General features: G+C 43.1%; 5 protein-coding genes across 10 annotated transcripts in view; 2 read left to right on the top strand and 3 right to left on the bottom strand.

The window, feature by feature from the left end:
- Positions 1 to 16,415: 16,415 nt before the first annotated feature.
- txnrd3 (thioredoxin reductase 3) lies at positions 16,416 to 36,378 on the top strand. The gene is made up of 16 exons (XM_042089307.1): positions 16,416 to 16,787; positions 18,565 to 18,625; positions 20,142 to 20,251; positions 20,918 to 21,025; positions 21,153 to 21,225; positions 21,345 to 21,464; positions 21,904 to 22,046; positions 24,986 to 25,101; positions 27,288 to 27,513; positions 28,057 to 28,149; positions 28,481 to 28,557; positions 32,166 to 32,322; positions 33,217 to 33,324; positions 33,552 to 33,647; positions 33,948 to 34,082; positions 34,730 to 36,378. The coding sequence occupies exons 1-16, from the start codon at positions 16,671 to 16,673 to the stop codon at positions 34,790 to 34,792; spliced, it is 1,803 nt and encodes a 600-aa protein (XP_041945241.1). The 5' UTR covers positions 16,416 to 16,670; the 3' UTR covers positions 34,793 to 36,378.
- Positions 36,379 to 58,921: 22,543 nt separating this feature from the next.
- Positions 58,922 to 82,848, top strand: LOC121707537 (carbohydrate sulfotransferase 11-like). 3 transcript variants are annotated; one of them, XM_042090190.1, is made up of 4 exons: positions 58,922 to 59,354; positions 60,007 to 61,766; positions 76,210 to 76,289; positions 80,830 to 82,848. In XM_042090190.1, the coding sequence occupies exons 2-4, from the start codon at positions 61,604 to 61,606 to the stop codon at positions 81,685 to 81,687; spliced, it is 1,101 nt and encodes a 366-aa protein (XP_041946124.1). In that variant the 5' UTR covers positions 58,922 to 59,354; positions 60,007 to 61,603; the 3' UTR covers positions 81,688 to 82,848. The 3 variants fall into 3 exon arrangements, with proteins under 3 accessions (XP_041946124.1, XP_041946123.1, XP_041946122.1); XM_042090189.1 differs by having other exon boundaries at positions 58,923 to 59,176; positions 76,207 to 76,289; XM_042090188.1 differs by having other exon boundaries at positions 58,923 to 59,354; positions 76,207 to 76,289.
- A 1,325-nt stretch (positions 82,849 to 84,173) lies between these two features.
- On the bottom strand, positions 84,174 to 113,404 carry LOC121706878 (solute carrier family 41 member 1-like). 2 transcript variants are annotated; one of them, XM_042088975.1, is made up of 10 exons: positions 113,059 to 113,404; positions 101,509 to 101,616; positions 100,702 to 100,773; positions 100,044 to 100,188; positions 99,329 to 99,475; positions 98,623 to 98,767; positions 97,551 to 97,630; positions 88,963 to 89,097; positions 86,515 to 86,663; positions 84,174 to 85,620 (listed from the first exon to the last, which is right to left on the bottom strand). In XM_042088975.1, the coding sequence occupies exons 1-10, from the start codon at positions 113,164 to 113,166 to the stop codon at positions 85,447 to 85,449; spliced, it is 1,263 nt and encodes a 420-aa protein (XP_041944909.1). In that variant the 5' UTR covers positions 113,167 to 113,404; the 3' UTR covers positions 84,174 to 85,446. The 2 variants fall into 2 exon arrangements, with proteins under 2 accessions (XP_041944909.1, XP_041944908.1); XM_042088974.1 differs by lacking the exon at positions 113,059 to 113,404 and adding an exon at positions 102,101 to 102,323.
- Positions 113,405 to 114,484: 1,080 nt separating this feature from the next.
- Positions 114,485 to 129,481, bottom strand: LOC121706876 (cytosolic 10-formyltetrahydrofolate dehydrogenase-like). Of its 3 annotated transcripts, XM_042088971.1 has the most exons (24): positions 129,338 to 129,481; positions 127,898 to 128,032; positions 126,476 to 126,480; positions 125,799 to 126,028; positions 125,016 to 125,181; positions 124,552 to 124,653; positions 124,224 to 124,313; positions 123,831 to 123,968; positions 122,748 to 122,873; positions 122,217 to 122,308; positions 121,342 to 121,489; positions 120,985 to 121,104; positions 120,646 to 120,773; positions 120,283 to 120,433; positions 119,643 to 119,713; positions 119,453 to 119,558; positions 118,962 to 119,049; positions 118,779 to 118,872; positions 118,226 to 118,325; positions 117,633 to 117,731; positions 117,036 to 117,201; positions 116,605 to 116,710; positions 115,700 to 115,899; positions 114,485 to 115,133 (listed from the first exon to the last, which is right to left on the bottom strand). In XM_042088971.1, exons 2-24 carry the CDS (start codon positions 128,022 to 128,024, stop codon positions 115,078 to 115,080), a joined length of 2,709 nt encoding a protein of 902 aa, XP_041944905.1. In that variant the 5' UTR covers positions 128,025 to 128,032; positions 129,338 to 129,481; the 3' UTR covers positions 114,485 to 115,077. The 3 variants fall into 3 exon arrangements, with proteins under 3 accessions (XP_041944905.1, XP_041944903.1, XP_041944904.1); XM_042088969.1 differs by lacking the exon at positions 126,476 to 126,480 and having other exon boundaries at positions 125,799 to 126,033; XM_042088970.1 differs by lacking the exon at positions 126,476 to 126,480 and having other exon boundaries at positions 125,799 to 126,033; positions 127,898 to 128,044; positions 129,338 to 129,450.
- Positions 129,482 to 133,473: 3,992 nt separating this feature from the next.
- The window catches only part of LOC121706877, a 10,752-nt gene continuing 46 nt past the window's right edge, over positions 133,474 to 144,179 (bottom strand). Inside the window, exons 1-10 of the mRNA XM_042088972.1 lie at positions 144,018 to 144,179; positions 143,650 to 143,781; positions 142,459 to 142,983; positions 141,519 to 141,573; positions 141,031 to 141,170; positions 140,143 to 140,224; positions 139,309 to 139,370; positions 138,762 to 138,855; positions 136,548 to 136,603; positions 133,474 to 134,210 (exon numbers count right to left, since the gene is read on the bottom strand). The exon at positions 144,018 to 144,179 is cut by the window's right edge and continues 46 nt beyond it. Of these exons, the coding sequence (XP_041944906.1) occupies positions 133,594 to 134,210; positions 136,548 to 136,603; positions 138,762 to 138,855; positions 139,309 to 139,370; positions 140,143 to 140,224; positions 141,031 to 141,170; positions 141,519 to 141,573; positions 142,459 to 142,966 (1,614 nt within the window). The 5' untranslated portion in view covers positions 142,967 to 142,983; positions 143,650 to 143,781; positions 144,018 to 144,179 and the 3' untranslated portion in view covers positions 133,474 to 133,593. The remainder of the gene's footprint in view (positions 134,211 to 136,547; positions 136,604 to 138,761; positions 138,856 to 139,308; positions 139,371 to 140,142; positions 140,225 to 141,030; positions 141,171 to 141,518; positions 141,574 to 142,458; positions 142,984 to 143,649; positions 143,782 to 144,017) is intronic.

The following is a 144,179-nucleotide window of genomic DNA, read 5'->3' as shown; positions in this document are numbered from 1 at the left end:
AACTTTGGAGATCATTTCCCCTCCCTTCTGGAATTACTTTTAGGGTGTGTGTGTGGAAGTGTGTGGATGCGTGCGGGCGGGTAGATTGAGTTTGAAACAACTAAGTGTCATCAATCTTACCATGACCATGAAACAGACTAATCATCTTCAATTAGTTACTACTTTTCATTGGGATTGGGGGAAAGCAGTGTTAAATGCAAATGTGTGTATTGCTGTTATTACATGTGAAACAGGCTGGACATTTAGAAAAGACACAAGACACTGAAACCACCACCACCAATAGGTTCTTCTTTTTCTAACCCTCCCTATGGATTCTCTATGCCAAACTCGTTTTGCCAGGCAGTGTAAATGTTTATTTGTAATCATTAAGTATGCAAAATGTTTATGACTGTAAACTAATGGGCTGAGCTCTCCACAGGTTGGGAGAAGCTGCTCAACTTCACAACTTACTCAAGAATAGGCAAGGTGATGTGTCCCAAAATGTCAGGCCTGCCCCCTGAACATTCCCTGGAAGCATCATTAGGACAGTCTGCTACGCGCTGTCTTTTCTTACAAAAAGGCATAATGATGTTCTGCTCGGGAGACAATTAGATGATTTAAAGCATCTAAAACTACCTCAAAGGTATGCAAATACCTTGCAAACACATTCAACAGCCGGACTGACACTGATAAAAGCCTGCTAACATGCTTAATGGTGCCTTTTGGAAATATTGTTGCCAAATGTCGCAATGTCGTGCTGAGAATTATTTTCTTGCATATTTGCTAGGTGTTCCATCACTAAACAACAGTGAGGGTCCAGTGGAATTTACCATTTACTAACCAAGGTGATTTGGAAAATGATATCAAAAGTAGTTGCTATTGTGAGTATTGTCAGACCTATCTTAATTAATGGTGGATTCCAAGAATATTGCATTAAGTATAAGTATATATACTCTTTTGATCCCGTGAGGGAAATTTGGTCTCTGCATTTATCCCAATCCGTGAAATAGTGAAACACACTCAGCACACAGTGAACAGTGAACAGAAGCATACACTAATCCCAGCGCAGTGAGCTGCCTGCTTCAACAGTGGCGCTCGGGGAGCAGTGAAGGGTTAGGTGCCTTGCTCAAGGGCACTTCAGCCGAAGCCCACTGGTCGGGGGCTCGAACCAGCAACCCTCCGGTTACTAGTCCAGAGTGCTAACCAGTGGGCCACGGCTGCCCCCAAATTAAATGAACTCTTGGTAGTTAAGTGTCCTACTTGTTAACCACCTATTTAGTTGTAATACAAACAGATATACAACATAATATGTTATTGAGAAGGAGTGGCTCGCCGCTGTGTAGGCATGCGAGAAATTCTCAAGATTTCTATATGGCCTAGAGAGCTTTACTCTTCAAGCCAACGACAAACCACGGGCTCTACTGATCAATGCCAAAAGCCTTGACTCAGTCCCACTTGGGTGCCAAAGACTGCTCATGCAAATGATGTACTGCAACCCCATAGCCAGGTAAAGACCCAGTTGTAGCTGACACACTCTCGAGACACCCCCAGCCAGTCATCACCACAGAGGTCATCGCTGTGAGCTGATTCAGGAGGCAGAGGCCTATGAAGTGGGCAGCGCATGGCCCATCTCACAAACCAAACTGGACAGGGTGAAAGCAGAGACTGAGAGGGACAAAGACCTGGAAAAGGTGGAACACTATGTAAGCACTGGTTGGCCACATGCTGTAAAACCATATCACAATGCTAGACATCCATCTCCCAGGGGTTAGTCTTATATGGCGATCATAATCCTTAACAGTATGCATGCTGACATACTGCAAAGGATTCACAGTGATCATTAGGGCATTGTGAAATGCAGAGAGAGGGCTCAAATGAGCATTTGGTGGCCTGCCATTCAACAGTTAGTCAGTAGCGGCAAAGACTGTCAACAATCAAGACCAACCCAGAGAAGAGAACTCCTGGTTTACAACCCCGCTACCTAGCCACCCATGGGAAAGGCTGATATATGCAACACGCTTCAGACTGAAGAACATGTTTGCGAGATGTCCTAATATTGTCATTACTGATAATGGTCCACAGTTTTCTGGCAGAGCCTTCCAGCAGTTTGCAAAAGACTATGACTTTCAACATGTTACAACCAGTCCCCACTCTCCTCAATTTAATGGCGAAGCAGAAAAGTCTGTGCAGACAGCGATGACGCTGTTGAAACAGTCTGACCGTTTGCTGCCCTGATGAGCAACCATGCCACCCCTCTTCAGGCCACTAAGGTGAGTCCAGCTCAACTGATGATGGGTCGGCAGATAAGAACAACAATTAAATCATATCTACAAGAAAGGAGTTGCTTTGTTGCTGTACCTCAACACCAACGTCCTTGACCTGCGGTGTTCCCCAGGGGTCGATCTTGGGACCACTATTATTCAACATCTATATGCTCCCACTTGGAAAAATCATCCAAAATAATTTGATTTCATCACAAATGTACTTAGCTCTGTCACCAAACGACTATGGTCCCCTTGAATCTCTGTGTCAGTGTATTGAACAAATCAACACCTGGATGTCTCAACATTTTCTTCAGCTGAACAAAGAAAAAACTGTTAGTAATTATATTTGGTAAAAAGGAGGAAAGATTTAGGGTTGCCACTCTTCTTGAGACAAAAGGGTTGAAAGCAAAGGATACTGTGAGAAATATTGGTGTATTAATTGACAATTTTCTAAATTTCAACAGCCACATGAAAGTGATAACTAAATCAGCATTTTACCACCTCAAAAATATTGCCAAACTTAGAGGGCTGACGTCAAAAGATGATTTAGAAAAACTCATTCATGCATTTATCTCCCGCAGGGTTGATTACTGCAATGGACTTTTCACAGGCCTTCTTAAAAAGACTATCAAACAGCTTCACGTGATACAAAATGCAGCAGCTAGGGTTCTCACAAAAACTAAAAGAACTGACCTCATTACTCCAATTCTTAGGTCCCTGCACTGGCTTCCAGTAAGTTACAGAATTGACTTTAAAGCACTACTGCTTGTTTATAAATCAGTAAATGGAGCAGGACCTAATTACCTTTCAGGCATGCTTCAGCAGTACACACCCTCCAAATCTCTCAGGTCTCAGGAGAAAAACCGGTTAGTAAAACCTGCTGTTAGAACTAAACATGGTGAAGCAGCTTTTAGGTGCTATGCGGCTCAGCTCTGGAACCAACTTTCAGATGATATTAAAAGGCCCCAACTGTAGCCAGTTTTAAATCTAGACTTAAGATCAAACTGTTCACAGATGCTTTCTGCTAACTGCACTGAGTTACAAATTCTGAATCTGCCTTGAAAATTATTCTACCTTGTATCTTTTACTTTGTCTTTTTAATTATTCTTTATTTTTTTTTAATGATTTTACCTTGTGCGTTTTATGTTTTTGTTTATGTGTTTTTTTTAATTATTATTATGACCTTTACCTTTTAAACTATTCTTTCACTATTGCCCTTTTATGCTTTTATTTGTTATTACTGTTTGCTTTTGTTTATGTAAAGCACATTGAATGACCTCTGTGTATGAAATGCGCTATATAAATAAACTTGACCTGACTAATCCAGGAGCCTCAGCAACCAACACCTGTGCAGGATGTGCAGCCTGACAGAGACATTCCACCCGACCTGAGTTCCAGTGACCAGCCGCTTTCAGTTGAGGCTTCACCGACACCAGTTAAAACACATAACGGCTGAGTAGCCAAGCTTCCTGAGAGATTGAAAAGGCTTTGTGTAAAACTTGAAAACATTTCTTTGACAAGCTTAAAGTAGCCCTTATTCTGAAGGAGAACGTCTTTAAAGAAACACCATGGCATTCAATGCCATTTTAGCGCTAAGATGGAACCCTGACTAAAGGGGTCATGATCCTACCAGATCAACAATGTTACGTAAGACCACACATTCCAGTCCCGCATGGGCAATGTCAGAGACTTAATTCTCCATATTCTAAATCTGTGTAGCATCAGAATGATTTTGAAGCCGTTCTTTTCAGGTAAAAGAACAGAATTGAGTTGCTTTAAACGGTTTTCCTGATGATGAGGTGGAGATAGTAACTGGGAAATATAGAGACAAAGTCAGTGCAGCAGCTGCACTGCAAATCTATTTATTCTGCACAATTTGGCATAGAACACAACAGGCTGCTGCTAAGTGTCTTGGTGCTTGTAGGAGCTCCAAGAGAATACAGTATGTGTGTCTGAAGAGCTTCCTGCCTCAGTTATGATTTTCTCTGTCTTTCTCTCCCTCATTTGCAGTTGTCATGTTGTCTCTCTGTATCTGTATTACTGTCTATCAAGCATTCATCAGTCAAGTCTTCAAAACAGCTCTTTGCAGATAATAAAGGAAGTCAGTAATAGAAAAAAGCCATGAAAGTTAGTAGAGTTTTATAGTGACTTCAGTGAGTTCTGGATTTCCTCCTGTCACAAAGTTAGAAGAAATAGTGTGGGGATTTAGAACAAAGATGACAACAAATGTCTGTTCTCCTGCTTCTAATTAGATCCCTCCCATTTATGTCCATTACCTTTGGACCATTTGATTACTATGGTTACTATAGACCAGAGCAGACATACTGCTCTGGTCCATAGTAATCATAAAGTTCATCATTGTTTCATCACTCTCAGCAGGTACCATCACACCAATGTTTTAGAATGAACGATTAGATAGATAGATCCTGACGGTCGGCCATTTTTGTTGGTATTTGAAAAATACAGGCTACCACCCAGCTTATGTTGTTATCTCATCTGCTGTTATCTCACATCTGTCCTATCTGGTGTAGTGTTCAGGAGTAGCACTTTGTGTCTGTGTCGGCCTAATTAAGACAGTGGCTCATTTGCTAGAGTGCTAGAGGCAGAGAGGTGTCTGAAGCCAGTTTCCAGGCTATTGATGTTTGTGTGTGAAAAGATTTGATGTTTGTATGTGTGTGTGTGTGTGTGTGTGTGTGTGTGTGTGTGTCTGCCTTTCTTGAGCGCCGATGAGCACTACAGGACACTACATGCAGACCCTCATCAAAGTTTCACTAGTTGTCGCCATGATTTTCCCATCCTAATTGACTTCTCCCCAGGAGCAGTCCAATCGTGGCTTTTCACCCATGCCTTCACCCTGGCCAGCTCCCTGGAGCTATACTGGACACTGTATTGACAAGTCCCCTACCACATGCAGGGCCAGAGGCAATTCATGAGCTCCTTCTTTCTTACCCAGCTGCCCCCCCCCCCCACACACACACACACCCCATCACAGCAGTTTTCTAGCCAGAATCGCAATCTTGCATGTACACGCTGCTGCCCTGAAAGAGGCCAGAGCATCAACGATTTACAGCCCGCAATTAACAGCAGATAGGGCGGTAAAATAGAGGTTGGAAGCCCGCTTTTGAGCCAAAAGAGAACATTTGGAGAGTCTCTAGAGGCAGTGGCGCCGGCACAACAGAGGCCTGATAGATTCATATTTAATGGCGGAGGCTATCATCGAGGGGAGGAGGAACCCTCCTTCATTATCACTGCTCCCCCCCCCCCCCCCCCTCCCGCTTTATCGAGATAATTGATTTTTTCCGTGGTAACAAGGTATCGACCACGCAAGGAGTGCCTGCATAGACGACAGCTTCGATTCCGAGGGAGAGGCAGAGCACAGGAGGGCAGCAGAGAGAAGTCGATGGTTAACCAACAGCCCAGGCATTCCTCCTGCTGCCATGGATGTCATTATCTGTGCAGCTCCCCATACAACACATTTAGACGGTGTGAAATCAGAGCAGGTGGAGACGAGGCCAAGACAAGCATTTTTAATATTGCTTTACTGGTAGTGTATTGTCAAAAGGAAACCTTACAGTATTTTGCTTATGAGCAGGGAACTTTACACACACACACACACACACACACACACACACACACACACACACACACACGCACACAGGGAAACAAGGAGCCACAAGTCGAGTGAAAGGGAACACTCATATTTGGTCACTTTTGAGTTCATTATACATTATACAGCATTATACGTTTGTGCAACATTCATTCAAACAATATATGACCCATCAAGGAACTCTACAGGAATCTGAGATCGGTTTTGTATTTTAGCTTCTCCTGCAAACTTTGGATCAATCTTTGGCTCTTAAGGCCAGAATAGGAAAGACTGCATCTACCTGCAGCTACCCAGCCTCTATATGTTGCAGGGGGGGGGGGGCATCATACACAGACTAGCATGACATATTTTACTCCATCAGTGGCACAGACAGCTGTGTTGTTGGATGAAAAACCTGAAGCTGCACATCAGCTGAAACGAAATATGGCTTGACACGTCACTTTCTTCTGGGACATTGATACACTGCCTGGTCTGGATGAGCCAGACAACAGGAAAGTGCTCATGAAGAAACAGATAATTTTTCTTTGACTTCTCTGCAATGACACGTTGTATTTACTCTTACTCTTGCACTGTTGGACTAATGTTGGACTACTTTTTGCACCTTCACCATGACACTCACTCTCTTGAGCACCTTGCCATGCACACATAACTAAGGACTGTTGGACTACTGTTTGCACCCTTACCATGACACTCACTCCCTTTAGCACCTTACCAGTCCCGGCCCTGTCACTACAAGCGTCTTATGCTTGATCACCTTCAAGCACATTGGACTTTCTTAATTTAACTTATATAGTGTATTTAGTATTTAGTTTTGTTAGTTTTCTTATCTTTCTTATCTTCTACTGTATTTATTGTACAGTGGAGTTTAGTTATATGGTTATACTTATACTTATACTTATGTTTACCATTTCTGCTGTAAGTGCATGTTGTGTGTGATGTCTGTATGCTACTGAGGCCCTTGAATTTCCCCTTGGGGATCAATAAAGTATCTATCTATCTATCGATCTATCTATCTATCTATATATCTATCTATCTATCTATCTATCTATTTCACTTCTTCATTCTTTTACTTTATCCTCTGTGCATCAAATGGCAGAGAAAGGAGAACTTAGTGCATGCCTCAGAATGTGTGCTTTTTTAAAAAATAAACATGTTCACCTTTTGGGGATTGCAATTAACATAGCTTTGCTCTGTCTTCTGGAAACCACCCGCTGAGCCGTGTGGTTTTGTAAACAGAAGCTCCATCTTAGCACTCCTCAGTTAGTGAGACTTTCCGTCGTAATTTATTAAATAGCTCCTAATTGGGCCGTAGCTCATTTGGCCTCGGAAAAAAAAATCCCCCTGGCGAAAGCACTGTTCCACTGCAGCAATGTGAGACTTTTGGGAAATAACACAGGCTTAAGAAGCAAACGCATGCATTTTTTCCACCAGATATATTGATGACAAAAAATAATGAACATATTCAATTTTTCAGGAGTAGCTTGATGCTTTCATTCCTACCAAACGGTTGGTTTCGTTGTTGGTTGGTTTCATTTTCACCAAACTGTTTTTGAACAGTTTGGGATATTACTATACAGAAGCACATAAGGTGTGTTGTCATATTTTTGTGAGAAAGCCAAGACATCCCAGCAATGTTTAATTGTCTCAGATGACTTCTGCTGGGATGTTGCTTTATCACTTGTCACACGGCTTTCCACTGACATACTCTCTAATTAAGAATCCACCACTGAAGGGATAAAAGCTAAATTAATTTGCAAACACACAAATCACTGTGGATGTAGATCTCATGAGGTAGAGTTAAAACAAATGTACTCTAAATTAAATTCAGTTTGATTGTCATTTGTGTCTTGTTTCGTTTTGAACTGATTATGTTTTTTATTTCATTATGTAGTCTTGATTTTACACTTTGATCAACTGCTGTTGTTTTCCAATGTGCTATTGATAAATTGACATTGACAATATTGTCAAGTAATGCTCATCGTTGTTCAACCTATGTCATACTGTGCTAGTAGTTGTCTGTTGATTGTGACAACTTGGCACCTAAGTAGACTCATACTTCTGTGTACTTCTGTTTTATTTAGTCTCTCTTATACTTGGTTGAATTTTGATGTATTCAAGTAAGTATAAGTATACTCTTTTGAGTCCCGTGAGGGAAATTTGGTCTCTGCATTTATCCCAATCCGTGAATTAGTGAAACACACTCAGCACACACACACACAATGAGGTGAAGAAAGCTCAGCGCCGCCTCTACTAAGAAAGCTGGCGAAGAAAGCTCAGCGCCGCCTCTATTTCCTGCGGAAACTCAGGCGAGCAAGTGCTCCACCAGCCATCATGACCACATTCTACCGAGGCACCATTGAGAGCATCCTCTCCAGCTGTATCGCTGTGTGGGGCGGAAGCTGCACTGAATACAACAGGAAAGCCCTGCAGCGCATAGTGAACACAGCTGGAAGGATTATTGGTTCTTCACTCCCCTCCCTGAAGGACATTTACACCACCCACCTCAACCGCAAGGCGACCACAATTGTGAGTGATGCAAGTCACCCCGCTCACAATTTGTTTGATCTACTGCCCTCTGGGAAGAGGTACAGAAGCCTGCGCTCCCGCACCACCAGACTCACCAACAGCTTCATACACCTGTTAGGATGCTGAACTCTCTCCCCCCTCCACCCTCAGCTAACATCCTGGACTTTGGACCCACAATGGCTGCCTTGCACTACTCCACTTGCACTACTCCACTTGTACACTTGCACACTTGTTGTCCTGTTGTCCTGAAAACACTTCTGAACACACTTCTGCTGCTCTTACATAACTTGTACCACTATGGCACTTGCATACTTAGGTCAAACAGAATTATCTCAGCCATTTATTGGCCTGACTTTTGCACTATTATATTGACTGTCTACTGTATGCACAATTGCACAATTTCAACCCAAATTTTGCTGCTCTTATTTCTTCATTGTATGTGCCTTCTTATTTACTTTTTATATTGTTTACTTGAATGTTATGTTTGTTTGTGGACTTAATTGGTAAAATATGTCTTGTCTCCACCGTGGGATAGTGGGAAACGTAATTTCGATCTCTTTGTATGTCTTGACATGTGAAGAAATTGACGATAAAGCAGACTTTGACTGTGAAGAACACACTAATCCCGGCGCAGCCTGCAACAATCAATCTTTACATGGGAATGCATATAGACCCTTTCAAGAGAGTTCCATTATCAGCATCATAGTTGGCCCCACAAGGCTTCCGTTTTAACATTCCATAGTTATCTTAATGCAGAAGAAGTAGATTGGGAACCAAATAGAATGTTCAAGCATTGTTTTTGTTTTTATTGTTGAAAGGGTCTATAGAGTCCCGAAGTGTGACGTAGCGTTTCCATGACGGTAGAATCACTGGATCTAAACAAACTTTCGAAGTGGCATAAATAGCATTGAATGTAGACATGTGGCATAATTTCTAGCTAATAAAAATAAATATATCCATTTAAAGTGTTTTACCTGCTAGGCAGCAGCTTAGCCACATAACTCGGATTCCATGGCAGGTGTAATAGAAAGAAAGAAAATTCCAGTGGATATTTCACGTCTTCTCTGTGAAGTTACATGCAGATCTCTTTTACGGAGGAAACCCATGCTAAAATAAAACTCTGTAGTCACGAATTTGATCGTGTTGGTATGAATATATGTTGTAGTATGTGATTCCTACACCAGGGCTGCCAACTTTTCAAGAAACCTTGGAGTGAGATTTGGTGGGGCCAACCAAAATTTTGCTGCGGAAATTTTTGTTTGGCTCATTCAGCATTATACCGTACAGTAAACAAAACGTACATCAGTGGTTCTCAGGTGTAGGGACCAGGCATGGACGGATTATGAACTTTGCATGTGGAAGGAATTAAATATCAAACTAAACCGAAAATGTCATGCTTTTGAAGGCCTACCAGTATGCCGCTCCAAGAAATGTCTCGAAATAAAACTTGCATAAGAAATACAGGGCTGTCTCGAATACAATCCTGCCCCTAAAGGCCTGTACTTTGTCTTAAGACCCCGGCCATAATTTGAGGATTTACAGTATCTAAGTAGACAAACTGGCTTCAGTTATCCAACAGAGTGAATAGAGATTGTGCAGTCTTAGCTGTGGTTAGTGACGTGATGCTGTTAATGGGGAGTTTTACATAGCGTAAACCTATAGGTTATTATTTATTTGGCGTACCTATAAGGCTTTTTACCTTATCAAAAGTGAGGGGGATGACTGATCTCTTCAACACTGCGGGGGATTTGGCGCTTGTCACTGTGTGTGTGACAGAAGAGGAATGGTTTATGAGCGATTTACGCGTAAATGGGAGAATCCAATAAAAATGACAATGAAGCACTAAACAGATGCTGAAAACAGCACTGGTATTTCGCAAGGCGAAAGTGGGGGGGTCCAAACTAACAATTTTAAAAAGTGGGTGGGTGTTTTGTAAGAATTTAAGAAATGTTTGTATATTTTAACTTTTAAATGCATCAATCAGGTGCACTTTCAAAATAAATTCAGAGGTCAGGCTTATTTTTATGGAAATATTTGTGCTATAGCCTAAGCTATTTTGCACTTCAGAATTATAACCATGCACACACAGGTGGAATAGTTATGGTGATATTGCAATAAGTTCACAACCACAAAAACATATGCTACATTTCACAGTTCAGAAATGTTCAAAAATGTGTGTATAAAGTAAATGTTCCAATCAATGATCTAGGCAGCACATTTTCTTCTCTCTCCTTCATTTTACAGTCTAATGGTTACTGACTACAACGGCTCGGGGTCAAAGGTCATACAGAATCGATTAATCTGCCCTAATTCAATTATCTGTAATGAGATTGGCTGGAACCTGACAATATAATAACCATGATAGTGGGATAATCTATGGCTGAGCAATTTACAAAAATGTATGTAGGCCTACTGACAAATAGTTTACATTAGAATACATTATAATTTCGCCCCAATGAGGCTATGTAGAAATGTGTTGCAATTTCAAAACCGGATTACTCAGGAACCACTTATTGCACAGAGGCATGCTATCTTTGTATTCGGTACGGTTTGCTGTTTATTGTGATATTGGGTTTGCCACGTGTTGTGTGAAGGGTTAGTGAAATATTAAACCGAGAGTAATGGGTGTGCACTGTGTGCAAAATGCAAATATGATTAGCCTAAATTGCACGTCGGTTCAATTTTAATTTTCTCGCAAACCATTTATAACAACTTGGCGCTAATATCATTGGAAAGCTTAGATTCCGCACGTTCACCTGATGTGTGATATCATATGTTATATCATATGTCATCCCCCCAACACACACACCAAGACCCCTGGCAGTTGGGTTAGCCCCTTGAGCCGTGGATCTGCCCAAGGTTTCTTCCTTGGTAAGGGAGTTTTTCCTTGCCCCTGTTGCTCTTGGGTGCTCCTTGTTGGTGCCCCCCCCCCCAATTCCAATCCTCCCCCACCTTTCTTATGCAGCCCTTGCACTTTTTACCCCCCCCCCCCCCACACTTTGCACAAATAGGCTGACACCAGACATAATTTCACTGCATTTCTTACTTCCAGTAACTATATGCATGTGACAATAAACTTCCTTGTATCCTTGTATCCTTGTAGAATCTTTGATTTCTAATGGCAGATTGATTTGTTTAGATCCAGTGAAATTGCTGCCTTGGCAACGCTACGTCATGGCTTCGGGACTCTATCGGGGAGCAGTGAGGGGTCAAGGGCACTTCAGCCGTGCCTACTGGTTGGGATTCGAACCGCTAACCAGTAGGCCATGGCTGCCCCTAATTTGATTTATGCATTCAGTTACTTTGCCAATGAGTACTGGGTTTCAGGAGCCACAGTCGAAACCCCTTAAGAGTAGCTGTAGGCAAACGTGACAAAACTGTTCATAAGAATTTTTTATTTGAACCATTACTTTCCCAGTGTTTCCACACTGTAGCATCTGCAGAGGGAACTTCACAAATTCCAATACAGTTTCATTTTTCATGGCAATTGCTTCATTCAGAAGCTATTCTTCATGCACGCCTCACCTCAAAATCATAACAGCAGAAAGAAATAAAAGGCAAAGTGTGTTGTACCATTATTACACACTTTTCTATGAAAGTCAAAGCAAATAATTGAATGAATAAGTGATCCTAAAGTCACTTCCCACAGTAATGTGATCTCTAATCCTCTTCATTAAGGTATGGTGCAATCAGAAGAACCATTCATTTGAGAATTAGTTAATAATACTTTTGTACAGTTGGTTCGCAATTCATTTCTGACTGTTGTGTATAACACAAAAGGTAAATGTTTTGGAATGAACAAGTGCACATTGTGTAGCCAACTTTTCCTCTGGATACTTCTTTTCCTTTTCTCTCAGAACTCCTGTAAGTCAAGTGTATTTTAATGTCCTTTATTTGATATCTGATGATGATGATGATACAGCCCATTGGTTTAAATTGCCCTGAATGCAATTCCACCTTGTGTTGTGCAAGTGCATTTCTTCTACTTCTCCAAATCCTTTTCTCCATTCTTAATTATAAGCTCCACTGAGTGGCCATTCAACCCATCAGAGGATCAGTTCTATGAACAGAACAATGGGCCAAATTGCATTATTATTCTCTATACTGTTGAGCGAAATCGATATGATTGTCTTAACTGTCTGTCGCACAGAATGCGGACGCCAAACTCAGACAATGTTTCAGTTGCTATTTACCAGACTGAGAGAAACCTGGAGCTGTGATGGCTGATGTGGAATATAAATATCACTTAGGGCTTGTGAACATACTGAGAGAGAGAGAGAGAGAGAGAGAGAGAGAGGGAGAGAGAGAGAGAGAGAGAAAGAGAGAGAGGGGGCGGGGAGTCACTCAAAGGCATCACAATACTATCATTTGACTTGAGACTAAGGTTCCCTAGAGAGAGAAAAAAACAATGAGTCACAATTGCTGCAACCTCGACAAGTGGAACCGCACAACAATATTAATTATACTTACAGTAGACATAATGGTGCCAGTAAAAGTCTGGCAACTTTTTTCTACTCAAGTGGATTTATACTATACTATTTAAGTACAAGTGGCCCTTGAAATGATGAAGAGGAAGAATATCGCTGATTCCTCATCATTACCATGCATAACCATGCTCCATATCCAGGCATACACAACTCAGTGGGGATAGTGAAATATGATGAAAATATCAAGTGGTGTCTGAACACAATGCAGTGCTATCTGCATGCCACAGCATTCATCATTACCAATCACGAAATTACACTTGCTGCAGCACTAAGTCAGAATTTGAATGAGACAGAAAGACAACAAGCCTGGATAAGACTCACTGCTTATGATAACGACCCGCAATGGATTGGAGTTGAGTGAATTTATATATTCTTTAAAAAAAGTATATAGGCCAATCATTTATTTGATTATTCTTTCAGCATTTCACTTGCATAATCATATATTTTTAACAGGGTTGAATGAATGTGGCAATCATAAAGTGAAAAGCTTTGAATACAGTTGCTTATAAACACACTGTTTACATTTACATCCAACAAAACCTTTTTTGCAATCATTGAAACCCCTGAAAAGGTACCAGCCAGTGCCTTGGAATGCACTGTACTTAAACTATGTTTGTGTGAGCAGCTTGTATAGTCACTCTCTGTATATAGGAAAACATGTGGTTTCTGCAGAAAAGTTTCCACCAGATCATTCCAAACATGTGCCTGCATCTAAAATCTACACAGATGAACCAGTACATCTGGAGGTAGGCATTCCATGTGATAAAGCCACAAGACTATAAGACATTCTTCAAAAAAAACACTGATTTCTGTTTTTAATTGATGAAATTGAACCTTTAGTAACACCAATCAAATGTTTGAAACAAATCAAAACTAAGTTCTTTGTAAGTGAAACAGAATTCTATGTCTCAACACTGTTATTTACACATATCCATGGCACACTTGCATCCCCTTGTGGATAAAAAAAGATGGGCCCAAAAACAAATTATTTGGTACATGATTTGATTGACTTGATTAAATCTATTCAAGTTCACATCGGAAACTTTGGATGTTGCTATGAAGAGTAATATGTATAATTCATACTGCTGGAAACCTTCAAATCAAATTGGCATGTTGTTATTGTTGTTGGTGGTGGTGTTTCCCCTAAGGACATTTTGCTTGCTTGCATTTCTTGGTGCTGGACATTTTGGTGAGAGAAGCGAGCTGTTTTGTTTGAGCGTCAACAAAAGTCAGGGGTGTAGCACAAGATCCTGGGCCCTGGCAGTCCTGATGGGCCCTCATGTCCCCCCTCATGCATATATTCCAGACTTTTAAAGGCCACTCTCCCCCCTTGGGACCCTGGTAATCAGTCCCACTTGTAATACCAGTTCGACGCCCCTGACAGAAGTGACGTTACCCAAAATCGCTTAGAGCGCCTTGAACTTCATTTGGAATGGGACATTTTTAGGCTTTTCCCTCTGACATTACACTGTGCCTCCTTCAGAGGGCACTATTCCCACCTATTTTGGCCTACCATCAAATACAGTACTTGACCTCTTTAGAAAGCTTAGACCCAGTAGTTTCTTAGCAAATAATATTAATTAATGTAACCGCATTTCAGCTCTCTAAGTACTTGAGTCACTTGAGAGACACAACTGAGCCCTAGCACCAGGTTTTGTATGTAAAAGTAGATCAATATAAAAGAAAAAATGAGTAGTTTACACAGTTATTTGTAAAGGTATGTCCATGTTTGGCAAAACGCCCTATGGAGACTCCCATAGGACTTTTGATTACCCACAATGCATACTGACAATAAAAGGCTTAGCCTACTGTATTTTAACCCCTTAGTGTAGAAGCATAATCATGGTCTCAAATGAAAGGTGACACTCTGAAGTTTTATTATTATGACCGCCGCGAAGCGAAGGGGCGGTCATATAGGTTTAGTCCAAATGGTCAAATTTCCGTCAAGGATTCCCGGGACACTGAAAGACCGGGGTACACAAAACTTGGTGGGCATGTACTTGGTGGGCGCACACACACACACACACACACACATAAACATGTACACGCACACATGCACACAATTCAAGAATTTCTCAGAATTATGAACAGGCAAGATGGGGGTGGGGTTGTATAAAATTAATTTTACATGTATAATCTATGAACTAATCATGTTTTGGTACTTGTTGTCTAGCAGCAATTTAGTGAGACAGTTAGAATCATATATGCCTTTCAGCGTGATTTATTTTTGTGGAAAAAATGTGCTGGACTGGGTGGCGGTCGTATTTTGTACCGCTCTGTGGTACATCTAGTTGTTATTTTGATTGTATGTCAGGGGTTCTGATATAGAATGACTACACACAATATGGAATAATTACACAAAAGTTTCTATTTTTGCATTTTTTTTGTTGGTTCAATGGGTGTGTATAAGATGGACTATTCATCTGCACAACTTATATCGGATAAAACAACATGAATATTCCAGAATATATACTATGGATTCTAAGTTGTGGACATTTCAAGACCCAATATGTTGCATCTACTCATTGCTAAGGATACACTGCAGCTAGAAGGTATGGAAGCACCAAAGGCAGAGGAGGGGGAGGAGGGCATGTTTGATAAAATTTAATTGAGACATAGTAAGATTAATTTGACAATGTAAAGCACTATACAGATTATACATGAAAAAGATTATCAATTGTCATGTATAGGTTCTCAAAAGTCCAAGCTTCCAAATGGTGAATAATAATGCTTCTGTCTGTTAATTTGCGGTACAATTGAATGGTCTTATGGAACCACAGAGAAAAATAAACGAAAAATAAACTAATGTTTCCCCGATCAAAAAATACTAAGTTTGGTGTCATCAGATATAGAGGCATACAAATAGGGGTAGGCCTAGTAGTCCGCACCCCCTCTTACAAAATACTGATACCGGTCAGTCAGAAATATGACAACTGTTGTCTGGTCCGTGGAATGAAAAAGGTTGGGAACCCCTGGGTTAGGTAGTCAAGGGGCAGCCGTGGCCCATTGGTTAGCACTCTGGACTTGTAACCGGAGGGTTACCGGTTCCAGACCCGACCAGTGGGCCGCGGCTGAAGAGCCCTTGAGCAAGGCACCTAACCCCTCCCCGAGCGCCGCTATTGTAGCAGGCCGGGATTAGTGTGTGCTTCACCTCACTGTGTGCTGTTTGTGTTTCACTAATTCACCGATTGGGTTAAATGCAGAGACCAAATTTCCCTCACGGGATCAAAAAAGTATATATACTTATACTTATACATTGGTCTAAGGTTGGCATACAATATTGTATTTTCTGTTTTTACCACAAGATGTCACCAAATATACGGGAATCGAATTATGTTGGTATCTGCAGATTTTGCCGGCTGGTCTTCCGTAGAATAGTGTGATTACGAAAGATTAACAAATAGACAAACGATTTGAAACACCTAGTGTATGTCCATTATTTTTTACTTATTGCAATAATATATTTTCAATTGAACAAATTTGAACTAACTTTACTTGTGATGATCAGGCACTCAGATGGACAATCCCAGGATTTTATATGGCCCTTCTGCCTTTACGCACGGTATTTCGCGGGGCAGGCAGACACCGGCTGGAGTAGAGGCAAGATGAAGACACTCGGGATACCGCTGTCATCTTGTTTACAATAATTTGCATTCTTAAACTTTTTGAGTCCAGTGTTGGCTGTGTGTTGTATTTAAAGTGTCTTTTTGACCCTTTATCCAGTAAGATTGCGAACTATACGATTTGCTAGCAAGCTAACAAGAAGAGTTGGAAGGCAACCAAACCAGTTAGCAGCTCTGCTAAATCATGCCTCCCATCGAGAATGACTCCGGACGGGCAGAACTTAAATCCCGAATACAGCAGCTGATTGATTCTAACCCGGTGTTGGTTTTCAGCAAAAGTTATTGCCCTTTTTGTGTCAAGGTAAGTCAAGGCATTCGTTGCGTAATTGTACATCTGGTTTAGTGATGTTTCTGAAGTTCTAAACCCAAACCATTGCATTCCATTTCGACAGCAGCTAACATTACGGTGCTCTGGCATGCCCCGTGTTCTCGTGCCTGTTTTCCCGCGACGTCGGACAGTAACTGTATAAACGGGCTCTGACTGTATTAAGGGTTGAAGACGTGAAGGTTACGAATCAACCCTACTTGTGATATTTTATTAACTTTGCTTGTTGACTGAAAATAAAATCTGATTACTCTGTTATTAGTTTCCCTCATTTGACGTGTGAAACAACGGTGCATTATGTTTTAGCTGCTGTTGTGTCGAACGGTGTACCGTTACGTTGATTTTTTTTTTCTTTGTCACAAATCCCCAATGTAGATAGATGGTGTCAGTAAATGTGGCATTAATAAGGTTTACCTACTCTTGCTGAGCTAACAACTTTCCTTTCCTTAGTGTAATAGTTACGCTGAATGACGTCAATGTGAATGGTGAGTTGACAGCAGGAAGGAGGAAGCATATTAGATTTTTCGTCTTTACTCGTATCCCTGCGAGTTGTAATTGATAAGTTGCTTTGCGTTAATACGTAGAATTTGTAAAACATGGTGGCATATCGGTACCGATCTAGTTGGTTGAACTCTGGCTAGTGGCCAGTGTTGTTTTCTAGGTAATGTTAGATGTTTCTTAATTGTCAACTTCAATTTTGCATGTACTATTCAATAGTAATTCTACTAGATGACGAAAACGTCGTCGAGCAAGCCATTTCGGAGTTAATTCTGACTTACTGTACTTTTTTGTGCAGACATTTTACTTTCCAGGGTAGTATCTGTTTAATTTAATGTTGCCATCACCAATTTTAAACATCAAATGACCAATTGACTGTAATCGACTCACTAAAGAGAGTGCCTTGATTACACACTTCCTAAGTAAAAAGAAAGCGTTGAGATTCAAAGTATGGCCATATTTCTGACTTTCACAATGATGTTTTTGCTTTACTAAAATCAGCAGATAGGCAATGAGTCACTTTGTATACTTTTTAATATGTTTAAACAGATAAGATTAAACAGATAAGATTAATGTCGGCACTCATGCGATTGGTATACCTAGAGGGAGGTAAAGTATCCATCTTTGGTCCAGACCTGTTCTCATGATGTTGATGTTAAATGTCTGGCACCCTTCTATAAATTTCGAACTTGCAAGCCTGAATGTTTGAAGAAGCCACAACACCTTGTAAGCATGCGTCAGCATATTTCAACTTACAACCTGTTGTTGGAAGGGTTCAGTACTGCACTTGGCTGCTTCAGCTGTGTGTCACCATGGTTCACTGGAGCAATGAGAGGGTGAGGCTGGGGGGGGGGGGGGGGGGGTCATGGATGGGTTGAAGCAGGCCTAATTGGGAACAGTGGCAAGATAAAAGGCAGAGATCCAGATACATGGAAGAACGGAACAGTCCTCATCAGTTGTGTGTGTGTGTGATATTTTAGCACAAATCAAGTGAATACACATGAGAATGTGCATGGCATGGGTTTGGGGCGACAGAAACGGTGTCTGTATTAAATACAAAGCCCGGGCCTATTGTTTCTCAGATACTGACACTACCATTGCTTCACCACACCCTTAATGGTACATGGTTGACCTTCACCTGTTGAAAATGGAGATTATCAGGTCTTTAATGTTAGCTAAGTGCTGCAATGTCAGTTGTTCAGTCATCATTGTCACTTAACTTAACAAGGTTTTGTTATGTTGTTGCTTTTGGCAGGTGAAGGATCTCTTTAAGGAGCTAAATGTGAAATGCAATGCCGTAGAGCTGGACTTAATGGGTGAGTGATGGATATCTTCTATGCACACACATGACATTGCACTCAATAGGGTTGTGGTCAACTGTCCCGTCTTTTGATATATCTACAGTTGTTGGGAACATAAATGTAGATCATTTAACTTTGGGGACATGCTAGTGCTTTTCTGTTACTGCCAATAAATGTTCAAACCGGTAATTGTCTTAACAAGTGGATGTGCTGAGTTGTCCTCAATGTACTCAGTGCTGACCATTGATCACATTGTGTCTGTGTTAATGTTTTACACACCAAGAGTGCTCAATCATACCTGCCCGTATATCTCCCTGGGACGTTATGGAAGTTGCTGAGTCACTCCCACAATTCAACTTGGCAGCATTCCACCTCTGACGATCCCCCAGCCCCAGTCCTACACGCCCCCTTATCTGCCAGCTTATATCTCCCATCGGCCTCGCACTGGGGCTCTTGCACTCTCTCAACAGCTTCACTAGCTTTCCCCTCCTCGCTTTGTATTACACAATTACTTCTTGCTTGTCTGTTTCTCTTTACTTCCACTTGAGCATTTGGTTGATTAGGTAAATGGTTTCAATAAGTTGCATGTCAGGACGGACGAGCAGTAACGGCAACAACAATAGTTGGATCTGTCCTTGTTCTGTCACTCTTGCCGTCTATGTTTTTTTTTCCAAGAACAGCTTGTCATTAGTTGACTTCCTGTTTGATCTGTTGTATGGTCTCTAGCTCTGGCTTCCTGAGCGCACACACGTGCACACACACAGAGACAGCTGGGCTCGGGTCAGTTTACATGCCCCCTACTCGAGTGCCAGCCCAGCCAGCCAGGTTCAGCATGATGACCTCACCCTTCCTGTCTGTGCATTTGCTTAGAAGCTACTAATCTGTGGAGATGTTGAGAGATGCTGGTTTTTAAAGATGATTTTTAAAGAAAGATTGTGCCGTTTTGGTCTACAGTTACGGCTTCTACACACAGTTGTGTTCCGTCAACGCATGCCAGTGGGTGTTCCCGACGGTAGCTATGCAAATGACTTGAAGTATAACCGTAATTTGATTGGTTGGTGTCGTCCGTTGATTGGCTTGATTGGCCGGTGCCGTCTGTCGGTGCAGCAACAGCTGAACTTCTCAACGCGAGCGACGGGAGAAACGCGACGCAATGGACCCACAATTCAGTTGGGCAACGGATGACGTGAGCCCATGTAAAGTGAATGGGATGCGTCTCCAGCACACGCACACAACTGTGTGTAGGAGCCGTTAGTAAGCAAACTACCTCAAAATGTAAACACATTGCACATGCCACTAACAGCATGTTGCACATGCAAAATGAAGTCTGTTATGAGTTCTTCACATACTAATGTGTATCTGTCCTCCTTCACATGACGTAGATCATGTGAAGGACATACATATACAAGAAATACAAGATGATGCATAGTTTATTTATTTATTTTTTTATTGCAATTTGCTTGGCTAATTGCTGCATAATTTTGCTGTAAACTGCCATGTCAACTGACAATGGTTTTCTTGCTCTCTCCAGAGGATGGCTCCAACTACCAGGATGTGCTGTCGGAGATGACTGGTCAGAAAACGGTCCCCAATGTCTTCATCAACAAGACTCACGTCGGCGGCTGTGACAAAACCTTGCAGGTAATTTATCTCTTGTGCACGTAGTGCAATGCAATATTTGTTGTTTTTTTGTTTTCGAACTTCAGAATGGAAGGAAAAAGCAGCCCATGTTGACTAGTTACTTGTTACGCGTTGCGTTGTCACCTACGATTAAACTGTATCATACAGCTATAAAAAGGTCCTATTCAGCTTGTTTGAGTGGTAGGTGCACTTCAAAGTGAAATGCAGAAGGAGCACAAGGTTGAGTGGCTTCTTTCAGGGATCAGACATCATGAAGAAGAATAGAGCTCTTATTTTTTTGAATCTTTAATGGTTTCTTTTGACATGCCAGGAAAGGTATTTTCCTCTCTCTATCTGTCCGTCTTTAAATGCATTTGTCCACCAAACTTCAGATGAAACAAAAACAGGATTAGTCGCTTGAAATCAGGTGGTCATGCCAAGTTTAATCATGCAACATCAGTATGATAAAAACAGTTGCTGTATCTGATGTATTACACATAAAAAACACTCATTGTTTTACTAAACTCGCTCTTTGAAGTTTGAGATGTTTTTGGTGCAATGGCCATTAATAATTTATGAGAGCCTTGATGGCTCAGACCCTTAATGGCTCCAGCTATTTATTGCTTCTTGATTACAATGGGAATGGAGTTTGCGGCGATCGCCATGGTAACCCCACTTGTGTCGCAGGCCCACCGAGACGGCCTTCTGCAGCAGCTGCTGTGTGGCGAGAACGAGACCTACGACTATGACCTCATCGTCATCGGTGGCGGCTCGGGTGGCCTGGCCTGCTCAAAGGTAAAGGAGCTTAACCCCACCAATCCCACAACAATGAAAAGAAATAAATCTTTTCATGGCAAACATCAATTAATGTATCGCGGGTTTGATAAATATGAACTTTTTCAACTTTGTTAACCAAAATCAGGAGGCGGCTATGATGGGCAAGAAGGTGATGGTGCTTGACTACGTTGTTCCCACGCCACTGGGCACCACCTGGGGTGAGTGGTGTGACGGTGGCTACGTTAAATACAGCTTTCGGACCTGGTAAGACCAGGTAAAGGTCCCTTGGCAGACGGCTCTTGAACTTTCCCCTTTCTTTTCTGTCTTCCTCTACCAGGCTTGGGGGGCACCTGCGTCAACGTGGGCTGCATCCCCAAAAAGTTGATGCACCAGACGGCTCTGCTGGGCACCGCCATACAGGACGCCCGCAAATTCGGATGGGAGATTGACGAAACGGGTACGTTTTCACACAGAAAACCCACTAACACCACCACCCCCGAGTGAGGTGGCAGTTTTCATTTGTGACATCGCTGAACTTCTCCATTTCAAATAGATCTGTGGGAGATGGTGTTCTTTTTCCTTTGAAGAGATTGTGTGACTTCTTTTTTTTTTTTTTTCTTAAATGGAGTAAAGTTCGTTCCTCAAGTTTTGGTCAGTCTCTCTGGGGGAAGTGTAGGACGGGCTCGTAGGTGTCTGCTCACTGGGGTGTAAAAGGAGAAGAGAGAACGTCATAATTACTTGAAGCCAGACAGTCCGCAGTCTCCAGTGAAGCACGCACGTACACAAACAGAGCAATAAGCACTTTCTTAACGCAGCAAAAACGTCTGCATTATCTTCTCTTCATTGGAGTTTGTTTGGTAATCATTTGAAAACATTTCCCTTTCCTCCTCTCACAGTGAAGCATAACTGGGAGACCATGAAGACAGCGGTGAACAACTACATCGGCTCGCTGAACTGGGGTTACAGAGTGGCCCTGCGGGATAAGAACGTCAATTACGTCAATTCCTACGCAGAGTTCATCGAACCCCACAAAATCAAGGTCAATCTCCACTTACCTGCTCTCATCTATAGTCGAATGTTTAGGGTGAAATGAAAGTTCGCCATACTGGCTATGGCTACCAAACCAAGTTGGCAAACAATTGCCGATTCCATTTATTTTCTGTCCTCTTCACTGTCCTATGTAAGAGAAGCTACAAAACCCAAATACATAACTGCAGGGGACACTAGGGTGGCTGAGTCATCCAGGACTTACCTCAGTGTTTGGCATGTGGGCAGTGGTTTGTTCCTAGCTGGCATGGTATGGAGGCCGACTGCCGTTTCTCAATAAGCGAGTCCTAGACCTTTCAGGGGTGGGGTAATGCCGTAAGCCCTCGGCTTTGGCCCGTTTGGGAGGGGAGGCTTTTAAGGTTATTTTTTTCAGGCATTGGGAAGCAGAACTGTGTGTGTGTAGGTTGTGGGGGGGGGCTTACATATGCAGCAAAGGGCTTATCTCTCGCAGGAATTTGACCCATGTGCTGGCCAACCCTAGCCTGATGTTTCTATTCAGAGTCTGGTATCAGACCATTTGGATTTGGTTATGGGGTGTGTTTTAACTAGCCTGAAAATATCCAGACTCTCTCACAAAGTGAATAGAGTCTGACAGCTCTCCATTGGGAAACGATTGCAACACTTGCGACAAGCACTAACTTTGAAATCGTTGGTCCAGCCTTACCAATCACATAGAGATTCCTAACGTTACTTCCTACTTCGCCTAAACTTTACAAACTACAATAAACAGCATCAACAGTCAGGAAACAATGTATGTTAGTCTATCTTTGCTGTAAATACATTTCTGCATTTTTCCAAATGCGTTTTTGACGTTTGCAGATGTTGCTACTTCTCTTTAGCACAGTAACTTTCGGTTTCGTCTTTGAACGACCTCAACGCCATCGTTCACCGTGAATGTCGCAAACCCAGACAACGTACTGAAGGAAAATGAAAATTGAGCGGAAGTACGTACATGTAGAAGGTCGGAGTCAGGCTATGTTTTAACCGGTACAGGGGGGAAGTCCTCTGCACACAATTAGATAGACCTAACTAATCGGAGCAATCAAATGTTTCCTTAATTGCTGTTTTCTGTTATTTTTTTTAAACGTTTTTACGCTGTCAATATTTTGTACAACAGACATGATGGTGAAATCTAAACATCTGACTTCTCTAGCGGTAGCCTTTTCATTGTACACAACTCTAGTGTGCTCAGGTGATGTGAATGACCTGGTATGGTTGCTTATCTCTCCACTCTCGTATAAAGCTTCCAGGATGGGCCAACCCATTCCTTACTGTAGTGTCTAACAACTTCCCTCTTACCAGAAAGCAATCTCCTTATGATGTAGCTGATACACTTTTTTTTAGTGCAGGTCCAGTCCCACCACCCGAATACCATTCACGTGATTATACTGCTCGCCAGGCTTGGAATTTCACCATTCTGGGGGCAAGGCCACTTGGCCTTCAGTTGGGCATATTTGGTGGGGGGCACAAAGGCCACATGTCAGGGCACCAAGGCCAAAGTTAACTATACAGTAGTAGGCTATAAAAATGATCAAAGTTGTATTTAGCCTATTCACTGCAGTAGACCTGCATCACTGTATGAAACATTACAAAAACATGAAACATGACATATTACATAGAACTGTAAATCATCTGATCATCTAATATTTACAGATATCTAGGCTAGAACATTTATTTTATATTTGGCCTGTTATGAAATCATGTATTGAACAATTTAAGCACAGCTCAGCTTTAAGAAACTCAAATAGCCTAGATGCATGCTTAGCATGTTGTGATCATTAAGGCTACTTTCACAAACTCTTAGTCAGCTGTCCTCTGATTTTACCAATAGCTAATTGGTAATATGGCGATATTTGTAACATTTATTTTGTATTTGGCCCGTTATGAAATCATGTGGAACAATTTAAACACATTGTAAAACTTAAAGCCCAAATTTGGAGACACCCATGCATGTCGAAATTTACTGCAAATTCAAAACTGGATTACTCTGGAACGGCTAACTGTACATGGGACTGCTTTACAGCTTTGTGTTCGGTCAGGTCTGCTGTTTATTCTGATATATGGTTTGTCACGTGTTAAAAGAAGGGTTCGTGAAGTATTCCACCGAGATGAATGGGTAGGGAGATCATGGGACTTAAAACCTTCAGTAGAATGATTAAATTGAATTATATTATTTACTTTTCTCGCGAACCATTCAACACAGCAATTATCGGCTAACATCGTTTAAAAGCTGAGAAAAAGCTTGTTCATGTGATACTTGTGATGTCTGTGTGATGAATAGGCTACTTCGCAAGTAGTTCAACTGAGAAGAGTGAATGGTGAATTTGGACGTCACTTTTCTCCACTGCGTAAAAAGACTAAATTAATTTGCGCTGTGAATGCTAAGATTATTTTGACAGGCCACAGGCTAAATAAAAATCGCTATTAGTAGGTCGCAAAGCAGAATATTGAAAGAAGGGGGCACCAATGCCACAATAGACATCCTCTTGTGCCAGTGTTTCATATGTTGGCTCTTATGTCAGCTTAGTGCGCTGTACAATACCAGTATGAGTATTTACATTTGTGTACAATACCAAGTACCACTAACAATATTTCTACCACAAAAATAACAATTATGCTAGCATAAAAATGCAAATGAAAGGTTTCTTTTACTCCTCTGGTTGTTACAATAAGCCTAAAAATAAATAATACTAAGTGTCATAAAATATACATGTTGGCAAGCTGTTAAACAAAGAAAACCCTGTATGATGATAAATCTGTATGATGCTTCCACTGAAACCCTGATGGTTTGCCAATCTATCTGCCAGGAATATCTGCAGATTCTGATATTACAATGTTTAAGCTGTTCCCCTTGTGGGTGGTTGGTTGTTCTCTTGTTATCCCTTGTTTGCATTTCCATGTCGTTAACTCCACTGTGCTGGTCTCCCGCAGGCCACTAACAAGCGGGGCAAAGAGGCGTTCCACACGGCGGCCAAGTTTGTTCTGGCCACAGGGGAGAGGCCTCGTTACCTGGGCATCCCCGGGGACAAGGAGTACTGCATCACCAGGTGAGTTGCGGGAAGCTCCTACTTATCTGTGGCTCTGCAGCTATGGGCACTATGGCCCTAGACTGAAGCCTGCTTTGTACTTTTAGCCTCTCTGCAGAGGTGTAATGGGCAACCATGGGAAATGCTCAATATTTTTCATCTGTGGGGGGGGGGGGGGGGGGGGTGCGTTACCCGTGGGTGCATGCATAAATTTGTGGATTGGTCGGTCGTTCATTGTAGCAAATGGGAGAGAGCTCTTGAGCATTATTACACTTAAAAAGAGAATTTGAGTCATGTGGCTGAAGTATAATCATGAGCTCTTACCTGGTTTCATAAGGGGACTTAATGGCAAAGTAATGTTTGTGAAGGCTGGAGACTGATTGCCCTTGAATTAGCCCTAGTTATTAAGGACGGACCATATTTTAGACTGATGTCGTGTGTATGCTCCCTCCCCTGTAGGTTAGATTGTGACTGTTGAAGGGAGCTGAACTGGAGTATGTTTTGGTATCCCTGCTTACGGAGTGGGCTTGCCATACTTCTCTTCATTGGATTGGATAGTTACGTGGTTGCTTTTTGTGTGCAGTGTTGTTGACTTTTTTACTTGCCCCAACTCTTTATCAAGCAGTGTGCTTGCAAATCCACTTGACCCTAAAGTTTGATTAGAGAAGTTATGTATGGAATTTAATCCACTTCAATTTGTGTAGCGAAGCAGATGGGCATGCACACACTTCCTGAGTCCCTTTCTCAAGATTGTGCTAAACAACAGGGCTTAAATTTCACTGCGGGATTGCGGGTATTGCGCATAATTTGTTCAAGTCCCGCAACTCTAGCCATCATAATGCGAGAAATTCCCGCATACACTTTTACAGCCTGCTGATGACGTTAATATAGCCTAATCATTAAGTGGCGTGAATGCGGTGCTATTGACCGGACTGATCAACTACCGAGTTGAATTGAACATAGCCTCATGCAGACGCACACACACACGGAGAGAGAGAGAGAGAGAGAACCACTTTGCGCTTACGCAAATAGGCTACGCTACCATGGCAAACTTTTACATCTGGAAAGAGCTCCTTGGTAACTATCCTGCTAGCTCAGGTCACGTCAACACTTGATCCCAGAAGGATTGTCTTCGACTTGTTAGTTTTTTGAACATTTATTGTATCTAATGACATAGAAAACATAATGATTTGCATACACATACCGCACTATGCACAACTTTTATTCACTAGCGACTATAGCCTAAAACCGTCAGGTTGAAGGGGGGCTAATTACTCCATAGAATTACTCTCACGTATTTTCTTAAAGTGACAGGCACTCAATTACACCTACTCATCAGCAATGTGCACTCAATTAGACCTACACACCACATTAAAGATATGCCTAAGTGTTATAGGTTAAACGTCAATATGAGGCATTCAAATTACTAAATATGTTTAGCTACTAGTAATTACTAGTAAAATGCTATACTTTAAAAAAATGCATTATTAAATAAATACACTCTATATGAATTCAAAAATATATGATAGAAACATATCACATAAGCTATCATTTTCAGTGTGTGTTTGTGTGTGTGGAGAGAGTCAAGCAGAATCTAGGATGTCCACTGTTGTGAATGATCCCACTACAGTATATATTACTGATGACGTCAGGGTGGTGGGGGCCCCAAAATCAAACACTTTTTAAAAAAAAAGTATTTTCTTGACTTGGTATCAGAATCGACCCCCCCTCCCCCCCAAATTGTGTAAATCCCCCCTACATGAATAACCTAAGGGGGGAATTCCCCCCCATTTTGAAAAATGAATTTTAAGCCCTGAACAAGCACAAAGAGTTGGGAAGCCGAATGAGAAAGGAGGGGAGTGAGCGAGGATGTATGGTGCAACATCTCAGTAACTATTCTTATTGATATCTACAGTATGTGCTATTCAGGTTTTGTTAGCAGGCTATTGGTATCAGGCTAGTTAAACACAGCTGTGTGTCGCTCTTATCAAGACACACATGTGTGGTCTGCACTCTGCAACTCTGGACTTCCGATCCGTAAGTTTGTCCAGGGTTGGTTAATGGTGGAGAAACCAGGAAATTTGGCAACATTTTATTTTCTGCTGTTCTCGTAATGAAGTGTAGCAATCGGGAGCAGTTGTGCTTTTTTTTAGTGTAACAGAAGAGGTTGAAGTCTGACACTTCTCTTCTCTTCTCTTCCTCTCTAGTGATGACCTGTTCTCGCTGCCCCACTGTCCTGGGAAGACTCTGGTGATTGGAGCGTCCTATGTGGCCCTGGAGTGTGGGGGGTTCCTGGCTGGCCTGGGGTTGGATGTGACTGTAATGGTACGGTCCATCCTGCTCCGCGGGTTCGATCAGGACATGGCCAACCGGGCCGGAGAGCACATGGAGGAACACGGGGTCAAATTCCTGCGGAAATTTGTTCCTGTTAAGGTGTGTGTGTGTGTGAGTGTGCGCTTGGCTGAACAGACAGTTCTGAAGAGTGCAGATGACATCTTTACTACCAATTTATTACTGTGCACTGATTTGCTGAGTAACCTTGAGAGGTTTTTGCAATGGCTTGTCTGATAAGGCCAAGATTATAATTGACTAGCCTGGCTAGCGCCACCACTTCTCAATGAGACGTGGTCTGGGAACCAAACGTTCATTTTCTCGTATTTGAAAAAAATGCCCAGATCCGTTTATTGGGTGCCACGGATGTCTATCAAATGCGTCTGTGCATAGCTCATCATCGTCTTGCTTTCCCCCCTGTTCTGTGATTGGTTCCCTATCTCAGGCGAAAATTTGCTCCATGGTCTCCAGGCTGCCTTAGCAGCGTGAATCAAATCGCGCGCAAGGCAGCATGGGAACACCCAGGCTAGTAATTGACAGCTTCCCCAGAAGCAGGAAAATGCCAACACTAACAGTTTCTCAATGGTGTACTGTGCCCTATAATTTCAGTTCTAATATCCTTCTGTGCGTGTGTGTGTGTTCCAGGTGGAGGAGCTTGAGAAGGGCACCCCTGGCCGTCTGAAAGTCACGGCCAAGTCCACTGAGGGCGATGACATGTTTGAGGGAGAGTTCAACACTGTAAGTGGCGTTATTGCCCCACTCTATTGCCCTAGTCAGCACCTGCCCTTAGCTTCCACTCAGGCCAAGGCAGCACTCTGCTGCATGATTGACCTGTCCGAGCCCTCGTCTCTGGCTCTCCATGTCTTTAGGCTTAAACAAATGCGCATGACATTTTTGTAAGCCTTTTTATTCTGTATCCCCAGCTTGATCATTCACATCTTATGGGGCTTGGTGATGAATTCATTTTTTTGTGCTGTCTAGTGCTCTCAACTTGAACCAGGTCTACAGGGAAGTAGTTTTATATTTGTGTTTGTGTGTGTGTGTGTGTGTGTGTGTGTGTGTGTCTCAGGTGCTGATTGCAGTGGGCCGTGACGCCTGCACAGGGAACATTGGCCTGGACAAGGCTGGCGTCAAAGTAAACCCAAAGTGAGTGTCCTTCCCCCACCGTCGGCTGCCCTCCTCTGCTTCCCCCACCCACTGGGTCCCTGACTCTCTGCCACCAGCTCTGCTCATTCAGTCTCTGTGCGTGCGCCGCTCTGCTCTGCTCTGGGTGGAGCTGTGCCTTTAACCACAGCCAGGCTTGGGCTGGAGTCAGTCATGGTGATTCAGCAGTATTGCCACCCGTGTGTGTGTGTGTGTGTCCATTTTAATCAGGGAAGTTGAAAGCGATTGAATCAGAATCTGGCAACAACGGTGTATACAAATAGTATTGTATTAGAAGAAGAGTTCTTTCGTTTGCAGATGTGTGTGAGGGTGTACGTGTGCCAACAGGTCTGTGTGTGTGTGTGTGCGCGCTGTGTACACACACACACACACACACACACACCAAGTATTCAAGTACATTCCAATGAAGTCCATGACTCATTGCAGAGAACAATAGTAGGGAAAGGCTGTGTATGAATGACCAGAGGCTGTTAGTCATGCTGTGCTTAAGGATCACACCTGCGGGAGGTCACCCTGCAGAATGTTGTAAATATGCATATAAATTAGACCTTTTATGGAAACCGAGGGCTTGCCTTGACCGCAAATGATACGTGTGTGTGTGTGTGTGTGACAAAAGGGTCCAGTTAGCTTTGTAGTGGAGTGATTAGTGTAGCACATGAGCCTAGAGTCACTGGAGCCATCCAACATGACTCTGCCTGACCAGTTACCTTCCTTTCCTTGTCAAACCAATGTTTCTGCTTTAAACTCGCCTCTCTCTCTCTCTCCTCTCTCTCTCTCTCTCTCTCTCTCTCTCTCTCTCTCTCTCTCTCTCTCTCTCTCTCTCTCTCTCGTCTCTCTCTCTCTCTCTCTCTCTCTCTCTCTCTCTCTCTCTCTCTCTCTATTCGCTAAGTGTACAGTGGTTTTTGAGCTGCTTTCTGCATGTTCCACTGTATTGTGCTCTGCAGTTGTTTGTTGTTGCCATAGATTAATGTGATCTGTGCTTGAGGCTGCAGCGCATGGGTCTTGTGATCAGTGAGGAATTAGCACTTGAGCCCCGATATATGTCTCTCTCTGTTTTTTACACACACACCACACCACTACACCACTACACACACCTTGCTTGATCTGATCTATACCTGGTACGTTCGTAAGTGTAAACCAGAGACTTTCTAATGAGGAGACACGGCACTCAAAAAATCCTTCATAGAAATGCATGGGGCTAGTTTTGTAACGGCAATATGGCCGTTGTCTACACATATCCCACCTCTTTCCTCGGCAAAACATCGACATGTGAATTACATTGAGCCAATCATATGGTGTGTTGTGAAGACATCTTCCCAATCATGTGTTGTGAACCTGCTGTTGGAGCAAGATTGGTGTGAAGACTTGCGCACGCACATTTCTGCTGAATAGGATGCCCGATGAGTGCCCAAAAAGCGTTGCTATATGGCTGCCGAGTGGAGGGACTTGCCTGAAAGGACTTTGTGTAAACTCCTGTAGGTCAGAGATTGAAGATTTTATAAAAGTTGCACTGTCATGCCCTTATCAACATGGAAATCAGCAGAGCAGCTGACTTATGTAAGAGAAAGCGCTTGCAAAGAAATGGCAGCCAATCCTACTGTATATTGGGTAAAAGCGACAATGTTTGCATGGATTTCTCTCACCTCAACAGGGGTGTATTTTGGTCTAGCATTACACCTACAGGGCTTAAAGTATTCCGGCACCATGCCGGATCTCCGGCGTGTGGCGGCTGTAAGGAACATTTCCTCAGGAGAAAATTTCAGGAAATCATTATAGACGAGTCATCATTTTCGTTGTCCGTGATACCACTCCGAGTTCACCTACCAATGGCAGCCCTCGCTTTCAACCTAACAAATGTGTTTAGACAGTCAAAAGTAGAGCAGGGTGAGACATCCAGCAGACAGCTGAAAGTGTTGCGGGGAGTGTGAGGATACTGGAGGGCAGGGCAGTATACAGTGCTTCGGTCACTTGCCTGATCATTGATGGTGTCGAGAAATTACGGAGCGTTAGAAAATGAAATGAAAATGCCAGAAGTTGGTTGACTGATGGGTTGATGGCCTAAACTCCCATCTCAGCCTGCTGTTTGTGTTAATCCAATTTGACCACAGTTTCATGTTTGCCATGTTGCCCACCCAATATTTCTATCAGCCCACATTAATATAGGCCAGAACCGGCACTGCTTCAATTTGTTTGATTTTTCAACATTTATTTCAACTAATGAAATAGAAAACATAATGAATTGCATCCACATGTCCATATGCAAGTAATTTCCACTGGTGGCCTAAATAAAAGAGAAGATAAGATTCCTTCCAATCCACTTCGTCTCCATCAGGACCTGTAGCTTTGGATTGGAGTGGTAAACATTCTAATAGAAGAGCCCCTTGGCTTCATTCACTCTGCAGTGCAAAAGACTCCTCTTTTAGCTAGCTAACTTAGTGAGGTAACTTACCCTGCTTTGTCACTAAAACCATGTCACATAAAATACTACCCAGTTATATATAGCACCACATGCAAAGCATCTCAGTGAGGAGGAAAAGCTTATTCCCTGATCCCTACATGCCTTGCAGGGTTTCCGTTGTCCGGTAATTGCCGGACATTGGCTGGAAAATGTAGGCCTATACTAAAGCAAGAATATGTCCTTTGGCTATGTTTTAAAGGAACAGGCTCTACCGTTTGAAAGTTGTTAAACCACACGCATATGCTGCATTTCCAAATAGGAGGCGCGCACTTAAAACAACAGCAAACGAATGAGTTAGACGGTTCAAACATGGCCAAGCCCAGGCAGACTAGCCTTAAAAGTTTTTTCAGAGGCCAGACGTGATGGATGATGATAAATTGGTAATGCCTGAAGCCTCAGATGTCTGGTCAGCTCCACTACCACCAGAGGAAAAAGTAGAAGTGTTGGGCATATCTGTCGGAATCCGTGAAAGTGGAGTTGCGGGGGTGCAGCTGCACCAAGACACATGTCATTCTCCGTGTAGACAGACCCATGGGTACACTGGACAAGCATGCTTTCTCTGTCTATGATCTGAAGAGTTAGGGCCTCCTCGACGAGGACATTGCTGGTCCGCGGATAATTTGCGGCACAATCAAATGGTAGGCCTATCATTGAACCGCGGACCGAAAGAAAAAGAAACTAAATATTTTCCCGAATAGAAAATATTTCGTAATTCTTAATATCAAATAGAGGCATAGCATTAGGGGGTAGTGGTGTGAGTGCTCATTCAATGTGAGTGCGCAGTGGCACAAGTGAAACTGTTGAACCACTGGAGATGACGTGGGTAGCAGCAACAAACAACGTACATGTAGCCTATTTAAAACAACGAAGCAAATTCTTGCTGTCCACGAAAACAGCAGAGACTGGCTAGATCTTATAAAGCATGTTTAGGCCATAAAGTAAGTTAGGCTAATGAACATGTTGCATTCTATTCGGCCTGATTATGTCATTCTTTAAGCTACATAGCCTGTCTCCAGTTTTCCTCAACTTGACTAATTAAGAAGCGATAATACGATATTTGACCGGCATATCATCAAAATGTTCGAAAAACGAAAGTCTGATGCCTTGTCTAAATTCTGTCTTGTCTTTCCAGGAATGGAAAGGTCCCGGTGAGCGACGAGGAGCAGACCAACGTGCCGCACATCTACGCCATCGGCGACATCCTCGAGGGCAAGTGGGAGCTGACGCCGGTGGCCATCCAGGCCGGCAAGCTGCTGGCACGCAGGCTGTTTGCCGGTGGCACGCTGAAGGTCAGATACACACATCATTTGTTGCCCAAGTAGTTTAGTACTTAGGAGTCTAGTGAGTCAAGATTGCAGTGTTTACCGCTAGGGTCCAACCTCCCTTATATGGATTAAGCGTAGTGCTGGACTAAAAACTCTTTGGGGCAGCCGTGGCCTACTGGTTAGCGCTTCGGACTTGTAATCGGAGGGTTGCTGGTTCGAACCCCGACCAGTAGGCACGGCTGAAGTGCCCTTGAGCAAGGCACCTAACCCCTCACTGCTCCCCGAGCACTGCTGTTGTTGCAGGCAGCTCACTGCGCCGGGATTAGTGTGTGCTTCACCTCACTGTGTGTTGAGTGTGTTTCACTAATTCACCGATTGGGATAAATGCAGAGAAATCGGGATCAAAAGAGTATATATACTTATACTTAGTCTGGGACTAGGACTTAAAGGGGAACTTGGCAAATATTTCAACGTAATAACCCGTTTACAAATCATTTTGATGGTTAAATGACCTGTTCCGGTGAAAATGGTGACTTTTCCCGCTGCCCCTAGCGAAAACCAACCTTGCAACATTGAGACTACCGTCCCGGAAAGAGAAGTGAGAAACAAGAAACTCGTTTTAAATCGTGTTTCTTACTTTGTAACATCCACATTGTCTGCCGAACTTATGTTAACCGTTTTGCTAGCTTGTAAACAAATCCATGTGCTTTATCGTTACCTTTTTCCACAGTTTGAAATGGCATAATGCACAATTTCTCCAGCAGAGGGGGGAAATATAGCTAATCCTGCCAAGTTTCCCTTTAATTCCTGTACTTATTGTACAGGAAACTGCCCAATAGTGTTTGTTTGTTTTGACCGCTTGTTTATCTTTGAATTTATTGTCTTGAATGGCTTGTGTTGATGACTGTGTGTGTGCAGTGTGACTACGTGAACGTCCCTACCACGGTGTTCACCCCACTGGAGTACGGCTGCTGTGGCCTGTCCGAGGAGAAAGCCCTGGAGCTGTATGGGCAGGACAACATTGAGGTGGGCACCAGAAACGGTTGTGTGTGCGTGTGTGAGGGCAGTGGGCACATGCCACACTGACATATGAAGGACTAAATGATTAGGACTCTTGCCCTCTGTGGGTTCAGTCATTTTGGATTGAGGCTACAATCTTGTGCACAGCTGCAGTCTTGTGAACAGTCGTGTTCATGTTGAAAGGTGTGAAGCCACTCGCAGGTGTAAAAATGACACTGAATGTTTCTGTGCAGGTCTACCACAGTTTGTTCTGGCCTCTGGAGTTCACAATACCCAACAGGGACAACAACAAGTGCTACTCCAAGATCATCTGCAATAAACTGGACAATGTGAGTATCACTCAGGGACTGTTCCTGCTGATCTGTAGGATTGCCATGCATCTCTCCAGCATGCCTCTTTTCTAAGCCTTAATATCTCATACAATTCACCTGTTCATTCCCATTTGGAATGGAGCAAATTCTGTAAATACTAAGCAGCAAACTGTTTTTAAAGTAAACTTCGGTCATGGTCCTCTAAATGTTAAGGCATTCTACTAATCACTTTTGTGAGTGATGCTTGATTGTGTAGAAGTCTGTAAAATGCTAAGCTTTCATGAGTGCGGTTCAATGAATGCGATCTCTTGGTTTCAGGAACGTGTGGTGGGCTTTCATTACCTGGGTCCGAACGCCGGTGAGGTGACTCAAGGCTTTGGCGCTGCCATGAAGTGTGGCATCACCAAGGACCAGCTGGACAACACGATCGGCATCCACCCCACCTGTGCAGAGGTGAGGCTGCATTCTCATCCACAGGGGGTTACTCGGAGTACGTGGTTTTATGAGGAGCCTGGGTTGGTTTGACTCTGACCTAGTGGTCAGCTTCTAAAAAGAAGCGCCCCATGGCTTTATTTCTTTAGGTGAAGGAAGCCATGGTGCTCTTCTATTATGAGTTCCACCACTTAAAACTTATTTGGGTTACAGCGAAGCTACACCAGGCGCGTAACTGAAGTGTTCCGTTCGCGACGTGTAAAGTCCATTTTAGATGAATGGTCTATTTTTTTCGAACATACACGCCGCCATCACGGCTGGTGTAGCTGCTTCCATTGATTATAGTGGCAGCTAATTGTTGCAGCAGACGCAACGCGAATGAAACGCTTCAGTTACGTGCCTGGTGTAGCTCAACCCTCAGTCACAATACCACATACTTGGATTACAAACCCAGGTGTCATCTGTGAGCCAGAAAGCATACCGTTTGTCATAGATGAAGTTCTGGATATACAGTACATTGGCATCTAGTTGACTAGCTCTGCTCTTAACATAAAGGCTATTTTGTTTGTCCATTTGTTTATGGAAATGTTGTTTGGATATGTTCAGTGCCATACCGGTCCTACCTGTTGACCCTTTTGCTGTTTGTCTGGCCTCTGTTTTGTTTGCAGACCTTCACCACACTGGATGTGAGTAAGAGCTCAGGTGGAGACATCACACAAGCCGGCTGCTGAGGTTAAACCCTGCTAGTTTAATGAGCTGCTCCTTCTGCTCTTAGATCAGCCTTTGCTCTCACACACACACATTCTCTCACACATGCACACCTCTGCTGGGCCCTCCTCACCCATAACTGCCCCCAGGTCAGTGCAGTCTCAGGTTATCCATCCCCGATCCGACACCCTGACTATAACCACTCAAATCAGACCAAGCTAGCAATTCTAGCAAGACACGGGTGACGTTTATTAAAAACAAATGCACTCTGTGGGGGCCAGTGCTTCAGAACTTGAGTCGGATCAGGTCCACGTGGACGTCTGTGTTTCGGCTCCTCCTGCAAGCCAGACCGTCCATCCATCCACCATTTGGCTGGAGCTGAATTGGGTGGCTCTGATTGGTCAGGGCCGCAGGAGTCCGAACAGCGCAGCGGCCCGGCGGCACCTGGTGCAGAGGAGGGCCTGGTGAGGAGGTGTGAGGGGTGAGTTGAAAGTGTGGCGATGTGTCGAGGGGCAGCTCGTTAAACAGCGGGGTTACTCTGCTGCTGGCCAAATCCTCGGACTCGTTCTCAGACGCGTGCCGACGCTCAGTGCTCTCTCACTCTGAGACCGGTGCTTTATGATGTCTTAGCCCTTAACCCAGCCACTGTGGTGGGCTAGGACTGATGTTCTTCTGGGACGAGTTTATAGAGGTCGAATTACGTCCAATTCTCAAACACACACACACACACACACACACGTTCACACACACACACACACACACACACACGTACGTGCATACTAATGTCCTTGTTTGTAGATCTGGTACACCAGAGTCAAAATGATTGGAGGGTCAGGTTCTATTTGACTTTGACTCCTCCTGTTGTTCTGTGACTGTAGGCCCAACATTCCAGGTAGTGTTTTAACATCGGTGTCGAAACACGTTAAATTATTCATGTGTTTTTGTTTTGTTTTGTGGGTCTACAACTACATGCATCAGGCATCCGGTTTAGATCAGGCATTGTCTTCTCTTCCCTTCAACCAAACTTTGTGAACCAAAAGGTGCATGTCAGACTGGAGTAAAATTCCAGACAATATCTGTCTCTCTCACACACACACACACACACACACACACACACACACACACACACACACACACACACACACACATCATGGGCACACTCAGACATGAACACACTGTTATTTTAATATTTGTCATTCAATTCTCCCTGTTCTTGCCGCTTTGCAACGCACTTAGATATGTCTAAGATATATTTATATAAGTATATGGTATTGAAACATGGATTGGACTGAATGTTATGTTTGTTTACTTAACCTTACTTAAGTTGACTAAAAGTAAATTAAAGAACACCTTTCTGATTGCATTTTCATTAAGGAGTCTAGCATTTATCTGTTTGTATCTGTTTATTTTCCACTGGCATGTGTGTTTATATAATGTATCTGATCTTGTAGCCCTTCTGATTGTTTAAGGACAGTATTTAAAAGGTATAATTTCTGCTGACGTGCTGTCACTTAGCAACAACGCCAGTCAAATGTACAAATGCGCCTTTCCATAACATCACTGTTCTGAATAATAAAATAAGTAATAAAAGTTATGTACACAACACTGACAGCTTTGTGTTTTAATCAGTTTTGTGTTTTTTGTTTTGTTTTAATCTTCCATGGAAGGATATTAACAGTTGTACCTGCGGTGCTGCTAGGCTCCGAGTAGAGTTCAGGATATTCGGTGTTTGCAAAACATTACCCATCTACATTGTTATCTTCCTCTTTTCATGTTCCAGTTGGCTATTATCGTGTTTCAAACTGTAAAGAACTTCATATCAGAACCTCAGCACCTGTTGTTTTAGCAGAAGTTATTTAGTGGCTTCTTCAGAGCCTGACCGATAAATCGGTGTGCCGATATAATTGTTGACGCATTGGTATTGCCATTTATAACAGCAAATAATATTTTTTCAATTAAGTAAAGGAAAGCCAAATACTGAGCCATCATCTAAATTGTAGGTTAAAATATTGTCTTTCCATTACCACACTGCAAATGTGTGCCAGCTAGAAAGGAACACCGCCTACTTTTCACGCGACACGCAAGCGTATTGGAAATGTTTCCAGCCAAAAGAGACCATGTCTGAGTATTAATAATTTTAAATTGAATTGAAATCTTTATTGTCTACTGCTGTGGAAATTCATCTCCACAATAGCCTAAATGATCACATGAAACGCGACGCAGCAGTTAAGGACACGCACAGGCCACAGGAAGTCATAAAAGAGTATGTGTGTTATCTTACATTATGTAATTTTCCTTTTCAATCACAAAGTATCTGTTTAATGCTGTTAACGGAGTGGCGAAATAAAAAAAACAACAACATGCAACGCAGCCATACTGCAAACACAACAAGGTGATGGTAATTTTGATACAGTTGAATGGTAGGAAAAATCAGGAACAGAGTTTTAATTACAAATAAGCACCTGCGGGCCGCAACCCGTGACATTTCGGAACCCAACAAAGCACCGACGTGGTGCGTTTGTGAAATGTACATATTTGATGCGTGTGCTAATCTGATTAATCTGATGCATCTGATTGTGATATCCAACAGAGGTGGAAAAAAACACATTCCTTATCTTGCCAATTGGTGGCGCTATGCAAGGCATATGACATAAGACATATGAATATCATAATTATGATATCTAATTTTGTGTAAAATTTCAGATCAATCAGTCAAAGCCTTGAACATTTTTGGCACATTTCCTGCTTGGCCAGATGGTGGCACTATGCTAGGCATGTGAATTACACATGTGAATGTCATCACAATAATGATATCCAATATTTTGTAAAGTTTCAGATCAATCAATAAAGGCATTGCCAATTTCTGGCACATGTTTCTGCTTGGCCAGGTGGTGGCGCTATGCCAGGCAGGCCCATTGGGTGTCTGGATATCATCATAATCATAATGTCTATTAACCTGAGAAGTTCCAGACCATTTATTCAAAGCATAGAACATTTCTGGCACATTTCCTGCTTGGCCAGATGGTGGCGCTATGCTAGGCATGTGAATTACACATGTGAATATCATCACAATAATATCCAATATTTTATAAAGTTTCAGATTAATCAGTTAAGGCATTGTCCATTTCTGGCACATTTCCTGATTGGCTAGGTGGTGGCGCTATGCCAGGCAGGCCCATTGGGTGTCATCATAATCATAATATCTATTAACCTGAGAAGTTTCAGACCATTCATTCAATGCACTGTGACACATATCCTGTTTATGTGGTGAGATATTAAAACCATAATATATTACAACATATCAAAAATCCCTGCTCTTGTCAAGCTCTTGTACCTAACTGCGATGCGTGACACCTGACGTGTGCCAAATTTCAAGAGTTTCCGACCATGTTAACCATCTCAAAAACAGGAAAGATCCACCAGCTGCTCTAACTAGTCAAGGAAATAGTCAGGGTTTAAGTATCCTTCCAGGCTGATGGGAGATGGCGGTCATCCCATCTTCCGTGGACCACACTGAATCAGATTTTGCCGTTTTCCTTTCCAATCAAACTAAGTATTGCATTGTTTAATGCTGTTAACAGTAAAAAAAAAATGAAAAAGCATTAAGTAGGCAACATACCTTGAAGGTTAACGTGGCATTGATGTCTATCACAGAAGTACAAAGACCTGACGCTGTTATTCATAATTATTTCATAATTTAGCCTTTCATTAGGAGACCATAGCCTGACGTAGTCATGTGGGTGGGACTAAGTTCGGAATGGCACCCCAGGCTAAGGAGACCAGTTAGTTAGGCCTATTTAGACACAATGTCCCACCTTGATCAGAACTCTTCAATAGGTTATGCTAGTAGGCCTACAATTTTACATTGTATTGAATGAACAACGGAAGATTTATCGTTTATTGGTTTTTGACATCCTCAAATATCGGAATCGGTATCGGCCTTAAAATCCCATTTCGGTCGGACTCTAGCCTAAGCCTACTTCTTAGTTGAATAGCCCATTGCAGAAGCACTAGGCTATGGTTTAACGCCCTGCTGAAGTATGTCAGCATTGCTAAATTCGAAAAGATAAAGGACCTCTTGACCGTTTTTGGCAAATTTGCTACATTTGATCTGCGGTAGAATGTAGGCTGTTCACTGTCCATTACATTCTGCATCATTATTTTTCCATCAGTGATTTTTAATCAGTTGCTTTTCAGTAGGCCTACTCTAAAGGGTTGTGTTTATGTCATTGCAATCAGACAAAGGCCCAACACCTGTCCAGTGAAAATCTGATGAAGCTCCTTTCATGAATCAGGATCTGAAGCCTGTCGGTTAATTCTTCCTCTGTCTCTCTCTCTCGCCCCGCCTCATCTTTATGCATTTATTTTGATGGGCTAATTGTGCTTAGATCAATCAGTAGCAGACTGGTAGACTGGTGTGAAGCTCTTGTCTGTTTTTTTGTGTACCTGAGAGGTGTGCTTCACTGCCTATTCAATCACCGGCGCAGGCAGGACCGTCATAGCAACACGAGAGCTGCTTTGAACAGAGTCCAAGGGTCACGATGTGTCACGACACGACGATCCCCTGCGGCAGTAGCCTACTGGGAATAGGAGCTTCAGGAGCAGGCCAAGGAAGACTCGATTCAGATCATCCTTTAAAGGACATTCACTGTTATTGCATTGTTCACATTAACTTTTAATTGTAAGTGTTATAATGACTACAAAGTTGTGAAAACAAGTCTCCTTTTTGAAACCACTACTAAATTGACAATATTTGGCATAGCTGTGGATGCCATATGGATGAAGTCTTTTGAAGCATCATCATGAAATAGCTGTTTGCTATGACTGTAAAGATTATTCAGTGTAAATATTGATTGTTTTATCGCCTATCTGATCAAAACACTATCAGGTGCCTGTGTTTGCTCAGACTCAGAAGAAAAGATTGTAGCCTACCACAAGGTGAGTCTTCCCATCCACCCTAAAGTGCTTGGTCACTGTGAGACTGAATAATCTGACTGAAGAGATCTGGTAATGGAGAGACTGGTGTAGGCTATATAACTCAAGCTAGCAGGTTAAATTACTGTGTGAGTGTGTTGTTAACCCTTGTGTTATCCTCAAATCTTACCGACACTCTTTATGCTTGGGGTCAATTTGACCCCAGCTAAATAAACCCTCAGAAAATGATTATAATTAATATTGTTACCCAGTTTTTTTGTGACAGGTACTTAACAAGAGTGTAATAACCACCATCAAAAGCCCTACTAAACAATCCCACCCCCCCCACACCCCTTTATGAACCTTGGAACCCTGGCTGGCAATATTGCCCATCCAGTGTCAGCAGCCCAAAGGCTTGCTGTTGCTTCCCCTTTTGACTTATACGGTCCTGCCAAAATGACTTATATGTAATATGTACTTGTGTATGTAATAATGATAATAACAATATGTTCTCATACTATTCAAATAATAATATCCATAATGTGTCAAATATTCATGTATCCTATGTTTCATACAGCTGGGATCAAACTGACCAAGGAACATCAATGTACAAAATATTTGTACAGGACATTGAAAACAAATTATTGTACAAATGTAATGCTAACTCTGTTGTACCCTTCAATTGTGGAAAAGTCCTTAAACATGAAGCAAAAAAAAAAAAGTGAACCATATATTTTATGATGTTAAAGGATAATTCCGGTGTGATTTTGACCTAAAGTGGCTTGAAACATGATACCAAGTGTGAACGTATGTTTCATAGCTCACCTCAGCTTGTCCCCTGCACTCAGAAATCTGGCGCTAGTTAGCCAATGCTACCAACAGGGTTTCGTTGTGGTGCCTCGGGCATCGGCCTAGCCATGCAAATAAATCACTGTTTTACACCATTTACGAGGCTCAAAGTAGCTCCATACTTCATTGGTAGACTTCCGAGGGCCTTGACATTTAAAACGAGACATGGAGAACTTTGAAAAAGCACTGGTAGATTATTTACAAGACGATTTATACAGTGCCTTAAGGAATTATACCGTTCGACACCATCTTGAATTTAAGTCACGATAAGTAGAGCGACGAGAACGAACAAACAGGTATGATAAGGGGTCAGATTCCAAAACTAATTCCGTGGAAATGCATGGATTCAGTAGCTTCTAGTAGCAGCAACTGGAATCCATGCATTTCCACTGAATTATTTTTCTTGCCTCCCGGTGGACATTTTGTATCTTGTAGCAAGTTCTTCACTTTGTCTATAGCCTAGCTACCATCATAAAGTATGTGTTTCAGAAGTGCAACATGGTGTTGCAGGTTTTAGCGGTTAATGATTGAGTAGTCATTTGTCATTCATACATTCATGTACTTTTAGCTGGAAGGGTGAATCATGTTCTCAGCAATTCCCAAACTCATGCATCATTCAGAGTCCATTGATACTGCCGAAGGCCTTATTTGTGCAGTGGCTTTATTGATTTCCTTAGGCATTTATCACAGTTTGCTGTAAGTAAGTGTGAGGAGGAGTGAAATAGAGACCCCAAGTGGTTATATATTTCAAAAGGTGGGAGTGCTGTGCCTGCAAAGTAAAATGTGGCTTTAACTGGTTAATTCAGTATTTTAGTTTTAAGTATTCAGTATTAAGTAATAGCATAACTGTCATGTAGCACTTGGCCACATAAGCATTATTCTAATTCTTCTTAGTACTTTTTGTGTTTAGTCTTCATAAGGGTCAGCAGTTAAATGTAGCCCAAAGACCTAAGCCTATGTGCAAAACTGTTATGTTTCAAAGCCTAGCCTATATAAGGTATATTCTTTAAAGCATAACTCCAGATTGAAAATAACCTAGGGTATATTTATAGTAGTTAACAAAATAAAATTTTTGATTGAGAGCAAAATGATGTTAATTGGTAGCATTTTGAGCAAGACTGTTTTTTTGCATTAACACTGAATGGGCTTATAGTGAAAGCTAAGGGGGCAAGCAAAAAACAAACGCTATTTTATAGCCTACCACTTAGTGTTCATTTTGTCACCTATTTTTAATTTAGTCTTAGTCTTAGTCTTGTGACGAAATGTCCTTTTTAGTCTTTGTCATATTTAGTCATTCAAATATGATTTTTGTTAGTCAAGTTTTAGTCGACTAAAAGTCTCGTCATTTTAGTCTAGTTTTAGTCAAATGAAAACTAAAGGTATCTTAGTCTCAGTCAGTTTTAGTCAAAACAGTTTAGTCTTTTTTTTTTATAACAAATTATTTCTGATTACCATTTGAGTCAAATAGTGTTTCACACATCTCAATTTTCCAACAATATTGTGTGTCCACAGAGCTACTCGTCTGTTATAATTACTCATTCAGATTTTTTGTCAGTCAGTATGTTTACATGCACAGGTAAGTCAAGCTACAATTATAGCTCGGCTGGGATTTGACCATAGACAGTAAAAGATCTGACTGGACCACTGTCATGATATTCGTAGACCAGTGTTTCTCAAAGTGTGGTGGTCCGCAAGCTATCCCAAGTGGTCCGCGAGCAGACGTGGTAAAATATAATATAGATGAGTTGTTTGCAATATTGAACCAACTTGTATGTAAATCCAAACAGTTCTGCAACACTGTCTATGTAAGATATGCCAGTTTAAATCATATGAATCCTCTGACACAATAAGCAAAGTGCAAAGACAATAAGCAAGGTGGTTCAGTGAGTAGGCCTATTGGGTAGACTAATATACTGGTGAAGTAGGTCTAATCTTTCTTTTTTTTTTAGCTAGGGTTAGTTAAGTGGTCCTTTGTCTGAAACAGTTTGAGAAACACTGTCGTAGACCCAAGTATTAATGTTTTACTCCGCCACGCTAGATGGCGATATGCGCCCAAAGGCAACACATTCCCCAAACAAACTCTCCATCTTATCCATAGCTAACTTGCTAGCGAACTTTCCATATTAGCTTACTTGCTAGCAAACTTTGCATCATCAGTGTAACTAGTCAAATAGTTGACATTACATGCTAAACATTTTCGTATGGACATTCTGGGGGATGTTAGTTTGTATGAGAGAAGCTTCAACTTCTGGGTATGTAGCATTGTGTCATAAAACTAGGTAGTTAGCTTAACTCTGGCAGAAATCTCCAGTGTTCTTGTTCCATGTAGTTTCGTGTTGCAGCCACAGGGTTGCAGCAACAGCAAGTAGAATAGCTTACAGGAGCATGAACTCATTCGGAATATTTTGAAAACGTAACAGCTAGATATTCTGTCTTCTCATTTTGTAGACGAAAATGAAGAGAGATTTTATCTTAGTTTTTATTTAATGCAAAACATTTTAGTCTCGTCCTTTTTCGTCAACAATAATGCATCTTAAGATAAGTTAGTGTTTCAGGACTCGTCGTCGTCTCATCTTAGTCATGGAAAAAAAAGGTTGTTGACGAACATATTTCCTCTCGTCTAGTCTGACGAAATTAACACTACTACCACTGACAATGCTGAAAATATAATTACAGAGAGGTTATAACAAGATCTGTATCTGAAGGAAGCAAATTGCCTGGCTTCGTGTTCTGGTAGTGTCAAATCATTCGACTTCTTTTAGTGTTGGCTGAAGGTAAGGCATGTTTGTATTGTACGATTCAGCCAGATCTGCAGCACTGCGAGATCAAAGATCGTGGAAGACTTGAATTTCCCCTTGGGGATCAATAAAGTATCTATCTATCTATCTATCTATCTATCACAAAGCTAGGCAATTTGTTTCCTTCAGATACAGGTCTTGTTATAAAATATCTGTAGCCTACCCTTTCAAAAGTTTACAATAGGCTACTTCAGTTTGTCTGTAGGGACCCTCACCACACTCCCCTAGAAATAGAGAAATCTTGCGAGAGCACAATGGAATTGTCTCTGCGAGACACTCTGGCAATGAGCAATGATGCACGTTACTTTTACCCCTTGCATCCTGGGGGACCAATCAAATCGGCGTATCTGATATAGGCGGGCCAGAGGCGAGCTAAACTGATGACGACACCACTGCAACCATGGAGGTATTGGCTGCAACATTGGAGATCAGTAAACATTGATCGTAGTGTTATCCAATTGTGTCGAATTCCGGAATCATTCAGAGTAAACATTGGTCTAGTGTTATCCAATTGCGTGCAGTGAGATTTTTAAATGCATACTTGGTGCCGCCCCTCGAGTTGGGCCATTACATTGTTCGTGGCCAGACCCTTAATCTTTCTGGATTTTCCAGGCTATCACCACACTACCAGAAGTGTAATTATATTTTGAGCATCGTCAGTGGTATAAAACAGCGTTTGTTTTTTAATGTGTTAGCTTGCCCCCTTAGCTTTCACTATAAGCCCATTCAGTGTTAATGCAAAAAACGGTCTTAATCAAAACTCCACCAATTAACTTAATTTTGCTCTCAATCAAAATTTTGACCTTGTTAACTACCGTAAATAGACCCTAGGTTGTTTTTAATCTGGAGTTATGCTTTAAGTGTTGTTTACACAATACACAAGACAAGAGCAGTTTATAAGATCATATGACAGAAACACATTTACGTCACAGCAGTCATTTGACCTCTTTTTTAGTTACCTTTTTGCTGGAAAACTAAAGTTGAGAAAGCTGACTAAATCACCACTAGATGTCAGCAGATATCTCTGTAAGATGTTGGGTTGTCTCATGTAAACCCTTCACGTAAGCCAACAACAGCTTATGATTTGGAACTTATAAGTAAGTGCATTTTCTTTAAAAAAAAAATGTGTAAAAAGTATAGAGCTGCTGAGCAGGATGATACGAATAAAATAGAGAGTAACTACACACACTCTTTTCTCTCTTCCTCTATCTCTATTCATAACTGACATTTGGCCAAGGTTGGTTATTGAGAGAGTGTGCGGCTACTCTCTTTACTCAAAAATGGTGTAACATTTTCCTCCTCCAAGTAAAAAAGTCATATTTAATATTTACCCTGGGTACGTAACATTCAGTTGTGTTTCTATCAGCAGATGTCTGGAAATGGAAAGTTCTGTTTTTGTAAAAATAGCCAAACCGAAACTCATCTCATCAGGATAAGGGTGGTGTGTGTGTGTGTGTGTGTGTGTGTGCGTGCGTGCGTGTGCATGCATGAGTGTGTGTGTGCTTGTGTGTGTGTGTGTGTGTTTTTTTTTAGGCTCTTTTGTGAAATCAAGACTCGAGATTGCAGTTATCTGATGTGGGGGAAGTCAAATTAAAAGCTAAATTAAAACACTTCCTAGATTTATGATGCAGCACAGCCTTTCCCAGCGAGATTTCCTACACTTATTATCTTAAAGTCACTTTTAATGAATGTTGTGAGGCTTAATCTTCAAGGTGGTATTGATTAGTTGTAGAAGGAACGGCATGCTCTTTGAACAGACAGCTCTTGTTCTCATGGGTGAAAATGTGTTTGCAATGAATCTCCGAAGTCCAATGCCCAGGATGGCAGACATATGTTAAGAGCAAGTTATGGGAGCCACATGAGAGAGATCTCCTCCTGTCTGCTGGATCAGAACAGCTGGCTGGTTGGGGCCCAAGGCACAATGTGCTACGTCTCAGCTTCTCCCAGACTGTTTAGACACACCCTTTCATGCACATCATCAGCAAATCAATCTTAGACACTCGCATAAACACTCACGACACTTCGCCCACTGAGAAGCAAAATGGTAGTTACTTTATGTGTATTGCTTACAGAGAGTCATTTTACAAAGCATGGAGTCGGAGAGGTATTGAGCAATCCCATGTCCACGCTGTGAACATGATGCCTCCTCTCTCAGGTTACATTTATTTATAATTTTTTTATTGAAAAACCATGAGTATTTACAATGACTTATCAGCAAAGTTACAAAAGATTTTTCTTCTTTTTATCCTTTTTATACACACAAAACACCCCCCACCCATCCACCCCACCCACCCCGACTGGACCAACACAACAACAATGAAAATAATAAAATAATAAAGGAAAAGGAAATGTTTAGTTACAAATGTCTATGAATAGACACACCTAAGTAAAATTAAAACACAGATACATGAATAGGGTTTCAATGAGGGACAACATGACTTCAAAGCTCTGTATGACTCTGTATGATCATTATTAAATTATGCCTTAATCTCTATCTCTGAACTCTTACAGTATTTAGTCCATCAATGTGTTGGGAAGCTCTTGAAGATTACCAAAGTATGTCAAAAGAGGTTCCCAGACTAACTGAAATTTGTCTGAGCATCTTATCGCAAATTTTATCTTCTCCCAATGTAAGAATAGCATTACATCTTTCAACCATTGTGCTGCTGTGGGTGGTATATTAGATTTCCAATGAAGCAGAATTTGCCTTCGTGCCAGCAAAGAAACAAATGCTATGATGTTGAGTTGTATCTTGGTCATGCTTGTTTCCTCATATACTACACCAAATAATGCTATCATTGCACAAGGTTGTAAAGTGACTCCAAGGACTTTAGACAGCACATCAAATATTTCAGACCAGTACCCTGTTAGCAAATGGCACGACCAAAACATGTGTGTCAAATCTGCCACATTAACACGACACCTGACACAGCTACTATCAACATTTGGATAAAATGAAGAAATCTTCGCTCTACTCCAATGCAAGCGGTGAACCACCTTAAACTGGATTAGACTAAGCCTTGCATAAGAAGTACTATTGTTCACTCTTTTCAGAGCTTCAGTCCAAGTATCTTCAGAGATTTCAGTGCCAAGTTCTTTCTCCCATTTAAGTTTGATCCTGACCAGCTTGGCATTGTCCATTGACATGATCATTGTGTAAGAGTGTGCAGTAAAACCCCTCAACCAAAAAGGAACTTTCAAAACTGAATCTACAAGTAACTCATTAGGAAGGCTAGGAAACTGCGGACTATGGCTCTTAGCAAATTGACGCGTTTGAAAATAGCGAAATAGGTCATTTTGTTGGAGGTCATATTTGGAACGTAAATCATTGAAACTAGAAAAGGTTCCATCCACATATAGATCACTGAACCTCATGATCCCTTTTCTATACCATGCTATAAAGGTGTGATCCCATTTGGCAGGTAAGAAGTTGTGATTGTTACACAGCGGAGTATAAGTCAGAAGAGTTCCCCTCAGGTTGTTCTGCCTCCTAAACTGAGACCATATTTTGAGAGTAGATATTACCACGGGGTTGGATGTAAAATGTGACATCTTCGTAGGAAGATTAGACGAAACCAGGGCAAGGAGAGATGATGATATGCATGACATGCCCTCCATTTCACACCAGTCTATACCTGGAGATTGAATCCAGTACGCTATTTTGTGGACATTTGCTGCCCAGTAGTAGCTTCTAAAATTTGGCAGAGCCAACCCGCCAGAACTAAAACACAACGCAAAACGATCGTGAATCCAACACACCGGTTGCATCTTCAATTTTTGATATAATCTGTGCTGCTGACCTAGATTTAAGTTGATGTGCCAAAAGACGCCCTGATTTTTCTCCATGTTCATAATGCAATCCACGCAATCTCATAATAAGTCGTTCCGTTTCAGAGGTAGAAATTAAGTTAAACTGAGTTTGTAATGATATTCTCTCTTTATAAAGAGATGGACTTGGAGAGGAGGAATATTTACTATCTAAATCAGATATGGCATCCATTAGCTGTTGTTTTTGTTTCTTTCTTTCCCTATTACGATGAGAAGAATAAGCTATTATTTCTCCCCTAAGATAGGCTTTAGGTGTCTCCCATAGCAATGATGGGGATACAGAATCCATTTTGTTAGTTTCCAAAAAAGTATTGATGGCTATACCTATTGAAGTGCAGAATGTGTTATCTGACAGTAATGTGGTGTTAAATCGCCACTGTGGACGACTACTGTAGTTTTGTTGAAAATGAAGATCCATTAGTATGGGGGCATGATCTGATTCTACAATAGTGGAATACTCAACCTTCTCCACTGAATTCAAAAGTTTCTTATCTATGTAAAAATAATCTATTCTGGAATATGTGTGATGCACGTTAGGAAAAAATGAAAACGTTTTACTCTGAGGATTAAAATAGCGCCAAGGATCCACACATGCTGCATGGCTGAAAAATTCTGAAAACTTACAAGCCATTTTAGAGAGAGTTTGCACTTTAGGTTTGCACCTGTCCAAGTTTGGATCCATAACACAGTTAAAATCTCCCCCTAAAATCAACAGCTGGGTGTTAAGGTCTGGTAGCTGACAAACAACCATTTGCACAAATCTAGCATCATCCCAATTAGGAGCATATATATTCACCAGTAATACAGGTATATGAAAGAGTTGCCCAGATACTATAACATAACGGCCTTGTGGATCAGATATATAGGTAGATGAAGTTAACTGAATTCTTTTATGTATTATTATTGCTGTACCTCTTGCTTTGGTGTTAAAGCTAGAATGAAATATTTGCCCCACCCAATGTCTCTTTAAGCGTAGTTGATCTGCATTACGTAAGTGCGTTTCTTGGAGAAATGCAATATCAGTTTTCAGATTTTTTATGTGAGAGAGTATTTTACCTCTTTTAACAGGGCCATTAAGACCTTTAACGTTCCACGATGTAAACCTGACGGTTGATCCGCCAACATTTAACCTATCAGCCATAGCCACACAGAAGTCCTACAGATTTGCACATAGTGATCATTTCACCTTTTACATACAAAACGTGTCATGCCTTGATCTAACACCATTAAAGTCAGTAATAATACACAGTGAAATCCAACAAGTTGACAACGACAAACAGAACTAGAATGTAAAGTCCAGCCTACCCCATTATCCCCAATAAACCCAACCCCTCCTATCTCTGCTAAATTAGCAGCACGCAGGATTCGTCCCTTTTCTAAACGCTCCCAAAAACTCGTTATCAAAAACTTACTCTCTAGAGAGCCCCTGAGTCAACCTAATAGTGAAGAAAACTCCTATACATTCAAAGTACTTATGAACAAGAACAAAACTAAGAATACATAATAATAAAATAAAAATAACAAACTGAAACATGCCTTAACAGTCCACGGCATACCATAACTGGAGCCTAGCCCCGCAGTAGGCGACTTAGTGCTAGTTCGTCTCAGATGTAGCCATTAGCTTACTTTACCCGGTGTTGGTGGATGTTGCGTTAGTCCTCCTGTTCGATAGAGGCCGAGGTGTTGAGGTTTCTCTCAACTTTTTGGGAGTAGAAGGTGTGGTAACTTCAGTGTTTTAAAGACTGAATCACTCACGATAATCGTAGTTATCATTTATTTCATTACGAACGTGACAGGGCATCCAAACCATAGACATAATATACATAGACGCCGCATCTCCTCACGCCGCACTCCTTACTAGCGCTGACGAGATTTGGAGCCGCCATCTTGGACCGGTCATCCACTCCACTCAGTGTAATCTGTTTGGCCGGTGAGATGAGCTGTCAGCGCACTTAATTAATCATATCTCACTGAATACCGAACAGATTCTCACGCGGTTTTTTTTGCTGCAAAGGTCATACATGTAGCTATGATACAGGACACATGATTTAGCGTATTTTAATATTCATAGTGGGTTTAACAGTAATAGAATATTCTGATATATGATAAAGTGACCTGACGTCCGATATCAAAACTGGGAACATAATCCATGTTTGACAGCATAGACAAAACTAGTTTGATGAGTTAAATATAGTTCACAGTTGACAGAAAAGTTCCATCAACAGCATTATTCACAGTCCACAGAAAGGTTCCATAAACATTTAAGTGAGATCAGTGCCATTCAGACATCTGAGGGGTATTCCAAGTAGGCCTATGTGGTTTAGTGACAAACTTGGGTAAATTGACTCAGAATAAGTTGTAAACCTCCCAGTAGAAAAGCTGTATGATACAGGAAACATGGTTGTGTGTATATTCATAGTGGGCTTAACAGTAATAGAATATTCTGATATATGATATATTATAAAGTGATGACATCCAATATAAAAACTGGGAACATAACTAATCCACGTTTGACAGCATAGACAAAAACTGGTTTGATACAAGTTTTAATGAGTTAAATTTACAGAAAAAAATCCATTAACATTTTCAGTTCAGTGCCATCAAAAATAAAGTGATGAACAGACATTGGTGTGGCATAAAGGAAATGGAGTAACTGGGTTCAATATCAACAGCATTTGTTAGACAAGTTCCATAAATATTGTAAAGTGCAAGTTTGTAGGTTTGTTTCTGATCCTTAAAAATCAGACATTGGTTTGGCATAGTAAGTGTAACAGTTCATCAATTCAAGACAAAAAGGTGACTTGTCACTTGTACAGTGTCAATGGGTTCATCAACAGCATCTGTTATTTACAGTTCACAGAAAGGTTCCAGCCCCAATGAAGAGATTAAATAAAAAGGAATTAAGAAACATTTTAGAAACTGCTAAGATCAACCCGTTCATTGCAATCAGTAAAGAATCAGGGAGTGTCTTCACAGGCTCAGTGAGACAGAGTTACCGTCATGCAGTTGGTTCTATGATTTCGACAACTGGTGCATGTCATTTTGTATGTTCCCACCTTGCTAAAATTGCTTGGGTACACTTTGGCTGAGAACAAAAGTGCTTCAGACAGCAGGTGGGCAAATAAGATGGCATAGTAAACTGGGTAAACTCCATAAAAGAGGACTGAGTCAACCAGACGATGGGAAAATGGGACACAGAGTGGCGAATGCAGGTGATGAAGGTGGAGCTCATAAATCAAACATTCAGTCACAGTGTAGCCGATGCCCTGCAGTACTACAATGAAGAGCTGCACCTTCCTCAGTTCCAGGGGTGTGAGGAGACCGTTCAGTTCATTCACAGTCTTCTTGAACAAGGCAGTTGTTCTGGAGAGATACAAAATAATAAATAAATGAATGAAAAGGAATTTGAGAGGCATCTTATTCTTGTTAGGGTAAATGACATGTGAATTATACAGTGTTGGGCAAGCTACTTCAAAATTTTAGTGAGCTAAACTATCAGTTACTCTGCCATGAATAAAACACTACACAAAACTACCACCCAGTCAAACACAAACACAGCAGTAGGCTAGTTCACTACATAGGAAGCTACTTTAAATTGTGCTAATTTCACATGACAAGAAAAGTGTAGCTTGTCTGGCTAAGCTACTTGATAAATAAAGAAGTTGAGCTATTGAAAAGTTACTTTATTCAGGAAATAGTCAGGCTACCACCAACACACTTAGGCTACAAGTAGCAGCTAGCGATTGCCCAATAGGCTAGTCTGTGCCACTTGTGTAAAATTCGCCGGCCAAATCTAGTATGATTTATTTCTACAATAGCCTTCTTGTGTCAGTTGTAATCTAAGTCAGTGTTATGGAATATGACTTATCAAGTCTAAGTTCATAGCCGGGTGAACACCGAGTAAACATAGCCTAGCTAGATGGCTACGATTTTCATACAGTAATATCAAAGATTGCTCCTTCTCAGCTCTCTGGTAATATTCTATTCACAAAATACAACCAATAGTACGGTTATGTTAAATCTTACTTGTGAAAAGTAAATCCCCCGAGTATGGTCCGCCGATTTGAGAAGGAACATGCTGCACAGTGCTGTCATCTTGTGTCTTCTGCTGCAACGCAACGAGGAGTATGACCGGTCCAAGATGGCGGCCGCATTTCTTGTTTCCAGCAGCCAATGCGGCGTCTATGTATATTATGTCTATGATCCAAACAGCAGGTTATTACTTTTTCTATCTAGTATTTCATCAACTCAATATACCTAATGACCCTGAAGGTCAACTGAACCTCTTGTGGTGTGGAGTGGTACTGCAGGTAGTGCAACATAAATATCAGGATACCACATCCCTCCCCCTTAAGAGAAAAACTACTCCAGTGATTAAACATCACGTATTCCCCCAACTAATCCCAATTGTACTGTATGGGTGACATTGTACTTAATCCTGTTAACACAGAAAGCAAAACTACATCAACATCAAACACTCCTAGACTGTCTGATCTCACAGTTAACACAAACATACACATTCTGGCAAACTGTCACGTTTCCCTTTTTTTCTTATTTTTTTTTTTTTTTAGTTGAACAGAATTAGAAACAACTAGGAAGGTGGGTAGACTACCATCCTTCGAGTGAGTCCCAGAGCACGAGTGAGTCCCAGAGCACATTCTTGCTCTTGCTTGAGAGATCTCACTACTATTTCACAAAGTCTTTCAGGCAGTGGATCTACTCCTGCATCTGGCTGTTCAACAGCTGAAGGGTATGCTTGGGCTGTCTCAGGAACAGTCATTTTCTCTCGGACCGAAGTAGTGACAGCAGAGTCTGCAGGCAGGGCCTCCAAAACTGGATCTGGAACCTGAAGACTGGTAGACTCCACAGTCACCTCGGGAATGGGCGTTTCACTGCTCACTGTTGTATGCCGTTTTCTGATTTGGTCAACATGGCGTCTCATGACTCGTCCATCTCCGGTCTGTACTGTATAGGATACAGGTCCTGTGTTCTCTTCAACGACCGCGGGTATCCATCGGGGTCCATGACTGTAGTTTCGGATGTACACATCATCACCAGGAGAAAAACTCCTCCACTTACTATGTGTGTCATGTTGTTCTTTCTGCTTGAGTTGTTTCTTATGTATCTTTGACTTCACATCAGGTAGTAGAAGATCCAGTGTGGAGCGCAATCTCCTGGACATAAGCATTTCAGCTGGTGACAATCCAGTCGTGGTTTGCGGTGTGATTCTATAATTGAACAAAAATCTAGCTATTCTTGTTTCCAAAGTGTCTCCTTTTATTTTCTTTATTCCTTGTTTGAACGACTGTACAGCTCTTTCCGCTAGGCCGTTCGATGCCAGATGGAATGGTGCGGATGTTATGTGCTGTATGCCATTCTGTTTCAGGAATGCTTTAAACTCTTGGCTTGTGAAGCAAGTTCCGTTATCCGATACTAAGGTCTGGGGCAGGCCATGTATGCTAAAGCACTGTCTGAGCTTTTCAATGGTAATTTGACTTGTTGCTGTACTTGCTGGATACACGTTGTTACGGCCCAGGCCGCTGTGTCCTAACTCCGCCCATTGGCACTGACGTGCCTGGGTGCTTGTTTCCCCTGTGTGCCCAGGTGTGCCTGATTGGGAGTGATATTTAAGATCGGCTCAGTCTGCACTCCAGGCGGTTCTCCTCCTCCCGGCTTGGCATTCATTTTGTTGCGTTACCTTCTTCTCTGTACTGACTTACACTTCACTTTTGCGTAACTAACACTACACTGATTTGCACCTCACCCTTATCGTTATTCCGAAATATTAGTTTATGTTTAACTTTCTTTAATAAATTCATTTATTATTATTTCAACACTGCGTTGGTCTCCCCTGAATGTACATACTCCGAGCCAGTGTGTTACAACGTCAATCCATTTGGAGGGTGCATCTACAATGACAAGGAACATTTTCCCTAGAAAAGGACCGGCGTAATCAATATGCAGTCGGCTCCAGGGTGTCTCAGGCCACTCCCATGGGTGTAGCGGCGCTCCTGCTGGAGGATTTCTGCTTTCCTGACACGTATGGCAGGACTGTACTTCTTTCTCAATTTCGGAATCCTGGCCACCAAACGTATGAACGTCCTAAGCCCTTCATTCTAGATATACCTGGGTGTGTGTGGTGTAACTGTTTTAAAATGTCTTTCCTACCTCTCTGCGGAACGACCACTCTCGCCCCCCAGAGCACACACCCATCTTTCACACTCAGCTCCAGTCTTCTCTGACTGTAGGGTTTGTACATTGTATCCACCTCTCTTGGCCATCCTTTTAGACACCAGACTAGCACTTGGGAGAGTGTTTCGTCCTTAGCTGTCCACTGTCTAACCTGTGTTGTCGTGATAGGTGGGTCCTCCATGACCTCCAACATGAGGACCTGGTCTGTCGTCCTCTTCCCCTGTTTGTGGCAGTGTTAACCTGCTCAGTGCGTCTGCATTTGCATGTTCCTTCCCAGGTTTATATATGATTTTGTACTCATAAGCTCTCAGGAGTGTTGCCCACCTCTGCACTCTTGGTGACCCCATCTGTGGCACTGGCTTTTTTTCGTGAAAGAGTGATATCAGTGGTTTGTGGTCAGTGCTGATTGTGAATGTTCGTCCGTAGATATATTTGTGAAACCTCTTGATCCCGAAAATGATAGCTAACCCCTCCTTGTCGAGCTGTGAGTAGCGCTTCTCTGCTGGTGTTAGCGTGCGTGACATGAAGCCTAAAGGCTTTTCACTACCGTCTTCCATGACATGTGACAGTACGGCGCCTATTCCGTATGGCGATGCGTCACACGCCAGCACCAAGTCTTTGTCCACTGAATAGTGACCTAGGACTTTAGCTGACTTCAGCAACTGTTTTGAGTTCTGAAAAGCTTCTTCCTGCTCGTTGTTCCAGGTCCAAGAAACATCTTTCCTCAGCAGCTTGTGTAACGGGGCTAAGCTTGTAGCGAGACTAGGGAGGAACTTATTATAATAATTCAACAGACCCAGATATGCCTTTAGCTCAGTCACTGTGGTTGGCGGTGGAGCTTCCTCTATGGCTCTCACCTTACTCTGTACCGGGAGGTCGCAGGCCAGCGTCTTTCAGTCACCTAAGTACCTCATCCAACGTGCTCAGATGTTCGGCTTCATCTCTCCCAGTCAGAATAATGTCGTCTAAGTACACAGCTACTCTTGGAAGGCCTTGTAACAGGTTTTCCATTGTTCTCTGGAAAATGGCGGGCGCTGATGAAACTCCGATTGGGAGCCTATTGTAGGTGAACAGGCCTCGGTGTGTGTTTATTGTTAAGTATTTCTTTGAGGCATCATCCATTACAATCTGTTGATAGGCGTGGCTTAAATCGAGCTTGGAGAATTGTTTCCCTCCTGACAGAGTATTAAATAGGTCTTCGACGCGGGGAATAGGGTATTGCTCTAGTGAGGAGGCACTGTTAACTGTTAGTTTGTAATCTCCGCATATTCTGACCGAACCATTTGGCTTTAAGACAGGAACTATGGGTGCAGCCCACTCAGCGTATTTAACGGGAGCTATAATGTCCTCCTTCAGCAGCCTATCTATCTCCTCTTCTACTTTTGCCCTCATGGCGTAAGGAACTGAGCGGGGCCGATAGAATTTAGGCTGTGCTTCAGCAGACACTCGAATGGTTGCTTTCATGCCTTTCAACATGCCTAACTCTTGCTTGAAGACATCCTCATTTCTCATGAGCACTTCCTGTAGACTCTGTGCCTCTGTTCTTACATTTTTTATTTCTTCCCACTTCAGCTTTAGAGCCTCTAGCCATCCTCTTCCTAACAAGCTAGGTCCTGTACCTTTAACCACCACTAGGGGCAATGTCTTCACCTGCCGCTCATAGTTTACTTCAACTTCGGCTACCCCGCTACTTTGATTTTCTCCCTTGTATATGACTTAAGTAAAAGTTTTGTTTGTTTTATTTGAGGGCGTTGCTTCTCGTTCCACATCTCCTTGAACTTCATCTCATTCATTATGCTTACACTACATCCTGTATCAATTTCAAAATGTACTGTCTTCTTATTCACTTCCATAGTCACTTCAAACGGTTTTATTCTCTGAATTGATGTCTCCGTTTTCATGCAGGCTAATGTGAATGCTTCCTCTTCAGATCTATCGTCATCCTGCCTTCCACAGTCTACATTATGTGATCGATGTGGACGTGAACGCCGCTCAGCTCTGTATGCTTTCTTTTCAATGGGTCGTGCAGCTTCTTTATTTTTATTTTGGCAAGCCTTAGCTATGTGCCCTACTTTCCCACAACAGTGACACTTTGCCTCCTTAAATTTGCACTCAGCTGCGCTGTGTTGCTTCCCATGACATTGATAGCATTCTTTATCTCTCTTTTTCCACTCTCCCTCCTTTTTCAACGTTCCCTCTGTCTTCATGCTGTTGCATGCTAACGGTGCCTTATGTAGGTCTTCAACATTTTTACTAGCAACTTCTGCAGCTACTGCAATTTTGAATGCTTTCTCAAAAGTCAAGTCTGTTTCGGATAGCAAGCGTCTTTGAATCCTGTCATCATTAATACCGCACACAAGGCGGTCTCTTAACATCTGTTCCAGTGTAGTACCATAGTTACAATCATGTGCTAATCGTCTCAATTCTGCTACGTATGCACTGACGGTCTCCGTAGACTGGCGGGAGCGCGAGTCAAATTTATATCTCTGCACGATTTCGCTCGGTTTGGGGTTGAAGTGCTCTTTCATTAAAGTTTTTAACTGACTGTATGTTTTCGAGCTGGGCTTATCTGGACTCACCAGATTCCTTATGAGTTTGTATGTGGCTGGTCCCACCACGCTGATGAGGATAGCTCTCTGCTTCTCTCCGTCATCAATTCCGTTGGCTTCAAAATACTGCTCTAGTATCTCACAATACTCTTCCCATGTCTGTTCCTTCACGTCAAAGGCAGAAAGGGTGCCTATCACCGTAGTCATCTTTGCGTTTGTCTCTATGAATCCTCCGGTCCACTGTTAGCCCCTCGAATTATCTGTTAGCAACTTCGTCCCACCTTCAGCCCTCTGAACTCATCCAGTAGCATCCGTCTTCAAACCGGCACTTATTCCATCCATCCAGTATCCTCGTCGCCAATATGTGGTAACTTCAGTGTTTTAAAGACTGAATCACTCACGATAATCGTAGTTATCATTTATTTCATTACGAACGTGACAGGGCATCCAAACAGCAGGTTATTACTTTTTCTATCTAGTATTTCATCAACTCAATATACCTAATGACCCTGAAGGTCAACTGAACCTATTGTGGTGTGGATTGGTACTGCAGGTAGTGCAACATAAATATCAGGATACCACAGAAGGTCTCGGCATCCGCTGGTGTTTCAAACATAAAAGTTTCCCCTCCATGGGTCACGCGTAAACGCGCAGGGTAGAGTAGCCTGAATTGAACTCCCTTCCGATAGAGAGCCGCTTTGACGTTCTTGAAGGCTGCACGCTTTTTGGAGAGATTATAGCTAAGGTCAGGGTAAAACCTCAGTGTATTACCCTCGTATATTGCCTTGCCCTGCCTTGACCAACGCAGAACTCGCTCTCGGTCTTGATATCTGTGGAAGGCTACGATTATAGGTCTGGGTGACTGACCCTTTTTAGGTTTCTTTATCAGAGCCCGATGCGTGCGGTCCAGTTCTGGCGGTGTAGAGAATAGGTTCTCCATGGTGTCTTTCAAAAGTGTGGATACAAAAGTAGCCATGTCGTCCCCTGTTTCACTATCCTCTGGCACATTTATAATACGAAGATTTACCCTTCTAGACCGGTTTTCAAGGTCATCAACGCGATCAACCAGCGTAGCATTTAGAGCTTGCAATTCCGTGATGGCTTTCTCTGCCTTGAACAGGGCGTCAATGTTTCCGCCTGTTGAAGTCTCCACCGCGGTGACTCTCCTTCCCAATGTATTCACCATTTCGTGGAAGTTCGCTATGGATGCTTGGATAGGCGCCAGAGACGTTTTAATCAAACCTGCCATGTCCTCTTTCAGATGTTCGCGTTGTTTTTCCATTTCTGTCGCCAACATCGTAGCCAGGTCATTAGCCTTAGCAGCAGTCGCCATGTTAGCTATCTTGCCACTTGGTCTTAGGTTGGGCTTTTTCGGCTCAGTATCTTCCTTTGGCATGTTCCAGCAACAACAAAAAATGTGGCAAATGTCAAAATAAACCAATGAAACGATTTCTTAGATGTAAGTTCGTGTATAGTAAGGAGTTTTAAGGTAGTTAAGACAAAGTTCTCAGGAGACTCTCATTCGCACTCTTGTTCCTACATGTCCCAAACCGGAAGCCCTCAGGTTACATTTATGAAGTATTTTTGTCAATCCTGTCATCTCTATATCCATTTAGATAAGACAGTGCTGCGCTGATGCTTAGTTGAAGAACTCTGTTTTTTTAGATTAGATGAGTGGCAGAATGCTAGGCGATAGCATGTGGGTTATTGAAATAAACTATATTATCATCTCATCACAATAGGTCATTATTTGTTTGTATCCCCTTAGAGCCATTCCCACCATTCTCTTCAGCCCCCCCCCCCAACCACATGCTCCTCGATCCTTCTCCTCCTCTCTTGATGGAATGAAGAGTTTATGACCCCCGGCTCCTCAGTCCCTCTCCTCCCCACTGCCCCCCCCCCCCCCCCCCCCAGCTTCCCTCTCTCTGGTGGCAGGCCAGACAGATCTTTGCTCTCACACAGCAGCACTAATGAGTGACAAAGCACATCACTCAGGAATGCTAGGCTGAGTTGCCTCAGCTTGCTTAGGACACTAGATCCAAAGTCAACAAAGTATATACTGTATGTCAAAACTATTATCAACAATACATATCATATATATTATTACATGTCTAACAATTATTAACAATGCATGGACTTTCATTATTATTAGTGTGTAAAGATTAGATTTGGTTAATATGTCCACACAATTCTGTCTATGACATTGTCCTGTCCACACAATTCAATAGTCTATGACTTTGTCTTGTCCACACAATTCTATAGTCTATGACATTGTTAGCTAATTGTGCAATATCATGTTTTACTTGAGAAATAATGTAATTGCATCCTTATGAAGTACAATATCCGGAAAGGCAAGATACAATATCTCTTCCTGCTAATTTCGGGGTCCTTGTTATTCAGCACATAAGCTGAGCGAGTTCCTTTCCTCTTTGTGTGTTGCACAGTATGCCAAGGAAAGGTGTGGTGAACAGGATTCCCAGTAACAAATATTCTCCTCTGCAGGGAACTCTGCACACAGCAAGGCTGTTTATTGTTTACTACACATAACTGCACAACTGCAACTGATAAAAGCAGAATGGAAAACACTTGTGTACCCTGTCATCTTTGGACGTGCGGACATCAGTTATAATCTTCCGTCACCTTGTGTCTCACTGAATCTAGTAAAGCTGTTCGATCACCTCAATCACCTTGCAAACCCTCATACAACAGCCATTTAGTTCAAGGCATAATGATCTCCATTTTAATTTTGCAATAGGGGCTCATTTTCTGTTTGGTATTCACCATGTCCTTGATGGTTGATGAAGATGTCAATACTTCATCTTACCACCTCCCACCCCAATCTACGCTGTTCTTTCAGTCATTATATTACCTCCTATGAGAATGTAACAAAGCCAATTGTTTCCATTTGTTTAGACTTGGCACACACACACACACATACACACACACACTTGCATCGCTTTTTACAGACTTTTTCTGGCAGCAAGCAAAGCCATTAGCTCATTCTGACACAGAACACTCTTGGGGATGTTTTTCCCCCCTTGTTCCTTGTCAGACAGGCGCAGCCTCCTCGTTTGATCACCGGAGAGGCGCTCAGACACGGAGCAGGAATGGCTGCCTGGCACCAGGAGTGGTCAGGAAGGGGGAACAGCCCGTCCAGTGCAGAACCGGGTCAGGGCACAGGGTGCTCACTCAGGAAGTCCTCTTGATTAGCTCTGTTCTCCTGGAGCAGCTGCAACATTCTCAGATTGAACAAGGGGTTAGGACTTGGATGGGAAAGGTAATGGAATTTGGCTGTTATTTGTGGCTCTAATTAAGTTCCAATTTCTGAACATTGTTTTTGAGGAACTTGATCTCATTCAGAATCAGGAAACAGCCAATTGACCCAGCAAGACCCACATCACCAAGACACCAGGCTTTGGATGTTTTGTCTTGTGTGAATATTATGCCATTATGGTGTAAGTTGTCTGTAATTATTATGTACTAATTATTTATTTATTAATAATATTAATTATTATTTTTTATGTAGTCAGGAAATACGCATAAACAAGCTCTGATGTGATATTGAAGTAAAATAAAGGTAACATTTTACCTGGCATAGCCAGACTCTAATTCAATTCATTCAATTTCCCCAAATGGGCTCTGTAAATTTGGGCTAGCTTCCAGGCGAGGTAACATAGTCCCAAGTTATACGTTCTGTTATGTACAATATATGTTGTGCTATGATGTCTGGCCATAAAATATATTTTAGGCAGGGGAGTGTGAGAAAGTAGAGACTTCTAAATAAAGTTCTACCACCACCAGAGTCAGATATTTCTGTCCCAGATATTTTTGTCAGGGTCAGTCATATTGTATATATAGAATATGACCAGTCCTCCTCTTGATGGCCAGCCAGTCTGAACTGGTCTCACTCATAGTATACCCAACAGCATATTATCTGCTGTAGTTGTTTCCCACGACAATAAGATTCTGCTGCATGTTGTTACATCCTCAGAAACTCAGATGTCATTGTCTTCTCGTTGATCTTCCAGATAACTTACGAATGCCATGCTGGAGCTTGTTCATGCTGGTGAGGAGTTTCCAGGTTACTCACTTCCTCTTTTCTTTAAGTTTCAGGCCCCCATGTCACTGCCTGCCTCCCCAGCTGGGATGTGAGTCATGTGGGCAGGATTACTGTCAGGCAGGCCTCCCACTCTCCCCCTCCATACCTCATGTAGCTGCAACAGACTCACTCAGGATGGGCAGGAATGGGCCACCTTCTCTAGCCAGACCATATTATCACATTATGCTTCATGTAGGGTGACCTGCGGCAAGACTCTGAATAGGAGGACAAAGGAGCAAAAGGCCATACACCCGCAAAATTGTATTCTGTTTCTATGTCCGGAGGGCTTTAAAGCTGGACTGCCCGGATGGAATTCAGATGAATTGCCAACCTATTCATGTATGACCACCAGACCCATGATACAGCTTGAAACCATCTTCTGAGGGAGAAGAATCAAACACAGGGTTTAAGTAATGTTACCAGTGTTAAAAGTATTCACGTATGTATATAAAGTATTTATAATGCCTCATGATTGATAATCAATAAGGGCTGTTTTACCTCTTAATAATGCCACCAATGACATCTTTGCATTATGCTAATGCTGTTTATTGCTGTTTTCTTAATAATAGCTATAGGCTAGAGCTTATACTACATCTCAATGGTTCATCCAGTCTATAATGTTCTATGGATATTAGGTTAAAGTGCTACCCAAACAGCTTTATGATAAAAGTGGGGATATTAAGGAAATTACTTGGACATGCTGGGAAAAGACAGAAAATGGATGCCAGCTAAACTACACTACAGAGTATGTGAGATCATGCAACATACATAGCCTACCTATTCCAATGTTAATGGAATTATTTCCCTAAAGGTTCATAGGAAAAGTGATTCCTTTATCAACCTCTTCTATGTGAACATGTAGGCTTACCACTGTATGCTTGAATGTTTGCTGGAAATATCTCTGAGAGACTACCAGGCAGATACATTATTCATCCATGTGTCTGATCACGTCTACTGTGTCACGTCTAAAAAACCCTTCAATTAATTGCCAACTCTGAAGGGGGCGTTGGTATCCACTAGATGCTGCTAGCGTGTAAATTGTGGCCAGCAACTAACATCTCAGTCAAAATTGGTCAAATTGAAAGTCCTTTAGTGCAAAGACCTAAGGTCGGTTATCGTCTTGATCATCGGAGTTTCTCGCTGACCGTCACCACCATTCAGCCAGCAATACACGTAGCCTAGTCTTTCAGCGTTGATGTCCACGGGCCACCTTTTCGGACATGAAAGGGTTAATGCAAAAACAAACACTTGGCTAGAGCTCCCGAAGTGCATATAAACGTCGTTGTTTAGAGTATGAAGAACTGGCTTCAGTGGATGATGCTGATGCATTGGAACTCGAGAAAACGAGGAAGACTGCGTTGTAATATGAGTAACTAGATCAAACTTCCCCATCCAGTTGAAGTTTACGATACTGCTCAGCATGTAGGGACTTGAAGATGATGTTTCAACGGTTTTCTCTGCGGTTGCAACTTTTAACTGGAACAGGATATGAATGGATATCATGATGAATTACTCAACTAACAGACACAAATTCGACTTCAAGAAAAGTCGTCTCATTTTGCTTCCAGACACTATACCTTTAGTTCATCTAAGTTCCGCTGTGTAATGAAAGCAACTTACGTTTCGCATGAGCTGAGGAGGTTTTGGTCGGCTCTTTCAAGTCGTGGCTTCAAAATGAGGAAACCAAGAGTGAATCGGATGGTCCTGGCTATTTGTTTGGGATCCTTCGTCATGGTCATATTTTATTTCCAAATTAATCTAAAGCCAGGTGAGTTCTGTGCGATAATTGCTTTGTTTTATTACGCACACCATTACGCATGTCTCATGGTTTGGGTACCAGCAACAATGTCACTGTCTTTTGTGGTAATTGCATTATCCGCTTTAATTCAGTTTATTTAAAGTGTTGAATATTTATTCTACAATTCAAAAGTTAACTTGAGTAATGTTTCACAAATGAAGCGGCACTGGGTACACTGTTGCCTCGACGAGATATTTATAGTAATGTCCTACACACTGCTTTAACGCAGTACGTGTTCTTTTACCAATGTTCTCTTATGTCCTTGCTATTTGTCATGTAGGAAAAAGCCTGGCTGATAACCTCAATTTGTTCTTTTGTGTTGCGTTAAATAACTGGTGTATTCGTCTCTCTGTGTAGCTACAATGACTGCATTCAGGTGGGCAACTGACCCCATCCCCCAAAAATCCAGGGTCTTCCTGCGAGTGCAGGACGTTTCGGAAGGTTGCTGTATTGCAAATGCATGGCAGTACACATGTCTTTGTGGCTGTTGCACTTTAACATTGTATCTAATGTAAGAGGTTTCTGCATAACAAAGTACTTAATGACAAAGTAACTAAACTGCAGTGGGATTAAACTGACTTCCAACAGAGTCTCAGGCACTCAGGCCATAGGCACTGAAACAAAAGCCTTATGAGAAAATGGCTTAACTACCTTTTAGACACAATACATGCATTACACACTGAACAAGCTCAAATTGTGAAGCTTTCCTGTAGTCGCTGTCTGTGTCGAGCAGAGGTTGCTTTTGTATATAGCAGCCCTGTGTCTGTTGTGGCACTTCTCCTGCCAAAACTCCGCCACATAATTACACAGGCAGGTTGCTTGGAGTGGGCACCAGAGAGCTGGGACAGCCACGGATGTTTTGGAGCTACTGTTGTCCCGTCCCAAAGTGCACAAAGGAAAACATTCTTGTGTAAGCTGTGGTAGTCTCCAGATGCAGTGTGTGGTTTGGGGGCATGCGGGTTATTGTGTTTTATTTTTTGCTTCCCTTTATTTATTCATCGTCAGTTTTTTTGGACCAAAAATCAAAACAGTATGACTCTTCAACACTGAGTGAAGGGATTGATCAATTCCAAAAAGGGTGTGACGGAGAGAACTGCATAAGTTTCAACAAGTCATCCCTGGAATCTTATCCATGTCTATCAAGAGATGTCCCTCAGGATTCTATTATCATTGCATTTTACATTTGTTAAGCTTGAGACTGAGCTGCTGATGGTGTTGTCAGATAAACAGAACTGAAGCCTGGGGGATTTGAAGAAGTTGCAGTTTGACTCAGAAGGGTACAGGGAACTTATGGTGCTAGAGGATATGGATGTTATCAGTGGTGGCTTGTTTCCTCAGCTAAGCATGCTGCTTCACAAAAGGAGCCATCTCATACCTTCTCTGTCTGGGCTTGTGGAAAAGGTCAAGCAGAGCTTGTAGGTTCATATATCTTTTAGTAGCCAACCATGCGTTTGCAAACATCCTCCAGGCTCACATGCTGTCGTGGCTCTGTGCTACTTTGGCCCACACCAGTGCATTGGAAGTTCAGTGTTTCCCATACATTGACTTATTTGTGGCGGCCCACCACAATATCAGCATTGACCACCACACAATGATTTTCCAGGTTGTACTAAATTGTGCTTAAATCTGGTTAGGATCATAACCACGCTGTGCTAATTTGTTAAAAACTGTTGCATTCAAGGTAATTCTGCAAACCAACCACCACAAATGGAATTTGATTCTCTGGGAAACACTGAAGTTCAAAGGTGAACAAGAAAGATTTACAGAGAGAGAGAAGGAGAGAGAGAAAAGGAGAGCAAAGAAAGAGTAAAGAAAGAGTGAGTCGAGTGGAGAAAAGGAGAGGGGGTTTCCAAAGACCCCATGAGCACACTCCACACCCACAGGCCCTTCACTATCCCTTCCCTACAGACTTTTACTTTGATGTCCAATGCATTGCAGTTCATTTCTTTAACCTTCTATGTCTCATTCTATTGTTTGTGGTCATATGTTGGTCTGAGCTCTATATCGTGTGCATGATCATGCCAAGTCTGTCATGGCTTCATTTTAGTCATTATTCACAGAAACGGTTGATTTTACATTCTACGTCAATTTTGGAACATGCAAGGATAGTTATGCACTGCACACACACAAGGGCCAAGTTTAGAGGCAACTGACCTTCCTTGCCGGGTGCCGTTTCTTGAACAGTGCAATCTTCCAATCATCTATGCTCATAAGACATATACTGTAGGCTAACATTTCACCACTTTTGCACCCTGGATGTGTGTGTGTGTGTGTGTGTGTGTGTGTGTGTGATGACTGCAAAATGGTTTACAAATTCTACAGCTATCACATACACAACACATCCAGTATGCCTTAACTCACTAGTTTTGTGTTTTGGCTTACAGCTGCATTTCCTCTATAGGGAATTGTTTATAGTGGTGGATGTTTTTGTAATGTAATATTAGGACTCCACCAATTTCGTATTTCAGAGAGACTGTATTTTTTGTCAGTAGCATTCGGGTGCCCCTGGCAGCGGTATAGAGTAGGGTTATTGGGGGAGACCCTAGGTGCCCCTGGCAGCGGTATAGAGTAGGGTTATGGGGGAGACCCTAAGTGCCCCTGTAACACTTGCTGCCTGACTGGATGGGGAGTGTTACAGGGGAAGGCCCAAATGCCATGTCACAGCTGAGCCTACCCTGCAATCAGTCTGTCAGTTAATATGAGAATGCATCTGACAGAAATGATGTCCTCCATGGACCTGGATGCAACATAGACAGACTGCAGCACAGTCAGACTGAATGTGCTAAATAGGAGGATAAAAAAAACTCAACAACCTTGCACAGTAACACAGATACAAACATGTTTGTACTTCCGATTGAGATCAAGTACCGGTAGTTTCTCCCTGTGTTTTATATTGTACATGAACCCACACTTACTAAATAAACATTGTGTGTACTGCATTGCCTGTCCTAGTCTACTATATAGTCAGATAAGCAAGGTCAAATATTGCATGCTCAATCTGTCTTAAAGTACCTGTGTAATAGCTCTATATCTATTAATTATTGTAAATGTCAGCCGGCCGGCTGCATCCTCTTTCCCAGTGTGGTTGTAATTAATGAGGAGGCTGCCTGCGCCTGTCGTCGGCTATGAGAAGCTTACTCAGCACTCTCCTGCTGTGTAAAGGGAAGCTGTCCACGTAGTGTACCACAGAGCAGAGCATTGCCTCTCCTGCACCAGCCCTGTGGAGGGAAGGTGGGCTTCATGGAGGGAAGGTGGGGTTCATGGAGGGAAGATGGTGAGAGAAGATCGTGTTCATGGAGAGAAGATGGGGTACATGGAGGGAAGGTGGGGTTCATGGAGGGAAGATGGTGAGGGAAGATAGTGTTCATGGAGGGAAGATATAGTAAAGTATTCACCCCTTGCAAGTGACGTCACGTTTTGTTCGCGCCACAGCAAAATAGCCTAGTGGACGGCAAGAACACAAATCAAATCAATGGGTTGTAATGGGACATATCGCACAGCTAGGAGATTATAGTGAGATTTAACCGTAGTAATGCCCTTCCACGACTGTTGGCTTATTGTTTGGAATACAACAACATCCCATGTTCTTGCATAGATATATTTTGGTTTGTTTTCTTTGTGTTTCGGGAGTATTTCAACCACAATTGCATGCTTATCTCCTCAGTGTATGAAGCACAGCAGCGGTTGCTATAGCAACCATAGACTCTGAACAGGACGGCAGATAGCACTTAGGCAAAGTCTTTGGCAAGATCTGAATGTAAACAGATAATACCGTTCAAGTTTTTTTTAAATTTCCTATTTCTTTCAATTCTTTAACTTAAAACATGTAAGAAGTAAGTTTATTCGCTGGGCAACGTACAAACTGACGAGTTACATTAGCCCTAGCACTATGAGCTACGATAAACGTTAGCTATCGATAGAATAGCTAGCTTCTAAGTGTGGCAGCTAGTTATTATTTCATGTTCTGATATGACATTCTTAACGTTTTGACTATGTTACAACTGATAAAAGCAAGACAAATAAAGTAACCAAATCGCTTTGCAATATTTTAGTCCAGAAATACTTATGGGTGTTCATTTACCATAATGTTAATTACAGTAGCCTAACGTAATGTTATCTCCCCTTGCTGTTACCACCAGTTTTAATAACTTTACATTTGCGATCATGACCCATTTCATCTAACAACACCACTGGCATCTTCTTTGACTATCAGACCCCAAACAGCAATACATTGAACTACAAAGATGTTATAGTAATGGTGTTCAGTTCATCATAATCTTTATGACATAATGTAATTTGCCGTCCGTCTCCCATCTTTTTGCCGTCCAGCATGGAGCCGTCACGTGACTTAAGTCACATGTCTGCAAGGGGTGAATAGTATATATACTCTTTTGATCCCGTGAGGGAAATTTGGGTTCATGGAGGGAAGGTGGGGTTTATGGAGAGAAGATGCTGAGAGAAGATGGTGTTCATGGAGGGAAGGTGGTGAGGTGAGAGAAGATTGTATTCATGGAGGGAAGCTGGTGAGATGAGGGAAGATGGTGTTCATGGAGGGAAGCTGGTGAGAGAAGATAGTGTTCATGGATGGAAGGTGGGGTTCATGGAGGGAAGGTGGGGTTCATGGATTGAAGCTGGTGAGAGAAGATAGTGTACATGGATGGAAGGTGGGGTTCATGGAGGGAAGGTGGGGTTCATGGAGGGAAGATGGTGTTGATGGAGTGTAGAGGCGAGCATGCCTCTCAGCTGTGCTCCTCTGCTGAGGTTAGGAGCGCAGTGCAGTGCAGTGGAGGCTGTGAGGCCCTGCTGCCTTCCCAGAGGGTCTCCCACACAGAGGGCTGTTCATGGGCAGCCTTGGGAGCACACATTAGCCCCTCTGTGCTCATGCATTTCCTGTCCATGCCATTCCGTAAAGTTGGGATGAGGTTGGGGGGGGGGGGGGGGGGGTCAAAGAGCTGAAGGACACAGTATGGGGGTCTAGGGAAATGTCAGTGTGGTAGGCAAAGAGCCAAAGAGCTGACTTTCTGAGGGAGCCAGCTGTGTTTCATGATCTGACCCCAAGCTATTTGAAGGACTGCTTACTTACTAAGACTAAGAATTAAGACTTTGGTTGACTCTTGTAGTCTTTGGTTCCTATAAGAAATACATAACTAGATGAGCACTCAGAGAACTGTAACATCTGGATCAGTGGCGTAATTTAACGGGTTGGCTACACCCTTGTGAAAATTAGCACAATAATCCTAGTGACAAACGCATTGACAAAACAGACAAACAGCATTAAAATCACAACCTTATATTTAAATATAATAAATACATGTGAAGGTTAGGGTGTGTGTGTATGTGTGTGTGTGTGAGAGAGAGAGTGTGTGCTATATGAGTCGTTCCCATCCCCACAGTGCAGCCATTTAGCCTGCCGCTCTCACAGCCACGCGTCTGTGCTCTGCTCTCACCACCCTTCATCTTCAGATCCTGCTAGCTCAGCTCAGGGGAATGTATAAATAGCCCACATGCCATTTGTGTTCCCTTGACCATTCACAGAGAACGCAAAAAGTAGATGCTTTGGTGAAAGACATTGTCCATGTATTTTATTTGCCTTTGTAGTTTCCACAAGGACGTATGGTTTGTTTACTCCATTGAAACTGATTATAACATATTTTGTATAAGTATATATACTCTTTTGATCCCGTGAGGGAAATTTGGTCTTTTGCATTTATCCCAATCCATGAATTAGTGAAATACACTCAGCACACAGTGAGGTGAAGCACACACTAATCCCGGCGCAGTGAGCTGCCTGCAACAACAGCGGCGCTCGGGGAGCAGTGAGGGGTTAGGTGCCTTGCTCAAGGGCACTTCAGCCGTGCCTACTGGTTGGGGTTTGAACCGGCAACTCTCCGGTTACAAGTCCTAAGCCAGTAGGCCACAGCTGCCCCACTCAATGTATCATTGTGTGGTATGCACCCTTTTCTAAAGAGCTTTGGATTTTTGACCTTGGCCCTGTGTGCCGCCCTGCCTCATCTCTTATCATGGTTTCATCTCATTGCCTAGACACTTATGCCTTCATAGTCATCTAACATTAAATGGGGCATGGAATGATTTGACATTCTGTAGTATAAATGTTTAGATATGTGATTGGACCACAGTCCATGCACCAGACCTGCCTGCACTGCACTGTGCTGTACACCCCAGACTGTTTAAGTCTTTATTATTTTTCCACCATCAGTTTCCTTTAGGAAAGGCTAATGTGTTTTAAATCAAGCAACCCGAATGAATAAAAGCTCAGTTGTGTTATGTCATATGTTTGTTTTTTGTTTTTTTCTGAATCTAGTAGGCTAGTCCACACCTTGGCACGTGCCAAACCTCTGTAGCTGCTAACAGCAAACCCAGCCAGTGCACAAAGCACATGATCCCCATACAGAAACTGCTCGGCCCTGGGCTGTTAGACCATACAGCTACACTATGGCATGGACTACTACATTGAACGCTTTGCCTCTCTTAGCGAGCATCAGTTAATGTATTTCACAGCTGCGTTTTAAGTGTTTCTAACAATGTTGTGCAAGCAAGTGTTTTAAACAACAGTTAGTTTAAAACACTGAAACAACAAACTCAAGCTCTTGTTGTTTTGAAGCACAACCATTATAGTCAGCCCTCTGTTCTGCATTTGAATGTGTCCTGTTGTGTGTTTGGCTGGCACAAAGGTCTGTCTATGTGTTTTAATTTATTTAATTATCTGAGAGGTTTGTAACTTGCCGCTCTCAGAGAGATGGGGTTTCATTTGTCTTTTGCTTATTTGGCTACATCAGTCTCTTTCCATCTCACTCTCCCCTCACGTTCATTAAATTACTCCCTCTTGCCTTGTAAAAGCCTCTTCCTCTCCCTCACTCACTCTCTCTCACTCTCTCTCTCTAAGACGGTGCTCTGCAAAATCCTTCGCTCCTTCCTGCATCCCTGCTTTGTCTCTGAGTTACCAGTATGGGCATACTCTCTCTCTCTCTCTCTCTCTCTCTCTCTCTCTCTCTCTCTCATACACACACGCACACAGATATACCCTCTCTCTGTGTCTATCTCTCTCTCTCACACACACACACACACATATGCCTCCCTCTCTGTCCCTGGCAGGCCATACAGTAGCCCGTATACTGTACATTGCGTTGTGTGCCTCGCCCTGTGCATGCCCCCTTTCACCCTCTCCTCCCTCCCTGGCAGTCGCCGTGGCAGCCAGTGTGAGTGGGTTCAGTGTTCACAGAGGACTCTCAGGCCCAGCCCTGCCAAGTTTCACTAAGACGCGGAGAAGCGTACGCGTACACACACACACTGACAAATACACACACACACACACACACACACACACACACACACACTGACAAATACACACACACACACACACACACACACACACTGACAAATACACACACACACACACACACACACACTGACAAATTCACACACACACTCACAAATACACACACACACACACACTGACCACTCTAACTCCCCTCTATGTCTCTACTGACCAAGCGGTCAGTTTATAAATGTAAGAGTTCCCAAAGATTTCATTGGCTTGACTGCTCATCTGTATTTAAAAGGACATCTTAAGGATATCAGCTGCCAGATTCTGCCATCATTAAATTCCCACAGTAATGCAACAGCCACAGGAAAATGAGAACCAGTGGAAGGCCGTAAAAAGTCAGATCAACTCATATGTTTTCAGTTAGCTTAATGTCATAGTTTCCTAAGTGTCATGCATTTTAACTACGCAGGCGTGTTGGATACAAGGCACACACAGGTACCAGCTGCTTGCTGTGTCCCTGTCCAGTAGCTTACCTCACCTCGGCAGACTCTAAAAGTGATTGCTAATAGACGTGTGCTGCTGGCTAGCATGCCTCTGACCACTGCAGCAGTCAAGTCTAATAGGATCTTAAGCTTAAGTGAGAAGTGTGTATATATAGCATTTGGTATTAAGAGTTGTTATAAATACAATAGGATTTACAGTGATGGGGAGCAGGTTTGGCTGAATTACAGTTAAAGCAGCAAATCAAGAGGTTGTGTGACATGTCAGCACTAATTTTACTGAGCAGCTGAGCTGTTGTCCAAGTTGTGTTGTAGGGCAATTCCATGGAAACAATTTTTTGTAACATCCATAACACCAATAAAATGTGATGGTATGGTATGATGTGAATGATTACAAGACATTTGATAATTTGCTATTTTTGGCTGAAGAATGTAAACGAGAAAAAATGCACAAAAAATGAATTATCATTCACATCATAAAAATGCCAAGGCATTTCACTGGCGTTATGGATGTGACAAAAAGTCAATTTTCCGTGGAATTGCCCTGTATTAGATCTGTCTCAGGAAATGTGTAGTGTGGTGGCTGCTGAATGCTTAGGTGTAGGCTATAAAATGCCAAGTCACTGTATTTCCAGTGTGTGTGGGGTAATTGGATACTGGCAGGTTAATCCCGTCCCTGGTGTTTAAAGTACAGTAATCTGGGAGCAGTTCTGCGACCAGTGGCCCTATCAACTGTCCATGTGACGAATGCAGCAATCTTCATAATGTGCTGCATGTTGCCAGAAGGAAGTGCCTCAGTGGGAAAACAAAAGGTGAAAACAAGGGGGAGATGGAAAACTCACCACAGGCCATGAAGTGGTAAAACTAACTACTAATGTAGGCCTACAACCACCAACGGGCACACACATACACACTTTCTATTTTCTATTCTCTGTCTCTCCTCCTGTAATGTAAATATTTGATGCTGTTATGGCTTATTCATTTTCATTTCATTATGAAATACCAAAGGTGTTACTCACCTTGCCATGTTAAATGGAACAACTCCCATTACAATTGAGAGTCCTTCACATTGGCACTTTAACAGTGCAGTGTAGCAGGTGAGCATGCTAGGGGGAGGGGGCAGAGGTCGTCTTGGACTTCTTCAGCGCTGCAATACGAGTTGGTCACTGTTGGGAAAAACTAGATTGGTTGGTCAGGATGCCCATGCTGATAAGAATGGCAAATCAATAGCCCACAATGACTGAATCATATGCACGAGCAGCTTTCATGCGTCCATATGAAGCATGTGTGCTAGCATCCGCATGTGTTATCTGCATACGGCTGCATGTGTGCTAGCATCGTTCGGATTTCGCTAATTTGTTTTAGGACATGGTCTTTCTCCACTTTGAGAAGGTGTAAATGCAAGGCCCTTACTGGCCTCTTCAAATCATGTCATATGGCAGAGGTGCCAGATAAACATAAAGGCTATTAGAATTAGGATCCAACACAGTTACCTTTTCTGGAACAGTGCTAAGGCCGCTTAGACACATGTCGTGTTTAGCTTTGAGCTTCATTTAGAAGATTATTTCACAACTAGAATTTATTAGTGGTATTTCAACACCCCTGTCTATTAAATAGTAGTACAAGTAAGAGTGTGCCATCCTTTAAGCTATCACATACTGTGGTGACACAACAGTATTAATTAAGGTGTACTGAAGGGAAACACACGCATAGAGAATGAACTCTTACAGCCTATTGAAATCATGGAATCCCAGAGCAGTCTCCAATAGTTATTGGCAGATCAAGTATAGGCCTACTGTAGACTGTGCCAAGTTTGAAAGCCGAATGTATAGTATACTGAATCAAGATCTCTAAGGCGGAACCACAGCCGGCCAACACAACACTGTCTGAGGTGGTTGCCTAGACTGTCAACTAGCAACTGGGAGGCAGTTCTCTAGAAAACTGCTGAGCTGTTGCATCAGCTGTGTAGGCAGACAGCAGAGAGACTGTCGTCAGGGCTTTCCGTTTTTGTGCCACATCTCCTTTTAGCGATTTGGTCATATGGACAATTTGTCTAATCCTGTGCAGTGGTCTTGTATTCAGATTTATAAATAAAGTAGGCCTACTTCAAAGATACCTCACAATATCATCTCCTTAATCATACATTGTAAATATAGCATAAGAACTCCAAGATCATTATTATGTGATATCGGATATATGTGAGTTGCGATACACAATCGCACATGCCTTTACTCTTCTTCAGCATATTCCTTACAAAAGAATAAAGATATGTATACTCCAAAACTTACTGACAGAAAAAGCAAAGGAACAGCACTAGTACGTATTGCAAAAGCCCCCCCGCAAGCACTTCAATGTCATAAATGCTCCACAACAACTAAGTGAGATTTTAGGCACTTAGCTTTGCATCATGCCTTACAACACCCCTTATATATTAAATATATGAGTTATTCTAAATTCACTGCAATCTACTAAACTTCCTTGGGCTTATGATATACCTCTGACAGACTGTGTGTGTGTGTGTGTGTGTGTGCCATTTGGCCTGGCCCAGAGGCCCTGCGGCTCAGACTGAGGAGTTCTCCTGCTCCATTTTTCCATGTGAAATTCCAGTCCTCTCAGGGAGGAAGCGAATGTATATGTTGTGTCTTGTGTGTGTGTGTGTGTGTCAGAGCCTGACTGTGTCCCATATGTGCGTATACATTCTGTTCAGGGCTATTGTCCAGAGTTGACTGGGAAAACAGATGTTGCATTCCAGGGAGTTTAAAATGTGCTTGGGTGACCCAGAAACTGATTTGAAAAAAAAAAAAAGTCATAATGGTCATAGAATTTTTGTTGTATTTGCTTTACCAAATGGCTTGGTGAAGAAAGAAGTCCATTTAGATGTCAGAGCCCACAATCAAGAGGCACCTTTTTAAGCCCCACCTGGTTTCCTAAGTAATTCGCTATAATGAAAATGTTCTTCTCCCAAATGAGCCACTTTTCCCATGACCTACATATCCTTGAAACAGAGTCCAGGAGAGTGCTATATGGCAATAGTGGCAGGTAATATCAGGTGATTGAAAACATTTCATTCTAATCCTGTGTCCTGGACCAGGTGAGAGGCCTGTGAACTGGTCAGTGTGGCCCGTGATTAGACTCGGTTGGTTGAAAAGTAAAACAAAGAGAGAGGGTGGAATGTGCGGAATGCGAGGCTTCATTAGACCGCCTGAAAGACGAGACGCTCTGACCTGACCTGAAGACTAGCTCCCTCCTGGAGGGATGACTCAGGGTATGAATGAATGTCTCTGTCTGCTCTCCTGGGCAGTCTCTCATCAGTCTCTCAGCGCTTCATCATCGGATGTTATCAAAGTGGCATATCGTCATATTCCTCTGTTGAGCTGCTTTGGTGGTGGTGGGCTGGGGAAGGCTGTTTAAGACAGTAAGCGGGCCTATTAAAACCGCTCCTTCTCCATGTCCAGATCAAACCCAGGCAGTTCATGCTGTATGACACTAATGAAGTACAGATCAGTGGTCAGTGTGATTCTTTTCCTCTCTAAGAATAACAGCCAGCATACACACACAAGGATTTGCCAGGAGATCTGTCTCACAACTGTTACTACAGATCCCTTACCATATAACAAGGAGTCACCTGTGTTCTTTGCCGTTGGTAGTTAACTGTAATGACAGAAATTAAACATTTTCCTGTAGGGTATGCATGGCAAACGTCGGAACAGCTTTGCTGGCCTGCAGTGAGGGGCTAATGGGGGATGTGAGGCTGTGCCCCTTGGGTGTAAGGTGAGCTGGCTAGCCCGCTGCTGGGAGACCCTCCTCTGTTTGGATTTGCTCTGGAGGACTTGAGCCGCTCTTTCAGACGCCGCACAAAGGAGTTGACTGTTTTATGCGAGGTTTTTTCTCTTTTCCCACCAGGGACACACTGTTTTTTTTTTTTTTTTTTTAAAAACTGCCTAACCTTCCCTGTAAAAAGTGTGGAAAAAATGTAATCTCTCTCTTTCTCTCTCTGTCCCTCTCTAAGTGTTGCCACTGGGTCGAGAGGTCATGGGTGGGGGGTTCAATAGATGGAAAACAGATGCAGTGAGGTGTCGGAGGAGATGAGGAAGCGCATGACTGTGAGTTATAGCAGGATTACAGTATACACACAGAGTAAAGTTGCAGCACTTTGCCTTGACCTCAGGGGTTGTCTCAACACAGTGCGTAATGTCATCTGTGTGGCTAATGACTTTTCCTCTGTCTCCCACGTCCACCCCAGGATGATGGGTGAAAGCTGCCTCCCGCCCAGCGCACACGCACACACACTCACACACACACACACACACACACACACACACACACACATATTAACCACCCAACCTCAGTCATGGACATTCAGAGAGTCTGTTTCTCATAAACCTTCTAAGGGAAAGCGAAAGTTGGACTCCGACAGAGGATAGCCCGCTCTTAAATGTTGAGTGGAATGTAGACTCTGAGTCAGGGGGTGCCACACACGAGTCAACATTCCAATGCAGCCAGACCAACACAGAGTCCTGCCTTCTCTGAGAAGGCACAAAGACCAACAGGCAATACTGCCTAGTATGCACACATTTCAAACTTTACTTGGGTATTCCACCTACAGAGACTTTATGATGGTTTATATCCAAGTCTTTTAAATTGTTTTTGCTGCAATTACTGATCATCACCTTAAAGGCCTGCTCCGTAACTTTAGTCACTTCTTCGCGATTTCTCACTTTTGCTGTCACATTTTTCTCTCTACGGAGCTCCCCCTACAGCTTTTGGGGTGCATATTTCACAACCTTCTCTTTGGTCTTTTTGCTGGCTCTGCCATGATGAACAACAAAAATGAAGCCATCGCTGCTCGTTCTTACGACTAGCCGGCATGGCTAACCGATGCCTGAGGAGGCGTGTGCACGTCCAGAGAATTAGGAGACGGTAGGGGGAGCAGGGAAAGCTGCCACAACAGATCATTTAACCATCACATAATGATTTTTAAAGTTGAAAATGTTATATAACCAAACCCAACCCTTTATCTTGACAATACAGTGTCAACAGTTCATTTGTTTATAATCTGAGCATCAGATCAGTCTATAAGAGGCCGTCTGAGTAAAGTGTGAGCTGCATTTCTACCATTATGTTCAACGACCATGTCAGAGTTCATATGCAAATGTTCAAAAGCTACCAATTGTGGTACCTCTAGTTTCTCTTCAGTTAGATGGGGCACCGGCAACTCCTCTTTCTGTGCCATGTGCACTGGACAGAAGCCCCTGAGCCGGTAATTGATGTCTTACCCTGAGGGCAGGTTCAACTTGAAAGCCTTTCTGAGGTGACCCATTTCAAATTACAGGACTATGGCCATATTTACACACAGACCTGTAATTTTGCTGCCGGCCATCCGCTGCTCATGGCCTGTGGCAGGGATTAGTTTTCAAACCACAGGGGCGCCGGAGGCTTAACGTCCGTGCGTCCTCCAGACTGTCGGAGGATGATTAAGATATGACGCCAGAGGCGGCTAGCTACGTATCTCCTTCAGTACCTTGTAGTGGTTTTATGGCCTGGCCTCTCCAGATTTAGTGGCACAGAGTTATGGGGGTTGTCCACCGCGTGATGATGGAACTCCTCCTGTGATGGTACACCTCAAATTGCCCCCAGAGGCTTTATTAGTGGGACTTGGTCACTGCTGGTGGTGAGGAGGAAAGTCTTCCTCGGTGGTGGATTTATGGAGTCAGTGCATATTGTTTCTCATTTTCAGGCTACTTTTGCGAGGTCTTTGAAGAATAGCTTTTCTGCTCCTACTTGTGTCCAAAATGAAGCTCAAAATAGTATCAGATGGAAACAGCTATCAGTTCTGTGTGAGTTTAGAGAATAAGGTTTAGAGCTAAAAGAGAATAGAGAGAAATGGGATGTGGTCCCCCTCCTCCTTTAATCAATTTATCAACTTATAGTCTGAAATGCTACTTCAGTGTAATGACTGTTTATAACCTATTATTATATTACATTACGGTGGACCAGCCGGAAGAAGGTCTTCGTTTGATAGAAAGGAACTTGTGAATGAATCAGTGGCTGAGTAGATTACAGTGCTGAACCTAAAGGACCGGTCCCTTGTCCTCACACGGACAATCTGATCCACTCTGGCATGTGATGTGATGACAGTGTGCGCCTGTTTGTGTGTGTGTGTGTGTGTGTGGCGCACACACCTGTGTGTGTGTGTGTGTGTGTGTGCGTGTGTGTGTGTGTGTAAGCAGTAAGCACGTGTATGACGTGCGTTAAGTCTGTGTGTGCGGTACATGGGGGTAGATCTGTGGGTAGCCATCCACAAACCCTGGTTTCTACTCCACCAACACAGTGTAAAAATACATAGATAGATAGATAGATAGATAGATAGAATACATAGATATAATAGAGAGATAGACAGACATAACACTCACTTGGTCAGACGTGAGTGTGTGTGTGTGTGTGATTGTCATAATAGACAAAGTTGACGCTGATAATTTGTCGACATCAATACATTTGATACAACATTTGTTAATCGATTAATTGACAAATTAGTCAATATACTATTCAATATAAAATAGTCATTAGTGGCAGCTCTAGTGTGTGTGTGTGCATTTGTGCTAACTCTGGCTTCTCTCTGTCTCAGCGGCAGCACAGGGTAGTGACCAGACCAGAACTCTGGCCAAGTCTAGGAGGAGCCCGCTGCAAACGCTCTACGACACTGACCCGGTAAGTGCCCACGTCTGACTGCCCATGTGCGGAAGTGTAAGTGCCCTCCTGTGTGTGTGTGTGTACCCATGTGTGCATGAGTTAGTGTCTGTGTGGGGCAATTCCACGCAAATCTGTCACGTCCATAACGCCAACTAAATACCATGGCATTGTGTTGGCGTTATGGATGTGACCGTTTTGCACCGAATTGCCCTGTGTCGGTGTGCCCACCTGTGAATGCCCATGTGGGTAAGTGCCCATGTGTGAGTACCCACATACCCACGTACGCCTCACCCTCTCATCTCATCTACTGGAGCTGCAGCAGAAACATGGCTGCCATACTCAAAGCCGAAACTATCGAAACTAACTACCACATAAATAGCTTTTTGGGTAATTTTCCTGTTTCCCCAAGCAGTGGCTGATGTAGGTCATCTTCATGTTGATGTGGATGTGTGAAATGCATGGGTGCTGGAGCCAACATATGAGAACCGAAGAGGCAGAAACAGAATATCAAATAGAACATGCTTGCTCCCAAAAGAACCTGTCTAGGCTTGTGCCCAGTCAAATGTAATAGTTCATGCAACTGCAAAGAACTGGTCCCAGATGTGTGTTTGGAGGTCTAAGTGGCTGCTGGTCCAGTGGTGGAGCTGTAGCATTAGCTGCTTTATCACGTCAGGGCCAGTGTGCCAGAGATGAGTCACTATGTGGCATGTGCCAGGGCTTAAGTGAGGCAGTGTGTGTGTGTGTGTGTGTGTTCAGCTGGTGATTTAAAACACATGGACACTTTCTCTTGTCCAGACTGTTTCCAGGTCAGATGGGTCTGAAGCCAATCTACCACCATAAATCAAAGGCATTTACACCATTTCCTGTTGCTACCAGTCGCCGGTCTTGGTTTGCGTGGCGACGCTGTCTTTTGTCAGTGCCTTGAAGATTTTTTATAGTGTCTCGGTGGTATGTGTGTGTGTGTGTGACTGTGTGTGTGTGTGTGTGTGTGTGTGTGTGTGTTTGTGCCCGTGTGTGTGTGTGCACGGGCATTCTTGCAAGTATATGCCTGTGTGTGTGTTTCTGTCCGTTTCTGTGAAATTTATTTCATTATCACAGCGGATCAAGGATAGTTCACATTATCATTGCTATATACCCAATTACACTAGCAATTACAGTATGTATTCATCTTGATGCTAGTAGAATCAACTGCATTTCATTTACAGTAATTGAATTGAACTAGTAGAATTGAACTAGCAGAACCATCATAAAAGAAGCTAGACAGCAGAGCATCTTCTGTGTTCAAGCCTTCTCCTGCATGGAAGTGGGCCAAGTAGCCCATATTTATCTGTTCAGTGACACATCCCTGCATTTCTCATTTTGTACCATGCTGAAAAGCCAACCTTTGTAATATGCCACTACTAGCATGATGTTGAGCAGTAGATAAAGGCAGACTTGTTTGTTTGGGATTGAGCCGTCTCTGTAAGTGCTCTCCTCTGTATAAAGGCTCCTGTCAGTCGCTAGTCTGACCTGGTGGGTTCACATTTAGACCTGTAATTATGCACACAGGTGACTCCACACACATAAATATCCTGCTGGGGCTCCTAATGCTTCATTCATACCTTCCACAATCTCTCCTTTCTTTCTTTCTCTGATCTCTTTTTTCTTTTCACCTCGCTCTCTCTCTGTTAGAAGTCGGCACCTGTTTTTCTTCTAGCTCCAGCTGCACTCTTCTGTCTCTTTTACTTTCAGTGGCATTTCAGTTACACAGGGGTTTTTTCACAGTTTCCAGCCTTTTATTGGGCCAGGTAGGGACAGAAAGGTAGGAAGTCTGCACACTGAGATCCACGTTTAAAACCTCATGGACGGCCATGAGGTCAGATTGCCAAAGCACCAAACTGTTAGCCGTTTGTGCTGCGTAGAATTATGGTTCTGGGAGTAAAATGTATCTGGGACGCGGTGACCTGCCCTGGATGCCAAAGTCGTTCCCCACTGATCCATACCCCCTTGCAAAGCAAAGAAAATAGACTTGAGCTATTGTCTTTCGGGAAAAGAAAAACATTTGTTTGGCACGATGGAGTCCCTTTTAAAATATCCAGGAAGGGAAAACAAGATCTCAAAGAAAAAAAGGATTTGACATTTAATTGAGCTATGGCTGTTGTTGTCTTAGCAAAGTCACAGCTCTAAGGCATTACTGGTAATATCCCAGATCCATTCTTGTACTTTATATTGAACAAATTACATGTAACTGAATCATTTCAATTGTTAAAACAGACATGTGTGCATGCATGCATGTACTCTAGCTCCTTCCTCAGTACAAATAACTTCTGACAGCAATACACAACTAAAGTTACTTAAAGAGTATTCGGTAATGCTGTGGCAAATGGCACCTAAGACCCTGTGCTCAGCTCTGTGATCATGTCTTGATGTGCGAGAGTGTGAGCTTCACTGCTCTCCAGCAACAGTTCCACTCAGCATATGGGCCATAGGCCAATCCCCATGGCAGTGATTTAAGATGCCATCAGCTTAAGTCTCAGGATTTCAGGCTTGATTGAAAGAGAAGCACCACTGAAGGCAAAGCTCTGGTTTAAAGGTGAAAAATCTGTTATATTTGCTTTGGCACATGGAACGAGTGCTGGGTAGGCTTCTTTTGGCAAACTACTTTGGTAATTATGCTCTGGCTAACAAGAACGGCCTGTGGTTTGATAACCAACAACATGTGTTCAGTAGACCTATCTGCTCATTTTCAAATCACTTTTTATCTTTCATCATTTTTGCAGGGTATCTTTTTCTCTCTTTCTTTCTCTGTTTCCACCTCATACTCTCCTCTCTCCTCCTTTCTCCCCAACTCCACCTCATACTCCCCTCTCTCCTCCTTTCTCCCCAACTCCACCTCATACTCCCCTCTCTCCTCCTTTCTCCCCAACTCCACCTCATACTCCCCTCTCTCCTCTCCTCCTTTCTCCCCAACTCCACCTCATACTCTCCTCTCTCCTCCTTTCTCCCCAACTCCACCTCATACTCCCCTCTCTCCTCCTTTCTCCCCAACTCCACCTCATACTCCCCTCTCTCCTCCTTTCTCCCCAACTCCACCTCATACTCCCCTCTCTCCTCCTTTCTCCCCAACTCCACCTCATACTCCCCTCTCTCCTCCTTTCTCCCCAACTCCACCTCATACTCCCCTCTCTCCTCCTTTCTCCCCAACTCCACCTCATACTCCCCTCTCTCCTCCTTTCTCCCCAACTCCACCTCATACTCCCCTCTCTCCTCCTTTCTCCCCAACTCCACCTCATACTCCCCTCTCTCCTCCTTTCTCCCCAACTCCACCTCATACTCCCCTCTCTCCTCCTTTCTCCCCAACTCCACCTCATACTCCCCTCTCTCCTCCTTTCTCCCCAACTCCACCTCATACTCCCCTCTCTCCTCCTTTCTCCCCAACTCCACCTCATACTCCCCTCTCTCCTCCTTTCTCCCCAACTCCACCTCATACTCCCCTCTCTCCTCCTTTCTCCCCAACTCCACCTCATACTCCCCTCTCTCCTCCTTTCTCCCCAACTCCACCTCCTACTCCCCTCTCTCCTCCTTTCTCCCCAACTCCACCTCATACTCCCCTCTCTCCTCCTTTCTCCCCAACTCCACCTCCTACTCCCCTCTCTCCTCCTTTCTCCCCAACTCCACCTCATACTCCCCTCTCTCCTCCTTTCTCCCCAACTCCACCTCATACTCCCCTCTCTCCTCCTTTCTCCCCAACTCCACCTCATACTCCCCTCTCTCCTCCTTTTCCCCAACTCCACCTCATACTCCCCTCTCTCCTCCTTTCTCCCCAACTCCACCTCATACTCCCCTCTCTCCTCCTTTCTCCCCAACTCCACCTCATACTCCCCTCTCTCCTCCTTTCTCCCTCGATGACTTTCCACTTTCCTTTTCTTTCCTTTAAACCTGCGGATTCAGATTTGCCATGTGCCCATTTTAGTCATGTTTGAATACTAGGGCTGTCAATCGATTTAAAAAATTAATCTAATTAATTACATACTCTGTGATTAATTAATCTAAATTAATCGCATATATAATTTTTGCTGAGAAAGTATTTTACATTTTTAAATTCAAATAAATCATTGAATAATCAGTATTAGTGACATTAAAGTTCAAAAACTCTTTTATTATTATTTTAATAATGGCCATAATAATCTATAATATGACCTAATATGCTGAGGAAATAAATTCAAAAGTGCTTCGGGAAGAAGTTGTTTTTCACATACAAGGTATTTCAGGCCACAGATATAACCTAGGGGACACAATGAAACACTTCCCTCAGTGTCAACACTATTTCTTTGCATTGATGTGCGACTTTAGAGTTGATGAACTCCGGTGATATGCAAATTCCTTGCTGCAGACATTGCAGAGGACTTTATTTTAATCAACACTTTTAATCAACACCATCAGGCCGTTGTTTAAAAGTAAATGTTCCAATCAATGATCTAGTCAGCACATTTTCTTCTCTCTCCTTCATTTTACAGTCTAATGTTTTAGGAGAGGAGTGTTAACCCCCCCCCCCCCCCCTTTGTCTTTGTCACTGCAGATGGAGCTGTCACCTTTGCAGGTGATGCACCAGGGCCGGCGCGAGCTGCTGGAGGAGGCGTGTCACTCGTACACGCGCAAGCGCCGCGTGCTCATCCCCGAGGACCTGAAGCACGTGATCGTGGACGACCAGCATGGTCTGCTCTACTGCTACGTGCCCAAGGTGGCGTGCACCAACTGGAAGCGCGTGCTGATGGTGCTGACCGGTGGCGCGGGCCCCGAGCGCGAGCGGCGCCAGCCGCTCCAGATCCCCGCGCACGAGGCCCACGTGCCGGGCAACCTGCGGACGCTCTCCGAGTACTCCACGGCCGAGATTAACCAGCGCCTGCGCGGCTACCTCAAGTTCCTGTTCGTGCGCGAGCCCTTCGAGCGCCTGGTGTCGGCCTACCGCAACAAGTTCACGCGCAGCTACAACACGGCCTTCCACAAGCGCTACGGCACCAAGATCGTGCGGCGGCAGCGGCCCGACGCGCGGCCTGAGGCACTGGAGCGCGGCGACGACGTCTCGTTCGGCGAGTTTGTGCGCTACCTGGTGGACCCGGCCACGCAGCGCGAGGAGCCCTTCAACGAGCACTGGGAGCGCGTGCACTCGCTCTGCCACCCATGCCTCATCCACTACGACGTGGTGGGCAAGTACGAGACCCTGGAGGAGGACGCCTCCTACGTGCTCAAGCTGGCCGGGGCCGACGGCGAGGTCCACTTCCCGGCCTCGGGCAAGAGCACGCGCACCACGGGAGAGCTGGCCGCCAGCTACTTCAAAGACATCAGCCCCGTCTTCCAGCGCAAGCTGTACAACCTCTACCGCATGGACTTCCTGCTCTTCAACTACACCATGCCCAGCTACCTGAAGGTCAGATGAGGACAGAGGGAAGAGAGGACTATGGGAGGGCAGCAGGGGGGTGTGTCACAGTGTCTACATGTCACAAACATATCTCTTCTGTACTGCTGTCTGAACAGAGATCCCTTACAGATGGATTAATATATTGGATTTTTCACCTCGTTTTCAACTAGTTTTGAACTTGAACTTGGAGAGCATCTACGAATGTCAGAGAGCACTTTGTCTCCACTCCAGTGAAAAGTCTTTTTTTTGTTTTTATCAATTTCTATTGATAAATGTAATTTATAGATTTTATAAAAGGAAGTGTTGCAAGCCAACTGAAATAATGCTGATGTTGTTCTTACTGAGGACTCTTAAGGTGAGATGATTGTCAGATATGAGGGGAAAGCATTTATATGATACAGTAGATTTGTAAATTACCGTCATGGGTATGGGGACATTTGAATATTGTAGTTTACCTTCTGTTTTCTCACAGTCATTCACACATACTTAACCAGACTGCCTGTCGCCTCCTGGACATATGTGGACATATTGCCACGTCAGACCTGAGGGACTGCCTGTACTGTGGCTTCACTCAGAGCCAAAATAAGTTCAGGAAGCTTCCGTCCGTTTGAAGCGTCACATGTGCCCAGTGGGGCATGGAGCCTGAACAAGAAAGTGCCTGTAAAAAACAAAAACAAAAAAAGACTCACAGTACTTTGATTTTGGCAACTCAGAGCTGTGCTCGCCGCGCCAGACTCAACCCCCCCCCCCCCCCGTCATGAACCCTGTCCAACATACTGTGAAAGTGATAGGAGGATGTCAGTGTCTCGCTGTGACCTTGTGGCGGTGTCGTGTGAGTGTGTCTTGGTAGATCACCACATAGTGCCTTCTCTCGTCTTATCAGTGTCTCCTCCTTACAGACTCCTCACGTGCTGCTTCACGTGTTGCGGGATATGTTTTTTGAGGGACTTTCGGCATTGACGTGGCAGCCATGTTTATTTGTTTGTTTCTGGACCCAACATCCACACTCCACAGTACTGTATGTGACATTGTTGTCTTGCGAGGTAACAATTTATTTATTTGTCAGAGGTTCGGACAGAGACGAGTCAGCCAAAGCTTTTTCAAAGCCGCATGCAGACTAAAGACCTCACTCAACTGAATTCTTCCCTCTTACACATCAGCTGAAATAAACTTTCAACAAACCACCAAAGTGTTATCTTCTTCCTGCCCCTTTGAGACAGGTCTGTGAGGGTTGGGGTGCAATCTTAGGGGTGGTTTTTGTATCACACCACTTGTGAACACAGTGTGGTTTCAAAGCAGAAGCAAGCACAAAAATTAGTCAACTACAACATGTGGTGTGTGTGTGTGTGTGTGTGTGTGTGTGGTGGTTCTGTGTGCACAACTGTCAGGCTGTTCTTGTGAGAGGCTAAAGCCCTTTGAAACACAAGAGCCCCTCAAACTTGTGCATGGTTCCCATCGCTCATGTTGTGTGTTGTTTACAGTTCAAAGGTCACGGGTTGCGCTGTACATGGCATCACGTAGAGCCCCCACCACAGGTTCAAGGTCACAGCTCCTGTCAATCACCCTGCCTCGCACCAGATGGTGGTTCTGCGCCCTGACTCTCCATCAATAAATCATGGTGATGAAGAACGCCGGGCCTTGAACTCCAGGCTGCTAACTTTACTTTTGTGGTCTTGCCCTCTATGACACGTGTCCCCACTGCCTCTTGAGAAATGGGTGCAGTTGTAACACGTGCTCTTTCTATAGTCACTGTTGAAATAATTGCACTGCAGTGAGTGTAAGCGTGTGTGTGTGTGTGTGTGACCGGCTTCCCACTCTAAGCCAAATGTAAAATCCCATGACTTTTCCATGATTTTCCCTGACAAAAAACCTGAATTTCCATGACTTACTATATAATGTATACTGTAACGTTAGTACAATATACCGACCAATGATTTCAGAGCACCCACGTAGCGGTAAAGAATCTTTTACTTTTTTAGAGCGGGCGATGAATAAATGGGCATGAAATAAACACAGTTGGGCTACTCAAGCCAGCAGTAAAGCTAATAAGCAGATATACACAAATTCTGTGTGAAAATACATTTGTATTAATGTATTTTGGCAAGTCAATTTTAAACTGCTACAACACAATTCCCTGATATTCCATGACTTTGCCTCAAAAATGATCAAATTCCCTGACTTTCTGGCATGTCTGGCATAGACTCTAAAATTCAATGATATTCCAGAAATTGCCTGTGGGAACCCTGGTGTGTGTGTGTGTGTGTGTGTGTGTGTGTGTGTGTGTATGCGTGCATGCTTTCCCATGTGTCTGTGGACTGTAGGGTTTACACATAACCCTGATGGATTGCCCTTACATGTTCCAGAGAGAAAGAATCCCTTCTGAAAGAAGCATCCATCTATTTCTATTCTCATCCTGCCCAGCATGCATCAGGCTCACTTTGAATACAGGAAATGCCATGGAGATAAGATAAGACCTTCTTCCTATGGGGCTGGAGAACAACCACTACAGCACAACTGGCACATTTATTGTCAGTCCCACAGCACAGAATGCAGTACAGTGCAGCAAGTGAAGCTTTGCATGCTCCAAGTCTTTGAATAGTAAGTGTTTGCAGCCAGCCTTGTTTGATAGAGACATAGCTAGCTGAGTGACAGTATAGGCATTATTAGAATCAAACCCAGTGCAAATGGAATTGCATATAAATATGTTTTTCCGAGAGAACATGCACTATTTTGCAACATACTGTAAAATTATATGACTTGAATGTTTAAAAAGCTTTATCTTGAATATATTGAACTCTCCCACGATATCTAAACATTTCCATAGGCCATGGTTCAATACTTTGGCAGTATAGTGCATAATCTTATTACAGTCAACTTAATGACATCAGAAACTACAGGATACAAGAAAGAAAAGCTTACATGACTGGATGGCGGACTATCAAAAATATTCTGGCTTTCTATGTTAGTTCTAGAAAAATACTTGCTTGCTTGAAATTAAAATAGTATACTCTGATTATAGACTATGTCTACTTTCTCATCTGACAGGGATGGTTGACATTTTAAAGCAGTAGATAGACACATGCTCACACACTATTGACCAAAACATACACTATTATTGCTTCAATACTGTGCATTGACACCGTAAGCATTTACAACAAACCTTGGTTGCGATTTTCACAAATTCTCGACTGGACTACTACTGCATTAGCATTGCTGTACAATATCTAGCCGTAGAGAGTATGTGCTAACACCTTACACTAGGCAGTGGACTTGATACACCAAGCTTGTCTATAGCCTGCACAACATCTCAGAGAGTATATATTGTATATTTGCCTGTGATGAGCATTGAGGCAGATTATGTAGCATCTGGTGTCATGGTGGTTCTCCTATTGTCTGTCCTCTGTCGCAGTAAAAGCTTGTGTCCAGAGCCTCCAGGTGAGCAGTGGGCATCAGGGGAGATGCTGACGCTGATATCAGGACTGTCCACTTGGAAGTGTTCATTCGGCTGAGGAAGGGGCCAACGTTATCTGGACTGGTACTCTTCTGTTTAGGTGCACCTTAGCAACTGTCCTCCAGTTCCATTTTTTTTACTTTTTTTTTCTCTCATGTTTTCTCCCTCTCTTTTTCTCTCTCTTTCTCTCTCACTAACCAACTTTCTTCCTCTCTTTCTCACCCTCTCTCTCTTTCTGTCTTGCTCTCCTTCGCTATTTCTCCCAAAGTTTTCTTTTCATCCTCCAGCTCATCTCTCCATCTCCATCTCTTCACCCTGCTCCCCTCTTAGGGCTTGGCCCCTTGAGTCACCAGCACCACCCAGAAGCTGAGGGCCAGGAGGCTCGTCCCCAGCAGGTCTCCCAGCGCGGTCAGGTACGGGATGGAGAAGTTGTCAGGGTCCAGCCCCCGCCTCCACATCCCACGCACCAGCAGGTCCGCCACATACAGAAGGATCACCACCTGACCACCCCCAACCCCCCCCCCCCCAACACACACACACACACAAACACACAACCATTATTATGCATAACATCATTTCTATTTAACCTTCACCTAGTGTTTATTGTAATTTCATCAAAATAGTAAATAAACAGTAAATAGTAAATAAGTAAATAGTAAATTGACAGTATACTGTATTTTACAAAATATTTGTCAACAATATACTACAAAGCCATTTAGCAAGTTTACATAGTAGGGTGAGTTAACTGACTACTGAATGTGGCCAAAACAGACCTGTTAGTGTTCTGGTTAGTTTGGCAGACCACTGGTCACATGTGGGCCTGATTTACATGGCAGTGTGTGTGTGTGTGTGTGTGTGTGTATATGTATATGTGTGTGTGTGTGCGTGTATATGTGTGTGTGTGCGTGCGTGCGTGTGTGTGCGTGTGTGTGTGTGTGTGTTCTTGTGTGAGTGTATGTGTTAAACATGTGGCTTTCATTTAGTGAGAGCGTGCTTGGATGGAATCGGACAGCTTTTAGTAACAGTCAACACTTTATTAGACTCCACCCTCCCTAAGCAGCCTGGCCTTTGTTTATTTCTTCAGTATAAAGCCAAACTGCTGGGGTCCTAAGTTCATGAGTCACACTGACTCCCTGATGCTCTCCAGAGACAATTAGGTTGCAGATACAGTATTGCAGTCAACTGTCAAGAGTGTGTGTGTGTGAATGCTAATGTTTCTACAGATCACATACTGTATATCAAGTACTGTACATGCGGTATACTCAAAACATCCATAGCACAGATGAACCTCAATATAAAGTCATCGAGGTGACCCAAAACACAACTGTTCAGAGTGGACAGACTGACACATGAATTTCTTTGATCTCGTTGGTGCGGAAATGAAACCGACTGACCTGTAGGAGGGCAGCGCACAGGTAGCAGCAGGTGAAGGTGGGTGTGATTGACGCGTGCCCACCCTGGAGCAGGTAGATGGTGTAGAGAAACAGCAGGTGACCAGGGACCACCAAGACCATGAGAACCCACGCTGAGGTGGAGTTCACCCCTGGAGGTGTACAGCACAGTGAGGCAATTGGAGTGGCAAATATAGGCTACTGAACATGCATGGAGATCGTCATAGTTGACAGAAATTACGATACTGATTATATAATAACCTATAGGTCCAAATCTAAATGTGTGGGTTCAGTTTATGAAGTGTTGCTACAGCATGATACTGTGTGTTTGTTATTTATGGGGGGGAATCAGGGGGGGATTTTGGTATCGGTGGGCTTGTGTGTGTGTGTGTGTGTGTGTGTGGGGGGTGGGGGGGGGTGGGGGGGTCGTCGGTCCAGTAGTGGGCCGGTCCAGGAGAAAATTGCCACTCCAACCTCACTTCACACCAGTGCTTCAGACCAGGGCTGATGCTTCAGCAATAGCCGTCACTGAAAAGCTGTAAGTGTTGTTGAACACAGCTGTTCTCACATTAGCTGATTGCGATAAACATAAACCATTGTTGCCTAATTACCAATTATTCATTACACCTGTGTGTAGTATCTACTTTTTTTGGGTTTTTCACATTTAGTGTTTTGCAGTATTTTTAAAATACAAAAATACACACCAATAAAGTATTTTGATACAAAATACAGAGCCATTTCCTTCAACCCAATAAAATACAAATGACAAAATACTATTTTGCATTTGAAACACATATTAAATGTTTCAGAAATACTACCCATCCCTGGGAACAGGCAGATTACATCTTTATAGTTGGCCATATGATGACATACTTAGTTATACTGTATTTCACCAGTTAGGGCACCAAAATGGCCAGTAGCTGCACTGTATAGCTTGACATGTCTTTAAGTTTTGGGTTACAATATACAGGTAGTGGGCTCTCTGTTGATTTTAATGAGTAGGCCTAAGCCTAAAGTTACAGCATTTCTATCACAATTGACCAGACTTTGACCTTTTGTCTTCTTTAAACAACATTCTGGCTATGATTGTTCCTTGTATTGCATCATGAGCCATCACTGCACCTATTGCATTCTACTGTAGCCTTAAGCCTAGCTCAGTCATTATGTTGTACCACATCACCCTCCATTAGAAGTGCAATGAGCTGCATTGAGCATAATAAACTGCATTTAGAATTCCAAATCCATATTTCTAGATATTTTGGTAAAAGTAACTTAAAAATTCAGAGACAGTAATATTATAATGTAATGAATTACTTTGAAATGACAGTAATAAGTAATACATAATATATTACGATTTTGAAGTAACTTGCCCAACACTGATTAAACCACATGTCACTGCTTGACTAAATGAAAAATATAGGCTACTGAACATGCATGGAGATCGTCATAGTTGACAGAAATTACGATTTGTGCCAACATGTTGTAGAAACACAACCACAGCCTTTAGGCCTATTTGGTGCAAATCTTCTACATTGGTTATAGTCAGCGATTCACATTAACTGTAGGCTATCACCACAAGTGTATACTAAACGCTTTTGCCCAAGTTTGTGTGCCGTCATCACATTTTGCAAAATTAGGCTACCTTCGTTACTAACCTACCAGTTGATACCTTTTACGTGCATCGACTCGCGATTGATTGTGCATCTAATGTAACACTCGGTGGAGAGACTTCCACTTTCCAAGTTCCACTTTCACTGTCGTTGTACAAACCGCACTACAGTAGCCTACATGGTGCAGTAAATGGAAGCTCTTCGTAGCGCGTGCAACTTACGTCTATAAAAACAATATATTTATGGAATAAAATTAGACACCTCTGATTGCTGTTTACGGTTAAACTGCGATGATGTGAACACCAGCCAGCGGAGGGCACTTATATAGCCTAGGCTACCATGCATGGACTCGTAGGCTATATTTCCCCACAAACCAAGCGGCTGCTTGGACAAATCCACTTGAGGGGTGGGACAGGGGGGCGCGATCGTAACACACACTGAACCTGTCATGAAGAGGCCAAAATGATTGACCTGTCACCCCCCAATCCAAATGGATGCAACTGCATTTATAGGCTAAGCCTAGGTCTACATGACGGGCCGCAAATAGGCTAAATAACTTTAAAAAAAAGTAAAAGTTTAAGTAACCCCCCACACACACACACATACACTTAGGATTGATTGACATGAAGTGTCATGGCTGTTTAGTTGCTTGTTTGCCTTAGTTGTAAGGACTTTCAGTAGTGTCCATAAACATTCTTCTCTTCAGTAGCCCATAGCTGACTGTCAGTATTAATGTGAATTTGAATAGAGTGAGACTTTTGATAGAGATGTTAGATAAGCTGTCTGTGTCCCACCCTCCTGCCCCTGTGTTAAGGTACACATTCGGCCCTGACCTACTGACCTGACATGCAGAAGGTCATGCAGGGGTCAGGCCAGTGCTGCCTCATCTTGTGGGGTAGGACCCCCGGAACACTCCAGAAGTGCAGGTAGGTGGAGATGCGGCTGGCCTGGATGCCCACCAGGTTCCCCCCGACCCCTAAACACACAGAGAGAGAGAGAGAGAGAGATTTATGGCCTGGATGCCCACCAGGTTCCCCCGACCCCTAAACAGAGAGAGAGAGAGAGAGAGAGAGAGAGAGAGAGATTTATGGCCTGGATGCCCACCAGGTTCCCCCGACCCCTAAACAGAGAGAGAGAGAGAGAGAGATTTATGAGTTATGATTTGTATGCTTTGACAACACAAGTGCTCTTGTCATGTCAATAAAGCTTTTTTGAATTTGAATTTGAGAGAGAGAGAGAGAGAAATAAAAGCGAAAGAGAATAATGAAAGTAGTCATGTACGACATGGCAAAACACAGCTGACAGGTGCTTTTGTTCTGCAAAACAATGATTTGATATTTGATATTCTATGATGCAACAAGTCTGAAATGATGCAAGTTGTTTGCATCTGCATAGAGAGCAACATGAAAGAGCATGTCGTGTAGTCCTCCAGCAATGGTGTCTGATTAAAGTGAAGGGGATTTCTTGGCGTTGCTTCCTTCCTCTCCTCTTGTTTCCTTGCCTTTATCTTCGAGTGCCTTTCTGCTCAAGGACACAGGGAGGTGGTCTCCCTCCAGCATTATGAAAGCTCTCACTATTCCGTGATCAACTTTTCATTTTGTTTCAAAAAGCCAAAAGGCCCCCTGTCCTTCATGCATTTTATAATGCTTTTGGTAGCGAGGCCTTTGAAGTGCAACACTAGGGCAAATCCTGTCAGGCTTCCTCCTTCCCTTCATTTCTTGTGCTCTTCTTGTGCAAGCTTTTTGCTTTCATTTTACTCTACACAAACAACATGGAGAGGGTTTTCCATGAGAAGTCCTGAACGGAGCACTTTAAGAACGCATGATTGAACAGTGTCTATGTCGGCATGTCAGACTCACAGCCAATTCGGCCATGCACTCCAATTCCAACTTGCTCTGAAGCCTTCATTTTCTTTAACCCTCAACCCCCCTTTACATATACACACAGTCTCTTAGTATATTTAGCAGCAGCGGCCAAAGCAATTTGCCTGACATTACCATAAATGCTTAGTGACATTGCTCTTACAGTGCGGGGAAGCTATCCATAAACTAGCAAACATGCTTTTCCCTGCAGCTCATATTAAGAAAGAAATCAGAGCACTCAAGTTTACCCCGACTGATGCCCTAACTGTAAGACCCAGTCAGGGCATCTATCCACGGAGGGATCGGCTTCCTGTGCAGCCGAGCAGGTCTGTACCTGCCATGCTCTCTCATCCATGGCGTGTGTTGCCAGCGCATCCTGCTGATGAATAATTCAGAGTTGCCAGAGCCAGTGAGCCGCAGTGAGGCGTGGGAGTGAGCTCTGGGTCGTCCAGCGCACACCGATGGCGATGAATGAAGGTTGCTATTCACATGGATGCTTTCCCAGCGGGCCTGTGATCAGGGAAGCTCTCTCTCTCTCCTGCTCACCCTCTCTCTCTCTCTCTCTAGTTCTCTCTCTCTCTCTGTCTCTCTCAATTTCAATTTCAATTTCAATGGAGCTTTATTGGCATTACTCAATGAAGCAGTGTTGCCAAAGCAAACATATAACAAAACAACACAGATACAATATCTGTTTAAAAAATACAAATAAAATAATAATAATAATAATAATAATAATAATAATAATAATAACAAAATGATAATAATTAAAAAGAGAAAATAATAAATTAAATGTATAATGATACAGTATTACTATATACTGTATATTTATCAATGTGCTATCATGGGTATTGGTTATTGATATAAAGCAAAGCATGTCACAATATGGGTCACTCACTTCCTCGATTTATGACATGTTAACAGGTACTGCGCAGCGAGTTTTACACAACTTGTATGCTCTCCCAACAAGTATGGGAGCTTGTCTTCATTTTCTAATAGTTCAAACTGAGGTATAATTTGGCTGAATTGAAAGAAATATTGGTTCCTGACTGTGTTGAATTTACTGCATTCAGTGAGGAAGTGTTTTTCATCTTCTATTACTCCCTCACTGCACTGCAAACACAACCTTTCTTCCCTAGGAAGCCAGGTTTGCCTGTGTCTTCCCATTTCTAAGGCCAGAGAGTGTTCACTTAATCTATAGGATGTTAGTAATTTTCTTTGTTTGTACTCGGTAATTTCTTTTAGATAAGATGCAAATTCATAATTGGTTTTGATTTTTTGGAAACATTTCAATTTGTTGGATTGTTCAATATTGTTAAGCCAATATTTGTAATATTCTTCTTTTGTTAATTTTTCGATATGTTTTAACTTTGCCTGAGACATGTCAGGTGTATTCAAATTCAAATTGTGTTTTGATATAAGATAATCAAAAGGATCTCTCTCTAGGTGGGTTCTCCTCTGTAGAAGGGCACTGTGATTATATTCCTCTGGTTTTGAGGACAGTACATGGTGATAAAATTTGCATGCTCTTTTTTGAATATCAACTAATAGTGGATATCTTCCAAGTTCTGCTCTGCATGCAATATTTGTTGCATTCCTGTGTACCCCCCCAGTTTAAGTAAGAGTCCATCATGCCAGACTGAATCGAAGGCCTTCTTGAAGTCTACAAAGCATCCAAAAGGTTTTCCTCTGTTGGTGTTCTGTACATATTTTTCAATTAATGTCTGTAATGTATATATGTGGTCAGTTGTTCTGTGTTTTGGCATGAACCCGATCTGAGAGTTACTTAGAACCCTATTTTCCTGTAAGAATTCTACCATTCTGTTATTTATGATGCTACAGAAAAGCTTTCCTAAGTTGCTGCTTACAGCAATGCCTCTGTAGTTGTTTGGATCTAGTTTATCTCCGTTTTTGTAGATTGGTACGATTTGATTTTCTTTCCATGGCCGTGGCAAATGACCAACAGCTAGAACTAGATTGAAAAGTTTGAGAATGGCTTGTTTCAGTATTGGGCTGCTGTACTTAATCATTTCATTATGTATCCCATCGCACCCACATGCCTTTTTGTTTTTTAGGGTTTTTATTTTTTCGTTTAGTTCAGCTAGTGATAAAGGGGTGTCTAGATTGTTCAATTCATTTTTTACTTTTGATTCCAATTCTTGTAATTTATCAGTCAATTGTGTTTGGAGTGGATTTAGTTTATCTTCACTGTAGAGTTGCCCAAAATGGTCTGTCCAGATGTTTGCATCACATAGGGGATCTGTTTAGTGTTTTTGGTGATCTCAAGTTTGTTCCATAACTCCCAAAATGAATTTTGATCGACAGCATCTTCTATATCTTGTAGCTTTTTATTCATGTATGTGCCTTTTTTCTGTCTTAGTAATGATTTGTATTTGGTAAGAGTTTGTTGGTATAGTAACCGTGTTCTTATATTTGTTTGTTCCCTATGTTTCTTATTTGATAGTGTTCTTAACTGTTTCCTTAATGTTTGACATTCTTTGTCAAACCACTCGTTCTTTTTAGTTTTAGATTTCTTTTTCTTGTATTTTTTCTTTACTTTTAGTATTTTGCTGGCCACTAAATTAAAAATTTCAGAAATCTTTTCTGTCGCTAGATTTATGCCTTCTCTATCCTCTTGAAATTTTGTGAACAAAAATGTGTATATAAGGTTTTCAATTTCGGTACTATTAAGTTCAGTCTCATATTGAAGCACACTGTCAGTTCCCCATCGAAATTGAGTTGGCAGGGGATAGAGTTTAGTTTCATGTTTTTGGGATGTTTCTTGTTTGACTCTCGTTTTTAAACTCAGAGTGATGTGGCTGTGGTCTGAGAGTGGAATTTGAGGCATAACCATAAAATAATTAATGTAGCTTGGATCAATATCTGTTATTGCATAGTCTACAACACTACTACCAAGATGTGAGCAGTAGGTGTACCTACCCAGAGAGTCACCTTTGATTCTACCATTAGTGATGGTGAGACCCAGGCTTTTACAAAGCTGAAGCAGCTGTTTGCCATTTTTGTTAACTATATTATCAGCGCTCTGACGTGATCTTTCAAATTTGTTTTCATTTATTTGAGCTTCAGTGATATATGCATAGCCATTTGGGTTTATATAATCTTTTTCTGTACCTGTTCTTGCATTCATGTCTCCCATTAGCAAAACTGATCCTTCAGATTGGAATTGTATGATTTCTGAATGCAGAATTTCAAAGGTTTCTTCAGAGTAGTAGGGTGATCATATGGGGGTATATAGATGGCGCATAGATAGATGTCAAAATCTGAGAAAGTGAGCTCCTTTTTTAACTTAATCCATATATGTGACTTTCCCTTCTTTACAGGATAAATATGATCAGTAAGATTATCTTTAAACAATACTACAATTCCCCCTGAGTCTCTTCCACATTTTACTTTAGGATGTTTAACAGAAGGAATATAGAGTTCCTTGTAATGTGGAATGGAGTTAAACTTTTCTCCTCCTTTACTCCATGTTTCTAACAGTATTACAATATCTGAACTATTTACAATATTTACAAAGTCAGGATGTGTACTCTTCTCACCAAAAGCAGATGAGTACAACCCTTGTATATTATAGCTAGTAATTCTAAGTGATGTCATTGTGTATCTTTAGTCTTTGCCATAAAGAAATATGTATGTTTTGTCTTAAATCAAAGTTAACTTGAGGCTAGGTTGTATCAAAATTAAGTATAGGCCTAATTATCTAAAAAAAAAAAAAAACTTACTTAAATGAAACTTACATCCAGATTTATATAGAATTGTACATACACACATACACACACAGACATGCAAAATCCCCCCCCCCCCCCCCCCACACACACAATGCATTTTCTTCTCATTAAGTAAGTCTAGATTAACAGAAAAGTACTATTAAATGAAACTTAAGGCAATCTTTACCCCCCAACACCAACCCACCCACACCATACACACAGTCTGACATGTCACACTTACAGGCACTCGCACACACACATACACACACACACATACAGGTCCCTATCTGGCAGACATGGAGCCTGGGCATGTTAATTGTTCACAAATAAATTTTAGCATTTCTTCAATATTGCTTAACTCGGTTACTCTAACTTTTCTAACTACTCTAGCTATTTGTACATTTGGCATGCTTGCACATGCCTTGCCGATTTCTTTGTTTATGGAGTTGATGGTTCTGTCTGGAATGTCCTTTCGTGGTAGAAGTGTTGATATGATGATCTTTGAGCTTGGATATAGGTTGGTTGCCATCTTGGCTAAATTGGTCAAGGCTTTTGCCACATCTGTGTTGTGGTTGCCAAGGTCATTAGTCCCTGTGTGAACAATTATATGGGAGGGCTTGTCCAGCCTACCCTCTCTCAGCAGCTTTACAGCCGACTGGACAGTAGGACACCACATTTTCCTTACTGACCTTTCAGGAAACAGCCTCCTTGGATTTAGGTGGTTACCATTTGAGTCACAGAGGATAATGATGTCCTTTTCCCCTTCTCCGCTGATTCCACATATGGTGTCAATGTTGCTGTGGCTGCTGGCTGCATGTCTGTTGTTGTTGTTGTTGTTGTTGCTGTTGAAAGTGTTCCTGTTGCTGCTGTTGTTGTTGTAGCTGTTGGAAGAGTGACTGTTGCAGTTCAAAGTGGGACTGTTGATGCTGTTGATGTTGTAGTTGGATCTGATGTTGCCTGCGATGAGCGAACTTGGTCTTCGTAAGCTTTCCTCTCTGCCACAATCCTTTTCGTCTATCAGACTTTGGGTATGCTGTGATGGTGTAGACGAAGAGGCATTGTCCATCTGTGAGGTCACATGTTGTTTCTGTGCTCTGCTTGAGGTGTTGCTAGTGAGAGAGGTGTACGACCTTAGCTCGGTCATCATCTCCTCCAGTTGACTCTCCAGAGCCTGTGTATGTTGTTCTCTCTTGGACAGTTCTTGTTTCACACTTGTCAACTCTCGCCTCATCTCCTTGTTGACCTCCTCCAGCTGCCTCATAGCAGTGCATAGCTGTTGAAGCTGCACATTGGGGTTGCTGATCTGGATGACCCGCTCTTGGAGCTGGCAGATGTTGTTGGTAGTTTCTTCTTTAAATATGAAGTAGTCCTGTTCCAGTAGAGAGAAGTTGTCTTGTAGGGCTCTTATTCTGGGAGAAGTGGGAGCCTTTGGTTGGTATAGGGGTGTGTTGAGGCAGGATTCATCAATTCTCACTTTGATGGCATCTGGCTTTTCATCGATTTGGTCTTTTCTCTCAGGATTTTCCAGGACCTTTTGGACCTCTCTCTTCAATAGTCCAAATTTAGCCTGAAATTCACTGAGACCAGCTTCTGGTCCTTGGATCAGAACTGTGCCATTGTGGTATATGTTGATGGTCAGCCTTGCCCCCTGTTCATTTTCAAGGGACAGTTGCCTGCCTTTACAGATACCTCCCTTTCTAATGCAGTTAATTTCAGTCAAAAGTGTGCAATGCCAAGCATCTGTGTTTTTAGTGAAAAACAGCAGGTTGCAGCAAACTCTTTTATTCTCTGGGCCACTGTAGTCTAGGAGAAGGGTCTCAGGGTGGTCTCTCAATAATGCTTCCTTCATTTTTTTCTTTTTGTCCATTGATTTAATGTCTTTGGGATATGTTATCTCCATTTCATCTTCATTTTTAAAAAATGCCTCTGCTTTGGGCTCATTTTTCTTCAAAGAAGCATCCATTATGATGTCATCGACAGCCATAACTGACATTTACTGTTGATTATCTTGTTTAGCACTTTAGCTTTGTCTTCTCATTCAATTTCCACTGTCTTGTCAAGTAGTACAGAGGTCCTACCTTCACAGATTTTTGCCTCTGTTGGTTACTTCAATGTCTTCAATCGTAGAATTTGGAATTTGGGAGCAAAACATACATTTTCTGGCAAAAAAGCCAAAGTTGTCTCAGCAGCTAATTTTTCTGCTGCCTGTTGTCTCCAGAATTCTAGAACTCTCTCTGTCTCTCTCTCTCTAGATCTCTCCAACTCTGTCATTCATAATGACCGCCGCAGTACTAACGCAGTGGTCCACGATTCCCGGGACACTACAATGCCGGCGTACATGAAACTTGGTCGTGATGTAGCCCTACTAGGCTGATAAGGAATATGCACTGCACACGCATCCACACACACACACACACACACACTCCTACAATTTTCTTTGCATCCATCCTTGTTTCTCTCCCAATCTCTTTTCTCTTCTCTCTGTATGGCTCTCTCTCTCTCTCTGACACACACACACAGACACACATACTTGTTTTGATGTCCGCCACTCATTAACTCCATTACATAGCCTCCCTGTCCACTGGAGCTAGTGTAACGAGGGGTGAACCCTGCCATGAGTAAGAGGATTACAGACACAACATGAACATGAGACACATTCATGTGAGACAACAGGAGGAGGGGAACCCCAGCAATCAGAGGTGATCTGAAGGACGACACAAGGAATGATGAACAGGGAAGAAGGGACCCTTGCAACCCACTTAGCAGGAACCGCACGGAAGCGTTAACTGCAAAGCAAGAAAGGATGAGTCAGTAGAGAGAGAGGCCACAGATCAAATGGGGATTTAACAAAAGAGACAGAGCGAGTGAGAGAGAGAAAGAGAGGAAGGGGGAGAAGAAGAGATGTAGAATGAATAGCAGAGCCATCATACTTCCTTATTGAAATTCTCATAAAAGCGCTGGATTTGGAGAGCATTTTGAGGAAATCAGAGGGAGACAGGATCTGAGTATTCAAAACAGATGAGAGCTTTACGTAAATCCCCCCCCCCTCTCTCTCTCTCTGCCTCCCCCTCTCCCTCTCTGCCTCCCTCTCTCTCTCTCTCTGCCTCCCCCCTCTCTCTCTCTGCCTCCCCCTCTCTCTCTCTCTCTCTCTCTGCCTCCCCCTCTCTCTCTCTCTGCCTCTCTCTCTCTCTCTCTGCCTCCCCCCCTCTCTCTCCCTCTCTCTGCCTCCCCTCTCTCTCCTTCCTCATCTAGTTTGTTATTCTCCACCACCAGCTCTCCTTCTTCAGCTCTTCTTCTGAGTCCTGACAAATCTTTGTCTAAAAGTGTAAAGGCATTCTTACATCCCCACTCATTTCCCTCAACCAGCAGGATTGGTGGCACTTCTAGAGGATTGGTGGTTAGTTCTTGAAATATGACCTTCCTGAGCAGTTTTCTCTAACCTTTCACCACAAATCCATCAGAAACCCAGACTCAGAGAGGAGTTTTGAATGACTCATCATTCTCATAAAAATCTTGTATGGCAACACTTCCATAAATAATGGTGAAAAATAACTGTTATTCATCAGGGTTAATCAATAATCATTAACACTGATAAGCCTAATAACCTAATAAGAGTTATTTCACATAATTCAACACACCACTCAACATCATTGCTTACTGGTTCTTGTTTATATGGAACAGCTGAACCATCCATTTCAATATTCGAATATAAACAGTATTTGATGAACTTCATATTGGACTTCATAACACTAATATCCAAAACCACTTTGTAGATGTGGTAGTAGTAAATGAGATGAGATGTGTAACTGAGGGATGAGGACACCATGAGTCTGCACACGTACCGTTAATGACCGGAGTGAAGACCGCCATGCCCTCATAGTTTGGATTGCTCATGGTCTTATCCAGAATCAGCCCACCAATGCTGTGGCCAGATACCAAACACAGAGCAACACCTCATCAAAGATCTGAGCTAGTGGCCCGCAAGGACAAGATAAAAGCCACCAAGCAAATACTATAGAGGAGAGGAAGCAGGAGTGTGGTATTAAGAGAAAATACCCAGTCATTGGACTATATGGGCTGCCAGTTTCCATGGATAAAGCCTATAGTCCTAAACTTAAAGAAAATTAAAGAAAAAGGACTAGGCTTAAAGGAGAATTCCGGTGTGATTTTGACCTAAAGTGTGTTGAAACATGATACCGAGTGTGAACGTATGTCTCATAGCTTACCTCGGCTTGTCCCCTGCAATTCAGAAATCTGGCGCTAGTTAGCCAATGCTACCAACAGTTTTTCGTTGCGGTGCCTCGGGCATCGGCCTAGCCATGCAAATAAATCACTGTTTTACACCATTTACGAGGCTCAAAGTAGCTCCATACTTCATTGGTAGACTTCCGAGGGCCTTGACATTTAAAACGAGACATTGAGAACTTTGAAAAAGCACTGGTAGTTTATTTACAAGACGATTTATACAGACAGTACCTTAAGGAATTTACGCCATCTTGAATTTAGTCACGATAAGTTCAGATTCCAAAAATAATTCAGTGGAAATGCATGGATTCCAGTTGCTGCTACTGGAAGCAACTGAATCCATGCATTTCCACTGAATTATTTTTGGAATCTGATCCCTTATCATACCTGTTCGTTCGTACTCATCGCTCGACTTATCGTGACTAAATGCGGGCACCGCAATGAAAAACTGTTGGTAGCATTGGCTAACTAGCGCCAGATTTCTGAGTGCAGGGGACAAGCCGAGGTGAGCTATGAGACATACGTTCACACTTGGTATCATGTTTCAACACACTTTAGGTCAATATCACACCGGAATTCTCCTTTAATCCATGTAAGGGAAACTGGCTGAATGAATGTCTTGCCCTGCCCTCTGTTAGTTATGTGGTATAGGTTTTCATGGCACTATACCTGCTGATTGACATGGCCAGAATGACGGGCTGCCACCCGGATCGCAGCACCTCCCTGATTGGTGGGCTGCTGCGGATGATGGCCAACCAGAGAGGGATTAGAGACAGGAAGAAGCCACACACGATGGGGGACAGGTACCACATCTCTGGTAAAGAGAAACATATCTGGGACGTTAGTGAAACGTTCTCTTACACTTCATCTCACAACATCTGTGTTAAATCTCCATCCTCTCATCCAGCACACTCCCTGGAATTCCCACAGTGCAACACATTAAACTGGCATTTGGCCTTGGAAGGCTTTAAAGCTGGCTGAGTTGGGAAAGAACGCCTAAGAAGACACAAAATTCAACAGTAAGTTTGCCAGGCAAATGCCCAATGTGATTTGCCACCTAGTGGCCACCAAAGAAACAATTTGATTGATTTATATGTAATCATTTTATGGAGCTTCTGGCAGAGAACTCAGATAGTAGGAATAGCAGCTCAATCGGCTTGTCAAAAGTAGACTTTTATGGTTTAACAAGCCGATGTTAGCATTGAGAATTATTAATGTTGCAGTCAATCATGTCAGCCATGTGGTGTCGGCCAAATAGAAATAGCTCTGATTCTGCCAATTCAGACACTGGCATGCTTTTTTCCCGATGGGTCAGTTGGAATGAAAGGAAACAGGAAAGCTGTTTGTGTGCAGTGCTGGAGTGCATCTGCCTGACCTTTAACCTGGAAGAGGAAGCTGCTGACCCCGGCCAGTAGAGAGAGGGTGATGAGGTCCCCAAGGCTGGCAGCGATAGGGGTGGCCACGTTGTCGGGGTTGATGCCAACCTTCCGTGAGCCAATGATCACTCCGATCATCACCAGCCCTACAGATGGATTGGTCATGATTGGTTTGGCAAAATTAGTCCTGTGCTGATTCTGGTTTGTGTGTGTATGTGTGTACGTGATGTGAGCTTGACCAGAGACAGAGCTGCAATAAAGGCTGTGTGGTTGTTTGTGTGTATATGTGTGTAGATGATCTGTGCTCACCCAGAGACAAGGCTACAATATAGGCTGTGCAGATGTATGTGTGTGTGTGTGTGTGTAGGGAGAGGTCTTTACTCACCCAGAGACAGGGCTACAATATAGGTTGTGCAGGTGTGTGTGTGTAGTGTGTGTGTGTGTGTGTGTGTGTGTGTGTAGGGAGAGGTCTTTACTCACCCAGAGAGAGGGCTGCGATGAAGGCTGTGCAGATGTGTGTGTGTGGTGTGTGTGTGTGTGTGTGGGGAGAGGTCTTTACTCACCCAGAGAGGGCTACAATATAGGTTGTGCAGGTGTGTGTGTGTGGTGTGTGTGTGTGTGTAGGGAGAGGTCTTTACTCACCCAGAGAGAGGGCTGCGATGAAGGCTGTGCAGATGTGTGTGTGTGTGTGTGTAGGGAGAGGTCTTTACTCACCCAGAGAGAGGGCTGCGATGAAGGCTGTGCTGACGCTGCTGGCACAGAGCACCGCCGCATTATCCAGCTGGACGGCCCCCCTGCCCAGCGCTCCCAGAGCCACCGCCCCCCCTGCCGCCAGCAGGCCCACCACCGTCGCCTGCACCTGATGCAGAGATGGGGGGATAAACAGAGAGAGATTCAAACAGAGGAAGAGAGAGCCAGCAAGAAAAATACAGTCGAATAAAAGATTGATTAAAATATTAAAGCACCAATTGTATTGGTCTACAAGAGGTTTGTGATGAGATGTAAAAAGTTGTTAGATGCTTTCACTATGGTACAAAGCATCAAAGATTTAGAGGGTATTTTATCCAGGAGTAGCCAAAATACTTTGGTCTTGAGTGCCCTCTCACGTCAGCCAAGTCTGGATCCAGTTCCATTTTAGCATTTTAGAGCACGAGTAACGGAAGGAAAGGGTAACAAGTAAAAAGAGGTGAAAGGTAGTAAGACAGCAGCGCAGTGGGAGAGGTCCTTTGAAGTTTGCTAATAATTTTAGCGCAACCTTTAGCACAGATAGTTACAACCACAACGTCGACGCTTTACAATGAGAAGACTTTGTCGCCCCCTGGTGGAATCAGTATGCCAATACATTGGCCAGAATCAGATCTATCAACAGTACCTGAACGAGAGCCAGATTGCTGCACACCATTCTCCACTGCTGCTTTGGGTCGTCCAGCTGCCCTGTGTTGGCCTAAGAGAGACGGAGGGAGGGAACAAGAGTTCCAAGAAAACAGACAAAGAGAGAACTAAGGATACAGTCTGGATGAATGTCTAATGCTTTGGCTCTGAGTTTTGTTGACACTGGACATTGCCTCTTAGGTCTGGTTCTGAAAGCAGTAATTCATGTATAGCTAAACCTGTGCTTTTGAAACCACATAGTGTCAGAGGGGTGAGCACTTAAAGTGATAGCTGTGATGTAATGATAACAAGGCCTATGTTTCTAAACGATTGTGTGCGTGTGTGTGTGTGTGTGTGTGTGTGTGTGTGTGTGTGTGTGTGTGTCAGGGTTGTGCAAAATTCGAATTGCAATTATGCTTACTGTTTGCTTCCTCAATTGAAATGCAAGTGAAATTCAAGAATTGAATTGGAATTTAAGAGCCAGTTTCAATTCAATTCTGGAATTGTGCACAACCCTGGTGTGTGTGTCTCTATGTGTGTGTGTGTGTGTGTGTGTCTGTGTGTGTGTGTGTGTGTGTGTCTGTGTGCCCTTTATAAGTATTCAACATTGTCAGAGTCTTCACGGTTGGTTGCAAGCTTGTAGTTGTGAGTAAACACAGTGACTACCGCTGATTCCGTTACAGTCCCAAAATCCTATGGTGCAGTTCTGTGTATGCTGTCATACAAATCTGCACCTGGAAATAGTGGTGGTACAGTCTCAGAGTATACCAGATGGAGTCTGTGCATATGTAACACAATGCTTCCTTACTGCAGTAGAGAGTCGGGAGGCCAGGGTCATCTCCAGGTTTCCCTTCAGTCCCACCAGAGCAGGCACCAAGATAAATATCTCTGAGATCTCCTTAAAGACATCCCAGTGCTACAGAGAAAACATAGAGAATGCCATGTTAGTCACAATGACCACAAAACCTGCTCTGTTTGTCCACTCTCAACCTCTGTAGCTCGTGTATCTGTTGCTCATGTATAATAAGACAGCTGGAGTTCACACACACTGACTGGACGCAGACCATAAAGATTCCCAGTGAGTCTCCAGAAGAGTGAGCTCCACCCCAAACTGACCCTTTCTGGTCAGCACTCTGGAACAGACTCTGTTATACTAAAGGGTGAATATATATTATGGACCTCGAAAAGCCCGGAAATACCTCCAGTCAGACAAGATTACTCTCTAAAGAGCCGAAGTGGTATTTTTGAACAAATTAATTCATTTTGCACAATAGGCTCTGTCACTTTTAATTTCTTGTTCTCTCTCACAACACCACACTCACTCACTCACATACACACACACACACACACAGACATCATGCGCTGGATGGATGAGACATAGACACCCATGTCATACATACTTGTACAGTGTCCATGAGCATCCCTGCCCCCACCATGCCCAGCCCGGCAAGCAGGTACGGCAGCAGCACCTGGCCAGCGATGTGAGTGGCCGTCTCGGGCACGTAGCCCTCGGCGCAGCGCGTCAGCCTACAGGTGAAACCCCGCAGTCGCCGGCCCTCGTAGCTGAGCTCCAGCTCCAGGTGGGTCACAGACATGGCGCTCCCCCCCCCCCCCCCACACAATTAGCCCATGTCTGCCCGGTAAAGTGAAGCTTCTCCCCTCAGTCCTCAGACACACCTACCTTCTCTGAAGGTTTACCTCTTATCCGTGAACATCTAAAAAGTTTGTTTTCCAGTTTATTAGAAGAAAGTTGGAAAAGTGTCAATTGATGCTTATGCCGCTTCAGGGCAGAAGAAGGTGTCAAGGCTGAGTTCTAGAACATTCCACTGGGAGGGCATGAGAAATAGTCCATCAACGTTCTCTCAGTTGAGAGAATTGGCCCTCGGCAAAACAAGATGGCTGCACTGACATGGCCACGGGAAAAACAAAGCAGCTCCTGCTGTTCTTATGCACCCACCTGTCGAGCTCTCCTCGCCCCTCATCTCTAATAGAGTCTGTCAGTTTATCTCAGCTTTTATCTTTTATCTAGTCTCTTTCTATCTCTCTCTCTCTGATGCCCGAGTGGATGCAGCGCAGAGACTAGAAGTTCATATTGTTTTAAGATGTCCTTCAGCCTTCAGGAATGTCCTACAAGGACAAGAACACACCACCTAACATATACACACTCTTCTGACATAAAGACACACTTATACAATGGACTTATACTCTCTCTCACACACACTTAGACGTGCACACACTGCTCACTGCTCCCTTCTTAAATAATTACTAAGATCGTTACCAGCCTTCTCCTCTCCTCTCCTCTCCCTCCTTCCACCCCTCCACCCCTCGTCGTGTCCAGTTTTCTGTTGCTTCCTCTTCACAGCCTTATTGACTCATGTTTATGTTCATTCACACTTTCTCATTCCTCCCCCCAAACATTCCACATCTGTATTTGTCTTGTTTATTTTTCCAAACTTGACACTTGCAGTGCCTCGAAAACTCCAGGCTTCAGAGAAAAAAATGATGCAAGTTCCAATCCTTTTTTCCTCTTCCTCTCTCTCTCTCTCTCTCTCTCTCTCTCTTTCTATTCCTCCTCTTCCTCACACTTGTCGTCCTCTCTCTCACTTCGTCTCCCCCCTGTCCTCTGCTCACACTTCGCTTTTGAGGAGCTTGGCCACGGACAGGCTGCGATGGAAGCCTCCCCGCTCGCCGCGCGGTCTGAAGAGTGTCCTGGTGCGGTGGGACAGGGACACCCAGAAGGCGGCCAGCCTCTTCTCGGCCGTGTGCTGCCCCTGCCGCCGCCGCCCCACCACCGCCGCCGCCGCCGCCGCCTCCGTGTTGGTGCCCACGCTCTGCTGCAGCTCACTCGTCATCGTCTGCCCAACGCCACGGCTACTGTCGCTGTCGTTACTGCTGCCGAGCGCCGTTCACCTCAGATCCTGAGCCGCTGGCATCATCCGGTGCCTCTGTGAGTGTGTGTGTGTGTGTGTGTGTGATAGAGAGAGTGAGAGAGAGCGTGTGAGTGTGAGTATCTCACACCTAATCATGTGGTGTGTGTGCAGGCTGGTGTCTTCCCTTCTCTGTGGTTCCCCGAGCTGACTTTGGTCACAAAGTGGATCTGTGGAAGAGTACTGCTCCAGAAGCTTCTCTCTCTCTCTCTCTCTCTCTCCTCACGCGGCGTGTTGCTCCGAGCCAGATGCAGGATGACAGAGTGCAGGTGCTGTGGTCTGCTCTCAGATGACGAGTGCCTGCCAGGCTGAGTGCACCCCTACGTGGTAGATCTTGACGCTCATGGTGACGTATTAAGTGTGTGTGTAAGTGTGTGTGTATGTGTGTGTGTGTGCTTCTGGACAATGCTTTGCTCACCGTGCAGCAGTATGCGGGGTGACATTGAGTGTGTGTGTGTGTGTGTGTGTGTGTGTTTGTGTGCGTGTGTGTGTGTGTGTGTGTGATGCTGCAGGTGTACCTGCTCTTAACAAATTGTGGGTGGGGGAGAGGGGAGGGGTGGTCCTCTAAAACTAGACATCTCTTTTGTTCTCTCTCTCTCTCTCTCTCTCACTCACCACCTGTGCAGAGGAGCTCAGCAGGCAGAGACACAAAGGACCTCTCCTCTGTCCAACTCTCCTCCTGTCTGTTCCTCTTGTCCTACATCTCATCTCCCTTCACTCTGACCCATTTCATTTGATGTGCCAAGCCTCCCCCAGAGCAATCTACAGGCAATCTGCTCAGGTCATCAATCAGTGCACAGACCCTGGCCTGCACTGACAGGCAGAGAGAGGAAGGTAGGGTGTGTGTGTTTTTCTCAGAGCCTATAATATCGTAGGTCTTTACCAATATACCAGAATCTGTTAACACCCAATTCAACCCCTGAATGCTTAGGAAGGTGATTGACAGGGTCAGTGGTCAATTGACCATTTTCTGAAACAACAAGACAAAACTGACCACAACGTAGCCAGAATACCATGCACTCAAGGCTACGGTGGCAGCAGCTGAATTGTCTACTGCACTGACTGATTAAAACCATACAAGCAAAGATCCTTGATTACTAGCTCCGCTTTAACCCTCTCTGATACAAGTATGCTTGCATCATCTTCTCTCATCATTACAGTCAGGAATTTGGAACAATAAAAGAAATGCCCATATATGACAACTGAGACTAGAGACAAGAGTTCTGGGTGTCCCATTGGTGAAAAAAACAGACACAGACAATCATTCAATTAAATATCTTGTCTAGTTGAATTAAAGCACAAGTAATCCTCCTTGATTGGAAACATGCATATCTATGGACACTATCTTTCTCTTTCCCCCTTTCTCTTTCTCTCTCAGCTAGAGGACGACTGGAGGACAGACACTGTGACTCAGCAAAAATATGTCCCTGATTTGTCATCTCTCTCCATCCCCTACTCTCTCTCTATCTCCCCCTCTAGATCACACTGTCTTCTCTTCTCTTCTCTTCTCTTATATTGCTGATGTTGGTGTCTTTATCTCTCTCTCTCTCTCTCTCTCTCTCTCTCTCTCTCTCTCCCTCCCTCTCTCTCTCTCTCTCTCTCTCTCTCTCTCGCTCTCTCTCTTCAGGTAAGACTGGGGTGGTGGGGCTATTTCTGTTTCCACAGCCCTATGAGATGTGACACATCATTACCTGCCCTCACCCCCTCCCACTGAACACACACACACACACACACACACACACACAGACACACACGCACACACACACACACACTCTCACACACACACACACACACACACACACTAGCCAACAAGGTTTCACGATTTTTTCTTTTTACTCTCTCTCACACACACACACATCCCCACTGCACTCCTGTTTTGACTGGCTGATGTCATTTCCCTCCCCTGTTGAGCCCAGCCATGGGCTCATGCCATCTTTTAGTTTTCCTCTGCAGTCGGATAACCACACGACTCTTTGGCACCGCACGCTATTAAAACGTGGATGAGCCAACACCAGCAACCGCTTACAGGGTGCAAGTTTGTCTTGATTATCTGCAGGTTTCCTGCAGCTGAATGTCTCCCAATGATTTGTTGAAATCAGAGCGTCCCTGCACAGCCTGAGCCTCCAGCTGCACTCCACAATGCATTTATGTCTTTGAAGAGGCCAGGCAACTGCGTCACCGTCCAGTTTTATTATTTGGGCTCCATCCAAAAAGCGATGATATGTCTGGTTTATGAATCTGGTCAGGCTCCACTCCACAGTGAGGTCTTATATAATTGAAGCAGCACATCCACGTCTGTGCCAGTCTGCATGTGAACGCACTGCAAATCTGCATAATAGCTGACTGGCTGTGCAGCAGGGCTAATCGCAGCGATCACAGCAAACACAGGAGATATTCAGTCAAGTCATGCTGTTGCTCTGAGATTCCCTCAAATGTCTCCTTTCTCCCAAAGGCTTTTATGTACCTGCAGTAACAAAAACTAGTGATATATTGAATTGGTATGTCAAAAAACTGCATTGGGCTTCTGAAATCATTTTTCAATTTACTGTTCATGGCACAAAGGCTTTAGACATTTGCAGGCAAAATGCTTTATTTTGAAGGACACAATGGTCCACATCATGTCCGAACGGACAGCCACATTCAATGATGAATGAAGTTTACACACGCAACAGTCCACTGAGAGGCCAGAGCATCATAAATTAAAACTGGAGCCTTCTGGAGGCGTATGTGAGAGGCTAATAGCTGTAGCCTGCCCTGTGTGGTGTTATGCACACCATATATCAAAGGCTGCTTTTGGCAGTGGCTTTGCTCGAGCAAGGGTCTTGAGCGGAGAGCACGGCCGAGGGACACAACAAGCCCCAGCTGGTTTTAGTATTCAGAGCTCGTCTTGGCTGGGAGCTCACAAGAACGGTCAACATTGTCCTTGCGATTACAGCTGCTGTCCCTTCTGAGGAGAATGACTTCAGGTGAAAGGAAGAGACGAGTGATGTCATAAACCCAGGAGTGTGTACACTTTGGATGCTCCCTCACAGACTATTAAATGCACAGATTAGAAACAAACTGTCTATTGACCCTAACTGAGGTTAGTGTAAGGGACTGTGTTTGGTTAAGGCGATGTTCAGTGAACAACCAGAAAGACTAAACTTGCATTTCAACAGACCATCGAAATGTTATTATATCGCATTCTACAGGGAATTCCAGAATATCATCACCACTAAAATTTCTAAGAAAATATTGTAGAAGTCAACAGAATTAGTTGGAACGGGGGTAGGCTGTGAGAGACTGTTGTGTGAAAAATTCAAGCAAATGCCTTACTCATTTCACCCAATCAGTGACAGAGCATTGGAACTGGAGTCCGAAGCAGCCATCATTCTGTCATAGCCTCTAAAATGTATATTTCTTATGTTGTTCACGTGATGTGCACTTGATTTTTGTCCATGATAAAATGACACGTCTTGTTGCCTACATTTAATGTTCCTATTGATTTTTTTTTTTTTTAATCATTACAACCAATGCTGATGTGGTAGTGTTTTTTTTTTACCCAACCAGTCTACTATTGCTTAACAGTGGGCTAAATCTGCTTAATAATAGATTAGGCTCATAGGGACATTTTCTTATAATTCCAGAATGTAATTTTTACAAAATCAAAGAATGGATCTTTGATTAGGGGTTTGCACGGACGTCACGTTCTGGCCGGTAACCATGGTAACCCAGCACGCGCGGCCATATTGGCGATACTCCGTGAATGAAGTACAATGGAGTATTATGCACTTTGGATATCTTACATGATTGTAGCCGTGTCTAAACAACAGAAAAGCTCATCAAAATGCGTCTAATGGCGGCCTTACATTGTACGATTTTGGTCTGTTTTCACAGTTGGCGACTAAATTTCCAAAGTCGGACAGAAATCATGGGAGTTGTAGATGCTACTGGAATCGCGGCGCTCTCCCGTCAACTAGATCGTTAAGTATAAGGTGCCAATCTTAGCGGTTTTAAGTCAGTCGGAGTCGGTCCTTTTCTAGTTTTGCCGTTACGACAATATCAAACATGTTTGATATTATTGCAAGTCTTTCTAGTCGTGGCTCATGCAAATAGTGACGTGAACTATAAAAAACAGTGACCTCTCTCCAACAACAAACAGGAAGGGGCAAAGTAGGCGACAGCTGTAGCCTATATGATTATTTGTTATTATGACCGCCGCGCAGCGAAGCGGCGGTCATATAGGTTTAGTCAGATTTTTTTTCTTTTTTTCTTTTTCGCATGCCCAAATTTCCGTCAATGATTCCCGGGACACTGAAAGACCGGGGTACATGAAACTTGGTGGGCATGTAACCCCACATGGATAGCATGGAACCATCGTTTTTCGTTTTGATCTGTAGCCCCCCCGCTGGACTGGACCCCCCGAAAGGAGGGTAGGGCAGACACAGTTTTCTGTGAATATCTCGAAAACCGTAGGGTTTAGGAGGACCATTTTTTTTTGTATGTTGATCTCAAGGGGCCATGTCAACCCATTCCATAACCACTCATTTCATGTATAGCGCCACCTAGTTAAACACAAAAAAGTAAAAATGAGGTTTTAATTGAAGGTATCTGTGACCTAACATAGTCAAAACTGCACGAAATTGGAAGTGTAGGATCATTATGACACCCTCTGTATGCACGCCAAGTTTTGTGGAATTCCGTTCATGGGGGGCCACACAATAAATTAATTTATGTTACTATACACCAACTGGCCTGTAGGTGGCCGGAGACAGTTTTCTGTGAATATCTCGAGAACCGTAGGGCCTAGGAGGTCCACCTTTTTTATGTATGTTGGTCTTAAGGGGGCATGTCAACCCATCCCATTACCACTTATTTCATGTATAGCGCCACCTAGTTAAAAATTAAAAAGCAAAAAATTAGGTGTTTTCATCACAATATCTCTGGCTGACAAGGTCAAAACTGCACGAAATTAAAAGTGTAGGATCATTATGACACCCTCCGAATGCATGCCAAGTTTTGTGTACTTTCGTTCATGGGGGGCCTTACAATAAAATAATTTATGTGTACATTTAGTGACGTACACCAACAAGGATTCCCGGGACACTGAAAGACCGGGGTACACAAAACTTGGTGGGCATGTACCCCCACATGGATAGCATGGAACCGTCATTCTTCGTTTTGATCTGTAGCCCCCCCCCCGCTGGACTGGACCCCCCGAAAGGAGGGTAGGGCAGACACAGTTCTCTGTGAATATCTTGAGAACTGTAGGGCCTAGGATGACCAATTTTTTCCGTATGTTTGCCTCCAGGGGTCATGTTAACCCATTCCATGTGCACACATGTGCATAAACAGATACACACGCACACACATACATTTACAGTAATCATACGTATGACACATACTCACACAGTAGACATATGTACGCATGCATGCACATGCACAAACACACATACGCAGGCAAACACACAAGCACGCACATACACACACACACACACACACACACACACACACATAAACATAAATTTGTACACGCACACATGCACACAATTCAAGAATTTTTCCCGTCATCTACTCCCTGAACACCGAACCACCGGGGTACATGAAATTTGGTGGGTATGTAGCCCCACTAGACTTTTACGGAAAAATTTCATTTCGTCCCCGGGGACCACCACCAACCCCCCCCCCATACTGGGCCCCCTGAACCGCAAAAAAAAAAAACAGTTTTTCCTAAATAACTACCTGAACCGTGGCACTGAGGATGAAGAATCTTTTATGGTATGTTGGTCTCAAGGGCCCACATCAACCTGGCTCATAATCACTCATTTGTGATTTGCACCCCCACCCCCCGGTAAAAAATGAAAATGCAATATTATTCTGCTTTAATCGCCCCTATCTTCAGTTAAGATGTTCAGAACTGCACCAAATTTTATGTGTATGATTGACCTGGCATTCTCTGGGGGTATGCCAAGTTTCGTAGAATTTCATCCATGGGGGGGTCTAAAAAAATTAGGTTATGTGTACATTTAGTGACTGTACACTCATTGGCCTGTAAATGGCGGTGCACACATATACACATGCACACACACACAGGCACCCACATACTATTGGTATTAGAACGGCCGATACATAATTACAAATTCAGTAGGATTAAAAGAAAGACAAAATAAATATTCATCATCATGGCTGCATTTTCAGTATTGGCGATAAGTAGTCGTTTGTCCACTAGATGGCGCATTGTTGCAGTGAGACGTAATTTTGTTGGAAGTTAAAAGTGGGTTGGAAAAAACAATGGACGCTTCCTACAAGGACTGTAATTTACCGCAGCGAACATCTAATAAGGATAGGACGATGTTCACATGAAGTGTAATTCCCATTTCTTCTTGAAGCCGAAATAAATCTGAGGATGTTTATCGGACATGCTTGGTTTTTACTGCAGGTACGTTAATCTTGTAATATCAACAAGGACCTAGGTAATGTTACCTAACGTTGGTTGAGTGATAGAGGCATTTGATTGATTGCATTTGTAGAAAACTATAAATGCGGTTATACCAAGCAAATTGATAGCAGCACTGTTTGTATCTTTCGACTGTCATTTATTGCACGTGCTACAAAATCATTCTGTGCAATGGAAGATTTACCAACGTTACACCGGTCTGATACAGTTTTGCCTATACATGCGTGAGACTGAGACGCCTGTTTATTTTGTTGCGTGTGCGTGCAGGGTGTGAGAGGGGAATCGATGTGCTTTGATTACAGCTTGGTAGTTGTAGTCTGTGAAATTAAAAAGCACGTGTGTGTGAAGTATCCAAACAATGACACCTTCATTTCATTATGGCTTTAGCAACACACCTTAAGCTACTGTGTAGTGGGTCCCATTTAGAAGTGGCTACTTCATTTGCGCTTTCCTTGACTCATGGAGCTGCGTGAATGTTATTACAACTTTTCGCCACGATATGACAGTTTAAGTCTGCTTGATACTGTAAGGCGTAAGCCATTGGTTTCCAAAGGAGATTTTATTTGTGTCGCCAGCATAGCCTATTGACAATTTATGTTGTAAATAGGCCTACCTTATAATCCTACCTGTAGCTTAGGGAAGCTAACAGCTTTCTATTAGGATCTAGTTTGTTAGTTACCGTTTTGTCATAACTCCCTGATGCATTTTTGCATTTAGAATAGCCAGAGCGTGTATATCTCAATCGGAAAATTAAACAATATCGGGTGCCTATGGAGTAGGCTGGGTGAACCCAGCCTGATCTGCCCGCTATTTATTTTTTGATTTCTTAAAAGATTGAGCTTGGTCTGATGAAAGCCAGACTAGCCATGGACCTCAGTTACACAATGCAAGGGAACATGAATCAGCCTATATTTGCACGAACAATAACGGACAAAAGCTCTTCAACTTTGGCCCGTTAAAATGTGTATGAACAGTCTAGCGACGCATTTCATCAAGGCCCATTTGGACATGTCAGTTATTTGCACCACTGGTTAGATGTAAAACAGCATTTCGTTTCAGACTAGGCTACTGTTACTTAATTTGTGCATTAACAATAACGTTTCAGACTACTGTTACTTAATTTGTGCATTGACAATAAAGTATTACATGAACTAAAGATGACTAAAATCTTATGTAGAAGAAACATTCACAAAAAATCCATCCATCCAAAAATGACCTTTGTTTTTGATAGCTGTTGAAAACGGCATGGAACTGACAGAGATGTTTTTGTTTATACATACATAAAAAAAAAAAAAAAAAAAAATAACATTATGCTGATACCTTTTGCTTTTCCCAAATACAATGTAGCCTACAGGTGTAAGTGACCTTTCATCAATGCAGTTGCAATGGATGAACTGTGATGAACTGCCCTACTTGTGATTGTTTAGAGATTTTAAAGGTTTTATAACAATGCTACATCTTCTTTGGCTATTCTACAATCTATTCACCTTTTCAGCACCAGTAGGCTACTTTCTGTGCAGCCACACACACACACTCAGGCATGCCAAACAAGCATACACAAAAGTTTCAAGAGTGGGGGATGGAGTAAAATATGGAGACAAATTGAAGTGTGATTTATGTTCGCGGACGGATGTACAGGACTGAGCGGCGGTCATATTTTGTACCGCTATGCGGTACATCTAGTTTCAGTTCCTGTTTATCTATTGCACGATGGGTAATAATTTAAAGGAATCTAGTTGCAGCCTTGTAAATAGTGACCCTGTAAGATCCCTAGTCATTGCAAAATCATAGTCTGTGACTTAAAACTCTACTACTTGTTGTCTTTAGATGTGAGAGGGTCTGAGACTGTAGTCTTTCAAAAATCTTTTCCAAATCTTTGCAAATCTTTACAAAGTCTGTCAGTGTGAGGAGGGCTTAAGATGCAAAGGCATATAGGGCAGGACTTGGACCACAAGAAAATGCGCGATATTTCGAGATTATTTTAGCCGTTTATTGGCAGAGCAGATCCATTTGAGTTGGGTGAGGGAGACGAAGTACCAAGTTCAACCACAAGCGCCTCCTTCCTCTGATAACTTCTGACATTATTCTCCTTTCTTCCTGGTTTTTTAATAACTTTTGGAAGTCGATACCTACACCAGATGTTTTTCTCAGTCGGACCTATTGGTACAACCTAAACGGCAATAATTAACCATTTTCCTTGACGATGTTTCGGATTTACTTCAGTGCCTAATGCTTAATAATGAGGCGAGTATCTCCAATATGGCGACGTCCAGATCTGATGACACGCCGTGCAAACCCCAAACTGAGTATCACTGTTAGGGAATATTTCCACTGGTACTATTTTTCTAAATGGTTTTGAGTAAATGTAACTGGGCCTGATGATTATCAGTCATATCAACATCATGTTTTCTTTAGTCGATCTTTGTTATAGTCTAACTTATTTTTTGCTGTTTTATTTGAAAATATGCTAGATGTGTTTGTCTTTTCTTGTCCCGTCACAAAAGACAAGTGTATGGTGGCCTGTTCATCAACCAATAATTAACAAGGTCTGAAATGTTCGCAAATTTGTTGCATCAAATGATTTGGTTAAATAAAACTATTATATTATTTATAATATGATAGGTAATATACTCCTCTCACAGCAGCAAATGACTCTCTGACTGAGGCAGATTGTTCATTTGAGTTGTATAACCTTGTGGTCACTTTTTTTAAAGGTCAAAGTGACCATGTCCTTGGTTGTGTCATGCAGCTGAAGAGATAATACAAACGGACAAAACTCTGGAACGAAATCAGCTTATTTCTATCTATGTGGGAAAAGTGATATAAGAGCATCTAGTACACGGCCCATAGGAATTAATACTACCTGCCATCATTAGAGTGACAGTCTACCATACACACAATCACAGTATAACACCTATTGCATTCTTGCATACAAACACACAAACACATGTATGCCCACACAAAAACACACATGCTCACACACACACAAACCCACCTGAATCCCATCCAGCACCATTCCTGCTGTGACCATGCCTAGACCAGCAAGCAGATAGGGGAAGAACACCTGGACACCAATCCTGAAGGGGGTCTCCGAGTTGACCATGCTTCTGTCCACTCAAGATCCTCCTCCTTTCTTCTCTTCTATGGCAGTAACAGGACAGACATGTGGCCACTTCCAACAGCACAAACTGATTTAGGACCAGCTTCACTCAGCTGCCCTCCTTCACCAAGCATCCTGAAGAAACACTAATCACAGGTCCTAGGACAGGTGTTTAGGGCTCTGAAGACTACCTGCTTCAGTGTGGCAACACTGCAACATCAAGGATGGCTCAAAACACTCTTTATCAGATAATCCACAGGCGGTTGCATCTACCTTTGACCATCATTTCTGAGCTCAAAGGTATGTAGAGTGGGGGTGGGTGACACACACACACACACACGCTTATTACACACCTGCTTTTAGGCACTAAATACAGCCAAGAGACAACGGAGGCTAAATATTACCTCCGTAGGGTTTCTTATTTAAAGCAACACCAAAGAGATTTTTCTACCTTAAAATAATGTTTCCAAATCGTTTCAGTGGTTCATCAACTCAACAGGGTGAACGGCACTTCTGCATTCGCTTTGCGGCCCTCTATCGGCTATAACCGCACTATGTAAGTTTGCCAGATCGGGTAGCGGATCTGTAGTTCGATGGAATGACACATAAGAATCTACAAATGTGACTTGCATCTGATGTTGCAATACATCGTACTTTCATAAAATCATGCAACATATTCTACCTTGTCTGTGGACATTGTTATTTCCAAAGCCAGTGCTGGATAAACAAATAGTGCGTGCGACAGAGGAAAAGTTCTTTGGTGTTGCTTTAAGCATTCAGGGTCACAGATCTTCATAAGGTTTACGCTTTACTGAGATTACAAACAGAAAAACAGCCCCAACCTTTTCCTACAAGATTCTTATTTATGGCAATTGAGTCCAGCAACATCAGAAGTATCAATGCATGTTTTAAACACTGAAATTGTTGCAACTGTCCAAACCTTTTGAAAAACACAACTTTTGTAGTTTTCCCCCATCATGCCTGCTTTCACAGCCTAGCACGAGCCCTCTGTGGGCTTTGAGCGTTTTAGTCATGGTCTTTAGGAGAGCACTCTCTTGGGGGTTGGCAGAGGATTGATGATAAATTAGATGTACTTTGACTGATGAAACCGAGTCGACGCCTGAATAATAACCCACAGTTGGGCCAGAGAGACACAGAAAAGGCACAATGAGAAAAGAAACGCTTAGTTGTATGTCCCCAGTGGAAGATTTGGCTTTTTAATGTTGGCAGTAATGTACAGAAATTGATCATAATCACAAAGCCCCCACAGCTTTTAGTAGAGAAAATAACGAGATCAGAAAATGCAAACAAAGCACTAGAATTGTGTTAAAATAGCGTTTATTCAAAAACACATTGAGGTCCAATTTTTCAGTTAGTGTGTAGATAGATGCTTGAAACTATGTATTAAATGTACTGATAACTGTGCCACCAACTACAACAATAAAATCAGTTTTCTGCTTTCATGAGAAATAAAACTGTTGGCTTTGTGTTCACATTTTGCCGCAGACTTTACAATAAAAAAGCACTGAAATACTGAAAATAAAGGCGCCATATTTATGTTATATGCAGTCTTATTTTTCATTCAGGCAATTTGATTGCATAGAAACATGTTTTTTTAGCAAAAACCATGGGCACTCAATAGGATATATCAATTTGATATAAGGTTTGGGATCTTTCCAAAGTATGAATCAGCCTGGTGACACTGGTGATTAGTCTCATGCTATGTAGGGAAATAGGGAGTTAGCTTCAATGACTAGGTTTCACAGTTGATTTCTTCAATGCCTCTGATTAAGCTATTGTTTGTCACAGTACACATGTCTTGTGTCTTCAGCGGGTCATTTTCACGGTAGAGACACCTGTGGTTGTTCCAGGTTGTTGTCTTCATAGGAGTGAGTGTCCCTGGGCTCTCTGTTCTCAGTACTCGATGGTTACTGTTTTAGTCTTTAGGTACTCGTTCAGAGCCTCTTGACCTGGCGAACACATTCAAACACAGGCAAAGCATTTCAGGATAGCAGGTGTCTTGTGTGATAACTGGATGTGTCAGTGACTTCTTGAACTCTCTTCAACTAGTCCCCTGATGTTGCACGCAGGGCTTAATGCAGTGAACATTTCTGTGCCTGAAACTCTCAGGACGTCATATATATACTGTAGTTTAATTGCCTAGTTTCAAATCTTAAACGTACTGGCTCATTCAGGCAGTGCCTGAACACTTTAGGCCCTGTGCACGCTGTGCCCTTGAATAAGGCACTTCATCTGCATCATCTCAGCCTGCCCAGCTCTGAATGGCTCCCAGCTACGGCTGTGGGTTAAGCTGTGATGGACTAGTCCCATCCAGGGAAGTCTACAACTCTCAGTCGCTTAGCACCACACAAATCAGACACGAGCACCGGCCCTTTTAGCCTTCATGGCTAAACAACCGTAGACTATAGAACTCCAGAACTTAGTTATGTGGAAAAGTACGAGAAAATGTTTATACTGAAAAACAGAATGTGAGCCATGCGGTCAAAAGAGATTTGGGTGATGTTTTGAGCCTTACCCAGGTCCTTGCCGAATCCAGACTGCTTGAACCCACCAAAGGGTGCTGCCACGTCCGTCTTGTTGTAGGTGTTCACGAACACAGTGCCAGCCTGGAGCTTCTCGCTCACGTACAGGGCTTTGCTGACGTCCCGTGTGAACACTCCGGACGCCAGGCCGTACTCTGTGGCGTTCGCCCTCTGCAGCACGCCATCCACATCACTGACAGACAGGAAGGGGGTAGATAGGCAGGAACATCATTATCAGGCCTTCAATATGCATGATAAAGATGAGACAGGAAGGGGGTAGATAGGCAGGAACATCATTATCAGGCCTTCAATATGCATGATAAAGATGAGACAGGAAGGGGGGTAGATAGGCAGGAACATCATTATCAGGCCTTCAATATGCATGATAAAGATGAGACAGGAAGGGGGTAGATAGGCAGGAACATCATTATCAGGCCTTCAATATGCATGATAAAGATGAGACAGGAAGGAGGTAGATAGGCAGGAACATCATTATCAGGCCTTCAATATGCTCTCCCAAATGTGCAGCTCATGTTCTCTACACATTTCTCATCACATTTGTATCGTGCCCTAGGGAAGGCACAAGCTGCTATGCACTAGCACGTCAGTAAAACAAGGACATTTGAACTCAAAAGGAAGCCTTGATTTGGAGTTTTCTCATCTCATCCTCTGATGGACCAACACATCTGTTCCCAAGGGAATTTTATTCTGGAGTAAATTGAATAACTCATGAGGCTGAACAAAAATAAAGGTACTCATCTGTCATCTACTGTATCACCATTTCTCTCTTTCTTTCTTTCTTTCTTTCTGTCTCTCTCTCTCTCTCTCTCTCTCTCCCTTCTCCTGTCATTGTGCTGCAGTGGATTAGATCAGGAGAGATTGTGGGACAGGTGCTCACCCATCCTTAAACTTGGAGATGATCATGATGGGCCCGAAGGACTCCTCCTTGGCGATGAACATGTGGTCCTCCACATCAGTGAACACTGTGGGCTCAAAGAAGAAGCCTGGCAGGAGAGAACAGGGGGACAACAGATAAGACCACTAGTTAGTGAGTGAGTGAGTCAGTCAGTCAGTCACTCACTCTCTCGCTCTCTCGCTCTCGCTCTCTCTCTCAGCGGCACACATTCCCTACTAATGAAGCTATTCTGCAGGCTGCAGTCTTTGATTTAATAAGGTGACTGTTCTGTACTGCAGTGGTGACAGTGTGTGTGAGTGTACAAGTGTATCTGTGTGTGTGTTTGTGTGTGTGTGTGTGTGTGTGTGTGTGTGTGTGTACGTCTCTGCAGCGTGATGTAATGCACCGGGTCCCCTGTGGTCAGGATGACTCACCTGGCCGGGCACACTGCTTGCCCCCGCACACCAGCCGGGCCCCATCCTTCACGCCAGCCTGGGCGTACTCCACCAGCTTGTCCAGGTGCGCTTTGTGGTTCTGGGGGCCGTGGTCAGTCGAGCGGTCCAGAGGGTCTCCGATCTTTATCTTCTTCACCTCCTCCAGCTACACAGAGAGAGCAGAATGGTGCTGTACTGTAGGAAATGATACAGGCACTTCCATACGATGTCGCCTAGTTGTTTGTTTCTGTGCATTTAAGAATGATGTTCTATACATTTTCAGGAGATGTATGTGCGCTCCTGTGGGTGTGTGTGTGTGTGTGTGTGTGCGTGCATGTGTGCGTGTGATAGGCTGATGCTTTGGGCAAGGACAGCGATGCCCTCTGGTGGCCATTAACTGTCAGTATCTTGAAATAATGCCCCAATGCTTTATAGCTATGGCTAAAACAATAACAAGTGTTAGGAAATATACCGCCACTTACACTATATAAATGAAGCATAAATACGCTTACAAACATATGAACACACTGCCATTTTACCAAGTGGTAGTTTGAAATGAAACTGAAAAATGACGAGCCTTTTAGCTCCCATACACACCACTCTCTGCACAAATGTGTCGTGGAGGGACTGCTCCACAAAGAGGCGGCCGGCCGCGATGCAGTTCTCTCCTTTGTTGAAGAACACTGAGCTCATGCCCTGAGATTGCACACACACAAGAACACCAATATAAAGAAAGTGGGACAGACATATACACACACATACACACACACTCTCGCTCTCTCTTTCTCACACACACACACACACACACACACACACACACACACACACACACACACACACACACACACACACACCATAGCTGCTAGTGTATTTTTGCAATGTGCACACGTTATTTTTATCAGTGTCTGCCCCTATTTCGGCGTTCTTCCAGACACTCATAGTGGGCTCTTTGTCTGGCTCTGCATTTGAAGCCCGAGAGAGAACCTCTCCCATTCAGCAGCAACGTGTGGGAAAACCTCTCCCATTCAGCAGCAACGTGTGGGAGAACCTCTCCCATTCAGCAGCAACGTGTGGGAGTAAACAAGGACAGAAATAACACACAGCATTTTAAGAGTCATGAAGGGTTATGGGTCAATACAAAACTTTGGCTCGTGTGTGTGTGTGTGTGTGTGTGTGTGTAACACACTGACCATGCGCACAGCTTTGTCCAGATCACAGTCACTGAAGATGATGAGAGGAGACTTCCCCCCCAGCTCCAGGGACACCTTCTTCACATTACTGACTGCACAGCTGGGAGAACACATACACAAACACACAAACACACACGCACACACACATACACTTCAGTATCAGTAAACGTCACATCAATAATCTTCAGCAACAATTAAGACAAGAGCCTATTTGGTAAGCTTCAGATACTCTGTCCTATCATTAGTCATCCAAACAGTTAATGTCCTACGATTTCACAGTGCCATCTTACTTTTAACAACTGTTGTCCTGACAGCTCTTCAAATTGTAGATGCCGTAACAGCTTATGGCATATGTTACTAAGCTGTCATAGCATCATCATAGCATTGACTATAGTGGCTTGACCCTGTTAAGACACTGACTGGTATAACTTCTTCTGACAGCATATGACATCAGCTATGACATGGTTATGTTAGTCTTATGAAGCTGGATTCAAGGAAAGCTTTACATGAACGTCTTAAAAAGTCAAACGTATGTGAGTTAAACTTCACTTACCTCTTCATGATATGTTTGCCGATCTCTGTGGATCCAGTGAATCCTAACTTACGAACGTCAGGATGGTCGGACATTCGCTGACCCACCAGAGCACCTGAGGAAGAGAAAAGGGTTTAGTGTGTTTTATAACGGCCCTGAAGCAGACAGACTAGAGAGAAAGGCGGTCGGCATGTCTGTAGGTACCTGATCCTGGGAGGATGTTAACAACCCCCTTGGGGAAGCCGACTCTAGCTGTCAGTTCTGCAAACTTGAGGGCTGTTAATGGAGTGACCTTGAGAGCGACATACAAAAAAATCGGTTTGTGAATCATCATGCATCTCGTAAAAATATTTAAATATATATTTAAATAAATATTTTTTACTGTTAAAGTTTATGTTGTCGAACTGCATTCTGCAGAAACGGCGTCTACATTCAACAGCTTCCAGCTGCTAGTAGTAATGGACATGGTGGAGCATTGCGGCCTGACCATCAGTCAGCCCAGGTTTGATTCACGAGTCGCAAGTCATACCATCAGTCAGCCCAGGTTTGATTCACGAGTCGCAAGTCATACCATCATTTAGCCCAGGTTTGATTCACGAGTCACAAGTCATACCATCAGTCAGCCCAGGTTTAATTCATGAGTCGCGTCACCTCAAGTCAAGTCAGTGTCACCTTAAATTCATTTGAAGACTTACCTGTGCAGGTTTGAGAACAACAGTGTTGCCAGCCGCGAGGCAGGCTGCCGTTTTCCAGGCCAGCATCATCAGGGGGTAGTTCCAGGGGATTACGATGGCACACACACTAAGATATGCACACATGTGAGTCAGGGTGAACAAATCTACAAAATCCCATCAGATTAGTCTCACTATGCTGTGTGTGTCTTACCCGATGGGCTCTTTCTTGGTGAAAGTGAGGTTACGGTTGGGCCGAGCTTGGTTGATGGGGATGGTGGAACCCTGAGAAAGCAGGAGAAAGACATCTCATTGGCCTCTTAGTAAAGCAAGTGGCACGCTCCTCCATGCACATTTGCGTGCGTCATTGACGCGCGGTCCCAATTGTTGGGAAGACCACGAAACCCCCCACATGCGCAAATTCTCATCGCGTACGGGAGACAGACACGGGAGCATGTCACTGCCTTAAAGCGCCAACACGACTGACGTTAGTAATGTCTGACTTCCTTGAAGCTACAGTGTGCTGGGGCTACTTAATTGAAACTCACTGAATACCAGTCCAAAATGTGAAAGACACTCCATATAAGTAGCATCTTGGTTTGTGCTTTCTGGACTACTATAGCAAGATGGCGACACAACATGTCGGACTCCTTGGAAAAGGACCCGCTCCCTATGTAGATAATAAAGGGCTAATTCTAAACAATGAAACCATAAGCATTCATTTCTACAGGCAATGATCAAATGAGGAAAACATAGTTGTGAATACTACCGGTATATTCCATTTCTGCTAATATATTGCATTACATACAACACACTAGCTTTAAACACATGCATCCAGAGATGTAGACACTAACCTGGATCTTGTCGCACCAGCCAGCGAAGTATCTGAAGGTCTGAATAGACATGCCCACGTGGGTTTTGAGGGCCAGGGTGTAGACGGCCCCAGAGTCGATGGACTCAATGGTGGCCAGCTCCTCCTGATGCTGCTCCATCAGGTCAGCTAGCCTGGGAGAGGGAGAGAGAGAGAGAGAGACAGAAAGAAAGAGAGAGAGACAGAAAGAAAGAGAGAGAGAAAGAGAGACAGAAAGAAAGAGAGAAATGGTGATACAGCAGATGACAGATGAGTACCTTTATTTTTGTTCAGCCTCATGAGTTATTCATTGATTTACTCCAGAATAAAAATCCCTTGGGAACAGATGTGTTGGTCCATCACTCACTTGTACATGAGCTTGCCTCTGTCTCTGGGGTTCATCTTGCCCCACTCCCCCTCCTCGAAGGCCTCCTTGGCTGCCGCCACAGCCCTCTCCACATCTGATATCTGGGCCAGGGACACGTCACAGATGGCCTACAGACAGGGAGGGGGAGGAGTAAACAAGTCACAGTAAACAAACCTGGAGGGAGATTTTATTGGCCTCTACCGATCAGGGCATTACGGAGTATGACAGCTCAGGGATGAGAGAAAGAGGGAGAGATGTGAAAGAGAGAGGGATGAAGAGATGACAAAGAGGAAAAGAAAGAGATCAGATGCCAGTCTCGGCGTCTGAATGTAGCAGGACCTGTCCATCTGTGGGGTTGATGCTCTTGTAGGTCTTCCCACCCTCTGCATCCACAAACTCCCCATTGATGAAGAGCTGATGGGGTATCTTGATAGTCATGTTGTTCACAGTCTTCTCCACCTAGGCACACACACACACACACACACACACGCACGCACGCACACACACGTGCACACACACGCACACGCGCACGTGCACGCACACACACGCGCACGCACACACACACACAGCGCAAAACAGCTACAATTAGTTCATCCCTGAAGAAACACATCAAATGACCATCTCAATCTCCTGGGACCACCACTGTGATTAAAAAACTAAGATAAAGACGAGAAAGCCTTGTTGGGAGAGTCTTACATAGTCCACGACCAGCTCCTCCTCGCCATCCTCTCCTCGCAGTTTCCTCACGCACATCTGGATGAACTCCTGGAAGGTAGTTGCCATGTAAACGTCCTCGTTCTGGAGCTGGAGGTCACTGGCCCTCAGCTTCACCTCCTCCACGAGCCTGCTCAGACCCAGGCAAACAGAGGCAGGTCACACACACACAAACACACACCTTGGTGGTAAACATAGCCCTACACATAACATAGGATATGTTCTAAGCTAAGATCTTGAAGAAGCAGCCCAAAGGCAACCATTTTAGTATTTATTCTGTTTTTCTTACAGTATAATATATACTGTTAATACACTGCATATATCTATATTATTCTTACTACTATTATAATGTAGCAGTAACTGCTACTACATTGCACATATCTGTACATGTTGTTCATACAATGTTCATATTACATAGTCATATTTAATCTGCTCTTATAAGGTAACAGCTAATACACTGCACATATTTATATTTAATTTATGTTACTGTAAACCACTGCACTATATTTCTTGTCCTGTCTATGCACCACCTGTCTATACTTTGTATATCACATTGCACATGTTTTTTTTTGCACTTCTGGTTAGACGCAAACTGCATTTCCTTGTCTTTGTACTTCTACTCTGCACAAGGACAATAAAGTTGAATCTAATCTAATCTAATTGATAAAGGCCACAATGGCTGAAATGCGTCGGCGCTTTTTAATCGATTAGCCAAGTCATATTAAAGACTCTCTTGAGAGCCACAAATTCTGGTAACACTACTCAAGTCAAGGAAATGTTCGTTACATTTATCAGCAGATTAGCAGGAAGCTCGTCTTATCTTCCGCCACATCACATCCTGTGGATAAAGCGCATACCTCACCACATCCATGGAGGCAGCTCCAGACTTGAAGAAGTCGGTGGAGTCATCAATCTGGTCCACATTAGAGAGGATGCTCTTCCACACCGCCTGCGCTCAGATTCAAAACACATTTCAGCCATTGTCCCCATAAATCGTCCTTATTGTATCTCTGAGGTCCATCTCCAGCAGAGAAGAAAACATGGCGCCAGTGTTGACACAAGCTCGTTGGGGATTTAGGCCTAAGCTTTGGTACAGAGCCAGTGTACCAAAGTGAGGAGTAGGACACTATAAATTCTGTGCATGCTTACTATGTAGCTGAACTCAAGAGTTCAGCAAGGTCAAGGTAAAAGTGTGAGGTGTGTTTGCGTCTGTGTCTGTGTGTGCGTGTGTGTGTGTAAACACAGCCATTGTACGCATTGATTTTCCTTCAATAAGTACAGTATGCCAAGTTGGTTGACATGGCAGATTGAGTTTCGAGTTTGTCATTTCACCATAGCTGTGCCATGACAGAGGTGGGGCTGGGGGTGGGTTGTGGGAGTCTGCCTACCCTCATCTGCTCAGCGAAGGCCTTCTCCTCCTCATTCAGCTCCACGGCAGCACTGGAGCCCGCACTGAAGTACTGAGCCGCGTTGATCATCTTTCCATCCTCAAACTGGAGATTCTTCACAAGCAGCTGGAGACACACACAGACACACACACACACACACACAGTGCATTTCATGGTTTAATTACAGTGACAACACTGTTATACAACAATAATCATATGTATTATAATAATTACATGAAGCTGAAGAATTACTGTTATCCCAGTGAGTGCAAGGCTAATATTCTGAGACAAAGTTGTGCAACATACATATTTAACAGTATTACAGGGCCTCTGGTTCCAAGAACTATCTTGGGGGGAATTCTGGGACGAATCCAATGAAACACACACAAGTGCACTCACAGAAACAGGCAGAGAAAGAGAGGGGGGTGGGGAGTGGGGGGGCTTGGGGCATTGCCAGAGAGGCAATGAGAATTTCTAATGAGCAATTACTACTCCCATCAATCAATTAGTCCTTCTTTCTCTGTTCTGTTCGCCCTTCTATGCTGTCCGTGGCTATGCCTCAAATTCACTTTGTCCACAGAACACATTTTTGGCATAGTTCCCTGTTTTGCTCTCTCTCTCTCTCTCTCTCTCTCTCTCTCTCTCTCTCTCTCTCTCTCTCTCTCTCTCTCTCTCTCTCTCTCTCCCCCTCTATACCACCTTCCTTTCCTCTACTGATACCCCAGAAGGGGAGGTTGGAGGTTGGTTATGTAACACTAGACAAAGGACTTTCTTCAGCTGTAAGTTAGTCTAGGGCTGAAGTTCATGGTCACCTGCTGGTAAGCAGCTCTTTAGACTCACGTATAAATATGCTTTTACAGTCAAGTCCAGAGCACATGACTGAGCCCTGAGTGTGTGTGTGTGTGTGTTTGTTTGTTTGTGTGTGTGTGTGTGTGTGTGTGTGTGTGTGTGTATGCGTCAACATTCAAGCAGATGAGGATTATATGGCTGAAACTTTCCTGGCAAGGCAAACTCGGGAGTGTTTGGCAGTTGTGTTACGTGCACAACCTCACAGATGCATCTGTTCCTTCTGCTTGTCCTTACCGTCTTGCCATCGTTGCCAAACAGGACGAGTCCAGCCTTGGTGACCATGCCAGGTTTGCTGGCCCCAGGTATCTCAAGGGGCTTTCCGTTAGCTACGGTACCATTGTCCACCAGAGTTGATCCATAAAAAGTGACTTTCTGCAAAAAGTTATGTCATATTGTTGACAAACACACTACTCAACCGTCATAAACAGCAGGTTTATATAATTGAATGGTTTATTTGGCAGCGAAACTGCACACACAAAATAAATGGTGGTCAAGCAGGCATCTGTATATCAAAATATGATACTGTAACTAATCACTACATACTATTTATCTCAAATGAAATTTAGATTCATACCAGCTGTGTGTTAGTGTGCGTGTGTGTGTATGCGAAACATTTTCTGAATTCACCTGTCCATCAACCTCTGCCCAGGCTCCTGGGACTTTATCGTTGCCTCTGATCCAGTTATGGATGGCTTCAGCAGGCTGGTTCCAGTCAATCTGCACTCATAGCACAGAGAGACCGAGGGGGGGGGGGGGGGGGGGGTTGGCAAAAAGAGAGGTCATCCATTAACGACACATTTGTACGTGTGTCATCAGAGTTCTGCTGCACAGGGCCAAGGCCTGTGTTTGAAACATCCATTAGTTGACTACATAGCACACTATTTAGTGAATGCCTGCCATAAATAGTGAGTACGTTTTTTTTAACACAAAGGCCTTGTTTGCTGCGATAACCCACCTTTGAGTTGTCCTTCTTCTGAATGCACTCGTAGGTGGCCCCCTCCTCCGGCTGTTTGATTTTGGGAGCGGTACCCGCTGCGATCATTCTCACTGCGTCCACCTGTCACCACCAACAGCACAGGTCAGTATCTATCTACACTGACTCAAAGCTTCTGTTTGATTTTAGTGTGGTTTTCAGAAAACCAGAGATTTTGTACAAAAATACACTTTCACTCTGAAATGAGGAGGAAGCAACAAACCAGGCTTTATATATATCACATGTTACCATTAGTTGTTACAATCCATAATCCACATCTCATCATGAAACTATTCAATAGCCCTGTTACCTCTGACAGTGTCGCCTTATTGTCCTACTAAGTGTGCTTATGGTGAACTTATTGTCCTACTAAGTGTGCTTATGGTGAACTTATTGTCCTACTAAGTGTGCTTTTGGTGAACTTCGTTGGTGCCATGCTTCCTCACCGTTCCTTTGACACCCTCGGGGAACAGAAAGCGCTTGTAGATGGTGTTGACCGTGTCGTCAGGCTGCACATCGCACTCTCTCTGCAACAGGATTGGTCCAGTGTCCAGTCCATCATCTGCCCAGAACACAGTGAACCCGCCTTTCTTGTCGCCATGGATGAGGGTCCTGAATGAAAGTGTGAAGGTGAGACTTTAGTATGGTAATAATAATAAATAATAATATGTTTTATTTATATAGCGCCTTTCTCAGACTCAAGGTCACTTTACAAAGTCAACACAAACTATGGATGGACTGTGGACGCCTCTGCCAAGTTAATATCTTCCTCTGACCAATGTTCACCTTTTCTATAAAGTATGTGGGTGGTGAGATGCAACTTCCACTTTCTTTGTGGGTCCAGTGCTGCTCAACTGGACCAAGGAAATCACTTGGAATGTCTGCTTGTGTATTCCTGTATTTTCCTTAGTCATTTCAGTGTCTCTGTTGTTTTACAACAGGCAGATAGCCCTTGAACAGAGTGATTTTTATGTCCAAAATATTTGTTTTCTATTAATTGTGAGCCCCTAATTATAATCAGAAACTATAATATATATCAAAATTATTTTAGAAAATCATAACAAATATAAATCTCCACAATAATAACACTAATTGGGCAGATATGTTTAGGTGCCTCAGACTGAGAGTATGGACCTATCTAAGTTCCTGGGACGTTACAGACTGAATTTATGGACTATCTAGTTGACTGGGCAGTGCTGTATGTGTGGTGAGTCCAAGTGGCGACTGACCAGTTGATGGCGGAGGCTCCTCTGTGTCGTGGCAGCAGGGAGGGGTGGTAGATGATGGAACCGTGCGCGGGATGGTCGATCACCTCCATGGGAATGAACTGGGAGCAGAAGGGCAGCACGTTCAGCTCGGCGCCCACCGCCTTGTACTGGTTCAATACCTCGGGGATGGCCTGGCCCTTCAGGCGCCAGCGCGGGAACTTGAACACCGCCACGCCGTCCTTCTCGGCCTCGGCCGCTGTGGGGACACCGTGAGTGGAGCGGCACGGTCAGTGAGTGCCTGCTAGTTTGGAGCGCCGTCTCTCCTATGAGCAACATCTCGTTTTTTTTTTTTTCCTCTTGGTGAAACTCGGATGAGGACGTTTCAATCACACCCCGTTTTTATTTACACCTACGTGTCTCACTTCATTTTCTCTGACATTTCTGTTTATCTATGCCCACCATCAGCTGGAAGTAATTCACTGTTTGTAGCTCAATCTTTTTTTTTCCCTTTTTTTTCAGACAAATCAGTGAGCAAAAGGAAAAAATCAATTTCCTTCAGTATACCTTGGCCGACTCTGATAAACTGTCCCTCCACTGAGAAGGATAATAAATAAGCACTTGATATTCACATCACACACGGCTCTGCAGCTGGAGTGATGTTTTACAAACCATGCAGGAGGGAGCTACTACAGCAAGGACAGGCCTGCCATCACACAAGAGTCCATGACAACTCATACTGAAACATCATTTTCTAAACTTTTTAGGCTGTATTCACATTTGGCTCCTTTCATTCATGTTATTCATTCATTCATGACTATTACGATAGAGCCGTTGCACAGGTCACTCTGTCAACTTTGAATTGAGTTCAGACTCAAGCTATGTAAGCACCTGGCCAACCAGTGCATCCACTTCCAAACCAACCCCCTCTCTGTGTTTGTCATTTATGCAAGACGTAGCCATCGTTATCAGTAGCAGTTCCAAGGACATGTTTTCATGCTCATCTCCACTGACTTTATGTACACATGTCTTTGAAAGGAAATTAGTTCATGAGTTTGTTTAAAAAAGTTCAAACTATTCACAGTCATAGGAAGTTTCAATCCAAGTGCTGCACAAATGGGGATTATCAGTAAGCAGAAATCCACAAAAACAAAAAAAGGCTTATACTGCATACATCACTCTGCTGCGCGTCAGGGAGTTCTTTGCCTCCACCTCATCCATCAATTCCGTATAACCGGACACCTCGACGGCTGCTATCCCTTATTGAAATGTAATGTAATGTAATTTAATGCACGCTCAAAAGCCATGTTATGTTTTTAAGAAGAAACAATAGCTATTTGTAAGGTACTAATGAGTGTTTCTGTTGTATAGATAGCTTTCAGTCCAGGCAATGAATGACCACACCACCACCTAACCTCCAACCAGCTTTCACTTTAACTTATTTGTTAACTATTGGCCTTCTTCAAGTCTGCTGGCCTGATACTTGCAGCAAATGGCAATGTTCCTATGGGAGGGGCTTACACATTGGTCAGCCTATTACAGTGACACCACCTTATGTGCTGCAAACAGGACTGTCAAGCCATTTACAGGTCAATGTCCTTTGGTCTGTTTCCAGGGGCAACACAGGTCAAAAAAGTGCCTGTCCCACTGACAATTGACCTATAAGAAATCTCAACTCAAGCAAAATGAACTCTTTTAGACATCTTGAGATAATATTGTCTACAGACTGTCATGCCTAAGTGCCATGGAAGTGTCCTGTTGAAGAACTTTAATATGAATTGCCATATCACCCATGAACATATACAGACCTGCTGAACCTGGATCAGGACAATACATGAGAAAATGTCTTTTCACCGTTACCAAAACCATGATTTTTTACTTTTTTCTGTAGAGTAACTCAAAAAACAACCTTGAATTTAGTCTGACATTTTTTAACAGCCATTCATTTGTTTGGTTATGCCTTACTGGAAAATAAAAGGTGATACAATAGTAATTGACATGGAGTGGAGACAGATATATTTGATTGACAGGTCATGTCACCATAAGTGTGTGTGTGTGTGTGTGTGTGTGTGTGTGTGTGTGTGTGTGTGTGTGTGTGTGTGTGCTGGGGGGTGGCGGCTCACCTAATGGGTCAGCTTTTCCATCCTTGTCTGGTATTGTGAACACACCAACGACAGTGTGGCCTTCCTTCCTTAGTTCCTTGTAAACTTCCTGTCCAAACAGGCTCTGACCAATTACCGCGATCCTCATCTTGGACACTAGACCAATCATTTAAGAAGAAAAAGGAAAAGGAAATAAGCACAAGAAATAATGCTCTCACTGCTCTCATTATTGAAATCACAAAAATCATATGCATTTATAATACTTCATAACACATTCTGTTCTGCAAAAGTTACACTGACAAGTAACATCTCGTTTCGTTACATCATTAAATTGTCAAAAATTCTAGTTTCCAATACCATGGTGAGATTTCAAATATCCTGGTAAAGTTCATATGAATAATATTAGTTAATATCCACAGTATGTACTTTAAACCCAGAAATAACAAACAGGCCTACTGGCAATTCCACCATATGTAAACATTTTTAGTGAGTGCAATGCATATCTACCTGTCTAAAAAAAAGTTTGAATACAAAAAAGGCCTGTGTTGTGTTTACAGTCTATGGAAAATGGATGTGCCACAACAGGAAAGAAGGACATGTGTAACTTGCTCAGTTTCGGGTAAAACATCCATAATCCTGACAAACAGGAAGAGTCTTCTAACTATGCAAAATGAAACCAGAGAGGGTTAAAGCGGAGCTAGTAATCAAGGATCTTTAATATAAATTAAACTGGTAGGACAAGGTGCCCACAACACCTAGGCCTAAGTCTCGACCCATGGGGGACACACCTAGCCTCAGAGCCCACCTTTAGTCACGTCAGTAAACTGGTTTGGGTGAAAGTGTCATAGTTGAGATGTGATGTACTTTAATGGAAATGTATATTATTACAGTATTTATTTTCACATGCAGAGCACTACCTAAGAAGACGACGACACACCACCAAAGATAACACAGCAGGTCATAAAGTATCAGCCAATCAGAACTTCGCAAAGTATCATTCCCTTCAAGAGGACCAATCATATCAACTCATTACTAAAACGCTCCCTCAACTTTGAAAAGCTTCAGACAGCTATGATCGTACTATAAACTAGCGACACAATGGCTCATGGTAAGGTGGACCTCTGTTCGACCACAACATTATGTTCAATAAACTGTACCGATAAGATCATGCGTGGCTGCAAACGTCTTATCTCATAGCATAGCCTACGTTTGTGTCAGACTGCAGGCGAAATCGTTTTAACTTGCATGAACTTAGCATGTTTATCCTATAGTTCAATAACAAAGGCTTAGGCAACGTTAAACCGTTGTAGAAGCGAAAATCGACATTAACACAAACTTCACAACAATTTACAATGCAACGTGCAAAAACAGTTGTGCTGTTGGAGACAGCAATTCTCTAGCATGATTCGTGGTTATGCATAAGGTGACCTAACTGGTCAAAAATAAAATCTTAACTCTTACCCGTGCAAGACACTTGACAGCCGCCTCCTCCGTGACTGCAGAGAGAGGTCAGATGGGCGCTGTCGGGTTATATTCCGGCTGGGTGTCGCGGATCGGACGCAACGCTTGCTGTTTCACAACTGAACCACTCTTTGGAAACGTGCAGGGGAGGGGCCAGAAAGTCAAGCCAAATACCTCGGACTGCATGTGCGTGGCTCTGGACTGAGCTCTGAGGGCAACGTCGTTGAAGCATGAGTTGTCTCTATAGGCCTATTCGGTTCAGTTTCAGTTCAGTTACGTTCAGCAACTGCAAAAGCACTGGTAGGGTAGCCTACCCCCGAGTTGCCATAGTCAAGCATGAAATGAAGTAGGCCCACAACCCCATTTACAAATGTTGGTCCGTTGTGTTAAATGTCACAAAACAGAATAGCCTATACTGTATGACAACCACATTTAGTTGCAAAAGGAACATGGACAACATATCAAACTTTGAAACTGACCAAGAGTAGGCCTATTTTATGAAAAAATATTAGCTCATTTAGAATTTGGTACCAGCACCACATCTCAAAAAAAGTTGGGACGGGAAAATTGCAAAACTTCCGATGACCTGTCAATGAACAGTTAGATGCTCCACCCACAGATTAAAACTCTACCATGCAAAGAGGAAACCATTTATGATCCACAAATGTCTGGGCTAATGATGTGAAGCGGAACACTGTCTTGTTAGACCATCAGAATTTGTAGTTATTTTTGGAAATCATGGACTCGGCATCCTCTGGGCTAAAGAGAGGAGGGACCATGACCATCCAACTTCTAATGCACAGTTCAAAAGCCAAAATGTATAATGGTATGGGGTTGCATTAGTAGCTACGGCATGGGAAGCTTGCACCTTTAGAAAGACACAACTAATGCTGAGTGATATAGGTTTTGAGTACCATATGCCATACAGACATCTTTTTCAGGGAAGGCCTTGAATATTTCAGGAAAACAATGCCAAACTGCAGTCTGTTCAAATATTTTGATGTAGCCCTACAAAGTTGATCAGAGTGATGCACTGTGTATTTACCTACCAAATGGTGTGTTGTTATGTTAAAGAGGTTTCTGGTCTCTGTCACCAGAAAAGCCAATGACCTAGTAACTATAGAATTGGCAACGGGAGGAGGTCTCGGCGGAACCATCCCAGAAAGAAGGCCAAGAAAGCTCACTTAACACCCACATTGTTTGAAGGAGCCGAAAAAGACCCGACTAGCTAATTTACAGCAAGGGAGTTACCCAAAAAGAAAGCGAAGACAAGCCCTTTTTAGTGTTCATACTCTTCAATGCTTTGTATTGTTCCATTTTGTAGTTTAGTATTCATTTTGAAGCTGATGTTTCGAATGTATGGTTGTGTATTTGTTACTGTATTGTAACATGCTTTGTTACTGCCTGTTATATGGATCAAAGGACTGATTTCTGGCAAGCCATTCCCCTTCTTACAACTCTGCACATAACAACAGTAGGCTATAGCTCCTATAGATTTAAAATACAGTTTCTACATCCATCATGAAGGCCTTCTACACTTCAGCGGTTGAGAGTGTTCTAACTGGTAGCATCATCACCTGGTATGGGAACTCCACAGTTAGAGATTGTAGTACTCTGCAGAGAGTAGTGCGCTCAGCTGAACGTACTATAATAACTCAACTCCCTGCTCTACAAGATATCTATTCCAGAAGAGTACTCCTAAGAGCCCAAAAGATTCTGAAGGACTCTTCTCATCCTAACAATGGATTATTCCTACCACTGAAATCAAGAAGACGCCTATGTAGTCACAAAGCCAGAACTGAGAGACTCAGGAGAAGTTTTTATCCCCAGGCCATCCAAACTCTGAACTCATACTATACTGACTTTGCACACATTCACTCCTCAGCACTCTCAAACATTTCCCAACTCTGAATTCACACTATCCTGAATTTGCACTCATTCACTCCTCAGCACTCATGAATCCCCCCCCCCCCCCCCACACACACACACCTACATGACTTTTAGCACTTTTACATCCCTCTCCCTATGCTACAGACCTTTTAGTTATTTTCTTATTTCATCACACGTCAAAACACACACACACACACACACACATATCTGACTTTCTTCAACTTTTGCACATCTCCATATAACTTTTTATTTATTATTTTTGATTTCTCCTCCATCTATCTACCTATGTCCTTGATTGCCTAGCCTTTCTATTCCCCCCCCCAACCCCCACCCCACCCCCATCCCCAACACACACACACAAAACACACACACTTACATCATCACTGTCATCACCTCACATACATGCACACTGCCCCCCCCTACATACACAGCACATTGTCTTCAGGATCTTCTCCAACACACATCCTCTACATACTTACAGCACACTCCCCCCACCTACCCACACACACACTACACACACACACACACAGTTACTGCTCCACTCCCCTCCCGCCCACACACACATCTTCACTGTCATCACTCACATACATCATACATACAGTACTCTGCTTGCAATAGTAAGTCCCTTCACCATACTTGCAGTACACTGCCCCCCCCCCTCTCCCCTACCTACACAGCACATTATTTCATCAGGAAGCTTCTCCAACACCCATCCCCAACATACTTACAGCACACTGCCCCATTGTCTCATGAGGAAGCTTCTCCAACACACATATTGCACACTATCCCATCTCCCCTGTCATCCCCCCAACACACACACCAAGACCCCTGGCAGTTGGGTTAGCCCCTTGAGCCGTGGATCTGCCCAAAGTTTCTTCCTTGGTAAGGGAGTTTTTCCTTGCCCCTGTTGCTCTTGGATGCTCCTTGTTGGTGCCCCCCCCCCCCAATCCCAATCCTCCCCCACCTTTCTTATGCAGCCCTTGCCACTTAATCTACTAAACCCCTCTTCTACTGCACTTTTTACCCCCCCCCCATAAATGCACAAATAGGCTGACACCAGACATAATTTCACTGCATTTCTTACTTCCAGTAACTATATGCATGTGACAATAAACTTCCTTGTATCCTTGTATCCTAGTAGAAGGGTCATACTCATGAGTAGAAGGGTGTTTAAATGGCCTGCCTACAGCCCAGATCTGTCACGTTTAGTGCATCATGGAATGAAAAACATGATTACGAAGACCCCACACTGTTGAGCAGCTGAAATCCTATAAGGGGCATGAAAGGGACAACTGGTCTCCACAGTTCCAAAATATTTAAATGTTGTTTAGGAAGAGGAGATGCAACACAGTGGTAAACATGCCCTGTCATCGTTTTTGAAATGTGTTGCCGACATCAAAATCAAAACGAACATATATTTAAAAAAGATAAAATGATAAAATAAAGATAAAATGTCTGTGTCAACAATTGATATGCTGTCTTTGCAATATTCTTAATGAAATGGTGTTTTGCAAACTTAGTCCAAAAGATTTAAGTATAAGTATATTGATCCCGTGAGGGAAATTTGGTCTCTGCATTTAACCCAATTGTGAATTAGTGAAACAGCACACAGTGAACAGACAGTGAGGTGAAGCACACACTAATCCCGGCGCAGTGAGCTGCCTGCTACAATGGCGGCACTCGGGGAGCAGTGAGGGGTTAGGTGCCTTGCTCAAGGGCACTTCAGCCGCAGCCCACTGGTCGGGGCTCGAACCGGCAACCCTCCGGTTACAAGTCCAGAGTGCTAACCAGTGGGCCACGGCTGCCCCCGTTTTGAAACCAGTCAGATTTTGGATACTGGGTTGTACTAGAGCTGTTACCAGCTTTTGTCATTCATATCAAAGACCTTTTTTACAGCCTTGTATGAAGGTTGTAAAACAACTCTGGAAAACACACAGGTAGAAGTCACAAGACTTCGGCCTATTTTCAGTCACTCACTATCATAAAACCACTCAAACAGATATGCCCATTGCGTGCACCACACCTTATCCATGTGAAAAAGGATTCATCAAAATAATATCATCACCTCATAATCATCATAATTATCAACTCGATTCAAATCTAGTCAACAACCTGAAACTTTAATCAAGAAACTCCTTGTAGCAGAGAGCAAAAAAACCGTGTGAGAGAATAAAGTAGCTAAAGCATTAGCATGTATCCAAAGTACCATTACACTTGAAAGCACTTATGCTCTCACTAATCCTCAAGATTAAAAAGAGATAAAGATTGAGACAGAAGGGGCCAGAAAGGGTTTGAGTTCTTTCTCTCTGCCTTTCTTCTCAATCTCAATTCCAATTCTGCATTGATTCTCAGAAGTTGTTCCATTTTTATTTTTGTATGTCTCTCTCAGCACTTTTGAATATTTCACTGGTGTAGTAGCTTCCTCCATTTCTCTGAATCATTGTGTTGATCTTCTTCATCAGCTCTCTGACTTGAGAGGGATCCTTGTCTCTTTTGTTAAAAACATGATATCCTCCATGACACTGACTGATGAAGTCACGGAGAGCTTGATTTCCACTAATTAATTCTTCTATGGTGATTTCATCCTCCTTCAGATCGTCTCCATGTGTGAACAACACCATGGTGAAGCATGCGGCTGCATCTCCAAAAGTCATCTGAACGATGTTCACTGTGTCTCTGTCTTCTTTTGTGAAACGGCCCGGCTGGAGCACGACCAGGAACACATGAGGACCAGGAGCAGCAAATGAGATGCACCTCTTCACCTCACTGCCCCTGGTGTGAAACTGATCAGGAGTGTCGACTACAGCCAGTGTTTCACCATCTACCTGAGCTGTTTCTTTCTGACAGGTCAGTGCAGTAACAGACATCTTAGACTGAAAAGCTTTTTTCCTTAAGATGGTGTTTCCTGTCGCACTCTTCCCAGCGCCAGACTTCCCAATGAGCACAATCCTCAGAGTTGGTTCCTCCTCTAGTTTCTCTTCACCTGTTGTAGAATTTCAAAAACATATTACATCTCCTTTTTCCTTTTCTATTAAGTGCCATTGATATATTTATTTCCATATTCACTGCTGCTATCTTGTTTTTATAATGGCATGCAACAGTAATTTCTCGCATTGGAGCCAATCTCTAAGCATGTAGTGCAACCAAGATAAGGGTATTAGGTTACACATTGTTGTCTTGTATGAGAGCGTGACAAATTCAAATAAGAAATATAAGATAAAAAATGAAAACAATGTTTTTCATCATCCCATCACCACCCTGGTACCCTGGTCCGTTTGTGTGACATCCCTGCACTATCCATTTAGATTGGTTTATTACACGGCTCTTCACAAGGCAAGTAGAACGCTCCATTGGCTTGAATGGGATTTCCCAACGTTCGGCGATCTGCTAAGTAACGGCTCCCACACACAGCTGCGTGCATCGCGTTGCTGGAGACGCATCCCATTCACTTTAAATGGGCTCACGTGATCCGTTGCCGAACTGAATTGTGGGTCCGTCGCGTCGCGTTTCTCCCGCTGCTCGCGTTGAGGAGTTCAGCTGTTGCTGCACCGACAGACGGCACCGGCCAATCAAGCCAATCTACGGACGGCACCAACCAATCACATTACGGTTTTACTTCAAGTCATTTGCATAGCTACCGTCGGGAACACCCACTGGAATGCGTTGACGGAACGCAGCTGTGTGTGGGAGCCGTAAGGGATAATGTATAGAACGCCGGTCATTACTGGGAAAATAAGTCCCGACAGGGCGAACCGGACCCCGACGCGCAGCGGAGGGGTCTTGTTCCGCCCTGAAGGGACTTATTTTCACAGTAATGACCGGCGTTCTATACATTATCCCGCTTATTATACGGCTACTTGCCAAAACGAAATAATAAACTCCCCACGATATGACTTTAGCCTACATAACCTAGCCTATTTATTACCGTTCATCGCGGCATTTGCTGAGAAACAAATAGTTCGCAACACACGCTGCTGAACTTGAATCAAACATTCTTTAGAACACAGCTGATCAACCGTCTGCTTTCACGTTTGAATGAAGTTCCAGTCCTTGCGTAGTGATATGAAAGACATTAATCAGAAGCACAAAACCCGTTGCCATTGACAGCGGTGATTAAATGCTTTGCCGGTGATTTATGTAGATTTAACATAGGCCCGAACGTTGGGAAGGCCCATTCATGTGAATGGAACGTTCTGCAGCACTCTGAAGAGCTGTGTAATAATTCTGAATAACAAACCGTTGCTAAGTATAACAGACCGCTGTCAAGGAAAATGGGCTTTGTGCTTCTATTTCACGTCTTTCATATTACTGCGCAAGTAGTCCGGCCACTTATCACTTTAGAATACTCTGTTGCTAAGCTACGCGAGTTGACCTGCAGATACTTTGTAACGGACAAACTTCCAATTCATCCGGCGCAATGGATGAGTTTAATATTAGTTTTAATATTCTTGGAGATTACCCAGATTTCGATTCTTGGATGAAGGCTGAGTTGTCTTCACCAGTTAAGAAAAGAAAAAGAAAAGAAAACAACACAGAGGAAGGCAAAGAAGCGAAACAACACAGACATCTGGACGACAGAGACAGAGACAGAACTGAAGAGAACCGACGTGAAATCAATACCAAACGGACCACGGTATGGGCCATGTCAGTTTTCAAAGACTGGTTAGTGGGAAAAAAAATGTCGGTAGACTTTGCTGATTATAATGCAGAGAGTCTCAATCAGGTGCTGCGTTCTTTTTATCCATCGGTGAAAAATGCCAACGGAAAGACCTACTCAATTGCGAGTTACATGGCAATTAGGGCAGGGATATCTCGACATTTCACAACCCTTGATATAATGATCATCATTAAAATTATTGTTAAATCAATATTTTGTTGCCGGTGTTCAGGGCGGAAAAAGACCGGTCCGGTCCGCCCTGTCGGGACCTATTTCCCGACAATGACCGGCGTTCTATAGGCCCACATTATCCCTTACATATTGGTCTTTATGATTGGAAGGCGCAACAAAGCAGAATTTAAAAACACTTAAAAATTGATTCAAAAAGGGTTACAAACTATTGATAAAGCTCCATAATTATTGTCATTATTATAACTAGTTTTATACATTCTCATGACTGTGCTCATAAAGCATTATGATGTGACTGTTTTACAGCATTATACAACGTATTTGACCTTTTGAGAATGGCAGTAATGACGTCTTTCTTAATATTGTCCCCCGAGCCCCAGCAAGACACATGGCGGACCTGTGTGTGTGTGCCTGTGTGTGTGTGTGTGTGCCTCTGTGTGTGTGTGTGTGTGTGTGTACAACACAATACCTCACCTTTCTTACTTTGAGGATCCATCACCTTGATATCTTTGTGATCTAGTGGTGGTGATCTGCTAAAACATTGGGTTAGTGATTAGTGCTCTCTTTTCTTAATTGTGCCTTGTACTCATTCAATTATTTTCACATTTACTTAACTTGGTTTATATCACCAACAAGGAGGTTCTTGTTCAAATTTGATACATTTGAAACATTTGGTATAATTGTATGTATTTTCAGCGCCATATGTTTTTAAGAAGCCACAACCATTCATTGTTTGGCCACCATCATGATCACTTGCTCATCAAAAATAGACCCCAGGTTGTTTCTAGATCAGACTTGCCCTTTAAGTTGAACTTAAAATCTCAAAATACTCTGTTTTCTTCTCCCCTTTAATATCTCTTCTTATTTCTCCTAAGGGTCCTTTGGGAGAAACAGGTGAGATCTCAGAGCTGATTTATTTCTCATGAGTCAAAGAAGACATTTTCCTTAGGGAAGTTTCGTCAAGCTTTGTTCCATGTATCCAGCTCTGTTTGTGAATTCTGTTTTGGGATGATTTATTTAGAGATTTTCACCTATTGGACTTTAGGCTTTTTGCCTTGTGTCTCCTGTCTTCCTATTTTTATGTGATTCTCAGCATTTTTTTCTAAGTGCCTGGAACTCTATGCTGGAGCTCTTGTTTGCCTGTTTAGCTATTATCTGCTATAAGGTGCCTGTGTGAAGGAAAGACTCATTACAACCACTTTTTAACTACATGTGTGATATTTCTGTCTAAATGTCTGGCTATCAGGCCGTTAGGCACCCCATAATAACAACACATTACATTTATATAGCGCTTTTCTCGATACTCAAAGCGCATCACATGGATGGGGGGACCTCACTAGTAACCACCACCAATGTGTAGCACCCACCTGGGTGATGCACAGCAGCCATTATGCACCAGAACGCTCACCACACACCAGCTTGAGGTGGAGAGTGAGGGAGTAAATGAGCCAATTACAGTGGAGGATGATTAGGGGGCCAGATTGAATGAGCCAGGTTGGGAATTTAGCCAGGACACCGGGGAACCCCCTACTCTTTGCGATAAGTGCCATGGGATCTTTAATGACCACAGTGAGTCAGGACCTCGGTTTAACGTCTCATCCGAAGGACGGCATCTCCTACAGTGCAGTGTCCCCGTCACGGCACTGGGGCATTGGGATCGATCTTTTTTTTTTTTGGCCAGAGGGTGGCCACCCACTAACACCACTTCCAGCAGCAAGGAGGTCTCCCATCCAAGTACTAACCAGGCCCACACCTGCTTAGCTTCAGTAATTCAGCTAAGACAAGGTATCCATTGGTCTGGCTGCTGGCGATGTCACCCCCCCCCTCACACACACACACACACACCCCATACACACACACCCCACACACACACACCCCCCCCATACACACACACCCCACACACATGCACACACCCCACACATACACACACACCCCACACATACACACACATACACACACACCCCACACACACCCCACACATACACACACACCCCACACACATGCACACACCCCACACATACACACACACCCCACACACATACACACACACCCCACACACATGCACACACCCCACACACATACACACACACCCCACACACATGCACACACCCCACACACATGCACACACCCCACACACATGCACACACCCCACACATACACACACACCCCATACACACCCACACACACCCCACACATACACACACACCCCACACATACACACACACCCCACACACATGCACACACCCACACACACCCCACACATGCACACACACCCCACACACATGCACACACCCCACACATGCACACACCCCACACCCCACACACATCCCACACACATGCACACACCCCACACACATGCACACACCCCACACACCCACACACACCCCACACATGCACACACACCCCACACACATGCACACACCCCACACATACACACACCCCACACATACACACACACCCCACACACATGCACACACCCCACACACATGCACACACCCCACACACACACACACCCCACACACATGCACACACACACTCCACACACATGCACACACCCCACACACACGCACACACCCCACACACACGCACACACCCCACACACACATGCACACACCCCACACACACGCACACACATATGCACACACCACACACACACGCTTCACTCCACCCTACGCCTTCTTCACTCACGGCAAAAAATGTGGGTGGTCAAAGCGGCTCTGCAGCAGGCTCCGCCTCCTCTGTCCTAACACCCCTGGGTCTCCAGCGGTCTGGGAGTTCTCTGCTATTGGAGGAAGATATTAATGATTTAAATTTAATGACGCAAAACACTTCAGGGTACTACTTTCATTTAGGTAAAGATCACTATGCAGACCTCAGCCAAGGCCGAATTTTGTAACTCACAATGTTAGCAAAAGTGAAAAAATTAACTGTATTCAATAACTACAAATAAAATTACTGTTCAATCTTTCCGGTACACTATTGTGCATCATTTTAACTTTTTGCAAGCTGAGGACAAGATAATCAGTCATCACTTTTGTGCAAAGTACAGTCATGAAGAGCAACAAGAAATGTCAGTGAAGTACTAGTACCTGTTTACCTACATGTAGTATCACCTTGGATCATTGGTGCCTTCACATAGCTGATGCTGTTCTGGAACTGTGATAAGCTTCCAGCACAAGCGATTCATTTAAACCTTCAGAGCCTTCAATTTACAGGTTTTAAGCAAGTAACTCACCATTACTACTCTGAAGGTCCAGCTGTTCATCTACCTTGATGTCTTTGTCATCTGATGATGATCTGAAACATGGATTGGTGATCAATGCTTCCCTTTATGTACGAAAAACACCCTCTCCTTGTACATACTGGATTGCAATACTTGGTTAACTTGGACTGCAAACTCAAATGATGTCCCCTGCACAATGTGCGTCAATGGCTTAATTATTCACATCTCATGGATGCTCACATTTAACTTAGTTGCTCAACAGTCAACACTAGGCCTACACGCGGAGCCAGGATAAGCCTGCCCAGTTTAGTGAATTGTTTTATAGAATTCATCACATTGTTTAAAAAAATATATATTTTGAAAAACAGTGTCTTTGAAACTAACCTTAGGCTTGTCAATGTCAATGTCAATGTCAATTTTATTTATATAGCGCATTTACAGACGGCTTAGCCGCACCAAAGTGCTTCACAATAAAGTGCAATAAATAAATACAGGAAGGCACAAAAACAAAAAAGGGCTACAGTTAAAATAATAATTAAGAAATGCAGAAAAAAGAACCTTTAAAACTAAACACTGGGGCATAAAGGGAGACACTAGCCAAAGGCAAGTGAAAAGAGGTGGGTCTTTAAAAGGGACTTAAAAACATTCAGAGACTGAGCTGAACGGATGTGGAGGGGGAGGCAGTTCCAGAGTCTAGGGGCTGCCACTGAAAAGGCTCTGTCCCCCCTAGTTTTCAGCCTGGCCCTGGGCTTATCGTTCACATCTTGTTTAACCTGTTATGAGAAGCACTAGCTCTGTATTTTGAACTTGGACTCTTTTGATCTTTCACTCACAAGAATCACTCACAGTTGCTGATGAAGGCGATGCAGCAGGTTTCGCCTCCTTGCCCTCGACATCCACGGACCTCCGGTGACCTGAGGGATCACTACTGTGTAAAGAGGACAGGGATATTAATGACATAAAACACTTCAGGGTACTACCTCATAGGTTTATTAGGGGAAAACCACTATAGACCCTTTCAGCAATAAAAACAAAAACAATGCTTGAACGTTCTATTTGGTTCCCAATCTACTTCCTCTGCATTAAGATAACATATGGAATGTTAAAAAGGAAGTCTTGTGGGGCCAACTATGATGCTGATAATGGAACTCTCTTGAAAGGGTCCATAACAGCGGCTTGCAGTGGTCTGCTCTCAGCTTGCCACACGGCTGGACTAGAACATCTGCCTGCCTCCAGGAACCTTATGGTCCTTGTGAGCCTACACTCAAAATGCCGTGCTCCTCAAACTGTTGTATCCGTCCTGAAGTTGACAGGATCAATCACTGACAAGACTAACATTTCGCATTATTTTCTATCCTTATGTGAGACCTGTGTGAGTGCTGGTGAGTTAGGTGCTTTAACTCATTCTGGTGGAGTGCAGCAGCTTTAATTCACCTATCTGCCAGAGTTGGTGGGGTTGCTACTGTTTATAATGCTCTATCTCACAATGTAGGCAAAAGTGAAATTACATTTGTGGCCCACTGATTGCATCTCCAAAACTGAATGGAGTTTTCCTTGGGCCATGCTACAGCTTTCCACCAAGTTTTATGAAAATCGGACCAGTAGTTTTTGTATAATATTCCTTTCAAATGCACAAACACACAAACAAATTCACACACAAACATAACCACTTCAACAGAGATAACAATGACAAAAGAGGGGCGCAGACAACACTACCCATCCCAGACAACTAACCTGGGTCATCGATCCTGTAAAAGGTGTGTCTGATGTTGTGCTCGAATGTTTTGAAGCACTTCTCACAGAAGTCAAAGTTATCACAGTCCCTGCACTTAAACCTGGGGCCGTTGATTGGGTACATCTGGCAACCGTCACACCTGACGTGACAATTTATAAAACATCACCTTTGAACATTTCATAAACAGATGCTTAGTGTTGGATGCAGTGTGTGTGTGTTTTGTGGTGCTCTGATGATGCATACAGTAGCTGCTGTAAAAAAGTGATTTCCTGTAAAGGATTAATAAAGTATTAATTAATCAATCAATCAAAGCAAGGAAAATAGGCTTAATAAGATTTGTTGGATAACTTGTCTATAAATTGGATGCTTAAGTGGAACGACAATGCAACAAGAATGCTAAAAGCCTAAAATAATTGGTGGCATATTTTGAAATACCGTAGCTCATGCCTGTTACTAGATTCTCAGAGGAGGATTGGTAGAGGCATACCAAACACAGAGATGCACACTGGGCACTGGCTCCACCTTGGGCAACAGGCAAGTTTCTGCAAAACAGAAAAAATGTAAAATAAATATAAAAAAAAATATGAAAACGTATACTGTAGGAGCCCTCACACAAAGATGCTGTTCCCAAACTCATTTACTGTAATGCTCACATAGGCATTCATCCACAGGGTCCAAGCAGCTATTAAAATGTGTCAGTTGCAACGCCCCCTGTAGACGTAATTTTACAAAAGTCGGCGCACATCCCAAGACTGTAGCAGTAATTCAGCGTCAAATGTCCCTTTACGTCACAAGGTATTACACAGGTGTCTTTTGGCTGCTAAATTTTAATTTTTCATTTTTGATTGCACAAAATGAAACTTCAAGAGATGTGACCAAATGAGTGACCAGCTGGTCATTATCAGGATACTCTTCACACTCCTCATTATCAACGTGTATTGTGATAAATATTGATATTTAATCAAAATGACACAAGTGGGAGTGGGGTTGATAAAGGACACGGTTCAACGGTTGCTACGGTTGTAACTGGCTGATGTCCGAGGTCAACTCCATTTACGCCAATGTCCATTTAAAAAGAAATGGCGGCTAATGGACCCTCAAATAGTTCCCGGAAGTTAACAATGACTACTAGTACCTATATTTGATCATATCTCCCAGCCATATGCTACATTTGATTATTTTTGTTTTTGTCCATGTTGGTCTTGCACCTGTTTTACTTTCACCCTAACTTACACACGTATTATCTAAGACACGTGATCTTGTTATTTTTCCTTGGTAAATATTTGAATTTATCCTTCTGTGTTGTCCTCCGTAGTTTTTGTTGCAATTTGTGAGCCTTGCTGTGACACTAGAAATAACAAAATAGTGTTGTCTTGCAAGCACTAATCATCATCGGAGGAAATCACGTCTATTACGCAATAACTTACTTGTCTTCTGTAGCAGCTCTGAGACTTGCTCTCTTCCTCCGTCTTCGTTGTTAAACACGTGAATTCTCCCTGAAAATCTTCTGGCAACATCTTGGAGTGAACCATTCTGCCTGATATAATCATCCAGTGAAGTCTTCAAACAATCTCCACCTGTTAAGAGCAGGTAACTGTTTTCCATCCTATGATCCCCAATGACTCTTATCGCTGCCTCCACAGCCTTCAAGTCCTCCACAGTGAACTGTCCAATTCTGATCACCAGCAGGATCAGAAGAGGTCTGTCAGACCTGAGGACATCCTTGCAGAAGATGTCAATCTGTTGCTCTGATCCTAATATTCCTGGAGTGTCTACCACTGTTATCTGATTTTCAAACACTGGTCCTGTTTCTACATAGATTTGTTTGGTTATTTGTCCTGAATCAAATGCTGTTTGTCCTAAAATTGTGTTTGCTGAAGCACTTTTACCAACTCCGGCTTTTCCTAGAAGGATAATGGATATACGATTCTCCATGACTGAAAAGCAGAAACCTGATAGAGACAACAGAAAGAGCAGAGGATTAGTTTTTGGTAGTACAAAGAGCTAGTACTGTGACTGTTATTGTTGCCATTAAGAGACAACATGTAAACATGACCCTGTTTGTCTTGTTAAATGTAAGGGATACTAGAGAGTGTTGTTCATATTTAACCTCAGCCAAATAAACAGGCCCCTCTCTTCAGTGTAGAATTATGGTTTATAGTTTGGTTTAATTGTAGCCCATTAAAAATAATTTGTAGTTCATAATTTCATGATAAAGGTGTTATAATTAGGTTATCATATAACAAGGCCTAGCCTACAGCCACTTCACACTTTTAACTGGGTAGGCTACAATATAACACTATAACATGATGGACACACAATCTCGGTTGTCATGTTTTTGTTAGATCAATCACTATTAGGCCTATACATGCAAAGTAGGTCTATATGTTTATAGTGTACACACTCATAAATTATTTGTTATTCATGTATTTGTTATTTGCTGTTCAAGCACTATGTAGTTCACACATTCTGTGTTTTGCTGTGCAGTAGGCCTAGGAAAAAGTAATTCATGCTTTTGAGCTATATTCAGCCGTGTTATTTGCTGCAATGGGATGCAGCCAGGCCTTCTTTAAACAGCCTCAGGAGTGTGTCAAATGCAAAATGCAAAATTAACTGACCAAATCGCTCCAATACTCCAGTGGTAGGCTAGTGGTAGGCAGGCTACAGGACCAAATTAGGCCTACATCTCAGACGCCAGACGCCTACACACCTTGGATTCGTCAGAGAAGTGCTGGTAACACCTGTCAGAACTGTGAAGAAGCAGCAACACCGTTGCACTTTAATTAGGCAGAGTCAGATCGTAGTCTACAGCTAGGCTATATTTAGAATTATGTTTCACAACACAATAGTTAGAATAGGACTTTCTCAGATCGCTCAATTTAAATTGATCACATCCGGAACTTGTATGGTAGACGTGCAATTGTATTCCTGTCTAATAACCACATGGCTATGGATCGAGTTATTTATTTGTCCAATGCGTGATTACTTAATAATGTTACAGCAGAAAATCGCTCGCTCTGTTCGGTTTCAGACCCAAGCTGTCCTGCTCACAAGTGCACATCTGGTCAAGTAGCCTATACCACTTCAGACAAACTAGAACGACTAACGATAGCCCTCGATAATGACCTGGAAACAGCTCATATGGGAC

This window comes from Alosa sapidissima, chromosome 4 (assembly GCF_018492685.1).
Source record: "Alosa sapidissima isolate fAloSap1 chromosome 4, fAloSap1.pri, whole genome shotgun sequence".
NCBI classification, from domain to species: domain Eukaryota; kingdom Metazoa; phylum Chordata; class Actinopteri; order Clupeiformes; family Clupeidae; genus Alosa; species Alosa sapidissima.
This window is presented reverse-complemented; position numbering and strand designations above follow the sequence as displayed.

Excerpts from the sequence above, each read along its gene's own strand:
- LOC121707537 (XM_042090189.1), top strand. The coding sequence starts at position 61,604 with ATGAAAGCAACTTACGTTTCGCATGAGCTGAGGAGGTTTTGGTCGGCT. Across the intron at positions 61,767-76,206 it reads CCAAATTAATCTAAAGCCAG|CGGCAGCACAGGGTAGTGAC; the intron begins GTGAGTTCTGTG and ends TCTCTGTCTCAG. Across the intron at positions 76,290-80,829 it reads CGCTCTACGACACTGACCCG|ATGGAGCTGTCACCTTTGCA; the intron begins GTAAGTGCCCAC and ends TTGTCACTGCAG.
- LOC121706878 (XM_042088974.1), bottom strand. The coding sequence starts at position 102,295 with ATGTCTGTGACCCACCTGGAGCTGGAGCTCAGCTACGAGGGCCGGCGA. Across the intron at positions 100,774-101,508 it reads CCTCCCGACTCTCTACTGCA|GCCAACACAGGGCAGCTGGA; the intron begins GTAAGGAAGCAT and ends CGTCTCTCTTAG. Across the intron at positions 98,768-99,328 it reads CTTCCTCTTCCAGGTTAAAG|AGATGTGGTACCTGTCCCCC; the intron begins GTCAGGCAGATG and ends TCTCTTTACCAG.
- LOC121706876 (XM_042088971.1), bottom strand. The coding sequence starts at position 128,024 with ATGAGGATCGCGGTAATTGGTCAGAGCCTGTTTGGACAGGAAGTTTAC. Across the intron at positions 124,654-125,015 it reads CCGAGGGTGTCAAAGGAACG|GTGGACGCAGTGAGAATGAT; the intron begins GTGAGGAAGCAT and ends TGGTGGTGACAG. Across the intron at positions 122,309-122,747 it reads CCTTCGCTGAGCAGATGAGG|GCGGTGTGGAAGAGCATCCT; the intron begins GTAGGCAGACTC and ends ATCTGAGCGCAG.
- txnrd3 (XM_042089307.1), top strand. The coding sequence starts at position 16,671 with ATGCCTCCCATCGAGAATGACTCCGGACGGGCAGAACTTAAATCCCGA. Across the intron at positions 18,626-20,141 it reads CGTAGAGCTGGACTTAATGG|AGGATGGCTCCAACTACCAG; the intron begins GTGAGTGATGGA and ends TGCTCTCTCCAG. Across the intron at positions 21,026-21,152 it reads GTGGCCTGGCCTGCTCAAAG|GAGGCGGCTATGATGGGCAA; the intron begins GTAAAGGAGCTT and ends AACCAAAATCAG.